Genomic DNA, 142289 nt, shown 5'->3' on the forward strand with positions numbered 1-142289 from the left:
CATACAAAGCATACACTGAGAGAAATACAAGTGAAGTGTATGTACTCTTGGAAGTGTAACAAACATTGTAACAAGTGAGTTGGCTGAATTATCTCTAGACATCTACTATACGGGTATCCTATTATTTCTAATACAACATTTCTAATACAACAATTTGAATGTACAATATAATGGTTGTAACAGGTACAATACCTCAACATTCCCCCTATTCCCTCCTGGGAGGGATCCATCCTATTGACCAGGAATTACTACCATATTGCAACACTAATCCTTGTGATTTGAATACCATATCCTCAGTAAGTACCACTGCATTTTTCCATCTATCCTCATACTTGTGCACCAATACGCAGTTTTTTTTTACAAGTAGTTAATCTCAAAGGACTTTGGGGAAGATTTATCAAAACTTGTCCAGAGGAAAAGATGCTGAGTTGCCCATAGCAACCAATCAGATCGCTTCTTTCATTTTTTGAAAAGGCCTCTGAAAAATGAAAGAAGCGTTCTGATTGGTTGCTATGGGCAACTTGGCAACTTTCACCTGGACAGGTTTTGATAAAATCTCCCCCTTTGCCTTAAAAGATGGTTTACAGCTCCTTAGCAGAAAGGGCCTGCACTTCACCCAGCCGAAGTTATGGCTAAAAGGAACGCTGTCTTAAGAGAGAAGTTTCATGTCAATCTCGTCTATAGGTTCAAACAAACGATCCATAAGCCTTTTCAGAAGCCATGTTTTCTTCACCGGATCCGGCGAGGAAATGTCAAGACCGCCTGCTACCGTATCTCTACCGGAACAGGCCCGCATCTTATTCATTTGAATGAGCCGATATAGTCGGATAGTGACTGCTAATTTTTGCACTGTATCCGGTTTTGTAGCCGGATTGAAAACCGTGCTATGCTGCTGTTTTCAGTCCGGCAATAAACCCACATATAGTGCATAAATGAGCCGACAAAGTCGCTATCTGACTCTGGTCGGCTCATTCAAATGAATGTACTCAAAATAGAGATACAGGTAGGTGTAGGCACTGCAGGACTAGCTAAAGATCAGACACAGTTCATGCAAATGGTGGCGGCAGGACAGCGGGACACTGTACGTACAGTGGTGCTCATTTGTGGAAAAATCCAGACAGTGTGCAAATCCAAACAGCAAGAAAATACAAAGGCACTCACCTGTACAGTGAACTTCTTGCTTTATTTTTCAATAGTCTATACAGACATAAGGCTGCGGCGTGCAGCTATAGCAGGTGGAAGACGCCAGTGCGCACTGATTGGTGACAGCTGTTTCTTTCCTTCCGGAACTTCAACAGACCGGTCTAGTGGTTATAAATTCTGCTAAATTCTGCCCTCCCTATGGGGGTTTCTCTTCTTGCTTAATTCCCATATTGTGCTGCTGTGGGATGCTAGGGAAGATAAGATTGATTATGTTTTCCCTTAGTCTCCTCAGCAGCACAAGGCTAGTTTAGTTTATTTATACTTTACAATTCACTCTTTCTGCTGGAGTGGGTTAGTCCATTATATGGGCAGGGGGAACTCCTTTTCATAATTTCCATGTTTTTATAAAAAATTCCTTTGTCCCATGAGGCACACAGGGCCAAAAGACACCCCATAGTGTACTGCTGAGGAGACTAAGGGACAGATTATTAATCAAATCTTATCTTCTTTTGGTGTTGTTTTCCTAGAAAAGGCCATTAGTCATTGGGACTGCTGAGGAAATTCAGTGAGAATATCTGTAAGCGCTAGGCTCCGACTGAGTCAGTCGGCACTAGGACTGTTTAGAAATACAGCATCTCCATAGGCAGCAATCCATTTCCGAGAGGATGCTGCTGAAAGAATGAACATGTTAATTTTTCTTTGGAATCGGGAAATTAAATTTCTGCAGAACAATTCTTTGCTGTGGAAATTCAGCCATTGCATGGTGCAGAAAAATCCCTATGAAATCAAAGGGAGGCTGCTGTACCCGAATTTCCAAGCGGAATTTCTACACTGGATTCCCCTTGGAAATTCTGACGTGTGAACAGGCCATAATATTCTAAAGCTATGTTCACACAATGGAATTTCTGTGCGGAATTCCACACGGAGATTCAGCAGCAGCAGAATCCCATTGATTTCAATTGGATTCTACTATGCTGTTCACATAGCTAAATTTCCATACTGAAAAAATCTGGCGCAGAAATTCAATTTCCAGTGTCCGCAGAAAGAATAGACATGTTCTGCTGACACTCTGCTGCCGAGGAAATGTGCGCACAGAAACTTTCCATGTGGAAATTGCCCGTGTGAACAAAGCCTTAGAGTCCACTTTGCTGCCTTCAACTCTGGAGATTCCAAGGGTGACCAGCACAGAGCTAAAAATACAACATAAAAACCAGCGTGAAATCTTGCATGTGAGTTTTGGTGAGAATTTTCATGTGGTATTTTTACACAGTTCAACTTGTTTTAGAAATAATCAACGGCACTCACATGTAAAACTTTTTTATTTAAACCCAGTCATAATACATATTGGGTAGAACACAGGGAATTCGTGTTCTACTCCCACAATGGCCCTGATTTTCTAAGTGTCAAGTGTAGTTTTCTTTGTGGATTTTTTTTCCCCAACAGATATTTTTCCACAGTATCTACTAAAATTTCCCTCTTTTTATTTTATTTTTTTTTTTAAACACGTGCTCTGAGTTGTGGGGTTTTCCAGAGCTCAAATCCACCATATTTTCTGTGGAAACCTTAGTAAATATGTTGGGATTTCGAAAATGTCGGGGGTCACGTCCCCTTTACTCTGGCAACCATGCCACTGAGTTTTCTAAGTAAAATGGAGAGTTGGTTGGGTTTATGAAATTTTGGGGCAAATTCTGGTGCAGACACAATTTGTGGCACAGTGCCCCATAATTTGGTGTTACTAATCAGGGCCAATGTATTCCAACTGGGTTGGAATAAAAAATTTAAAAAAATTGTGCTGTTGATTTTTCTAAAACTCTAGTTGAACTGTTTCTGCTACACTTGATAGACTGTGAAGCTGATCTATATACATAAGGATAAGGGATAAGTTTCAGATCGCGGGGGGTCCAACCGCAGGAACCCCCCGCGATCTCCTGCATGGGGCCCCAGCAGCCCACAGGAAGTAGGCTTGTTGACCACCGCACGAAGTGGTGGCTGACACGCCCCCTCGCTACAACTTTATGGCAAAGCACTGCTTTCGGCAATCTCCGGCTCTGCCATAGCACTGTATTGAAGAGGCGTGTCAGCCGCCGCTTTGTACGGTGGTCAACACACGGTATCTGGCCCCATACGGGAGAACACGGAGGGTCCCAGCGGTCGGTCCCACCGCAATCTCAAACTTATCCCCTATCCTTAGGATAGGGGATAAGTTTTTAAGGACTGGACTACTCCTTTAAAAGGGAATCTGTCAGCTGTATTTACCACTAACATCTCCAGAAACCACTGGATAGCTGTAGAATATAAAAGCAAACTGTACCTTTCCCGGAGCGGATTGTGGTTGCCAAACCTATACAATCTCCTTGTTATCTCTCAGCCAGATGTCAAGGAGGTGGGGCGGAGCTGCTCAAGTGCCACAGCCTGGAATGTTTTCATGCTCACCCTCACCTCCCAGCCGCTCTTTGACTGATGTACTGAGGATTTTAAAGCAGGTAAAACAAACCTGAGCAGCTTAGGAACAAGCAATCAGCTGACAAATACATGTGCAGCTGATAATCACCCTAATCTTTTTACCTCATACTCCCGAACCCGATTCTTTCATTTAACAGTATCCCCTCACACTGCATATCTGTGCATTCCTCACTCAGCTTTATGTTTACACCTTTTACTTTACTTTAATTTTAAGTACCCGTAAAGTTTTACAAGTTGATCTACATATTTATTGTATGGTTACGACCAACTTTGCAATGTAATTACTTATGAACTATAGATTATTTTTCCAGAGCAGCCCTGCTCTTTGTAACGTATATTGAAATCTGTCTATGAATCTGAAGTCAGCTTGTACCAACACTGGCCACTCAATAGAGCACCCTCTACAGGATATCCTGCGGAGGGAAGTAGGAAGCCTGGAACCAGGGTGCATGTCCTTTCCGGGGCTCAGCAGTTCACGTCTAAGCTGATTGGAAAATAGACATTGCTCGCTGATCGTTGCTTGGATTCCTAGAAACCAATTTTACATATAAGTACAAATTCTATTTTCCCCAGTCATCTGCCATGACAGCACCAACTGTAGAATACCTAGGGTGGAACCTTTGTTACCTTTTTTAACCTGTTTATCAATCCTATTCAGCTTCTTTTAGGCCAGAAGGGAGCTACTAGCTTCATCAAAGAGGCTTCTGTCTTGAACTTCTGTAACACTCTTGGGAGCAGTGGTATTGGTGGGAAGACATACCAGATTGAAGTTTCCACTTCTCATCAGGGCTCTCTTGGATTCAGAGAAAAGAATGCAGGGACTTTCTTGTTCTGCAACGTGGCATACAAGTCCATGTCCAGGGTTCCCAATCTTTCTGTTATTAGGTGAAAGATTTGGTTGTTGAGCAACCATTTTCCTAGGGCTAACTTGTCTGCTTAAAGGGATACTCCTCCCCTAGACATCTTATCCCCTATCCAAAGGCTAGGGGGATGTCTGATCATGGGGACCACCGCTGGGGACCCCCACAATCTTTGCTGCGGCACCCCAGACATCCGGTGCATGGAGCGAACTTCGCTCTGTGCTGGATGACTGCCGATGCGGAGGCACGGGACGTCCCGACCATGCCCCCTTAATACAAGTCTATGGGAGGGGGCGTGATGGCTGTCACGCCCCCTCCAATAGAATTGCATTGAGGTGGCGTGGCCATGTCATCACGAGCCTCCAGTGCTCCGGCGCTGCACCAGATTCTCTAAACGAACTCCGGGCGCAGCAGGGAGATCCTTTGGATAGGGGATAAGATATCTAGGGGCAGAGTACCCCTTTAAGGGGTAAGCTTGGAGATTTAGAGAACCTTTCAGGTGGACTACACCCATGAAAATATTTGTAGAGCTAGTGTTTGAAAATGCCTTTGTTCTGCAAATCCCTGATGCTACAATAGGACTACCATGGTCATATTTTCAGAGTAGACCATGACATTGAGTTGAGGTCTTTCTCTGCTGCTCGTAGAGAACTCTTTTACAACTCCTTATAACTCTTTTCAAGAAATGTTCGACTCCTTGTAGTTTGACAATAACTGAATCATCTGGGAGGGCCAAATCTCATGGTACAGTGGGGACCAAAAGTTTGGGCACCCCAGGTAAAAATTTGTATTAATGTGCATAAAGAAGCCAAGGAAAGATGGAAAATTCTCCAAAAGGCATCAAATTACAGATAAGACATTCTTATAATATGTCAACAAAAGTTAGATTTTATTTCCATCATTTATACTTTCAAAATAACAGAAAGCTAAAAAATGACGTCTGCAAAAGTTTGGGCACCCTGCAGAATTTATAGCATGCACTGCCCCCTTTGCAAAGCTGAGACCTGCCAGTGTCATGGATTGTTCTCAATCATCATCTAGGAAGACCAGGTGATGTCAATCTCAAAGGTTTTAAATGCCCAGACTCATCTGACCTTGCCCCAACAATCAGCACCATGGGTCCTTCTAAGTAGTTGTCTAGAAATCTGAAACTGAAAATAGTTGATGCTCACAAAGCTGAAGAAGGCTATAAGAAGATAGCAAAACGTTTTCAGATGTCAATATACTCTTCGGAATGTAATTAAGAAATGGCAGTCATTAGGAACAGAGGAAGTTAAAGCAAGATCTGGAAGATAAAGAAAAATATCAGACAGAACAGCTCGCAGGATGAGAAAAACAAATTCAAAACCCACGTTTGACTGTACAATCCCTCCAAAAAGATCTGGCAGACACTGGAGTTGTGGTACACTATTCCACTATAAAGAGATACTTGTACAAATATGGTCTTCATGGAAAAGTCATCAGTAGAAAACCTCTTCTACGTCCTCACCACAAAAATCAGTGTTTCAACTTTGCAAATGAACATATAGACAAGCCTGATGCATTTTGGAAACAAGTTCTGTGGACCGATGAGGTTAAAAATTTAACTTTTTGGCCGGAACGAGCAAAAGGTACGTTTGGAGAAGAAGGGGAACAGAATTTAAATGAAAAGAACCTCTGTCCAACTGTTAAGCATGGGGGTGGATCAATCATGCTTTGGGGTTGTATTGCAGCCAGTGGCACAGGGAACATCTCACGAGTAGAAGGAAAAATGGATTCAATAAAATTTCAGCAAATTTTGGATGCTAACTTGATGCCATCTGTGAAAAAGCTGAAGTTAAAGAGAGGATGGCTTCTACAAATGGATAATGATCCTAAACTGAAGGTTTTGCCATGGCCTTCACAATCTCCTGACCTCAACATAATTGGAAATCTATGGATAGACCTTAAAAGAGCAGTGCATGACAGAAATCTCAAAGAACTGGAAGACTTTAGTAAGGAAGAATGGGCAAAGATACCACAAACAAGAATTGAAAGACTCTTGGCTGGCTACAAAAAGCCCTCTAGATGTTGCAAAACTACAACTCCCAGCATGTCCAGACAGCCAAAGGAAATAGGATTCTGCGGGAAGGAGTTAAAGGTTGAATTGTGGAAGGTAGAAATTATTCCCACGCTTACTGGTAGGTGGTGTAGCTTTGAGTCTAAAAATTTACCTTTGTGCACAAAATAGCGACTTTTGGCAAAAGTCGCAAATGATAAATCCGTGACCACTACATGGACAAAAAGAAAAAGTTCTATGGGTAGGCAAAACGAGTAAAACTGTCTATATCAAAAGGCGAATAAAAGTCTCAAAATATGCTGCTTGCGCCTGAACATAGACAAAAAAAATGCTGTAAAAGCAATGATAAATCTCCCCCATAGTTTTTTTGATATTGTCACAATACACTGATCTATACCTGTTAGTGAAGCGGTGGCAAGTGACGTATTTGTTGAGCGGCTTCAGATTTAATGGTTAAATAATCCTCTTCTCCCTTTCTGATGATGGTATGGAAATCACGAACTTCATGCATAGGGGCTTCTTAACATTTTCCAGAAGGATAAAGTTGAGAGCTCCTGAAGTAAGAGAGGTTACTAAATATTTTAATTGGATATACATGGAGAATTCTATTTTGAATCCTTGATAGATGAAGTTTAAGATCTATTCCTGTCAGAATCCTAAAATCCTGCAGCCCACCTGGTAGTCACTGCTTATCTGTGCCTGGAGCTGATATAGGAGGTTTTTTTCCTACTTTTTTGCAACTCAAATGGCCACTTTTGCCTTGTGGACAAAATCTGACCCAGCAAAGGTATTTTATTTTTTTTTAATTTTTTTTTAAGGTTTCTTGGGCTCAGGAAGTGCCTTCTTTGACTATTTATTTTTTTCCAGTATCTTGTCCACTTGTCTAAAGCAGGAATGAAGATGTGTTCACATCCAAATGGTAAAGCATAGAGCTTTGCTTTAGAAGTGGCATCACCGACCACATCTTTAGCCATAGGACTATCCAAGCCGTATTTGACCGGACCGTTGCCCTGGATGCTACTTATGGACTCAGCTGATACATCTGCCAAAAATTCTGTGGCTTGTAGCAGTAAAGGCATGGATTTTAGGATCTGGTCTCATTGTATTCTCCAGCTTCTCTAGTCCCATCAACATAGAACATATCAAGAGATAAATAGGTGGAGATTACCCATGATTTCTTTAGACCGACTACCTTTTCATTCATATGATCCTTTAACTAAAGAATCTTCAAAAGGGCAAAAGTAGTTTTCTACTCTTATCAATTGTATGTGCACTTTTGAAACTTCTTCACATTTTTAAAAAAAAATCTTTTAAAAAGTCTTCAATTCGCCTGACCTCACCGGTCATCCCTCTGGGCTCTCCCATTGTTCCATTTGAAGTTGTGAAATACTGTCATGTAATGGGGAAAAAAATGCTTTCACCCAATGCTTGATGTAATCTTGAATAGATCTCTTCTCTAAGAGTTCCATAATTTCCAAGGTGGTCTTTACTGATTGAATAAGTTCGTCCATGAGCTCAGAAGCAAAATAAATTATATTCTTATCTTCCTTAGAAAATGCTTTCTGCCCCATCAAGTCATCTAGTGTAGAAAATAAGCAGCTTGGGATACCATGGATAGACGGATGGATTTCCATCCACTATAGAGGGTTTTCTTCTCTAGGTATCATGTCTGTTCACGATAGCTAGAGAGGACATTTCTTTTCTTTCCCTTTTGATAAATTCTTTTATTCTCCCTAAAGAATACAAAGGGGTAAAGAACAAATAAAAATAGGTGGATAAGCCTTCTTCAGATGAGACTGACTGGGCTGGGGCCACAGAATGCTCCACATACTCAGAGCTCGGGGTCTTACCAGATGAAGGTTGTGTGATCTCAAACATAGTGAATACCAACAAATCCTAAGACTAGACAGCTAAACCCCACGTTGGATGGCTGTAAATAGGAAACCACTGACATCCATTGTGCTTCCCTCCCCCAAGGGAGAGGGGTTAAAAGGCGTACTTCAGTGGAAAACCTTTTTTTTTTTTTTACATCAACTGGTGCCAGAAAGTTAAACAGATTTGTAAATGATTTCTATTTAAAAGTCAATCCTTCCAGTACTTATCAGCTGCTGTATACTACAGAGGAAGTTCTTTTTGAACTTCCTTTCTGTCTGACCACAGTGCTCTCTGCTGACACCTTTGTCCGCGTCAGGAACTGTCCAGAGCAGGAGTGGTTTGCTATGGGGATTTTCTGCTCTGAACAGTTCCTGACATGTACAGAGGTGTCAGCAGAGAGCACTGAGGTTACACAGAAAAAAAAAAAAAGAAATTCCTGTGGCGCATACAGCATCTGATAAGTACTGGAAGGATTTTTAAATAGAAGTAATTTACCAATCTGTTTAACTTTCTGGCACCTGTTGATTTAAAAAAAAATAAGTTTTCCACCGGAGTACCCCTTTTACCCATTAATGGGTTAACCCAAGAATGTACTAACATTCACCATTGAATAGAGAAAAGGAAACCTGTAAGAATTGGTTGAATTCATAGGGAGAAATTTGAATTTGGTGCCTCCTATGACATCACTGGCAGTCAGGTTGGAATCCTATGTGGTCCCGGAGCGTTTTGCATGAATCACAGAAAGTAAAGTGCCAGAGCAGCTACCAAGACTGCTTACATCCACCCGGATCCAAAATCAGCCTGCCTCCTGTCATTGGACGCTCCCAGACACTGGTATCTGCAGAAGTGAGTGACCAGGAACCTCCCTATGTTACAGGAGGAATCAAAGCCACTTTTACTTCTCCCCCAGCTTTTCAGTATAGGTGCAGGAGGGGGAGAACATTACCCCTCTAGTCATTCCTGGTCCCGTGCCACCATAGCACCAGACGTCAAGGTCTAATGTGCATGGGCTGCTACGGCCCATCACATAACCGTAGATGTCATGTGCTGGAGGTCGTGATCTCTGAAGCCACTGATTGGTGGAAGGGCTGCTGCAACCAGTCCAGTGTGGCAGCGCAGGACTAGGAGTAAGCGGTTTTCCTTTCCTTCCCTGCTAGCTACACCCTGTACACTCCCAACCATTTGCAGTTATCATCGCATGGATCCTCTTGGAGTTCGTCTTGCAGCAGCTTATCCAATCTTTCTCCCTACCTACCTAGACACATTGTGCACTGGAAGCAAAACTCCTTGCAGCTGCACCAGACATACTCTCTGGCGCTCCTTAGACCTTTATGGGGTACAGAGCCAGACGGCTTTCACAGCTGCATCAAAAAAATTGTGCAGTCTTCTAATCAGATTTGTGAGGCCCCCTTTGCCACAGCTTTATTGCCTTAAAGGGGTATTCTGCTGAAAACATCTTATCCTCTATCCAGAGGATAGGGGATAAGAGGTTAGATCGCAGGGGTACCCCCGTGATCTCCGGGCTGGCAGCGGCCAGAACACCGAAGCTTGCAGCTTTCGCGTTTGTGACGTCACACCACGCCCCCTCCATTCATGTCTATGGGAGGGGGTGTGGCGGCTAGTACAGCTAGGGGGAGTTTGCTCTGTGCACTGAATGACAGGGTTGCCACAGCCGAGATCGCGGGAGTCCCCAGCGGCAGGACCCCCGCAATCTAACATCTTTATGTACAAACGATCCCCTTTTGGAGCTGGATGTGGCATATATGTGCATGGGGCCTAAAGTTTGTACTTACAGGCCCAGAACCAGACAGGTGGCGACAGCAAGTTGTAAGTGTGCATCATGGGAGTATGGACTTTGTTGGAATACAATTTATAATCAATTTACAACCTAAGTGTATTGATGCCCAAATCTCATGTATCGCAATATGTTGGGTTGTTCTCTTCTCTCTCCATTCAGTGATGGCGTAACAAATTTATAAACACAAACTACATGTTAACAGGCATTTCAAAGATTTCTAAAGATTTTCTAAAATAAAAGAACCAAAACATCTTTAAGAAGCTAAGTTCATTTAATATACACACACAGTCTTTTGTTTTTACTTACATTAAATACATTGGTAGATCAGGGGGAGATGTCCATCGTGGTTACAACTGAAGTTAGATCTTTCTTAATGCAAATAAGACAAAAAGAAAATGCACATTCAAAACAGAGGGAACTTTATCTTTCGGAGCTGCAATGTACCAACTTGTCCAGATTTCACCCATATGGAGATAGGGAATCAAGGTGACATTGGCTGCTTCATTGGTATTCAATAGTACAACAATGCTTTTTGTGATAATACAACGTGTCACTTCATCCAGACATAGAAAAAAGGACAAGCACAACATGAATAGCTCTGTTGTCCCATAGCAACAACTTTGCAGTGATTTTATTTTCTCTAAAAGTGAAATCCTAGTGAGTCTAAGCCATTAAGTGATGTTCATTAGACACAGGCCTTTATACAGAAACAATGGCTATACGGGCTTCCTTGAAATTAACTGCACACATTGCTTCCAATTTATCACGGTTAAAAAATGATATCACTTTTCAATCTGTCGTAACCATTTTTAGAACAGGTTAAAATCTTAATAGCCAACTTACATCTTCTACAGGCAGAAGGACTTGCTGCTTTTTACACAAGCTTTGCTACATGTTCACTATTCCATCAGCAGCTTCCTATCAGCACTGGGCATCCCAAAATGTACATTACAGTGGAAAGGGGGACTGCAATTGTAGCTACGTCCTACACAGTAGAGGTAACCATTTTGGTTATACAAAATGACTACCATGCATTTACGGGTACAAATATGGATCAGTTAGTGTCAACTATGGTGACTTGCATACAAGCTCCAAAAAGGATTTGATCAGACTAGGGGAAGTTAAAGCCGACATCTATAGGTCAATGGTTAGTGTGGTTGTAGAGCATCTTAGTAGAGGCTTACAGTATATACAATATATCCTAATAGTGCTAAAACTGGAGATTTGATTCCTTTCTGGGACATTATGTATAGTCATTTACAGAGATGCAAGATATAGGTTAGGCTATATTGACAGCAGGTTTGGACTGTACATCACAAGTATTGGACATGCCAAACATGATCTTAAATGGGACTTGTAAGGCCGGGTTCACATCATAGTATCTCCGCCGGAGGTTGGACAGCGCAGACTGCATTGACGTCCAGATAGACTGAAGTATTTCTGAGCAGATCCACTAATCCCGAAATTCAGTGCCATCTCGGGGACGACAATACAGTCAGTAGGGTCCAAGTACTGCCACTGATTGAAATTTCGGCCGAAAGTTCTGTAGTTTGATCCCACTCTTAAAGGTTTGCATAAAAAATGCAAATTGGACACAGAACCACCAATCTTATGGAGTAAAATGTGAAAGCATTTAGACCATGAGATTGCCTGGATCCTCCTGTACTATTGTAGTGTAAGGGTTTGACACCGCAGCAGTTTACAGTTAGTCATTTTATTTGCATTGCACAAAAGATGCAAATGTTCAATAAAAGGTCTCCGTCAAATGTGCATTATAATCTTCACTAGCTGAGGAATAGCAAAAATTTGAGAAAAACACAAAAGCATTAGATATAGCAGTTTTTTGTTGTTTTTTTTTATTTTTATTTCAATCTCCACCTCCATGATTAGAAATCCTAAAAAATATTGTAGAAGATGCACATCACACCATGGGAGGACTTTTAGAGTAGAGTATATTCACATGCTGCTAAATTTGTTGCAGAAATTTCTCCTACAAAAATCTGTTCCATGCATCTATTTCTGCTGCGTATACAAGCCCCATGAAGAGGAATTACACAGTCAGAGAAAGGTATGCAACAAATGGATGCCACGTGTGTACATACCCCTATGATATTCCTTAAAGGGGTACTCCACCCTTAGACATCTTATCCCCTATCCAAACGATAGGGGATAAGATGTCTGATCGCGGGGGTCCTGCCGCTGGGGACCCCCACAATATAGCATGCGGCACCCACCTGTTTCTGCTCCGGAAGCGCTGGAGGGTCTGGGTCCCGACCACCGGAACGGAAGTCCGTCACGCCCCGTCCCCTCAATGCAAGTCTATGGGAGGGGGCGTGACGGCCGTCACGCCCCCTCCCATAGACTTGCATTGAGGGGACGGGGCGTGATGTCACGGACTTCCGTTCCGGTGGTCGGGACCCAGACCCTCCAGCGCTTCTGGAGCAGAAACAGGTGGGTGCCGCATGCTATATTGCGGGGGTCCCCAGCGGCGGGACCCCCCCGATCAGACATCTTATCCCCTATCCTTTGGATAGGGGATAAGATGTCTAGGAGTGGAGTACCCCTTTAAGCCTGTGCCATTCACGTGCTGTCTAGCCCTCTCACAAATGGGACATTAATAGTAGCAAAATGTAAATAGTAGTACACCTCAACAACAGTCCTGTCCACCTATGGAAGGAAGGCACATTTCAAGAGTAAACTGAAGATCCGTAAAGCCACCAACATTATTTAGTAAGAACACTTAAACACACACACAGAAAGGCACATACCTGCCATGCCAACTGGTGTATAGATAAGACTTAACAGAGCCTTGTGAGTCAGATTTGGTACATTGTGGCCCAGCTTGTCTCAGTTAGATGACTCTCCTTGTTAGGGTAAAGAGTGGTTAATAATGTATGTTGGGATGTGAGAGGGTAGTCATGATTCTTAAAGGAGGTGGATGATCTCATATAGGATACAATCAGCCCATTTGCTACATGATAGTAAAACATGGAATTTCTTAATACAATGAAAGCGGAAAATATGTATAAATGAACAGAAGAGCAACCGTTCCACCAACTGAGAAATAAAGTGCATGCTGCTTGTGGCCACGCTGAATACACAGGTTTTCTTGGAAGCTATAGAATAACAATCAATCAATATAGTAACTACTGTATGTGACCTCAAGAGAGGAGAAAAAGGGCCATTTATTCAGCAACTATGAAAACCTACTCGATAGTTGCACAGCTTAAAGAAGAGATTAGTCAAATGATATGAGATTGGTTCCGCCGACCAGGTAAGTATCAGGTAAGTATTATACGTGTTTCCATGCTGGAAATCCATTATCTGTCACTGTCCATTGTATACATATCAATGGTGCTTCCACCACTCTTATATAGCAGTGCTACATCCTTATATCAGAGTAAATTGCAAGTATAAAAATACCTGCAGCTGGATCTGCTGCACAAATGGGTGGAAAATCCAGACACTGTATAAAATCCCTGAAAACCAGATGGCTAAAAGCATTTTGATGATTGAGACACACTGTGCTCCCGTTTTTTAACTTGAAGTTTCTGTAAACCATTTTATGTGCTTTGAATCCCAAACAATTTTAATGTTTCCCCTATGACACCATGTGATGCTCTATTTTCACTACATTATTAAAGGCCACTGCAGTCCCTGGCTGAACTAACCACACAATTGCCATCAATGGGAGGTGTACTCACACCTTGTAGTGCTTACAGTAATAGGCAAATCTCATATGTTCATCTTAAAACTCACATGTACGCCAGTACACCTCACCCCATGAAACTGTTCTTCATGTTCTCTGACAAAATCTAGAGTAATGTGAACGGATCATTTACCAGCGATAGTTATCCAGGCACACAAATAATGCATTTGACAGGCGAAGCAAAAACAAGAAAAAAAAAGTACAAGCACAAGATTTGTAAGTAACGCGAGGCTTCTTCCAAGATCTACGGATACTTGACAGGCTGCAAAAACAGAGAGAAATTGAAGAAGGGAGAAGGATAGGTGATAGGTAGAAGACAGGTAGTAGGTGGGTAGAGGGGAACCTACATGAAGTAAAAAAAAAAAAAAAAAAAAATCAATATTAAAGTCACTATATGCAGCTATAATACAATGTAGAATCAGTTTGTTTTTTTTTTGCTTCTTTTCTTGTTTGCTCTGTTGAGAAGTCGCGGTCCCCAGAAGATGCGATCCTTTACTGTGTCACCAGAAGTAGTCTGTGTGTGTTTGTTGGAAGCGTTAAAAAGAACAAACAAAAATTAAAACCCACAATAGTGCAGTTAGCAGGGAGATCTCTGAGGGCTGCAGTGGTGTGGGGGGTAGAAAGGGAAGTTTCAAGCAGCTCGCCTTGTTTCCATGTGTGTGTGCTGTTATCCATTGGTGAGGGGGGAGGAAGGGGTGCAGAAGGGAAAGTCTTGGCAGAAGAGTGAAGTGCTGGAAGGGTGTTAAGTTGTATTTCTGGAGGGTGGAAGGGCAGGTGCAGGAAGAGAGGTTATAATCTTATCTTGGATCCCCTTTGCTCTCCAGTCTCGGTATTAATTGCTGCAGCACTGGCTCTTGTTCTGCTGTGTCTGCTCATGGAGATCCACACCCCGGCTCCGACCAGTTGCCCCACTTGTGTTCTGGGGCTCATTTTTTGGCAGCTTCTTAGCTGTAAAAGAAAGAAAGCATTTTATTAGGACATGATTTTTCAAGTACATATTGAAATAAGGCAACAAAACATCACAAAAGTGCATCGCTATTATTGCGAAATATCACTGCCTTACTTGTGGATGTCCTATTGCTTAGCAGAGAGTAGAACTATCTGAAAATGCAGCTTCTTGTGCTCTGACTACACATAGAAATGACAACTTAAAACAGCCATATAAGACTAAGAATGGAGAAAAAAAAAAAAAAAAAAGACAAGGCTGCATGGCAGGTAGGGAAGAAAGAGCGTGTATGCATCACTTTTAACACCCATTGAGTTCTGAACTTGCAGGCGCACACGCAAGTAGTTAAGGCTATGTTCACACCAGTGCTAAGGAAATGCATTATGATATCTTCGTTATTGTCACATAACGGAGGTCATTTTTAATGGATCAATACATGATGTTAAAGGACAACTGTAGTGGAACACTTTTCTATATGCCCGGGCCTCAAAAATAAAACAAAATAAACTCATACATACCTTCCTACGAGCCCCTGTTGGTCCGGCACAGGCCTCACGGTCCGGCAGTGCTGATGTCATTCCACTTCCTGGGGACGGGGACGCCGCAGAGCTGTCGGCGTATCACCGGCCGCAGAGATGTCCCACCCCGGCCTGTGATAGGCTGAGCCCACTGTCATGTAAGGAGCGCTGGCCGGCTTCTTACATGACAGTGGGCTCAGCCTATCACAGGCCGGGGCAGGACATCGCTACGGCCGGTGATACGCCGACAGCTCTGCGGCGTCCCCAGGAAGTGGAATGAGGTCAGCACTGCCGGACCGTGAGGCCTGTGCCGGACCAACAGGAGCTCGTAGGAAGGAATGTAGGAGTTTATTTTGTTTATTATCGAGGCCCGGGCATATAGAAAAGTGTTCCACTACAGTTGTCCTTTAATGGATATAACCGGTCCGTTATTTGAAATGATTTCTTTAAAAAATAAAAAAAAATAACGGACCGTTATTAGCTATTACCGCTAAAACATACATTTTTTTTATCACTGTTAATGTCCATTACTTAAAAGGAAATCTGTCACCAGTGTCACCTGCACTAACCTGTCGGTACCTGTCTATTTCCTTCCCCCCCTTTTCTGAGCATGCTAAGCTGCAATAACGGATGTAAAAAATAAGGGGCAATAATGGACATTACTTCTGTCACCATAGACTTTAATGTTAAAGTTGTATTGTACGTTAAATGTTATTCCTGATGAAAAAAAAAAAATATATATATATATATATATATATATATATATAAACACATAAATATATGTATGCATTCCCAGTACTGAGGCTAGCTTCAGATTAAAAATTGCCCATTGAAATTAATGGGATCAGCTAACTTTAGTTTTATTTCAGTTTCTCAAATTCTTCAACAGAACAGAGTGACCAATGAAAAATGCTGATGTGAACCCAGCCTGATATGGAGATGTTTAACCTCTTTTGTCCCGATCCCCTTCTATGACGCACGCTCAGGAGCCGAGCACGGGTTATCGCGGTGATGCTCAGTAATAACCCCTTTGACGCCGCAATCAAAGTTAATTGCGGCATCTTAAACGTAAAAAAAAAAAAGAAACACTTCCCTGGATTTTTCTTTAAAGAGCTGAGCAGATTAAGGTGTAGTTTTGTAGACTCCATAACATACTGACTGCCAATAAGACTGCGTTTTAAACAGATTTCCTTTAATACAAAACAGCTTGTCTAAGGACACAGACTTATCTGGTCCCTAGAATATGCACCTTGATGTGTAAATGTTAGGAAATTAAAAAGGAGTGCCCAATACTGTTTATTAGTGTAATCTATTGGCAGGTGGCACATTACAATATGAGGCGGAGGAGACAAATGACTGGATCCCTTTATTTCTTCCCAGCAGAGATATTGATAACCAACAAAACAGAAAACCAGAGTGAGATGTGTGTCTGTAGAGGGGACTTCCAGCTAGTAGTCCTGTGATCAGGACAACATTGGCGCCGAGTCAAGCAGGCAGGGACTCGTTCTTCTGTGTAAGAGCCAAAAGGGACGGGTAACGTAATGTGAGCTAGTAGGTTTGTACAGACACAGACAGGTGACCGCCCCACTAGATCTGTGATATCACAGACCATGATAACTTCCTATCAGTGAATTATAAAGGAGATGTCTGCTTCACATTATAGGAATAATCATAAGGAAAGTAAAACATTGCAAGATTTTAGGAAACAACTGTTTGACCTTATTGTTCAGTATCATGTTGAGGTTTTAGTAAATCTGAATTATGCATTAGTGAGCTACTAGCCAACAGCTGCTCAGAAGTGGGTAACATCCACAATTCTGTACAGAAGATCTATGGAGAGTGACGGACGAAGGGGCTAAATGGGGCTCTAGCAACCCTGATCATTAGAGAAGTAGAGAATTAAAGGGGTATTCCGGGAATTTTTTTTTTTATTTGACTATGCTACAGGGGCTGTAAAGTTAGTGTAGTTCATAATATAGTGTCTGTACCTGTATGTGATGGTTTTCTCACAATTCTTCTGTGATTTTCACCCCAATATTTATTTTTAACAGCATACAAAATGACTGTTGTCTCAGATTTTTCCCAGGTTGCAATGCGGCCGAGATTTGATTAACTAGTCAGCTAATGACAGGGAGCCTGTCTGCTTCAATGGGTGGAGCGATGGCTTGGCAGGAGAGAGATCAATCTGCAACTAATGCAACAGCTGGAGGCACCCTGATTGAAAACCACAGGTCTGCAGCTCATTTATGTTTCAATGGGTAGGGTGGCTGATGTGTGGGAAGGAGGAAAATAGAATTGTGGGATTTGTAGTCAAAGAAAAGAAAAGTCAAACAGGAAATACAAGTTCATAAAAAGCTAGCCACAGTGTTCTGGTAATCTCACAACACAGCCATTTATCCCCAAGACAAGCGCAGATCCTTCCTAAGCATGTCCATTACTGTCAGCCAGGTACGTACTAAAATCACCTTATGGTGGATAACCCCTTTAAGAAAAAGCTGATCATCTTTTCTGGCTTTAGACTCCTCTGACTTTGTTCTGTTAGCAACCACATAGAGAAGACGGAGGTCAATAGGTTCAGAGGATTCAGTTTCTACAGAAAAATACCATGACGACATGACAATAGCAGCATAGTGTATAAATAGTGTATAGCAGTATGATAAAACAAAAATTATGTGATGAAAGGGAGAGCGTTGGCTTGGAAAGTGACCTGGAAAATCAATAACCATTCTAACCAGTCACAATCAATACAGTCCAGCTGATAAACAGCACAATAAAGACACATTTATGGAAGGGTTGTGTTGGAGAGGGTCATTGGCAAACTACAGAAGCCTAAAACAATACCTGGAACCACATTTAACTGAAATGTTCAGAAGTAGAGATGAGCGAATTTACAGTAAATTCGATTCGTCACGAACTTCTTGGCTCGGCAGTTGATAACTTATCCTGCATAAATGAGTTCAGCTTTCAGGTGCTCCGGTGGGCTGGAAAAGGTGGAGACTCTTTCCTAGGACTGTATCCACCTTTTCCAGCCCACCGGAGCACCTGAAAGCTGAACTCATTTATGCAGGATAAGTCATCAACTGCCGAGCCGAGAAGTTTGCGACGAATTGAATTTACTGTAAATTCTCTCATCTCTATTCAGAAGTATAGGAATCATAACCAAGTGTACACCTAATGCACCAAATAAACCATTTTATTACTTTCCATTATAAATTGTCTGGTTTAAAATTTAGGTATTTAATTTTTTTTGCCCCACTGTACATTTTATGGTAAAGGGAAAAGGTGTCATTACAAAGTAATATTGGTCCTGCAAAAAACAAACCCTCATATGGGTCTGTGTATGGAAAAATAAAAAAAGAGTTATGGTTCTTAAAAGGCAAAGAGGAAAACACAAAAAACACAAATGAAAAATTGTCCTCAAGGCCAAAACAGCCTGTGACTAGAGATGAGCGAACTTACAGTAAATTCGATTCGTCACAAACTTCTCAACTCGGCAGTTGATGACTTATCCTGCATAAATTAGTTCAGCTTTCAGGTGCTCCGGTGGGCTGGAAAAGGTGGATACAGTCCTAGGAGACTCTTTCCTAGGACTGTATCTACCTTTTCCAGCCCACCGGAGCACTGGAAAGCTGAACTAATTTACGCAGGAAAAGTCATCAACTGCCGAGCCGAGAAGTTTGTGACTAATCAAATTTACTGTAAGTTCGCTCATCTCTACCTGTGACCTTAACGGATTAATACTATAGTTCAGTTTGTTGCACCACGTAACACTCTGGCATATATTTTGTTTATTATTATTATTTATTATTATTTTTTTCTCCTTCCAACAAAGAGGGAATTTGTCAATGCTTACACCAGAACACTTTTATAGAAAAGTGAAAAAGGTTTGCGTAATGCTCTAGAGCAGTAGTCTTCAACCTGTGGACCTCCAGATGTTGCAAAACTACAACTCCCAGCATGCCCGGACAGCCAACGGCTGTCCGGGCATGCTGGGAGTTGTAGTTTTGCAACATCTGGAGGTCCACAGGTTGAAGACCACTGCAATAAAGCATTACGCAAACCACAGGAAGAGTTGCAGTTTTTTTACGCAAATGTGCGACTTCGCAAAAATGTTTGACAGTTTGCCGAAATCTACACAAAAACCCCTGAACTCACCCCAACTGACCGTTCTATAACCCATTCCATGATAAATGTTATTACTACAAGAAAATTCTTCTTTTACATACCCATACATGTGTATGTGTTATATTTTAGCTCCATTATACTGGGGCTTAAAGGGGTACTCCGCTGCCCCAGCGTTCGGAACATTTTGTTCCGAACGCTTTGAGCGGGGGTAGTGATGTCACGCCCTCGTGACGTCACACCACGTTCCCCTAAATGCAAGTCTATGGGAGGGGGCATTGTGACCACCACACCCCCTCCCATAGGCTTGCATTGAGCGCGTGTGGTGTGAGGTCATGACACCCACACCCAGAATCCTAATTGAACGCCGGGTGCGGGACAGAGTTAGTGGGGGTCCCAGCGGGATCCCCACAATCAGACTTCTAATCCCATATCCAAAGGATAGAGGATAAGATGTCTAGGGGCGGAGTACCCCTTTAAGCTGAAATTTGAACATGTCAGCCCTTGGCTATAAAACAAGGACGCAAAAGGTTATTGACCTCTACATCGGCTCCAGCATTAAGACAGTTACTTCTATCTTACCGACATTATAGAGGTAGGTGAAAGGAGGTGAGGAAACTCCAGTACAAAGTGAATGAACGCGAGGTTACACTGATTAACCTGTTCATTATGCCTTTACTATCAAGGTGACTATCTGTTCCACATACAATTTACTGTACATGTTCACTTATCTGCCAGAGGTCAAACTGACTGCTGTGTTCTGAAATGGAAATTACTTCATATACAGAAATTAAATGTTACCTAGGCAGTTATATACTTTGCACCCACACATATAAATCAGATAAGGGGAATCTCAAGGCTCTTTCAGCTGCACTTTGGTTTTAAATCTCCATGCAAAATACCAAGTTAGAAGTAAAAGATGTGTTGTCACGGGCCCTCATTTACTATTGCAAACCCAACGTGTTTTGTCGGGTTGTGCGCCAGAAATTGTGTCTGTGCCTGATTTTGCGCCAGAATTGAAAAAACCCCGACAAACTCTCCATTTTGTAAAGAAAAAAACAAAAACGGGCGTGGCCTCCGAAAAGGGGCGTGTTCCCAACATTTTCACAAAAACCCAACATATTTACTAAGATTTCCACAAAATGGATTAAATGTGGTGGATTTGAGCTGAGGAAAACCCCACAGATCAGAGCATGTGTAAAAAAAAAAAAAAAAAAAAAAAAAAAAAAAAAAAAAGCAAAATGTAGGGAAAAGTGGAAAATGTAGGGAAACCTTAGTAAATACCGTGGAAAAAAAATTGTAGGGAATTAAAAACCACAAAGAAACCTACACAACACTCTTAGTAAGTTAGGACCATTGTGTATAGAATCTGCCACTGCCAGAGGATACTGAGAGAAATGAGGAGGACAATCCAAGTCATTACACATTCTTTATCGACAAGATAAGGGATAAGTGTCAGACTGCAGGGTTCTGACTGCTGGGGTCTCCTACAATTTTGCATAGGACTTTAAGTATTTTAACTCCGAACACCCCTTTAATTTGTGACAAGCAACACAAAGGCAGGAAAGGCTCTGTACGTTGAAGGTCACTGGATCTTATTAGTCACTGCTGGGCAAGAAAGCAGACATCTTGAAGTGGCAGTGGGAATCTGAGCAAAGTACCCCCCACAGCAGTACATCATTGTTATCCTTTCCCTTAAAAAAGAAGGTTTGACATGTCAGAAACATGTCGGAAGTTTTGATAGGTTGGGATCTCAGTGCCCAGTCCTCCCCCCATAAGCATTAGAACGAGGGGGAGAAGTATGAGGTTGTGCAATACACTCTGTCACTTGCTTTGTTTTCCACCCAGTTTCACTACATGGTCTCTATAGACTTAGGGCTGAAGAGTGAAGTACGTTGTTGTGTGCTTCTCCCTGCTTGTTCTATTGTACGGTAGGGTCTGGACACCAAGACCCATATGGATCAAACCTTTGTTGTGACATTTTTTTTTTTTTTATAAATGAATGGGACACTTTAAACCACCACAACTATTAGCATGGTCCAGGAGTCAAAATGAAGGGTATAAGGCAACAGTGAATCAAGTTGTATGGCTAGTTCTGCACTACACCCAGGAAGCGTGGCCAAATTACTTCAGAATTAAGAGTACTAAGCACCAGGCCGTCCTGTCAGGAGCTCTTGTGAAGACCAGTGAGGTCACCTTGAAGCACTGGCAGTACATACAATGGGGAGGTCCCTCCCTTCCTATAGACAGCATGTAACCTGGTAGTTTGTCCAGTAAACAAGCTGTTAAAGTGAATGATAAGTTTAGAAAGGGGGGCAGGAAAGAAGTCTTATGAATGGAGAAAGGAGTACTGCTGGGCAGTATACCGGTTCATACCGAACACTGGTATGTTTTTCCTGCACGTTATGAATTTTTCCTGTACCGCAATACCGGTCGGGCCCCTCCCCCTGCCTGCGCTTTAAATGGTTAAGTTGCCAGCTGCTGCACTTTAAATGAATGAAATGCGAGCCGCCGCAAGCTGTCACCTCCCCCTGCAAGTGCTAAAAGCCTGGCTTTTAGCGCTTGCAGGAGGAGTTGACAGCTTCGGGCTCACAACTTAATTGTTTCCAGCGCCGCGGCCACTGTGAGGTGGAATTTTGCAACCACACACCAGCATCTTATTCATTTAAAGAGCAGGAGGCCGGCATCTCATTCATTTAAAGAGCAGGAGGCCGGCATCTCATTCATTTAAAGAGCAGGAGGCCGGCATCTCATTCATTTAAAGAGCAGGAGGCCGGCATCTCATTCATTTAAAGAGCAGGAGGCCGGCATCTCATTCATTTAAAGCACAGCGGCCGGCATCTCATTCATTTAAAGCGCAGCGTCAGGGGTGGGGTGGTGGGAGGCGGATACCGTTAAATACCGTGGAACCGCCATAACTTACAAAAATACAGTGATATGCATTTTTTGGTCATACCGCCCAGCACTAGGAAGGAGTATGTTTTTCTCTGATAAGACATTCTGCTATGCCTGACTTCTTTCATTTTATTCTTGGTACCAGTGATTGCGATATGATAGAAATATTTTGTTTACATATAGGGGGAGAACGAATCAATATGTTATTGTGCTATTTTTGAGCTGTTGATCGGATTTTTTTCATTTTTTTCCATTCCTACTGTGGGACGGGTGCCATTTGTGGATTGGCTCTATTTAGAGCATTTTAATATATAATTAAATTTGTGTCCTGCAGTAGGTTTTTTTGTGCTATAATAAAGTTTGGAATTATAAAATTATATTATAAATTATTGGTATGCACTAGTTTTAGCATTTTTTTTTCTCTCTTTTGGAATTGTTGCAGTTTGCTGTAAGCGGCCCCCCAATTTAATTATGTATGTATACTTCAGCCAAAATCATTAAGCTGAGCCCCACTTGTCTTTGAATCTCTTAAGTCAATGCACAAAATAATAGTTCTAATTTTTGTTGTGAGCTTCCAGGGGGCATGGTTGGCAGATGTACTGGATGGTGCATTGAATTTATCACTGGTGCAAAATTTGTTTTTGTGCAAATGTACCACGTGGCATAGGAATGTGTGAGCATTTTACTTTTTTGCACTATCCTGCACTTCCTGTCTTTTTAGTGATGTGCACATCATAATTTTGCACAGCAACTGGTAATTTACACACTTGTGCAAAAAATCAGCACTAATGATAATCATTACCCCCCCTCCCAACGGTTTCATATAATATACTATATTTCACTTATGGTGGGTTCACTCCGGTTGGGAGGAGCGAAAACCGTCTGCTCCCATATCCCAGCCGGATCCGGCCCGAACCCCAATCATTTAAATGAGCCGACCAGAGTCTAATGCTGACTCCGGTCGTCTCATTTTTGCCCCGGATACGGTTTTCTGACCGAACCTAAAACAGTGGTATAACACGGTTTTAGGTCCGTTAGAGAACCGTATACGGGGCAAAAATGATATGGGAGCAGCCGGTTTTCGCTGCTCCCAACCGGATCCCATACGCTACAAATGTAGCGTGAACCCACCCTTAGACTCAGCAAAAGTTGTTACAATCGCATTGCTATGTTTGTTGCTACAAGTAAGTGTAATTGTCTAATTTGCCCATAGCAACCATTCACAGCTCACGTCTCAATTGAGCCCCGACTGAGACAAAAACTGTCTAATTTGTCCATAGCAACCAGACAGATTGGTAAATTTGGGCCATTGTGTTGTCATGTTTTTTGTCTTTGTTAGTGTTAAAGAATTTCTGTTTGATGACTGGTCATATATATGTACAAGGTTCATTGACCCAGCTTAACTTTCATAGAAAACAGAAGGTAAAAGATATACCAGCACTATAATCTAGATATACACAGTTCCAGAGGGCACTTCAACTTTACCTATTGCAAGAAACAAGTCATTGACATTCATGGCTGTCTTGGCGGAGGTTTCCATAAATAGCAGACTATTGTCATCTGCGTACGCCTGGGCTTCCTGCAAATGAGCGAAGAACAAAAGGAACAGGTCAAACTCTGAGATCAATGACTCTGAGGTTAAGTGAAGAAAACAGCTGGAGAAAGTGTTTAAGTAAACATTAACATCTTATCAGAGCTGATATAGATTACTAATACGTACTAGAAATCTCAGGTAGCCGGAGAAACCATGGTGACAGGTCGCCGTATTAAGTCAAGTATAACAGCAATGACAAAATTAAGACTTTACGTAGAAAAGCGAAGAGTTTAAAAAAAAAAAAAAAAAAAAAAAACACAACCACAACAACAACACCACACTACAAATATAAATATACTGTGCATTTATCACAAACGGAGGGACTATAACCTATACAGGAATTCTTCCCATCTCCCCCATAAAATCAGCTTGACTAAGCAAGCCGCTGCTTATCCTACAGGAATAAAAGGGTAAGACATTGAACATCTGCAATTTGGGTGAGTTTGGTGACCCCATACACACTAGATGATTGGCTACACCCAGATCAGTGAGTTTAGCTGACCTTTATCTAATGCAGTGGCCTCAAACTGTGGCCCTCCAAATGTTGCAAAACTTCAACTCCCAGCAGGCCCGGACAGCCAACGGCTGTCCGGGCATGCTGGGAGTCGAAGTTTTGCGACATCTGGAGGGCCACAGTTTGAGACCACTGCATTAGATGGGCTCATCCATCTTTTACAGCTTTGACCACATTTGTCTTGAAGGGGCTATCCAGAAATAGAAAAACAGAGCTAATTTCTTCCAAAAAGAGCACCACACCTGTCCTCAGGTTGCGTGTGGTATTACAACTTGGCATTATTCATATCATGGAACTGAGTTGCAATACCACACACAACCTGAGGACAGATGCGGTGCTGTTTTTTGGAAGAAATCAGCTCAGTTTTTTCTAATCTGGGATTACCTCCTTTCAGTTTTTTTTTTTTTATGGGTAATGATGAGAATATTGAATGCAGTTTGGTAAGGAAAGGGCACTCAATGCAAAACAATACTTGGTTTCAAAGACTGAAACAGGGCTTTGTCCACAAATATACTGTACCAAAGTTTCGGAGGCATTAAACAGCAGAATTTAGTATTGTCTCCGGTGACAACTCCCCAAAAGCAGCCCATGGCTTAACAAATACAAACATTTTTTAACTAAAAAATACCTGGAATGTTTTTTTTGTATATCAGTTTCCTTGCTGGTTAAAATTGTATTGTTATTTGGGCTATCTGGTAAATGACCTTTCGGGATGGGGGAATGCATGAGTTGTTGGTTATGTTTACTAACCGTAGTCCCCACAAGATCACACAAGTCTTTACAGAACTACAAGATACGCAAGTAGATAACGGAAAACATGAGGAAGTATGAGAACTATAAATAAAGCTGGGGTCACTAAGAACATGATTCTTCTAAGGAACAAGATTACGTGACTGTATAGTACATTGATTCCTTAGAACGGGTCTTCCAATTTTTGGAATCCTGTCTGCTCTTGCATTAAGGCCTTTTTTTCCCCCCCCTATTTAATTTTGCTTGATAATATACTAAATGAATGTTTCAACACATTGCTTCTATTTCTAGAGCATAATAGTAACAAATTAAAGTTTAGTGTAAAAAATAAATAAATAAAAAAAAAAAAAAAAAAAGATTACTGTTGAAAAAAAAAAACTAAACTAAAAACATTTTGACATGTCAAAGCTGAGTGCTTGTTCTCTCTTCTGTAGGAGTCAGATCTTTTAGAGCCTATATCTCCTGCAGTGAAGAAATGGCAGGGAGAAGGAGTAGCAGTTCTCCAAGCTCATTACTGTGATCAGTAGGGGGCCTCAGCATCCAGACCCCAACAGATCAAAACTTCTGACACGCCTCTATGAGTGAAAGTAACATTTTAGTTCAATGTTCGAAAACCAGCGCTAGCTATACACGTGAGATCCTTACCTATCCACAGTGTAAAGAACAAGTGTCTGTTTGCAGGGAGCCTGACTGCTGGGATGACCTGTGATCTCAAGAACAGGGCCCAGCTGTCCCCACTGAGCGTTCCAGTCCCCACCTTCAGAGACAGATGGGTCTTGTCCGTAATGCCTCAGCGGTGTCCCCCCTCAGCCGGTGATTGGTGGAGCAGGCAGTCAGAGTGGTTGGAACCCCTGCAAAACAGACACTTATCCCATCTCCGGTGGATAGGGGATATGTTTTTAATAAATGGATAACCCCTTTAATGTGTGCTGAATGGGGAAAGAGGAGAAAGCCACATTCAGGCACCTGTGGTGGGGAATAGTCTCCCTGAGAACTTAAACCAGTGTTTTTCAAGTGTGGTCCTCAAGACCCCCCAACAGGTTATGTATTCTGGATTTCCTTAGTCTGTCACAGGTGATATGACTGTGGTGATTCCTAATTCACTTTATATCACTAGGGAAAGACTAAGGAAATCCTGAAAACATGACCTGTTGGGGAACTTTGGGACCGTGCTTGAGAAACACCGACTTAAAGGATCTGGTAATTGAAATCTATAGAAACACAAATTACCCCAGGTAAGTCCCAGATCCCAACTACAAATCAACACAATTACCCCAAAGGCAGGAGGCCCGAAGTACAGAAAATCCCTCTATATAACTAACTCCCTAAAACTTAACTTTTAATGTAAATGGGAGTAAAAAAATAACCCAGTGATTGAAATACTGTTAAACACAGTGTGTGTCATATATATCCATATACTTCTAGTGGAAAAATCTACAGCAAGAAGGGGCCTACAGGCTCCTCCACCATTGGTTAATGTCTTTCCACCAACTGAGGATTTTAGGCACCGTATGACACTATGTTGAAACGGTGCCCAAAATCAGCAGTGGGTGGAAAGACATTAACCAATGATGGAGGAGCCTGTAGCCGTAGATATATATGGATTTTCTGTACTTCGGGCCTCCCGCCTTAGGGGTAATTGTGTTGATTTGTAATTGAAATCCAACAAGTCTGATTCTTGTCATGGGGAACACCATAGACATTAGATGGTCAGTCAACACTTAACGTGAATGGCCAGATTAAAACTTGTGTCCAAAGCTTGACATTACTCTTCTCTTGCCTGGGGACTGTCACATGACAGGTTTGTTACAGCTTATTCACATATGTCCAGCACCTTTCACTTTAATTCCCCCCCCCCCTGGTGTGATGAGATTAACAACACAAATCCCATAGATGTCTCCTCGAGCTGGACAGAAAAAGCATGCAACAACTTTGTCTATAAAGAAAAATGGTGACACACATTTTAGACACGAGTCACCCTTATGAAAAATAGTTTATGAAAAACAACAGATGATAAAATCCCTGTGAGCCGCTCCAGTCCTGGACTGTTTGTTAGCATCTTATATAGATGTATGTGTGCACTACTGATGGATGGAAAGCAGCAAAGAGATAAAAGATCCCAGTGACTCTGGACTCACTTCATACTCCACCATGCGCTTGTTAGTGAGGTCCGCCTTGTTGCCAGCAAGGGCTATGACAATGTTTGGACTGGCTTGTCTCTGCAGCTCTTTAACCCAGGTCTTTGCTCTGGCAAACGTCTCCTGCAATGAGAAACCAATAAGAACAAAGAAATTTAAGGGATACCATCTTCAGAAAGTAAAAAATACCCTTTCCATTTATCTAGTTTTGGCAGTACAATCTCTGTAGAGGCTGAAAATCGCTTGTTGATGGTTTTCTAATTGATTGTTAATCGCATTGCGGTTTTAACCACTTAAGGACACAGGGCGTATAGGTACGCCCCGGCTCCCTTGGAATTAAGGACCCAGGGCATACCTGTACGCCCTGTACCGCTCACCGGGCAGGGACCGGACCAGGATGCCTGCTGAAATTGTTCAGCAGGCACCCCGTGCAAACCCCTGGGGGTGTCCTGAGACCAGCAATTAGTGGCGATTCTGGGTCAATCGATCTCCGGTGACCTGGAAATAAATTGTGATAGGTGGCGTCTGAGACGCCACCTATCACCCTTTACCAGCACAGGTGCCACCTCACGATCTCGTGATTGATCAGTCCGGATGACCGATCAATCACCAAGCCTGCTGGGAGGTGATAGGGTGGTGATCAGGCAAGTTGGGGGTCTCTTTCCTGTCCATCGGTGCAGGCGGGGGTCCCTGGCATAGACGTGGAGGGTCCCTGGAGTTGGCGGAGGTCCCAGGGCGGTGGCGGCAGCAGCAGCGTCCTCAGTGGCGGTGGCAGGAGGTGAGTTGTTCACCTCCTGCTGTTGCTAAGCAACAACTCCCAGCATGCACAGCCAAAGGGCATGCTGGGAGTTGTAGTTTTGTAACAGCTGGTGGCAAAACTATCACTCCAAGCATGCCATTTGGCTGGTTGTGCATGCTGGGACTTGTAGTTATGCAACAGCTGTGGGCACTTTTTTTCTATGAAAAAGTGTGCCTCCAGTTGTTGCATGACTGCAACAACCAACATGCATGGACAGCCAAAGGGCATGCTGGGAGATGTAGTAGTGTGCCTCCAGCTGTTGCATAACTACAGCTCCCAGCATGCCCTTCAACTGTCAATGCATGCTAAGAGTTGTAGTTTTGGAACAGCTGAAGGCACAATGGTTGCGAAACACAGAGTTTGTTACCTAACTCAGTGTTTTGCAACCAGTGGGCCTCCAGCTGTTGCAAAGTACAACTCCCAGCATGCTCTGAGTTGTAGTTTTTGCAACAGCTGGAGGCACACTGGTTGTGAAACACTGAGTTAAGTAACAAACTGTGTTTTGCAACCAGTGTGCCTCCAGCTGTTGCATAACTGCAATTCCCAGGATGCATGGACAGCCAAAGGGCATGCTGAGAGTTGTACCTTTGCAACAGCTGGAGGTTTTACAATGAATTAGAATCAAGAATTACAATTCTCAGAGGAGAATGAGCTCTCATTTGGAGAGAGAATGTGTCCAAAATTGAAGGCAATGTGCATTTACAAAGCCCCATAGTGCAGAACAGTGGACCCCCCCCCCACATGTGACCCCATTTTGGAAACTACACCCCTCACAGAGTGTAATAAGGGTGAAGTGAGCATTTACGCCCCACAGGTGTCTGACAGATTTTTGGAACAGTGGTCCGTGAAAATGAAAAATTTTATTTTTCATTTGCTCAGCCCACTGTTCCAATGGGGTGGGGGGTCCACTGTTTTGGCACCACGAGGGGCTTTGTAAAGGCACATGGGCCCCTGACTTCCATTCCAAACAAATTCTCTTTCCAAAAGCCCAATGGCGCTCCTTCTCTTCTGACCATTGTAGTTCACCCGCAGAGCACTTTACATCACCATATGGGGTATTTCCATACTCAGAAGAGATGGGGTTAAAAATTTTTGAAGGCATTTTCTCCTAATATCCCTTGTAAAAATGGTAAATTTGGGGGGAAATTGCATTTTAGTGAGGAAAATTTTTTTTTTTCATTTACACATCCGACTTTACCGGTGGTCAAAAGTCGCCAAACACCTGTGGGATGTTTAGGCTCACTGGACCCCTTGTTACGTGCCTTGAGGGGTGTAGTTTCCTAAATAGTATGCCATGTGGGGGATGTTCTGGCACCATAGGGGCTTCCTAAATGTGACATTCCCCACAAAAATCATTTCAGCAAAATTCACTCTCCAAAATCCCATTGTCCCTCCTTCTCTTCTGGGCCTTGTAGTGCACCCACAGAGCACTTGACATCCACATACGAAGTATTTCCTTACTCGAGAGAAATTGGGTTACAAATTTTGGGGGGCTTCTTCTCCTTTTACCCTTTGTAAAATTTCTAAAAACTGGGTCTACAAGAACAGGCGAGTGTAAAAAAAAATTAGGATTTTGAATTTTCTCCTTCACTTTGCTGCTAGTAGACATATTGTATATGTATGTTAGAGATGAGCGAATTAACAGTAAATTCGATTCGTCACAAACTTCTCGGCTCGGCAGTTGATGGATTATCCTGCATAAATTAGTTCAGCTTTCAGGTGCTCCCGTGGGCTGGAAAAGGAGAATACAGTCCTAGGAGACTCCTTCCTAGGACTGTGTCCACCTTTTCCAGTCCACCGGAGCACCTGAAGGCTGAACTCATTTATGCAGGATAAGTCCCAACTGCCGAGCCGAGAAGTTTGTGACGAATCTAATTTACTGTAAATTCGCTCATCTCTAATGTATGCGTGTGTGTATACACACACATATACATATACACATATATATATATATATATATATATATATATATATATATATATATATATATATATATATATATATATACACACACACACATTTTTTTTATGATGTCCATTTTTCTTGAGAGTTTCAAAGTAAAAAAAAGAATGCAAATTTTATAATTTTTCATCAAATTTGGGAATTTACCACTAACATGAAGTAGAATATGTCACGAAAAAAAACTCTGGGAATCAGAATGAAAAAGGTAAAAGCATCCCAGAGGTATTAATGCTTAATAAGTGACAGTGGTCAGATTTGCAAAAAAAGTTCTGGTCCTTAAGGTGAAAATGGGCTTGGTCCTTAAGGGGTTAACAAGTAGTTTGCCTTTAAAAAAAAAAAAAAAAAATGTAAAATGGGAGGCCATAAGGTCTCCTTATTGATGGCCACAAGATTTTTCACAGCTATCAGCTTGGTTTTAGCCACTTTAATGAGGCAGTACCCTAAGTATATCCATAACGAATGAGTTTTTTTTACAGGCACTGACATCTAGTGGCCAGATGGGCTGTACTGCAGGCTGGTCCAAGAAAAACCATTTCACAGCCTAATACAGTGTTTCCCAACCAGGGTGCCTCCAGCTGTAGCCAAAATACAACTCCCAGCATGCCCGGACAGCCTTTGGAGGGTTATCTGGGGACATCAGGGCCCATCTTAACCCCTTAAAGAGTAGCTATCACTAAACTAAATTTCCCTATTCCCCCTCCCCATCTGTCCCTGACACTAACTACATCTATCCCAGTCTTTATTTCTGCCCAAATCCCCATGAAATTACCTTATCTAAAATGGCTGGAGGAGCTCAGAGTTGAGCTCTCTGGCGAGGACAGGAAGTGGGCGGTCCCGGCAGGCACAACGTCATCTGAAGCCTGGCCGGGGATCGCTTCCGCCCGTCTTCTCTCTTTCCTGCAGCTCGCGCGCTGCAATGAATGAGGAGAGGGAGATATTTAAATTTTGCGTGCCGTGCGCGAACGAGCACTGTACTCACTCTCTGCCTGTATAGGAAACAGGCAGAGCACGAGCACAGCTCTAAATTTTGCGGCGCGCAAAATTTAAATATCCCCGCCCACCTTGCATCTCACTCTTCTCATTCATGTGAACGCGCGTTTCGGACCACGCTGGGCCACGCTGCTCGGCCAGCGTTGATCCGAACGTGCTGAACGTGAGGGGAGGAAAAGTAATCCTGAGCCATATAGGGTGACACCTAGTGGCCAGGATTACAAACGTAAAAAAAAAAAAAAAAACACATAAAAGATGATTTTTTTTAAATAAAATATATTAGAAACATTTTTTTTTAAATAATCTTTTTAATAATTTTTTTTTTTTTTTTTATGAGTACCCATTTAACCCCTTAAGGACCAAGCCCATTTTCACCTTAAGGACCAGAACATTTTTTGCACATCTGACCACTGTCACTTTAAGCATTAATAACTCTGAGATGCTTTTACTTATGAATTTGATTCCGAGATTGTTTTTTCGTGACATATTCTACTTTAACATAGCAGTAAAATTTCGACGATACTTGCATCATTGCATTGTAAGGAACATAGACATCCCAAATAAATTATGTACTGATTCACATATACAATATGTCTACTTTATATTTGCATCATAAAATTGATGAGTTTTTACTTTTGGGAGACATCAGAGGGCTTCAAAGTGCAGCAGCAATTTTCTAATTTTTCACAACATTTTCTAAATCTGAATTTTTCAGGGACCAGTTCAGGTTTGAAGTGGATTTGAAGGGCCTTCTTATTAGAAATACCCCATAAATGACCCCATTATAAAAACTGCACCCCCCAAAGTATTCAAAATGACATTCAGTAAGTGTGTTAACCCTTTAGGTTTTTCACAGGAATAGTAGGTAAGTGAGGGAGAAAATTCAAAATCTGCATTTTTTACACTGGCATGTTCTTGTAGACCCAGTTTTTGTATTTTTATAAAGGGGTAAAAGGAGAGAAATCCCCCCCAAAATTTGTAACCCAATTTCTCTTGGGTAAGGAAATACCTCATATGTGTATGTAAAGTGTTCGATCGGCGCAGTAGAGGGCTCAGAAGGGAAGGAGCGACAATGGGATTTTGGAGAGTGAATTTTTCTGAAATGGTTTTGGGGGGCATGTCACATTTAGGAAGCCCCTATGGTGCCAGAACAGGAAAAAATACCCACATGGCATACCATTATGGAAACTACACCCCTCAAGGCATGTAACAAGGGGTCCAGTGAGCCTTAACACCCCAAAGGTTTTTGACAACTTTTCGTTAAAGTCGGATGTGTAAATTATTTTTTTTTCACTAAAATGCTGGTTTTCCCCCAAATTTTTCATTTTTACAAGGGGTAATAGGAGAAAAGCCCCCCAAAAATGTGTTAGGCAATTTCTCCTGAGTGCGAAAATACCCCATATGTGGCCCTAAACTGTTGCCTTGAAATACGACAGGGCTCTGAAGTGAGAGAGCGCCATGCGCATTTGAGGACTAAATAAGGGATTTGCATAAGGACTGAACCGGATGCAAGAATTACACTTGCCTCCGATACCAAAAATAGCCTATGGCAGTGTTTCCCAAACAGGGTGCCTCCAGCTGTTGCAAAACTTCCAGCATGCCTGGAAAGTCAATCGCTGTCCGGCAATACTGGGAGTTGTCTTGCAACAGCTGGAGGCTCCATTTTGAAAACAGTGTCATACGAGAATTTTTTATTTATTTGGGGGGTGGGGGGAGGGGCATGTGTATGTAGCGTTTTACTTTTTATTTTGTGTAATGTAGTATAGTGTGGTGTTTTTAGGATACACTCACACGGCCGGGGTCTACAGCGAGCTTCCCGCTGGGAGTTTGAGCTGCGACGGAAAACTTGCTGCATCTCAAACTTGTAGCAAGAAGCTTGCTGTAGACCCCAGCCGTGTCACATGGGGGGGGGGGGGGGGGGGGCGCAAACCTCCAGCTGTTGCAAAACTACCACTACCAGCATGCCCATTGGCTGTCCGTGCATGCTGGGGTTTGAAGTTATTCAACAACTGGAGGCACACTGGTTGCAAAACAGAGTTTGTTACTTAACTCAGTTTTTTCGCAACCAGTGTCCCTCCAGCTGTTGCAAAACTACAACTCCCTGCATGTACGGTCTATCAGTGCATGCTGGGAGTTGTAGTTTGAACAGCTAGAGGCACAAACACTGTGTTAGGTAAACTTCACAACCAGTGTGCCTTCAGCCGTTGCAATAACTACAACTCTCAGCATGCAGTGACAACTGAGGGCATGCTGGGACTTTTAGTTATGCAACAGCTGGAGGCATACTACTAACACTCCCAGCATGCCCTTTGGCTGTCCGTGCATGCTGGGGGTTGTAGTTATGCAACAGCTGGAGGCACACTGGTTGCAAAACACTGAGTTTGTTACTTAAATCAGTGTTTCCCAAAAAGGGTGCCTCCAGCTGTTGAAAAACTACAACTCCCTGCATGCCCAGACCGCCGAAAGACATGTTGGGAGTTAGTTTTGCAATATCTGGAGGGTCACAATTTGGTGACCACTGTGCAGTGGTGTCCAAGCTGTAGCCCTCCAGATGTTACAGAACTACAACTCCCAGCATGCCTGGACTGTCTGGGCATGCTGGGAGTTGTAGTTTTGCAACATCTGTAAGAGCACAGTTTGGACACCACTGCACAGTGGTCTCCAAACTGTGGGCCTCCATATGTTGCAAAACTACAACTCCCAGCATGGTCAGAAAGCCTTTGGCTGTCTGGGCTTGCTGGGAGTTGTAGTTTGGCAACTCCTGGAACGCAGCAGTGAAGATCACTTACCGCTGATCTTCACTGCTGTGTCCGCCGCTGCCTCCGCCGGTCCCGCGCTGTCTGTCCGGATACCGCCGTGGGTCCCGACACGATCGCCGGTCCCGGGACATGATCGCTGGTCCCGTGACCATCCGCCATCTTCCCCCCGCTCTGCCCCGACATCCAGGATTTCACCTCTAACCTCCCGCCCCCCTCCTGCCATTGGTCGCTAGTCCTAACGACCAATGGCAGGGGTTTAGGAGCGAGGTGGTCCCGGGACATGATCCCGTGATCCCACCCCCCCCCCTCCCAAAATCATCAAAATTGCATCTATTAAATAAATTTAAATTGAAGATCCAGAAAATTATAACCAAAAAGAGCCCTAATTAAGAGATACTACGTGTAAGCAAAGCCAGAATGTGACAATTCATTCTGCCATTCCTCAAGTTCTTTACCTGGTTGGTGATGTCATACACCACAATTGCAGCTTGTGCTCCCCGATAATACATGGGTGCCAGGCTATGATATCGCTCCTGCCCTGCTGTATCCCAGATCTCAAATTTTACCGTTGTGTCATCCAGACAGACAGACTGTGTAAGAAATGCAGCTACAAAAGGAAACACAAAATATATAAGAAACTGGGTTTAGGAAAAATGGGAAAAGGAAGAAAGATGATAATTTATATTAGGATTGTCTCGATATCAGTTTTTAAAATTTTTTGCTGTAATATGACAGCAGAGGTGGCTCTAGAAGGCCTTGAACAAGAGGCCCTCACTGATACTCATAATTAGGATATGCCCCACAAGTCAGGTAGGAAATTCTCCCTATTAGGTAAAAGTCTCCAGTTGGTAGGTAAGGGAATTCCCACTATTATGTAGAAGCCCTCTGTAGGAAGGTAGGGATTCCCCCATTAGGTAGAAGCCCTGAGCAGGCATGTAGATAGGGAGCCTCTTCTCTTTGAGGTAGAAGCCACCAGAGAATAAGCAAGTAGGAAATCCCCTCTATAAGGCTGAAGCCACCTGAACCAGGTAAGTAGGGAGTCTCCTATTAGCTAGATGCCCCCAGTAGTTTCCCTACATAAGAAAAAATATATAAATCCCACTCATCTTCCCTTGGTATCTGTACTAAGGACTCTGCATCCTGCTTTGTTACTATTGCAGGACCTTCTTCATTCTGTTATCTAGAATGGTGCAGGACCTGCCACGCAGTAAAATTATGAAATGTCAGCTCGCAGAAGGTCCTGCATCACTCCAAAAAACAGAGCAAATGATAACTCTGCGCAGGAACAGAGGAGAGGTGAAAGGGATTTTTATTAATCTTTTTTGTCTTGTGGGTATTGGGATTGGTATCTGGGACACTTGCACAAATACTTCCATAAATGTCTGGTATCGGCGCCTATAACAGTATCGGTACATTCCTAATTTACATAATTAATGTTGTGTTGGATTGAGAAAAAAAACCTCTGCATCCTTTACTGTGCATGAAGCCACCTACCTCCAATTGTGCTCTCCTGAAATTCATGAAACTGTCCTTTGACAAAACGTAACACCAGACTTGACTTGCCGACCGCCGATTCACCCAGCAACACCAACTTAAACTGACAGATCTTACTGGCCTGAGACTGACCGTTCGGCCTCGCTGCTCCTCTCCCGGCCATTTCCTCAAAACAAAATGACAAGAAATGCTCCAGAAGATGGAGAACTGTAAGGAACCTGCTTGGGCTTGTGCTGATGTGAAGAAGCTGGTCCAGACAAGGGAAGAATCTACAAAACAAAAAGAAATCATTACCCTGTGTAATGTTACCATTTAAAGGGGTACTCCACTGGCCAGCGTTCGGAAGTAAATGCTCAGAACGCTGTTTTCGCACTGGAGGGTGTTTGCGACTCCCCGCATGATGTCATGGTCACGCCCCCTCCCATTGACTTGCATTGAGGGGGCGTGGCCATGACATCACGAGAGCATGACCAACCCTCCGCAGCGCGAAAACAGCGTTCGGAGCATTTACTTCCGAACGCTGGCCAGTGGAGTACCCCTTTAACCATCAACTGATAGAACAGATTTTAGCATTACAGAATAACATACCAGGTACAAGGACCATAGACGAAAGATAACTGTTCTGTTATGGAGAACTAAACACTACCAGGAGATAAGTCTTTATAGGGGTTGTTCGTGGTTAGAACAGTTTTTTCATGAGAACCGCGCCACTTTTGTCCCTGGGCTTTCACTGGTCTTACCCTCCATTCCCAGTGATAACATGGCTACTCCACTTAAAACTTTTTTCAGCTTTTGCTTACCTAAAAGTAAAGCATAGAAGCAGGATGTTTTTTTTTTATTTATTTTTTAGAAATTAGGGGTTTTATTGGCTATTGCAATCCCTGTTCAGGTGAATGGGAAAGTTACAACATTTTCTGTAACAAATCTAAAAAAAGTGTGAATGTTTCCTAAAATATAAGTGGAGATGTTATTTTGCTGCTCTCAGTTTTGCATGTCACGCTCACATGCACAAATGCACAAAATAAATAAATAAATAAGTAGTTGCCTTTTCATTTTAGGCCTGTAGGCAGAACCAAGAAATATATTACTATGATCCATTGGACCACCTAGAAACCAGAACCTCTGCTGTACAGCACAACAATCACCTAATAATACAAAAACAAGGGAGGTTGTGGTAGTTAAAGGGGTATTCCAGGAAAAAGCTTTTTTTTTTTATATATCAACTGGCTCCAGAAAGTTAAACAGATTTGTAAATTACTTTTATTAAAAAATCTTAATCCTTTCAGTACTTAGACAGAAAAGATCAACTCAACTTCAGCAGCTTATATGTACTGAAAAGGATTAAGATTTTTTAATAGAAGTAATATACAAAATCTGTTTAACTTTCTGGAGCCAGTTGAATGAATATATATATATATATATATATATATATATATATATATATATATAAAAATAATAGTTTTTTCCTGGAATACCCCTTGGTATGTGTAATATAGCTTTGCCCAAAGGGGTTTTCCAAAGGGTTTAAAGTTCTCCCCTATACACCGTTGATAACTAGCCGATTGTGGGGGTAGAGGTCCATTGGGAGGAGGGGGGGTTAGGGTCCCAGCGGCCAGACCCCTGCAATCAAACATCTTATCCCCTAGCTAAGGATAGGGGATACGATGTCTAAGGGTGGATTATCCCCTTTAAATACAATTAGATTCACACTTTCTACCACTACAGATTGTGTCCCTTTCTTGATTTTATCCTTTGAAGTCAGACAGTCTCATTACAGTTCCCCCCAAAGATACAGTCTCTAGAATAGAGTCACCCTCAATAAGAATTAGTGAGGATCGGCAGCTAAGTATGTACACGGTTCCAGCTCTATAGAATGGACGAGAACAGACAAAAATTGAAAAAACAATATGGTGCAGGTGCCCCAAAGAAACCAGTTTGAAGTTATCCTTCGTAATGTGAAGGTTACAATGAGATTTGTTATTATCAGCAGCTCCTCCATTTTTACAGCACAATAAACCTTCTTTATTGATGCATAACTGAAAACCCCTAGAGTGGGTCTGGCCCCCATCTCCAATACAAACCTCACCGCAGCCTTCGCTCTGGGCAGGAAAGTGTTACAGACGCTCACTGTTGCCAAGAAATCCAAAAAATAACAAAGGACAATTGGGAAAGTTAATCCTTCTTGTCCTGTGACCGCTCCTGGCAGGTCCGCATCACATGTCCGGGATATTTCTTTAACGTTCTCCTTATAAAGCTTGGAGTTTTGTGACATTCAGTATAAGTCAACCTGAACGTCCTCTCTACACATTTTTCATGTTTTAATTATTTTTTCTTTTTTTTCTTTGACTAAAACACTGCCGCCAGATGTCTACAATAATATATGAGGAAACACTAAGAGTGGAGTGGAGGTTTTGTTGCGTTTGTTGCCGTTCTGACCTTTTTTTTTTCATGGTATTTACTAATTTACTCCGCTTTCGGAAACTTTATACATGCTTTAAAAGCGTACATGCTTTTCTGAAAACTACTCTGAAAATCATGTGAAATTCTGAGAAGACGAGTGATTTTGGATGAAATTTAAAGAAACACGCCTCTTTTCCCGACAACCACGCCCATTTTGTAGTTTAAAAAAAAAAAAATTTCACTCCGTGTTTCTGATTCTGCCGTTTTTTTTTCTGTCGCACCTTCAGAATTTACACAGAATTTAGGCGCACAACTTGACAAAAAGAGTTGGAATGCTGTTCGTAAATAAGGGCCATTATGTCTGTTACATTTTTAATTAAGTCCACCATGTACTAGAAACAACATTTTTTCAGACATTTTTTAAACATTGGCTTTTCAATTGAACCTGAAAAGTGTTTATCCATTTATGACATTTTACTCCCAGGACCTTTCTGTGGTCATATAGTACACTCCCTACAATTTACACACCCTTTAGATCACCACTGACTGCCATTAACCCTTTAGATCACCACTGGCTGCTATTAACCCTTTAGATCCCCATTATCAGAGCTGACAGTGGTGTCTAAAGGGACATTAAAGGGGTACTCCGCTGCTCAGCATTTGAAACAAACTGTTCCGATCAAACGCTGGAGCCGGACGCTCGTGACGTCATAGCCCCGCCCCCTCAATGCAAGTCTATGGGAGGGGGTGTGACGGCTGTCACGCCCCCTCCCATAGACTTGCATTGAGGGGGTGGGGGCGTGATGTCATGAGGGGGCGGGGCTATGATGTCAATCTCCCGGTGCCGACTCCAGCATTCAGAACAGTTTGTTCCAAACGCTGAGCAGCGGAGTACCCCTTTAAAATGGCCCCTGGTGTTCTAGTGGGGTGGATCGCGGTCCCGCAGAGCAATCTTGAGCGAGCAATCCACTGTAGAGGTAGCTCATCCCCCTTTTCCTATACAAAAAATATTTAAAAACATATTCAGTATCACCACGTGCATAATGGTTGGAACTATTAAAATATTTCATTATTTATCCCGCACGAGGTACGGCGTAAACGTATAAAGTTACCAAACTCCAGAATTGCATCATATCCAAGAAAAAAAAAAATAATAGACCTTATTTACAGACTATTTAGGTTGAAATTATTTGATGTACCAGGACAAGTGGATTGTCATGAGGGACAGTAGTGTAGTGTATTTTTATTTAATTTTTTTTTAACCTGTTCAGGACGCCGGGCTTATGCATACGCCCTGCATGCCGAGTCCTTAAGGACGTGGGGCATATGCATACGCCCATGGGAATTCCGTCCCAGCCGCTAGCCGGTTGGGGACAGGAACGGAATGCCTGCTGAAATCATTCAGCAGGCATCCCGGCACATTGCCCAGGAGGGTCCTGAGACCCCCCCCCCCCCCCATGTCAGCGATTGCAGAAAATTGCATGTCAATTCAGACATGTGATTTTCTGCTATTCTGGGCTGATCGGTTCTCTGGTAACCCGATCACCCGGAAAATAGCAATGATCGGAGCGGTCAGGGACAGTCCAGATCATCCTGAGGGCTAGGAGTGAGGTCGCAGTGCTGCGATCTCCTCCTATCCCCTGCCATTGGTCAGAACTGGCCATGGCAACCCCCCATTCTGCCCACCCCTGTATGTCGAGGGGAACATGGACAGAGGATGGAGGCCGGTACCTGGAGGAGAAGATGCCTGGGGACCCCCAGATCTTCTGGAGACTGCTGGATCCTGGCTCAGGTAGGGAAACTACGGTGGGGAGGGGATTGAAAGTGAAAGTAAAGTGATCTCTACTGTGGCAACCACTAGGAAGGCCAAACTGCAACTCCCAGAATGCCCAGACAGCCAAAGGCTGTCTGGGCATGCTGGGAGTTTTAGTTTTGCAACATCTGGAGGGTTCTTAGTTTGGAGACCCCTGTTACAGTGGTGCCCAAACGGTAGCCCTCCAGATGTTGCCAAACTACAACTCTCAGCATGCCTGGACTGCCCAGGCATGCTGGGAGTTCTAGTTCTGTAACATCTGTCCCTTCAGATTAAGCAATTTTCATGACATTTTTGAAAATTGCTGCTCTACTTTGAAGCCCTCTAATTTTTTTCAAAAAGCAAAAATATGTCCATTTTATGATGCCAACATAAAGTAGACATATTGTATTTGTGAATAAAAATAAAATTTATTGGGAATATCCATTTTCCTTACAAGTAGAGAGCTTCAAAGTTAGAAAAATGCAACATTTTCTAAATTTTCATGAAATTTGGGGATACTTCACCAAAAAAGGATGCAAGTAACGCCGAAAATTTACCACCAAAATAAAGTAGAATATGTCACGAAAAAACTATCTCAGAATCAGAATATTCGGTAAAAGCGTTTTCGCGTTATTAATTCGTAAAGCGACGGTGGTCAGAATTGTGAAAAAGGGCTGCGTCCTTAAGGGGATAAATTTCCACACCCCTGTATATTATGCATATGCATTCACACCTCGTTTTTACGTTACGGGTGCCGGATCCGGCTGGGGGAGGGGCAAACCACGCTGTCCCATACCCCAGCCAGATCAGCGCTAAAATCCATTTACTTTAATGAGCCGACCGGAGTCAAACGGTAACTCCGGTCGGCTCATTTTTGACCCGTATCCGGTTTTGTGACCTTACCTAAAACACTGTCGTTAGACAGAAAACAACAACAACTTCTGTAGTATACAGCAGCTGATAAGTACTGGAACGATTAGGATTTTTTATATTTTTTTTAAAGTAATTTACAAATCTGTTTAACCCCTTCCCGCAGAATGTCATATATAAACGCCGGGTTGTGCAGTGCGTTCGCGCATCCCGGCGTTTATAAATGACATTCAGTTAACCCGGCGATGCGCAGCATCGCACGGGTTAACTGGCAGAAGTCCCGCTGTTTCCAGCAGGGGACAACTTCTGCTTCACCCCCAGGACCATCCATTGATGGTCCTGGTCAGCGATCACTGTGATTGGTCCCTGTGGACCAATCACAGTGATCTGGGGTGAAAGTTGAGATCCCCCGCACTGCCCGCCCCTGGAAGTCGGGCAGAACGGGGGACGATGGCTGCGGGGGCTCGCGGGGACCTGCAGCATAGGGGGGGAACATCAGGGGACCGGCGGCCTTACCTGGCGGGACCGAGGAGCAGCGGCAGGACCGGCCACGTGGAGGAGCAGCGACGGGACCGGCAGGTGAGTGTATGGTCCTCAGAAGCAGCAGTGAAGATCTTCACTGCTGCTTCTAGGAGTCTGAAAGCTACAACTCCCAGCATGCCTAGACAGCCTTTGGCTGTCTGGGCATGCTGGGAGTTGTAGTTTTGCAACATCTGGAGAGTCCCAGTTTGGAGACCATTGTATAATGGTCTCCAATCTGTGCTCTTCCAGCTGTTGCAAAACCACAACTCCCAGTATGCACTGACTGTCCAGGCATGCTGGGAGTTTTAGTTCAGCAACATCTGGCCCTTCAGATGTTGCCGAACTACAACTCCCAGCATGCCCTTCAGCTGTCTGGGCATGTGGAGTTGTAGTTTTGCAACAACTGGAGACGCACTGGTTGGGAAACATTGTCTGTTTCTAACATAGTGTTTCCTAACCTGTGTGCCTCCAGCTGTTGCAAAACTATAACTCCCAGCATGCACTAACAGACCATGCATGCTGGGAGTTGTGGTTTTGCAACAGCTGGTGCACCCCCCCCCCCCCCCCCCCCCCCCCCCGTGAATGTACAGGGTACATTCACATGGGCGAGGCTTTTACAGTGGGTTTCTCGCATCTTGAGATGCAGCAAATTTTGCGCCGGGAAACTCGCTGTAATCCCCCGCCCATGTGACTGTACCCTAAAAACACTACACTACACTAACACAAAATAAAATAAAAAGTTAAAAACACTACATATACACATACCCCTACAGAGCCCACCTCCCCCAATAAGAACGTCCGGTACACCACTGTTTCCAAAGCAGAGCCTCCAGCTGTTGAAAAACAACAACTCCCAGTATTGCCGGACAGCCGTTGACTGTCCACGCATGCTGGGAGTTTTGCAACAGCTGGAGGCACCCTGTTTGGGAATCACTGGCGTAGAATACCCCTATGTCCACCCCTATGCAAATCCCTAATTTAGGCCTCAAATGCGCACGGCGCTCTCACTTTGGAGCCCTGTCGTATTTCAAGGCAACAGTTTAGGGCGACATATGGGGTATCGCCGTACTGGTGTAGACCCCAAGGAAATGTTGGGGTCTACACCAGAATGTTAGTGTAAAAAAATTAAATTTTTTACACTAACATGCTGATGTTGCCCTAAACTTTACATTTTCACAAGAGGTAAAAGGGAAAAAAGCCCCCCAAAATTTGTAACGCAATTTCTCCCGACTACAGAGATACCCCATATGTGAGCGCAAAGTGCTCTGGGGGCGCACAACAAGGCCCAGAAGGGAGAGCGCACCATGTACATTTGAGGTGATTTGCACAGGGGTGGCTGATTGTTACAGCGGTTTTGACAAACGCAAAAAAAACAAAACCCCACATGTGACCCCATTTCGGAAACGACACCCCTCACGGAATGTAATGAGGGGTGCAGTGAGAATTTACCCCCCACAGGTGTCTGACGGATCTTTGGAACAGTGGTCCGTGAAAATGAAAACTTGTACAGCCCACTGTTCCAAAGATCTGTCAGACACCAGTGGGGGGCAAATGCTCACTGTACCCCTTGTTACGTTCCTCAAGGGGTCTCATTTCCAAAATGGTATGCCATGTGTTTTTTTTTTGCTGTTCTGGCACCATAGGGGCTTCCTAAATGCGATAAAATTTGCTCTCAAAAAGCCAAATATGACTCCTTCTCTTCTGAGCATTGTAGTTCGCCCATAGTGCACTTCAGGTCAACTTATGGGGTACCTCCATACTCAGAAGAGAAGGGGTTACAAATATTGGGGGGTATTTCCTGCTATTAACCCTTGGAAATATGTGAAATTTGGGGGGAAACACACATTTTAGTGAAAAAAATATATATTTTTTTTTACATATGCAAAAGTCGTGAAACCCCTGTGGGGTATTAAGGCTCACTTTATTCCTTGTTATGTTCCTCAAGGGGTCTAGTTTCCAAAATGGTATGCCATGTGAGGGTTTTTTGCTGTTCTGGCACCATAGGGGCTTCCTAAATGCAACATGCCCCCCCAAAACCATTTCAGAAAAACGTACTCTCCAAAATCCCCTTATCGCTCTTTCCCTTCTGAGCCCTCTACTGCGCCCGCCGAACACTTTACATAGACATATGAGGTATGTACTTACTCGAGAGAAATCGGGCTACAAATATAAGTATACATTTTCTCCTTTTACCCCTTGTAAAAATTCAAAAATTGGGTCTACATGAACATGCGAGTGTAAAAAATGAAGATTGTGAATTTTCTCCTTCACTTTGCTTCTATTCCTGTGAAACACCTAAAGGGTTAAAATGATGACTGAATGTCATTTTGAATACTTTGGGGGGTGCAGTTTTTATAATGGGGTCTTTTGTGGGGTATTTCTAATATGAAGACCCTTCAAATCCACTTCAAACCTGAACTGGTCCCTGAAAAATAGTGAGTTTGAAAATTTTGTGAAAAATTGGAAAATTGCTGCTGAACTTTGAAGCCCTCTGGTGTCTTCCAAAAGTAAAAACATGTCAATTTTATGATGCAAACATAAAGTAGACATATTGTATATGTGAATAAAAAAATTTTTTATTTGTAATATACATTTTCCTTACAAGCAGAGAGCTTCAAAGTTAGAAAAATGCAAAATTTTCAAATTTTTCATCAAATTTTAGGATTTTTCACAAGGAAAGGATGCAAGTTACCACAATGTTAAAGTAGAATATGTCACGAAAAAACAATCTCGGAATCAGAATGATAACTAAAACCATTCCAGAGTTATTAATGTTTAAAGTGACAGTGGTCAGATGTGCAAAAAACGCTCTGGTCCTGAAGGGGTTAAAGGGGTATTCCAGGCAAAAACTTTTTTTTTTCATATATCAACTGGCTCCGTAAAGTTAAACAGAGTAAATTACTTATGTTAAAAAATCTTAATCCTTTCAATAGTTATTAGCTTCTGAAGTTTTCTGTCTAACTGCTCAATGATGATGTCACGTCCCGGGAGCTGTGCATGATGGGAGAATATCCCCATAGGAACTGCACAGCTCCTGGGATGTGAGTCATCAGAAAGCAGTTAGACAGAAATAAACAACTCAACTTCAGAAGCTAATAACTATTGCAAGGATTAAGATTTTTTAATCAAAGTAATTTACAAATCTGTTTAACTTTCCGGAGCCAGTTGACATATACCGTTAAAAAAAAAAAAAAGTTTTGGCCTGGAATACCCCTTTAACTTTCCGGAGCCAGCTGATAAAAAAATAAATAAATAAAATTAAAAAGTTTTCCACAGGAGTATCCGTTTAAGGGTACAGTACATATTACATACATTTCAGTCAAACCTGCCAAGTTCAGCATGTCCAACAATCCAGTGTTTATAAAGATCATCTAACTCTCCCCTGTGGCAAATATGGAGGATTTCAACATGTCCCATCCTATGTCCCTGTCACAGACAAGCCATCACCATAGAAGTATGGTGGCATGTCCAGCTGAGAATATAGCGGTCCCCTATACCAGAGAGTAGACAGTTTACATTATTTTTATGTGTGAACGCATTACAAGCTATCCTGTAGTGGTCAGACATGTGGGTTCTGTCTAGAGATGAGCGAACTTACAGTAAATTCGATTCGTCACGAACTTCTCGGCTCGGCAGTTGATGACTTTTCCTGCATAAATTAGTTCAGCTTTCCGGTGCTCCGGTGGGCTGGAAAAGGTGGATACAGTCCTAGGAGACTCTTTCCTAGGAATGTATCCACCTTTTCCAGCCCACCTGAGCACCTGAAGGCTGAACTAATTTATGCAGGATAAGTCATCAACTGCCGAGCCGAGAAGTTCGTGACGAATCGAATTTACTGTAAGTTCGCTCATCTCTAGTTCTGTCTACACCAACGTCATAGCCTATGTTCATATGAAAACTATAACCGCTATAAACCACATCAGTTTTCCAAGAAACTCACCAAATTCGGACTCATTTATTTCTTATTGGGTCTACAGGTATTAGTATTTTTAAATGGCAAGAATGGCGCTGCTGTGAAAAACGCTGGAACCCCTGAAGAAGATGAAAGCTCCCATGTGTACAGAAAACCACGACAAGGTTAAAGGGGTACTCCGCTCCCTCATGAAGTCACGCCCCACCCCCTCAATGCAAGTCTATGGGAGGGGGCGTGACAGCCGTCACGCCCCCTCCCATAGACTTGCATTGAGGGGGTTGGGGTGTGACGCCATGAGCGGCAGGGCTATGACGTCACGAGCTCCCGGCTCCAGCGTTCGAAACAGTTTGTTCCAAATGCTAAGCAGCGGAGTACCCCTTTAAAAGGAAAAATGAGGAAAGATGATGTATGTACAGTGCATATACTATACAAGACTAGAGTGACTACTAGTTTTCTCATTTATTCAGGTTGGGTATAACCACAGTGGCGGATTCCCCGCAGAATTTCTCTGTCATGTCCCGTCCCGGTTTGGGAATGGTCTCTTACGCATTTCCAGGCTCACAATACATCTGCAGTGAACTTTCAGCACATACGCTAGGAAGAACTTCCAATGAACACATCTAACATGGCCATATACGTCAATTGTCAAACGGGACGGCTTTGGTATAGAACTGGCTGGTATATGTCAGAATACTATTACCCCAAATGTGTTAAAAAGCGCAGTCAAAGCATCTTTATGGAAATAAAACATTTTTATCTGAGTTAATGGTGGATGTTAAAGGGGTACTCCGCTGAAAACATCTTATCCCCTATCCAAAAGATGTTAGATCGCAGGGATCCCGCCACCTGCGCAGCGACAATCCCTGTCATTCGGTGCACAGAGCGAACTCAGCTACATACCTGATGACTGGTGATCCCAGCTGCCACGCCCCCTCCATTCACGTCCATGGGAGGAGGCGTGACTGATATGTGCTATCCGTCACACCCCCTCCCATAGACATAAATGGAGGGGGCGTGACGAATGCAGAAGGTGCAACCTTCCGTGTTCCAGACGTTGCCGCCCCGGAGATCGTGTGGGCCCGCCGCTGGGGATAGCGGATAAGATGTTTTCAGCAGAGTACCCCTTTAAGGTATAAGCATATGCATGGACAAAGCTTAACACTTTAATCACAGCTCCTCCTGTATCCCCATTAAACTATAAGATACAACGTAAAGATAACTGATTGTCATAAGTTTACAACTAGACCCTATAAATGGAGATGTTACATCCTCAGGTAATTGTTGATAAAAAAAGGATCAGTTACTGAAAAGCAGAAACTTACACAAATTCGCCTTGATGGCGTTTTCCACGACTTTGACATATACAGTCATGGCCGTAAATGTTGGCACCCCTGAAATTTTTCTAGAAAAGTATTTCTCACAGAAAAGGATTGCAGTAACACATGTTTTGCTATACACATGTTTATTCCCTTTGTGTGTATTGGAACTAAAACAAAAAAGGGAGGAAAAAAAGCAAATTGGACATAATGTCACACTAAACTCCAAAAATGGGCTGGACAGAATTATTGGCACCCTTAAATTAATATTTGGTTGCACACTCTTTGGAAAAAATAACTGAAATCAGTCACTTCCTATAACCATCAATAAGCTTCTTACACCTCTCAGCCGGAATGTTGGACCACTTTTCCTTTGCAAACTGCTCCATGATGGGGGTAGTAGTACAAGCACTAATGTAGTCTCCCCAGCCTCCTGCAGCTGGGGGGAGCTACTACTCCCATCATGGAAACAAGTCTGTTCCATGATGGGAGTAGTAGTCCCACAACAATGCCGGAGTCTGCTGATTTCATCTCTTCTGAGCATGCTCAGAAGTAATAACGGATATTATAAACCAGGTGCAAGCGGGTGACATTAAAGGTTCAGCCGTTTGCCATAGACGTCAATGTTACATTTATAATACCCATTTCTATTCCGTTATTTTTGATGGGAGAAAAAATACTGCATGCACTGTCTTTTCCCCCCATATAAAAAAACGGGAACAGAAAGCAAACGGGTGATAAAGGATTGTAAAAAAATCCCATTGACATCAATGGGATTATTTTACAGTCGTTTTCAACCCGTTTGAAAAATTATCAAACGGATTGATAAAGGGCATTTATTAACGGGGGCAGACGGCCGTGTGAACGAGCCCTTACTGCAATCCTTTTCCGTGAAAAGTACTTCATTTTCTAGAAAAATTTCAGGGGTTGCCAAAATTTATGGCCACGACCGTAGGCTATCCTTATATTAGATTGGAGGGGTCCCAGCACCCCAGTTATCAGTTATTTGAATAGGCTGCAGAACGCCAGCAACTGGACAGACCTATAAAATCATAGTCCTAAAAAAAAAAATAACACTTAAATTCAGTCATATTACAGGAGTCATCTCACAAAGTCAGCCTGCATGGCTTCACATTGGTTATGAATCTAGGAGCAGGTAAGGATTTTTTTCTTTCATGATCAGTGCAATTTTTCTGTTTTTGCGCCACGAGCTGTAGTTTTCACTGGCAACACTTAATATTGACAATTTGATCACTTTTTATAATTTTGTTTTCTGGGATGGCAACAACAATCAGCAATTTTGGAGGGTAAGGGTGATTTGAATCTATATTACTGGTAATTTATAATAAAAAAAAAACAATTTCCTTTTTTCACCTTCTAACTGATTGGTAATATAGATTAACATAAAAACACATAAGCATTAAATTGATCTTTAGGATCTGAACACTACTGCTACAGTCTGCCTGAGGATGTATCAATTGGCAACTTACGGCTTGGACTGAGGCTGGCGTGAGATCTGAGCGGCACCCTGCGATTACACCGTGGGATGGGGGTATTATCGGACCATTAGGTATGCGCACCATGGCCAGCATCTATCATTGTAGGTGAAGCATTTTTTTACACCTTTTTTGAGTGCTGGTAATGTGTAGGAGCACCAAATCTATTAAAAAGGTCGCAGAGCATTTGATAAATTTTGTGCAGGTCACATTTTCTGAAATTTTATTCTTCACATTCACCAAAATGCTAAGCTAAGTCTGGGCTGGTGTAGTTTTAGAGACTTTTCAGTGGTTTTTCGCCTTTTCACAAAAAGGTGCAGTTCATAAAATCCTTCCAGATCATGTGTATTGCCAAAATCAGTGGATTGCAACTCAAAATCAGCAGAAATGTGTAAACCAAAAGGTGCAAATAAACTCTGCGTGCACCTTTTTTAGACACAAAACTGTCTAAAGACAATGATAAATGTCGGAACTGTTTACGTGGGATAAAGCAGACAGCTTTGGTTTCAGGCAGACTGATACATCTATGCCATACGTAGACTTAGAAAATGGCTGCTATCTTTGTTTTTTGGAGATTTATCAAAACCTGTGCAGAGAAAATGTTGTCCAGTTGCCCATAGCAACCAATCAGATCCCTTTCATTTCATTTTTCACAGGCCTTTTCAAAAATGAAAGAAGCGATCTGATTGGTTGCTATGGGCAACTCAGCCACTTTTCCTTTGGACAGGTTTTGATAAATCTCCCCCTCAGAGAGACGTTCCTGGGCATGAATAATGTGTGCTGTGAATAAAATGTAACGTAAACTCTAGCAAATAAGACATTTAGGAGCCTCTGCTTCCTGTTACTTTACACTTGAGGTAGTTAAAATGAAATTCAATATAAATACCGTCCGTATATACTCGAGTATAAGCCGAGTTTTTCAGGGAGTTTTTCAGGGGCTTTTGGGAAGCACGTGCGCATCAGACGTCCGTGACGTCAGGGGCTTCCCTGCACGCAGACGTCCCAGCACGGCGGTGTCAATGCTGCGTCACTAGTCCGGGCCAGCCTGGAGCGGAGAAGAAGGCCTTCCGGTGAAGATGGACGGGCCGGACCGGCTCACCCGCCCCACCGGAATACGGACGGTACCTGCAGCTGCTAGGCAACAGGACCGAGAGAACTGGGGAGGTGAGTAGACAACGAGGGGGGCCTGTATGATGATGGAGGGGGCGGTCTGGATGATGACAGGAGGTGATGATGGGGGGGGGGTCTGGATCATGACAGCGGGGGATGATGTATTTCCCAAACTAGGCTTATACTCGAGTCAATACGTTTTCCCAGGTTTTTGGGGTGAAATTAGTGGCCTTGGCTTATACTCGAGTATATACGGTAAGCAGGTCACTAAATCAGCCGAAAGTAAAACATATGTCTGAAAAGCAAGCTGAGAATATGCAAGAAACAGAACAAAATTCCAGACATAACCATGGCACTGTGAGGTATAAGCCCATCATGTATGGTCCAGAGCACAGGAACAAGGCTTGGGTAGGAATATTTCAGTGTGCCAGGCTTACTAAAACTACTTGAAGACGTCATTTGGACGTACGTCTCATCGTACAAAAAGACCATAATAAAGTATAAAAAGAAAACGAAAAAATGTGCCATGAGTATTTCTTCTGCCGACTTCTTCATCCATTGAATATTCAACACAGATGTATGACATATGGCAGTGTTTCCCAACCAGGGTGCCTCCAGCTGCTGCAAAACTACAACTCCCAGCATGCCCGGACAGCCGGAGGCTGTCCGAGCATGCTGGAAGTTGTAGTTTTGCAACAGCTGGAGGCACCCTGGTTGGGAAACACTGCCATATGGAGACCAGAGATGCAGACTATAGTAGCTGTAAACTCTAGTACAAAAAAAGCCCTAAGGGTGCTTTTATACTCCTCGCTAGTTGTCATGGCCAATGCTTGCGGTCCTGATTTCAGGTGGGACCATGCCGCTTAAGGCTGCATTCACACCACGTTTTTGAAATACAGTTCCCGTATCAGGTTTTTGATGAAAAACTGATTCCTCAAAACCTGACTAAACTGTATCAAAACATGTGTACAAATTTTAACCCGTATATGGTTTGAAAAAAGATGTCCGGTTGCATCCGTTTTTTAAGAAAAAAAAAAAAAACACACGTTTTTAACTTTTAACTCCATTAGGAATAAATTCTAATGAATTAAAGTCAAAAACTGTATGGTGAAAACCGTATGGAACCGTACGCACATACGGTTCTGTACAGTTCCCATTGACTCCCACGTGAAAAAAAAAAAACAAATGGATACCGTTTTACACGGCTTTTCACCCGGACCAAAAACCGTGGAAGGCTACGGGAAAAAAACGTACAAAACCGTACAAGACGCAAAATGGATGCAAGCGGGTGCATCGTTTGGCATACGGTTTTCAATGGAGAGTCACTTCATACGGTTCTGTACGGTTTTCACATTGAAAATGTATACGGGAACTGTATTGCAAAAACGTGGTCTGAAAGCAGCCTTAAACAGTAGCAAGTCCAAGTGCAGGCCACAATTACTGGCGAATGACAAGTATTCATGGCCACGGATAGCACTTGCAATTCACGGATAATTGTGGGCTGCACTTGCCACTTTTAAAGCGGCATGGTCCTACCTGAAATTATCAGGACCACATGAGAGAGCTGAAAAATAAACGTCCAAAAGGTGTACTTGGATGTTTCTGTGACTCCCACAAACTTCAATGGAGTACACGGAGGGTTAAATTAACATATATAACATATAGGGCAGTGTTTCCCAACCAGGGTGCCACCAGTTGTTTCAAAACTACAACTCCCAGCATGCCCAGACAGCCGAAGGCTGTCTGGGCATGCTGGGAGTTGTAGTTTTGCAACAGCTGGAGGCACCTTGGTTGGGAAACACTGCTATAGGTCATCCACTAGACGACCCAATAACAAACCCATAAGTTTCCCATACACCTATTAAAAAATATGGAAAATTATGGAAGCCTACACAAAAACTTTCGTAATTTTGGGGGCTTCCGTTTCGACGCAGTGCACTTTTCGGTAAAAATTACCCCTTATCTTTATTCTGTAGGTCCATACGGTTACAAGGATACCTAATTTAATATAGGCTTTATTTTATTTCACTACCTAAAACAAATATAACTACACGCACCAAAATTAGGATGTTTAAAATTGTCATTTTTTGACCCCCCCCCATAACTTTTTTTTTTTTCCGTATACAGGGCTATATGAGGGCTCATTTTTTTGTGCCGTGATCTGAAGTTTTTATTTTTACCATGTTTGTTCTGATTGGACTTTTTGAACGCTTTTTATACTTTTTAGGGTAAGCAAAGTGACCAAAAATATGCAATTTTGGACTTTGGTATTTTTTTTAATGTAAACGCTATTGACCGTGGGGTTTAATTAATTGTATATTTTTATAGTTCAGACATTTGCGCATGTGGCGATACCACATATTTTTATTATGTTAACATATTTTTATATTGAATATGGGGAAAGTGGGTGATTCAAACTTTTAATATGGAAAGGGTTAATGGGTGTTTTTTTTAAACTTTTATTAAATTTTTTATAAATTTTTTTTTAAACTTTATTAGTTCCTTCATTAGATTCCTCATACAGATCAATGAAGTTCCATAGAACTACATTGATCAGTGTGCTCTGCGTGCGATTGATAAAGCCTGGTTCAGCCAGACTCTATCAATCTAAGAGCCGCAGCAGCAACGGAAGCAGAGGTAAGCTGGCCGGCTACCTCAGAAGTGGATCTTACCCCCGGGATCGTGCTGCGGGGGCTGGGGGTGGGGTGGTGTTTTGGGGCGATCCACCCCACTGGACCACTAGGGATGGTTTAAATGTCCCTTTAGGCGCCGCTGTCAGCTTTGACAGTGGCAATCTAAAGGGTTAATAGCTAGCCATGCCAATCGCCGCATGTCGGCTGAGGGCTGGCCGGTCGGGAGCCCACACTATACACCGGTTGCCGTCTCAGGACAAACCTGCTCGTCCTTAGACGGCAACCGGTCAAAGGAGAACAGTGGTGAAATATTTTTCATTTCCCCTTGTGCCCGGGCTGCAAAAACTTAAAAAAAAATTAAAATAAACTTTAACTCACCTTCCTACATTCCCCATTGCGCCGATATTGGCTGAGCGCACTGTCATGTAAGGAGCCCAAGCTCTGCCTTCTGCCCGGGCACCTTACGTGCGCTCATCTTATCACCGGCCGAGGCGGGACATCGCCGTGGCCGGCGATACGCTGAGCGCAGTATGAGTCACCAAGCCCAGGAACCAGAAAAAAGACAAGACCGGAGGATCGGGACGCCAATATTGGGGCAATGGGGGAATGTAGGAAGGTTAGTTTTTTTAGTTTTTGCTGCCCGGGCACAGGGGAAATTAAAAATATTTTGCCACAGTTCTCCTTTAATCCTTCCAGTACATATCAGCAGCTGTATGCCCCACAGGAAGTTGTGTTTGTTTCAGTCTGATCACATTTCTCTCTGCTGCCACCTCTGTCCGTGTCAGGAACTGTGCAGAGCAGGAGAGGTTTGCTATGGGGATTTGCTCCTGCTCTGAACAGTTCCTGAAATGGACAGAGGTGTCAGCAGAGAGCACTGTGGTAAGACAGAAAATAAATTCAAAAAGAAAAGAACTTCCTGTGGAGCATACAGCAGCTGGTAAGTACTGGAAGGATTAAGATTTTTTAAATAGAAGGAATTTACTAATTTGTTTAAACTTTCTGGAGCCAGTTGATATGAAAAAAATTGTTTTCCAGCAGAGTACTCCTGCAGAGCAGATGTTAAGTGTCTGCAGTACAGACAGTACACTAGTGGATACAGCACATCTTAAAACATTGTATTTTTGATGTGCTGTATCCACTAGTGTACTGTCAGTACTGCAGACACTTGACAGCTGCTCTACAGTAAGGCAATGTTCACACGCCAGAATTTTTTGCATGGAATTCTGCAATTATTTATAGCCAATACACTTCAATTGGATTCTGCTGTCCCATTCACACAGCAGAATTTCCACGGCAGGAATTCAATTGAAGTGAATGGGCAATCAATTTCTCTGAATTTACTGGAGAATTTCCATGCAGAAATTTCATGCAGATTTTCTGCTGTGTGAACATAGCCTTAAGGTACGGACGGCTGACCATTACCTTGCCACATGCACAAATGCTGCAGATTTTCCATAGCAATTCTGCATAGAAATTCACAGCAGAAAATGTGTGGCAAGTTGTGCTATGAATTTTGTAATTTAAACAAAACCATATTGACCATAAATTTATCCTATATGCCCAGGCTGCCCATGAACCATGAAAATAAACTTTAAAGGGGTACTCCGGCGCTTAGACATGATCGCGGGGGTTCCGCCGCTGGGGACCCCCGTGATCTTGCACGCAGCACCCCAGTTAAAATCAGTCCCCGAAGCACGCTGTCACGCACCCTCCCATAGGCTTGCATTGAGGGGCGGAGGCGTGACGTCACACGCCGCCTGCCCCGTGGTCACTGATTTTAACTGGGGTGCTGCGTGCGGGGACCCCCGCGATCAGGCATCTTATCCCTTATCCTTTGGATAGGGGATAAGATGTCTAAGCGCCAGAAAACCCCTTTAACTTTCCTTCCGACACCCCCCCGCGCCACCAGTATAGGTCTACTAACCTCCGGTACCAGTCTTCTTCCTGGTTTTGAGGCCCGACAGGTCACACTGCAGGTCAGCTTAGCGCCAACCGTAGAGATATCCCGTCCAGCCGGTGATGGGCTGAGCAGCAGTGTCATGTACTGGGCCCCGGCTTCTCCCTTGTGCCCGGGCCCGGTTACATCACACCGCGGCTCAGTCCATCACCGATTGATGGGATCCATTGGGTTTAGTCATACAGCGGACCGCCATGCTCAGTTTTCCAGCCCCCCCCATACAGAGCCTCCACCACAGATGAGAAGCCTTAAAGGGGTACTCCGCCCCCAGACATCTTATCCCCTAGCCAAGGGATAAGATGTCTGATCTCAGGGGTCCCGCCATTGGGGACCCCCGCGATCTCGGCTGCGGCACCCTAGACATCCGGCATACAGAGCAAACTTCGCTCCGTGCCGGATGACTGACGATGCGGAGGCTCGCGATGTCATGGTCATGTCCCACTCTTGACGTCAAGGCCACGCCCCCTCAATGCAAGTCTATGGGAGGGGACGCGACAGCCTCCCATAGACTTGCACTGAGGGGGCATAGCCGTGACTTCACGAGCCTCCGGCGCTGCACCCAAGGCTTTAAAAGGAACAGATAGAGGATAAGATGTCTAGGGGCAGAGTACCCCTTTAAATGTGTAAATGGGAATCCCCATACTGCAGTATTACTGTGCTTGCTTCCTGTTATCCCTCTAATGTCATCACACAGGGAGCACAGTAACACTGCTGGATTACTAGACAGAACAGGAAGGACATTACAACATTCAGCAAAATGGACCAAGGTTCAGATTACAGGAAGGACAAAAATATTGCTGCGTGCGCTAAATTATAAGGAAAAGCTATTTACCGCCAAAACTAAACCAGTCATTGTGTGAATACATTTCACATGGCATTGTAGGGAAGGCATGGATTCCATACGACCCTTCATTTTCCTATCCTCTCTGCTGATACCATGTGCAGTGCATCCACGGGTACGGGCACCACAACAATGCTGTATGTAGAAGTGGGCCGAACCTTCTCATAATATGCTTAGTATGAGAAGATCAAGGTATGGCCCATATCTACATATATCTGAGCTGACATGTCTGTACTCTGCACCACAATGCCTTTATTCCTACACAAAAAAATTAAAAAATAAATATAACAACAATAATAATAATATATATAATAAATAATAATAATAATAATAATTAAATAAATAAAATAATGAAAAACATTAAATAAATAATAATTAAATAATAATAAAATAATTAAATAATAAAAAATAAATTAATAATAATTAAATATATATATAGACCCCCGGGATCCCCGCTGCGGCACCGCCCTATCATTGCTGCCCAGAGCGAGTTCGCTCTGCACGTAATGACGGGCGATACAGGGGACGGAGCAGCGTGACGTCATGGCTCCGCCCCTCGTGACATCACGGCCCGTCCCCTTAATGCAAGTCTATGGCAGGGGGCGTGATGACCGCCACTCCCCCTCCCATAGACTTGCATTAAGGGGGCGGCCCATGATGTCACGAGGGGCGGAGCCATGATGTCATGCTGCTCCGTCCCCTGTATCGTCCGTCATTACTTGCAGAACGACCTCGCTCTGTGCAGCAATGATTGTGTAGTACCGCAGCTGCGATACTGGGGGTCCCCAGCAGCGGGACTGCGGCGATCTGACATCTTATCATCTGATAAGATGTCTAGGGCGGTGTACCCCTTTAAGTTGTGCTGGGACTTTTTATAAAGAGCATTTTTACCCTGTAGAAGCTCCTTAGCAGTGGTCATCAATTTATCATTTGGGACTTTTGTATAAAGGCTCTAATGTATGCGCAGCTGACGACATTCATGCACTTTGGGGAGATTTATCAAAACCTTGTGCAGGGGAACAGTGGAGCAGTTATTCATAGCAACCACATTGTTTTCTTTCATTTTTTTAGAGGCCTATTTAAAAACGAAAGCAATCTGACAGGTTTTCATACATCTCGCTCGATGTTATCCCAAGACTGACCACAAGGTAAAGAACCTGTCTAAACCAGGAAATATTTCCAGTCATCCCGATCACGGATGCTTCTGCACACAATTCATGAATGGCCGTGCCACTTTTTGATAAATTCGTCCCAGCCACTGCAGGTATAATGCAAGGACAAAGGGTTAAAAAATAAGCACACACCATGTAGGGAGGTCATACGGGCACATGGAGGCCACACACACTACTGAGCCTCATTTTGACTTGTTTTAACCACTTAAGGACGGAGGGTTTTTCAGTTTTTGCACTTTTCGTATTTTCCTCATAACCTTCTAAAAATAATAAACACTTAAAATTTTGCACCTAAAAATCCATATGAGGCTTATTTTTTGCGCCACCAATTCTACTTTGTAATGACATTATTTTAACCCAAATTCTACGGTGAAACGGAAAAGAAAAATCATTGTGCGACAAAATGGAAGAAAAAACGCCATTTTGTAACTTTTGGGGGCTTCCGTTTCTACGTAGTACATTTTTCGGTAAAAATGACACCTTATCTTTATTGTGTAGGTCCATACGATTAAAATGATACCCTACTTATATAGGTTTGATTTTGATTTTATCGTACAATCAACTACATGCAGGAAAATGTATACGTTTAAAATTGTCATTTTCTGACCCCTTTACTTTTTTATTTTTTCACGTACGGGCAAAAATATACTATTTTGGACTTTGAATTTTTTTGCACGTACGCCATTGACCGTGCGGTGTAATAACGATATATATTTTTATAGTTTGGACATTTACGCACGCAGCAATACCACATATGTTTATTTTTATTTACACAGTTTGTTTATTGGGAAAAGGGGGGTGATTCTGACTTTTATTAGGGAAGGGGTTAAATTTGATCACCACGATCTAAAGGGTTAATGCCGGACATCAGCCTGATCGGCAATGTCTGGCATTAGCCACGGGTCCTTGTTGCTTATAGCAACCGGGACTCACCAGGTATGATGCGTGCTCACCTGCTGAGCACGCATCATTCCTCAGGAGACGCTTATGGATGTTTATAAACGTTCACATGCGTTAAAGGGGTACTCCGGTGGAAATGTATTTATTTATTTTAAATCAACTGGTGCCAGAAAGTGTCCAGAGCAGCATATGTTTTCTATGGGGATTTTCTCCTACTCTGGACAGTTCTTAAAATGGACAGGTGTCAGTAGAGAGCACTGTAGTCATGATGTCAGCAGAGAGCTCTGTGTTCCAAAAAGAAATGAATTTCCTCTGTAGTATTCATCAGCTAATAAGTACTGGCAGGATTAAGATTTAAAAGAAGTCATTTACAAATCTGTTTAACTTTCTGGCACCAGTTGATTAAAAAAAAAAAAAAAGTTTTCCACCCGAGTACCCCTTTAAACAGATTTGTAAATTACTAATATTTAAAAATCTTAATCCTTCCAGTACTTATCATCTGCTGTATAATATAGAGGAAATTCTTTTCTTTTTGAATTTCCTTTCAGTCTGCCCACAGTGCTCTCTGCTGACACCTCTGTCCATATAAGGAACTGTCCAGAGCAGGAGAGGTTTTCTACAGTGATTCTTTGGACAGTCCCTTTGCTGACACCCCTGTCCATCTGAGAGCACTGTGGTCAGACAGAAAGGAAATTAAAAAAGAAAAGAATTTCCTCTGTATTATACAGCACCTGATAAGCACTGGAAGGATTAAGATTTTTTAATATAAGTAATTTACCAATATGTTTAATTTTCTGGCACCTGTTGATTTAAAAAAATCCAATAAAAATGACTGTGTATGTGTATATATACATATATATATATATATATATATATATATATATATATATATGTGTGTGTGTGTGTGTGTGTGTGTGTGTGTGTATATGTATATATATATATATATATATATATATATATATATATATATATATATACACACACACACACCCATATATATATAAAATATGGAGTACCCTTTAATAGCCATGAACATACCCTTAGGCTAGGTCCATATCTGCGTAGGGGGCACCACTGAAGACTCTGCAGCGGCAAATGGTGTGGGACAGTCCAGACCCTGACAGACCCCCATTGACTTGAATGGAATCTCATTGACTTTAATGGAGTCTGTCACTTTGCTGCATTTTATCAAGGGAGGGAAAAAAGTTTTTGCTTTTTAAATATTTTTTTTTTTTAATTATTACAACGGAATCTACGACACAAATGTGAGCCCAGCCTTCCATTTTTTTTTCCTTATTAGACATAGGGCTAATTCACATGAAAGCCCCTGGTCTACAAGAGGCAGATCATCTGCACAATAACTAGAGATGAGCGAACTTACAGTAAATTCGATTCATCACGAACTTCTCGGCTCGGCAGTTGATGATTTATCCTGCGTAAATTAGTTCAGCCTTCAGGTGCTCCAGTGGGCTGGAAAAGGTGGATACAGTCCTAGGAAAGAGTCTCCAGACCACCGGAGCACCTGAAAGCTGAACTCATTTACGCAGGATAAGTCATCAACTGCCGAGCGGAGAAGTTTGTGACTAATCGAATTTACTGTAAGTTTGCTCATCTCTAATAATAACCCTAGAACAGGGTTAATTCTCATGAAGAATTCTGCCTTGATACAACGTAAAGCCCCAGCAGAGAACACTAGATGACGATTTGTGGGGGAGAATTTCCCATAGATGTCAAAAGGAAACCAAGGGAATGTGGGATTCAGTGGTCTCAATACTGCGGCCCTCCAGCTGATGCAAAACTACAACTCCCAGCATTCCCCGGACTGCCAATCCCATTTCAGTGGTCTCAATACTGCAGCTCTCTGGATGTTGCAAGACTACAACTCCCAACATGCCAGGACAACCAATCCCATTTCAGTGGTCTCAATACTGCAGCTCTCTGGATGTTGCAAGACTACAACTCCCAGCATGCCAGGACAACCAATTCCATTTCAGTGGTCTCAATACTGCGGCTCTCTGGATGTTGCAAAACTACAACTCCCAGCATGCCCGGACAGCCGTTGGCTGTCCGGGCATGCTGGGAGTTGTAGTTTTGCAACATCTGTAGAGCTACAGATTGGGGACCACTGATTTACATGGAGATCAGGGAGTATAAAAAAAATGAAATGCTGACTATAGGTTATTTCTGGTCACAATTCAGACGTTTTTCTTACAGTGGTGTGAATTAGTCCCTAACTGGACTGCAGATTTGTGCTGCATGGTCCCCATCATGGCTCCATAGAGTGATGCAGAGAGCTGAGTGATGTCCGCTCTGGAGGGACACAGGATGACATGGTGACAGCTGAAATGCGCATCACCTGAGAGCAACAGGACTGGGGGCCCTCGAAGAGACACATCCCCGGGGGCCACAGCCTCAGAGCCCGGGGGCTATCACACAGCGTCACATAGACGGAGCCGTGATGGGTACAGGGCAGGGCCCGACACCGGGGGACACTCCTTGTGAAGGAACCGGAGAAGAATCTGCCACATCCGGCGGAAATTACCTTATACCAGAGGCGGCCGAGCCCAAGACCCGAGTGCTCACCGCTCCTGCTCCGACTCGCCGAACGGTGAATGTTGGATTCCGGGGGCCTAAAGGACCTTCCTTGACATCACAATCATGTGACCGGGATCAGATGACGTCGCCGTACCACGTGACTACAGTCCGAGGAGCAGGGAAAGGGGCGGGGCTTAGTTTGGTGACGAGACGCGTGATGTTGTAGGGCGGAGACGTGTTTCTTGTCCTTGTCTATGGCTGCGTTCACACTGCGTTATTGGTCTCAGTTTCACTTGATATTTTTTTATTTTTTTGCCATTTCATTTCCCCCTCCTCTCCTAATAGCCATAACGTTTTCAATATTCCACCTACAGACCCACGTGAGAGCTTGTTTTCAATTACCCTGTATACGGAGATGTATATGGGCTAATTTTTTGTGCTGTGATCTGCATTTTTTTTTTTTTATCGGTACCATTTTTGTTTTGATAGGACTCTTTGATTGCTTTTTTAAAATAATTTTTTCGGGTATATCAGGGAACCAAAAATACCCAATTCTGGACTTAGGTATATATTTTTTTTACATGTATGCTATGGCCTGTGCACTTTAATTATTGATATATATTAGTGATGGACCGATTATCGGTTTGGCCGATATTTATGATTTTCTAAGTTATCGGTAACTGCAATTACCTTGCCGATAATGCAGGCGCTTTAAATCAATTAACTGCAGCAGCTTTTGCAGGGCCAGAGACCACCGCCCACGGCCGCTTCTCTCCCCCTGCCTGTCCTGGGGTCCTGAGTCCAACCACCGCCTCTGCCAGAGACCGCCGCTGGTGCCCCTTTGCCTCCTTCATCCCCAGTTTTATAATTACCTGTTCCCAGGGTCCGAGCTACTTCTGGCTCCCCCGCTGGGCCACTGATGGTAACGTCGCGTTGAGGACATCACTCGTCATTGCGCAGTGCACAGCAACAGCGCAGAAGTAGCGCAGACCCCGGGAACAGGCAGTTATAAAACCGGGGATGGGGGAGGCAATGGGGCATCAGCAGTCTCTGGCAGCAGCGGTGGTTGGACTGAGGACCCCAGGACAGGCAGGGAGATAGAAACGGGCGTCAGCGGGCGTCTCTGGCCCTGCAAAAACCGCTGCAGTTCATTGATTTAAAGCACCCGCAGAAACAGTTTATCGGTATACCCGCACACATACACACCCTCATTTTACCAAGGATATATGGTGGCGAGGGGGGGGTTGGGGATTAAAATGCACGGAATATTGGTATAAGTTATCGGCCTGAAAGTTTACAGGGTATCGGCTCTAAAAAAATCAATATTGGTCTATCCCTAATATATAATCTTTGTTTGAGGGTAAAATATATATTATATATATATATATATATATATATATATATATATATATATTACCCTCAAACAAAGAAGCTTTATTGAAAAAGCAAAGAAAATCACATACAAAATATGCAAAGTGAACAACTGAACAGGGTCTATGGACCCAGGTAGAACTGAACAGCCAGGTACAACCGGACAAAAGACATAAGTTAACTCACAGAGGCAGAGCATAGGTAACATACAAAATTCGGTGCCGCGCCACATAGTCACTGAAGGCAACGTAAACGTACAATATTGAATTAGGAAAGAATCTACACTTCCAGGGCTAAATACATTTTTTACATAATTTTATATTTATTTAAAATGGCAACAGGGGGTCGATTCAAATGTTTTTTAGGGAAGTAGGTTATTTACATTTATTAACTTTTTTTTTTTAGTTCCCATAGGGAATTGTTACATGTAATCTTTAGCTTTCAAACACTGAACAATGCTGCTCAATAGCAATTGATCAGTGTTATCAGTGCTCCATTAGTATAGGCTGCTGTGGCTGTCTGCACTAATGGAGTGGTGATCGGGCGGTGTAGAGGCAGGTTGGGGTCCTCCTGTCTTCCTTTCCACTGATCTGGACCCTGTGATTCAGTCCAGGGATGTGGAATTTGTATCGCCCAACACTCAGGACATGCAGTTGCGGGCGTCGGGCAGGTGAATCTTTCAGGCCCTTAGCCCTGCTTCGGGCAAGCAGGGCCGGACCCGAAAGCCCCCGACAAGCACTCAGAGGGGTGTATGGAGCGGGCTCCGGACTCGTGCCCGCTCCAAACTCTGCAGCCCCCGGCTGTTTTCAGTAGCTGGGGGCTGCCGCTAACAGCCAACATGCAGCGATCGCCGCGGCTGGCTATTAACCCTTTAGATCGCTGCTGTTAAAGCTGACAGCAGCGTCTATAGGAGCATGCAGGGTGGGAGATCCATTATAGAGGTAGCTGGAGGGGCTGTTTTCCTGGTGTCCCGTGGTTCTGTCATTGATAGATCCTGGCTGGACCAGGCTCTATCAATGGATCACAGAGCACACAGATCAATGGAGTTCAATAGAACTCTAATGATCTGTATGAGGAATCTAATGATTCCTCCTAAAAGTCCCCTAAGGGACTAATAAAGTGTTAAAAAAAAAAGTTTAAAAGACACACATTAACCCCTTCCATATTAAAAGTTAAAATCACCCCCTTTTCCTATATAAAAATATGTAAACATAATAAACATATTTGGTATCGCTTCGTGCGTAATTGTACAAACTATTAAAATATAACATTATGTATCGCGTACGGTAAATTACATAAATGTAAAAAAAAATAGCAAACCACAGAATTGCAATTTTTATAATATCCTAGAAACAAAGTTAAGCGATTCAAAAGTTAGATCAATACCAAAATGGTACAGATACAAAAAAACTGATTATGGCGCAAAAAATGAACCCTCATACAGCCTGGTATACAAAAAAATTAAAAAAAAAGCTACAGGGGTTACAAAATGGCAATTAAAAAAGCTCTGATTTTTTTTTTTTAATTTGTAAAACATGAGGGAGACTATCGAAATCTGGTTTTGCTGTAATCAGGCGGCCTAAAGTATCAAAATGACATGTTAGCTCAACCACAAGGTAAATGGTGTAGAAAAGAAAATCACCAGATTTGCTAAATTATCTTTTACTATTTCAATTTCACTTCACCAATATTTTTGTTTCGGAGCATATGTTATAGAAAAATTTAAAGGTATCATTATAGTAGGTAATTATGGCTATTACAGGGCGAGGAGGATAAAAAAACGAGAGTGTAAAAGCGAAAATTGGCCCGGACAAGTAGATCGTCATGAGGGACAAGTAGATTTTGCTCTGTTTTAGTCCCGTGGACAAGTAGTTTTTTAATTAAATTTCCACACCCCTGTCAGTCACTATGGTCACGATCAGCCCGCTCAGCTAGCCAAGATGAGATTTTCAGGTTTTAGACGCCACAATCTAATTTGATCGGCAATGTCCGGCATTAGCCTTGGATTACAAATGCTGATAGCAACAGAGACCCACCCTGGATTCTCTGTTTAGTAGTTTTATTCTTCAGTCTCCTGCTCTCATATGCTTAAATACCCATTGTATCCCCTTAACACATAGTGACAAAACATCACCTGTTTGATGGTCAAGAAAATGTTTTGAAAGAGATGAAACATTAAATCTACAATGGGGTAGTTGACCACGTTTTTGCATACAACAAAATTTAATGGTCCGTAACGGAAATGGAGACAAAAACATGGTGTCAGTTAGGGATCGACCGATATCGGTTTTTTAGGGCCGATACCGATAATCGGTGGAGGTTAGGGCCGATAGCCGATAATTTATACCGATATTCTGGTATAAGTTATCGGCTATTTATCCCCCCGCGACACCGCTGCAGATCATTGATTTAAAGCGGGCGCTTTAAATCAATGCACTGCAGTGGCTTTTGCGGTGCCATAGGCCGCCACCGCCCGCTTCTCTCCCCCTACCTGTCAGGGTGGTCCGGGCCATCCATCGTTCCTGTAGTGTCCGGGGGCGTTCCGGGTGAAGGGTGAACCGGTCCGGGCTGTCGTCCTTCTCCGGCGGTCATCTTCTCCACTCCGGGCAGGCTCCGGCCTAGTACGCTGCATAGACGCCGCTGCGCAGTGACGCCCGTGCGCAGCGACGCACCTGACGTCACGGCGTAGCGGTGTCTATGCAGCTACTAGGCCGGAGCCTGCCCGGAGTGGAGAAGATGACCGCCGGAGAAGGACAGCCCGGAACGCCCCCGGACACTACAGGAACGATGGATGGCCCGGACCACCCCCATTACGGGTAAGTTTAATTTTTATTGACTCGGAGAGTGGGGGAGGGGCCCGACCGGTATAGCGGTATGGGCAAAAATCCATACTGGTATACCGCCCAGCACTATGGTGGGGGGGGGGTGCGACGCGGTGCGGTGGGTCGGTCGCGGTGCGGGTCACGGTGGGGGCGGTGCGGGGCATTATCGGCAAGGTAATTGCCGATACCGATAATGCCCAAAATCGTGATTATCGGCCATACCGATAATCGGTCGTTATTTAGTGTGAGTGTGCTCTACATCAACCAATCAGAACAGACTGAATTATATCCAGTGCAGCTGAGGAAATGAATGCTGTGCTTCTATGGGTGCAGAGCACTGTACAGGGTGATTAATAAAGGAAGGCTCAAAGGTCTGTATTTAAAGGAGAACTCTGATACTAGACTTCTACAGAAGATGTCTGATCGCTAGAGGAGCGACCTCTGGGACCCCCACGATCTCTGGCCCAACACCATGGCTTTCTGATAATTTATGTTCAGAGCAGCCATGATCAACATGCCCCCTCCATTCAAGTTTATGGGAGAGACAGCTACAGAGTTCATGTATCTCCCATAGAGATATATGGAGGGGGCATATTGACCACTGCTTCAGGCTGTGGTCAACAGTGAACCAGAATGGAGTGGAGATCCATATGTGCATGCAGACTACCGGGGTATTGGGCAGGAGATCACAGGGGCCACAGTGGCTGGACCTCCTGTGGATAGGGGATAAGATGTCTAGGACTGGAGTTCCTCTTTAAAGGGAATCTGATAACAGCCTCACCAGTACTAACCTGTCTATACAGGGTAATAGTGCGGGTGATGGTAAATCGAATGCACTTTACCTTTCCGTTGCATCGTTTCTAAGACAAATAGGTGCATCCAAGTATACATATATTTGCAGGATTCCCACAAGCAGATTTAGTTGTGGGATTCCCGCTGAGTGTATGAAAGGGGGTAGGCTCTCCGCAACAGATTTTTGGCTGCGGAATTTCCACTGTGAAAAATTTGCTGCAAGCTCCATTAACCTGTCCAGGACGAAGGGTGTACCTGTACGCCCTGAACATTTCCATTCACCGCCGGTATCTGGGCGGTGAACAGAACAGGATGCCTGCTGAAATCGTTCAGCAGGCATCCCGTGGCAAAGCCAGAGAGGGTCCTGAGACAGTCAATTTGCGGCGATTCCAGGTCATAAGGGTCTCCAGTGACCCAGAATATAAGGCTGCTCGGGGATGTCCGAGACAGTACCGATCACATTGAAGGGATAGGAGTGAGGTGGAAGGGTTGTAGTTTTGCAACAGCTGGAGGCACACTGGTTGGAAAAGACTGAGTTAGGTAACAGAACCTAACAAGGTTTTCCAACCATTGTGCCTCCAGCTGTTGCAAACTACAACTCCCAGAATGCATGGTCTGTCAGTGCATGCTGAGGGTTGTAGTTTTGCAACAGCTGGAGGTTTGCGCACCCTGTCTCTCCCCCCCCCCCCCCCCCCAATGTGAATGTACATTGACACAGGCAGGTTTACAGAGAGTTTCCACATATTTTTCGCCGCAGCCCAAACTCCCAGCAGTAAACTCGCTGTAAGTCCACCTGTGTGAATGTACCCTAAATACCCCCCAAAACGGAGCCTCCAGCTGTTGCAAAAACACAACTCCCAGCATTCCCCGACAGCCACTGACTGTCCAGGCATGCTGGGAGTTTAGCAACAGCTGGAGGCACCCTGTTTCGGAAATACTGCCGTAGGGTAGCGGAGGCAAGCGCCATGCTTGTATCCGAGTCCACCCCTATACAAATCAACTCATTTAGTCCTCAAATGCGCTTGTCACTTTTACATTGGAGCCCTGTCATATTTTAAGGCAACAGTTTAGGGCCACATATGGGGTATTTCCATATTCGGGAGAAATTGCGTTACAAATTTTGGGGGGCTTTTTCTCATTTTATGCCTTACGAAAAAGAAAAGTTGGGGTCTTCACCAGCATGTTAGTGTAAAAAAAAAATGTTAATTTATATATATTATTTTTTTTTTTTTTTTTACACTAACCTGCTGGTGTTGCCCCATACTTTATTTTCACAAGAGGTAAAAGGAAAAAAAGACCCCCAAAATCTCTAACACAATTTCTTCGGAGTACGGAAATACCCCATATGTGGACATAAAGTGCTCTGCAGGCGCACAACAAGGCTCAGGAGTGAGAGTGCCATGTACATTTGAAGCCTAAATTGGTGATTTGCACAGGGGTGGCTGATAGTTACAGCGGTTCTGGCATAAATGCAAAAAAAATAAAACACCCACATGTGACCCCATTTTGGAAACTACACCCCTCACGGAATGTAACAGGGTATAGTGAGCCTTAACACACCACAGGTGTCTGACAGATTTTTTTGAACAGTGTTCTGTGAAAATGAAAAATGTTTATTTGCACAGCCCACTGTTTCAAAGGTCTGTCAACCGCCAATTGGGTGTAAATGTTCACTGAACCCCTTATTACATTCCGTGAGGGGTGAAGTTTCTGAAATGGGGTCACATGTGGGGGTCCACTGTTCTGGCAGCATGGGGGGCTTCCATTCCAACATAATTTTTCACTCCAAAAGTCCAATGGCGCCTCTTCTCTTCTGAGCCCTGTAGTGCGCCAGCGGAGCACTTTACATCAGAAGAAATGGTGTTACAAACTTTGGGGGTGTTATTTCTCATATTACCCCTTGTGAAAATGTAAAAATTAGGGGTAACACCAGCATTTTAGTGAAAAAAAAATAAAATTTTTAGTTTTCACGTCCAACTTTAGCACTGTACCCCTTGTTACGTTCCTTGAGGGGTGTTGTATGCCATGTGTTTTTTTCTGGTCTGCTCTGGCACCATGGGGATTCCTAAATGCGACATGACCCCCAAAAACCATCTCAACAAAATTTGCTCTCCAAAAGCCCAATGTCGCTCCTTCCCTTGGTAGCCCTGTAGTGCACTCGCAAAACACTTTACATCCACATGAGGTCGCTCTTTACTTGAGAGAAATGGGGTTACAAATTTTGAGGGCCTTTTTCTCCTTTTACCCATTGTAAAAAAAAAATAAAAAAGGGTCTACAAAAACATGCGAGTGTAAAAATATGGAGATTTTCTCCACTTTGCTGCTATTCCTGTGAAACACCTAAAAGGGTTAAACTTTCTGAATGTCATTTTGAATACTTTGAGGGGTGACGTTTTCATAATGGGGTATTTCTAACAAAGACTCTCAAATTCACTTAATTTAGGCCTTATTTAAATTCACTTAAAAATTCAGATTTTGAAATTATCGTAAAAAATTGCTGCTAAACTTTAAAGCCCTCTAATGTGTTCAAAAGGAAAACACTTCAACTTTATGTCAGTAGACCTATTGTATATGTGAATCAATATATAATTTATTTGGGATGTCCATTTTTCTTATAAGCAGAGAGCTTCAAAGTTAGAAAAATGCTAAATTTTCTAATTTTTGATGACATTTTGGAATTTTTCACCAGGAAATGATTCAAGTATTGACGAAAATTTACCACTAAAAGTAGAATATGTCAAGAAAAAAATTATTTCGGAATCAAATTCATAAGTTAACCCCTTAAGGACTGAGCCCTTTTTCACCTTAAGGACTCGGCCATTTTTTGCAATTCTGACCACTGTCACTTTAAACATTAATAACTCTGGAATGCTTTTAGTTATCATTCTGATTCCGAGATTGTTTTTTCGTGACATATTCTACTTTAACTTAGTGGTAAAATTTTGTGGTAACTTGCATCCTTTCTTGGTGAAAAATCCCCAAATTTGATGAAAAATTTGAAAATTTTGCATTTTTCTAACTTTGAAGCTCTCTGCTTGTAAGGAAAATGGATATTCAAAATAATTTTTTTTTTTATTCACATATACAATATGTCTACTTTATATTTGCATCATAAAATTGATGAGTTTTTACTTTTGGAAGACACCAGAGGGCTTCAAAGTTCCGCAGCAATTTTCCAATTTTTCACAAAATTTTGAAACTCGCTTTTTTTCAGGGACCAGTTCAGGTTTGAAGTGGATTTGAAGGGTCTTCATATTAGAAATACCCCATAAATGACCCCATTATAAAAACTGCACCCCCGAAAGTATTCAAAATGACATTCAGTAAGCGTTTTAACCCTTTAGGTGTTTCACAGGAATAGCAGCAAAGTGAAGGAGAAAATACACAATCTTCATTTTTTACACTCGCTTGTTCTTGTAGACCCTTTTTTTGCATTTTTGCAAGGGGTAAAAAGGAGAAAATTTTTACTTGTATTTGAAACCCAATTTCTCTCGAGTAAGGACATACCTCATATTTCTATGTTAATTGTTCGGCGGGCGCAGTAGAGGGCTCAGAAGGGAAGGAGTGTCAAATGGTTTTTGGGGGGCATGTCACCTTTAGGAAGCCCCTATGGTGCCAGAACTGCAAAAAACCCCACATGGAATACCATTTTGGAAACTAGACCCCTCAGGGAACGTAACAAGGGGTAATGTGAACCTTAATACCCCACAGGTGATTCACGACTTTTGCATATGTAAAAAAAAAAAAAAAAATGTTTTTACCTAAAATGCTTGGTTTCCCTAAAGTTTTACATTTTTAAAAAGGGTAATAGCAGAAAATACCCCCCAAAATTTGAAGCCCAATTTCTCCCGATTCAGAAAACACCCCATATGGGGGTGAAAAGTGCTCTGCTGGCGCACTACAGGTCTCAGAAGAGAAGGAGTCACATTTGGCTTTTTTGAAGGAAATTTTGCTCTGGGGGCATGCCGCATTTAGGAAGCCCCTATGGTGCCAGGACAGCAAAATATAAACACATGGCATACCATTTTGGAAACTAGACCCCTCGGGGAACGTAACAAGGGGTAAAGTTAACCTTAATACCCTACAGGTGTTTCACGACTTTTGCATATGTAAAAAAAAATAAAAAAAATGTACCTAAAATGCTTGGTTTCCCAAAAAATTTACATTTATACAAAGGGTTAAAGCAGAAAATACCCCCCAAAATTTGAAGCCCAATTTCTCCCGATTCAGAAAACACCCCATATGGGGGTGAAAAGTGCTCTGCTGGCGCACTACAGGTCTCAGAAGAGAAGGAGTCACATTTGGCTTTTTGAAAGCAAATTTTGCTCTGGGGGCATGCCGCATTTAGGAAGCCCCTATGGTGCCAGGACCGCAAAAAATACCCACATGGCATACCATTTTGGAAACTAGACCCCTCGGGGAACGTAACAAGGGGTTAAGTGAACCTTAATACCCCACAGGCGTTTCACGACTATTGCATATGTAAAAAAAAATAAAAATAATTTTACCTAAAATGCTTCTTTTCCAAAAAACTTTACATTTTTAAAAAGGGTAAAAGCAGAAAATACCCCCCAAAATTTGAAGCCCAATTTCTCCAGAGTACGGCGATACCCCATATGTGACCCTTAACTGTTGCCTTGAAATACGACAGGGCTCCAAAGTGAGAGCGCCATGCGCATTTGAGGCCTAAATTAGGGATTGCATAGGGGTGGACATAGGGGTATTCTACGCCAGTGATTCCCAAACAGGGGGCCTCCAGCTGTTGCAAAACTCCCAGCATGCCTGGACAATCAACGGCTGTCCGACAATACTGGGAGTTGTTGTTTTTGCAACAGCTGGAGGCTCCGTTTTGGAAACCATGGCGTACCAGATGTTTTTCATTTTTATTGGGGAGGGGAGGGGGGTTGTATAGGGGTATGTGTATACGTAGTGTTTTTTACTTTTTATTTTATTTTTTGTGTTAGTGTAGTGTAGTGTTTTTAGGGTACAGTCACACGGGCGGGGGTTCACAGTAATTTCTCGCTGGCAGTTTGAGCTGTTGCAGAAAATTTGCTGCAGCTCAAACTTGCAGCCCGATACCTACTGTAATCCTCCGCCCATGTGAGTGTACCCTGTACATTCACATTGGGGGGGACCTCCAGCTGTTGCAAAACTAAAACTCCCAGCATGCGCTGACAGACTGTACATGCTGAGAGTTTTAGTTTTGCAACAGCTGTAGGCACACTGGTTATGTATCACGGAGTTTGTGACCTTACTCAGTGTTTCAAAACCAGTGTGCCTCCAGCTGTTGCAAAACTACAACTCCCAGCATGTACGGTGCATGGTGTAAGGTGACTGCTGGGAGTTGTAGTTTGCAACTGCTGGAGGCACACCGGTCGTGAAACACTGAGTTAGGTAAAAAAAAAAACTCTAAGTTTCACAACCAGTGTGCCTTCAGCTGTTGCAAAACTACAACTCTCAGCAGTCACCGACAGCAAACGGGCATGCTGGGAGTTGTAGTTATGCAACCAGCAGATGCACCACTACAACTCCCAGCATGCACTTTAGCTGTTTGTGCAAGCTGGGAGTTGTAGTTATACAACAGTTGAAGGTACACTTTTCCATAGAAATAATGTGCCTCCAGCTGTTGCAAAACCATAAGTCCCAGCATGCCCATAAGGGAATGCTGGGAGTTGTGGTGGTCTGCCTCCTGCTGTTGCATAACTACAGCTCCCAGCATGCCCTTTTTGCATGCTGGGAGCTGTTGCTAAGCAACAGCAGGAGGCTGTCACTCACCTCCTGCTGTTGCTTCATCGCAGACTGTCCCTCGCCGCCGCCGTCGCTCCTGGGGCCCCGATCCCAACATGGACGCCGGGGATCGGGGTCCCCAGCACCCGGGGTCGTCTTCCCGCACCCGCTCACGTCCTCCGGAAGAGGGGCGGAGCGGGTGCGGGAGTGACGCCCGCAGCAGGCGCCCTGATTGGTCGGCCGGTAATCCGGCCGACGAATCAGGGCGATCGTGAGGTGGCATCAGTGCCACCTCACCCCTGCAGGCTCTGGCTGTTCGGGGCCGTCAGAGACGGCCCCGAACAGCCAGTAATTCCGGGTCATCGGGTCACTGGAGACCCGATTGACCCGGAATCGCCGCAGATCGCTGGACTGAATTGTCCAGCGATCTGCGGCGATCGCCGACATGGGGGGGCATAATGACCCCCCTGGGCGATATGCCAGGATGCCTGCTGAACGATTTCAGCAGGCATCCGGCTCCGGTCCCCAACCGGCTAGCGGTGGGGGCCGGAATTCCCACGGGCGTATGGATACGCCCTGCGTCCTTAAGGACTCGGGATGCAGGGCGTATCCATACGCCCTGCGTCCTTAAGAGGTTAAAGCAACTCAGGGTTATTAATGCTTAAAGTGACAGAGGTCAGATTTAACCACGGTGGCCCCGATCAACCGACTGAGCTGCTGGGAATTCTTTATTTATTTAGATGTGGCAATCAACTTGATGTCCCTTGGAAATGCTTGTCTAGTCCAATTCCTCAGAAAAGCTAGTGTGGGTCTCAGCAGATGGAGGGCCAAAACAGCAAGGGGTCTGTCATCAATTATGTACTGTGGGACAAACAATGACAAGTACACTAAACATGATTCCTCAACCAGTGTTCGGATTTCTGTACAAATAATCTACAGGGCACATACCTTCTTATGAGAAACTTAATGGGTAATTTACACAAGGACCGCTGTTATTCCTGCAAACCTGTCACTTTACACTGACACAGGGAAGCAAAGTGACAAGGCCTTATTTAGAGCATTTGATCATTCAGAAAAAAAAGCCAAGGGGTTAAATAAAATATTTTAATTAGCCAACTTAACAAGCAAATATATACTAAAAACATACCAACTACATTAAAACATAAAAGGGGTATTCCAGGAAAAAAATTTTTTATATATCAACTGGCACCAAAAAGTTAAACAGATTTGTAAATCCTTCCAATAATCATCAGCTGCTGAAGTTGAGTTGTTCTTTTCTGTCTGGCAACAGTGCTCTCTGCTGACATCTCTGCTTGTCTCGGGAACTGCACAGAGTAGAAGAGGTTTGCTATGGAGATTTGCTTCTTCTCTGGACAGTTCCCGAGACAGGTGTCATCAGAGAGCACTTAGACAGAAAAGAACAACTCCGCTTCAGCAGCTCATAAGTACTGAAAGGATTAAGATTTTTTTAATAGAAGTAATTTACAAATCTGTTTAAGTTTCTGGAGCCAGTTGATATAAAAGTTTTTTTTTTTTCCTGGATAACCCCTTTAATACATAAAAACTGATTAACACGAAACAAGGTGCAGACTTGAGTTTTATACGATATTTTACAATTTGTGCAACGAGCTAAGTGGTTGTGCAGGATCGGAAAACCATGGCTGCTGTGTCCCAAATACAGTGTCACACCCATTTATGGTTTGTATTGTAGCATAGCTCTACCACATACACCACGTCGAAAGCTGTTGTGCTGCATCTGAACAAAAGCAGCCATGTTTTTCCAATTATGTACAACCCCTTTAAGAAGTAAAGTTCTGTACATACTTCTGTTTGTTGGGACTACAGAAATGACCAACGCTGCACAAAATGGTACAGTCCCATTCTTTATGTCCAGCTGAGACTTCCATAAATGAACCACTTGTAGCTCCTGACAGGTGCATAGGGAAAGAAAAGTTTCTGCTGATGTCTTTGTTTATAGTTCCAAACGTCGAAATCTAGAAAACAAGGAATTCCATCAAGCACTCTGTGAAAGGTCCTGTTCATCCTCAATGCAGAACACCTTCTGTTCACAATGTAGACGCTGTTCTCCAGGCAGAATTGGTTGTGTGGCATCGAGATCCCAATTATTCTCCAGGGTTTATAAACTTTATCTACACTGCAGGATCAAACTGGTAAAGTACAAGAAAGTTGTTGTTATTGTACATATCATGTACTGTCATTTAACTGGATAACAGGAGACGATCCATATGTGGTACATCTATGGCTGTTTTACTATCAAAAATAGGATATAAAACATGAGCAGTCATCTGTAAAAGGACATTTATAAAAACCTGTTTGGACGGCACACTAAAAAGCCATAGTAATAAATAGGAAGGTATGATACATGTTCTATCATTCTTGAAGCTTAGAGTCCTATTTTACATTGCTCTGCTGTGCCATCACATATAAAGACACTCCTTTCCTCAGAACCAGGCTAGTTGAGATGTGGAAGGGGTCTGCTGACATCACGGAAGAAGGCATGCGTTAAGGCGGCCTTGGCAGAGATCCTCTTGTTGGAATCATACTGGAGCATTTGCTGAAAAAAAAAAAAAAGAAATGGATTATGAATGCAGAAACTGTATACTCTACACTAGAGATGAGCGAACTTACAGTAAATTCGATTCGTCACGAACTTCTCGGCTCGGCAGTTGATGCCTTATCCTGCGTAAATTAGTTCAGCCTTCAGGTGCTCCGGTGGGCTGGAAAAGGTGGATACAGTCCTAGGAAAGAGTCTCCTAGGACTGTATCCACCTTTACCTGCCCACCGGAGCACCTGAACTAATTTATGCAGGAAAAGGCATCAACTGCCGAGCCGAGGAGTTCGTGACGAATCGAATTTACTGTAAGTTCGCTCATCTCTACTCTACACCAGTGTTTCCCAACCAGGGCGCCTCCAGCTGTTGCAAAACTACAACTCCCAGCATGCCCGGACAGCCGTTGGCTGTCCGGGCATGCTGGAAGTTGTAGTTTTGCAACAGCCGGAGGAGCCCTGATTGGGAAACGCTGCTGTACACAAAATATTGTGGTTTAAAATCTTAACAGGACAATTTGCAGTCCTCATTTTACTTTAAGAAGCAGCCTTTGTTTCCTTCCTGACACTACATAAGCATGTGAAGTTGGCTATGTTATAACTGTAAACCTGAGGTATTTGGGTGGTATGTGGGCAGCCAGGATAATAGGGAAGGCCCCAAACCTGGCCATTTTGTTTGTTTTTTTTTAAAGCAGAGGCAAGTGCTCTCTATCACTCAAAGTGCAAGAAAAAGTGCAAACGTGTCACTAAAAAAAACGTGCACAAAGGATGCGTCTATCGCTAAGCCCTTCTCCAACAGGAGAGAGGCCCCCCCCCCAAAACAAACCTACCCTTCACCTCCGGGCCAAAAAGGCCCCTGCAAGGATCCAGGTTCCATGCCCCTTTTCACCGAAGCTACTAAGGGGCCACAAATGCTCCTGGCTTCAACCTAGGCGTTAACCAGGGTATTAGCCGAGGACACGTATACTGATGGCATCTCGACCGAAGTCAAGATGCCCAGGGGTTGCAGGGCGGTGAGGAACCATATGGCCACACACACACCTACCCTAGATTGCCAGGAGGGACACCCAGAAGGGCTACCACATCCCAACAGATCCTGTGTACAAACAAACACGTAAAAGTGGCGCAGTGACATACAAAAATAATAAGTGAATGAGTGCAGATATACTGCCCGGTCATCTGGGCATATCTATAAAATCTATTTCCCTGATCCTAGCCAGAAGGCCAGGATACCAAGGGTGAGTGCCAAAAGGTGAATAGTATGGTGCAGTGTGTTCTCTCAGTCAGCTTTAACACCCAATGAGTTTCGGCACCTCAGGGTCACCACTCCCCGAGGCACAAGAGAACCTCGGCTCTACACATTTAGTAATTCTAGTACACCCTGCCTTTAGCAGAATGTACTAGGAGAGCTGTCTAGGAGAACTGCAGTGTACTGTTCAAGTGATCCCTGGTAATGCAAGGAGGCACATGGTACCTTTCATAGCACAGAGAGATATCATTATGTAGACAAATGCTTTTCAGATGTCAGAGGCGTTCCCAAGACCATAACAGGCTGGAGATAAACACCTCCTAACTTCTATTCCTGATTGACGTCTGGAAGCCAAGCCCTGTATTCAAATCTTATTGCTGCACTGTGCATTCTAATTGTGCTCATGTGAGATTTGGAAACAGGACTCAGCTTCCAAGTTCATCATTCAAGCAGGGAAAAGCATGGTATGGGGGGGGGGGGGGGGGGGGGGGGGAGCATGGAGGTATTTCACCCCTTAGCACCTCAGACGCTTGGGAACACCAGAGAGGATATACAATGCTGGCATTCTCTTGGCACCAGAGAATAAAAGCATTTTTTCTACATTATAGAAGCACAGACAGATACATGAAAGGTACCATGTGTCCTCTTGTGCTAACAGTGTCAGAATTATAGCTGACAGATTTCCTTCAACATCTAGCACTGAGTATTTTATGCTCTTAAAGGGGTATACCAGGAGTTTTTTTTTTTTTTATATCAACTGGCTCCAGAAAGTTAAACGAATTTGTAAATTACTTCTATTAAAAAAAAATCTTAATCCTTCCAATAATTATCAGCTGCTGAAGTCGAGTTTTTCTTTTCTGTCTGGCAACAGTGCTCTCTGCTGACATCTCTGCTTGTCTCAGGAACTGCACAGAGTAGAAGAGATATGCTATGGAGATTTGTTTCTACTCTGGACAGTTCCCGAAACAGGTGTCAGAGAACACAGACAGAAAAGAACAACTCAACTTCAGCAGCTCATAAGTACTGAAAGGATAGGGAGATAGAGAGAGAGATAAAGTTTTCCTGGAAAACCCCTTTAACTTTTATAACTGCTGTTTTTCTGGTCACAAAATCCTGGAAGGGTAGGGTCATGTGTAACGGATCCACAGCTTATTTTACGCTGCAGATCCGCCGGTGACCTTAAATAAATTTAGTTTATTGTTATCAAAAAAATAAATAAATAGCAGCATTGCATATTCTCTTAAACACCAAATACTTTTCTTTTGTTTCTCAACACATCGGCCCTGATTTACTACTGTAAACCCGACATGTTTTGTCAGGTTATGCGCCACAAATTCTATCTGTGTCAGAATTGAAAAAACCCAACCAACTCTCCATTTTACTGAGAAAACCCTAAAAAAGGGGCGTGGTCACCGGAAGGGTGTGTGTCCAACATTTAAAAAAAAAAAAAAAAAGAAAGGTTTTCCGCAGAAAATGTGGTTGATTTGAGCTGAGGAAAACCCTACAGATCAGAGCATGTGTATAAAAAAAAAAAAAAAAAAAAAAAAAAAAAAAAAAAAAAGGAAACTGTAGGGAAACGTGCAAAAATGTAGGGAAACATAAGAAAATACTGTAGAATACTTGTAGGGAATTAAAACCTACAAAGAAAACTACACAACTCTCTTAGTAAATCAGAACCATTATGTGGTAAAATAAACGGTTCCTTTTAAAAAGAAAAAAAAATTGCCGGTGTAAAAAAAGGGTTTGTCCCTTGAAAGCTAGGGCTGAAAAGTGTAATGCGATTGCATGTAGTTCACTGTGTAAACTTAATCACACAGGAGTTTGTAACAAATGTCACAAGCCAGTTAACATGAACATTGTCCATCGTTATTGGGCTAAGTACCCATTTATACCATGTGATGTATAGTACCACGCACAGGTTTGTTGAACAACTTGAGTCACATGTGACCATTCTGAGATTTAAGCTGGAAGTTTTAACTCCATTGTTTCTACTTAAATAATGCATGACTGCACGTCTATGGGGTGAAACCTCATACAGTGGCTAAGACGCTTAAAGTAGTAAACGCGCCTGCACTCAAATTAAGAATCTTAAGATTAAGATTAGAATAATAAAAAGGTGTAAAATAAAAATAAAAAAGGCCAAACATTTACTAAATGTATTTTTGCATTTTTTAAATAAAAATAAATTACTGATATTCATTTTTGAATGGTTGTATCTGTTTTTTTGTAGTGTCTATTAGCTTAAAAGGTTTTTGTGCTACTAGGACTAATTACGAATAGTTTCTTTATACGTTTGCGCTTCATGTTCTTTTTGCATTTTCCACCCTAGGCTTATAGTCAAGTCAATAACTTTTCCTGGGTTTTTGGGGTGAAATTAGGGGCCTCGGCACATACTCTAGTATATACGGTACCGCAGTGATTTTATATAATGTTAGATTTTTTTTTTGTCATCTAACATCAAAATGCAATTCTTTGATCCAAGGTCATTCCAGGCGGTGCAGCTGCCAAGGCAACCGTACCAAACTCAGTGAAGTTCCATTTACAAGTCCCTTTCATCAGAAAAGGGCTTTTGCATGGAACTTCACTTAGTGCGGTATATACAAAATAGGCAGTGTGAACATAGCCTTAAATTCTACAGCAAAACATGTCAAGAGACAACTACCCTAACTTCACACTTTAGGTACTTACAGCCAAAAGATCTCTGCCATCTTCATCCAGTGGTGGTACCACCTTGCTAAACTCTTGCCGAGCCCATTTTGGAAATGTGGATTTATAGTCTGGCATAGACGTTACTCCTGGCCATGTAGTTTCATCAGGAGTTCCCAGTGTTCGGAAAATACGGAACAGCTGATCAATCTCAGAGTCCCCTGGGAACAAAGCTCTTCGTGTTATCTAGGAATAAAAATAAAAATCAACCTGAATTTTCGCGTGCAACACTTTGCATACAGTGTTGATAAAAGGTAATTCTTACACGGAGATGAAGGTGCAGGTATCTCCTGACTCCCTGCTCCTGTACAGTAGTGAGCAGCGATGCATGCACACGGTACTCAGACGACTGTAGGGTCACATGTAGCGCATCTGGAGAATATTTCCTGCTGCAGATGCACTGACGCCAGTGACTAGAGCAAGCTCCCTGCTGCTGCCGGGTGTGGCTACTCGTGGCAGCGGATTTCCTGCTGCAGATTTGCTACGAGCAGACACAGGGCTAGCCGGCCGCAGTAGGGAGCTTGAGGGACATTTATCTTTGTTTTGGTAAGCGAGTTATGTACTCGGTTTTACTTGGGTTTTGCTTATTGTGTGACATTTATCATACTATCACAGGGGGTTGATAAATTTGGCTCAAATAATCCAAATAAAAAATCTATTGAATACCATTTTTTTAGCACACACAAGCAAAAACCAATAACTGACATCAGAACACCACTTTGTAACCCACCTCAAGTCGTAGCTGTGAAAAAAATTAGAATTTTAATTGTTTTTTAAAGGGGTACTCCGACGCTTCGACATCTTATCCCCTATCCAAAGGAGGTAAGATGTCTAAGCGCCAGAGAACCCCTTTAACCACTTTTTTCCCCCCCTTAAATGAACTAACCCGTTTTTGTTTTTTCTTCTCATTACAGATCAGTGTATGCAGAGGACTACTTCGGATTCAGTGGACTACGATGACAAGCGTTTTTTGGTTCAATATTAATAAAATGGTTAACGAGGGCTTGGGGGGGGAGGAGGGGTGGATTGGTTTCGGAACGAAAGTTATTTTTAAACGTGTTGTGATTTTTTTTTAAGTTTACTTTACAGGCTAGTAGTGGAAGCTTTCTTATGGAATGCGTCCATTACTAAGCCGGGGCTTAGCATTAGCCCCAAAATCAGCTAGCGCTAACCTCCAATCATTACCCCGGTACCCACTGCCACAGGGGTACTGGGAAGAGCCGGTACCAACTGGCCTGGAGCATCAAAAGTGGCGCTCCTGGACCTAGGCGGTAACAGGCTGGCGTTATTTAGGCTGGGAAGTGCCAGTAACAATTGGTCCTCGCCCACCCTGGTGACGTCAGGCTGTAGCTGCTTGGTTGGTATCTGGCTGAAAATGAAAATATTGGGAACCACACACATTTTGCATAAATAAATAAGAAAAAAAAGGAGAGCATAGGATCCCCCTATTTTTATTCTCAGCCAGATACCAACCAACCAGCGCCTGACGTTACCAGGGTGGGCGAGGACCATTTTTACTGGCCCTCCCCAGCCTATATAACATCAGCCTGTTACCGCCTAGGCCCAGAAGCGCCATTTTTGATGCTCCAGGACTGTTGGTACCAGCTCTTTCCAGTAACAAGCCAAGGACATCTTCACCCGCCCGCACATCTTCCATCCGCCATGCACAACTACAACTCCCAGCAAGTCCTTACTGTAAGGGCGTGCTGGGAGTTGTAGTCACGTGGCACGGGCGGGTGACGGGGAAGCCAGGGAAGCTGGCAGCATTGTGCTTCGCTCCCTGGCTTCCAAGTAGGGAAAATGAACTTATGGCACTGTAACTTCACATTTCCCACTGGCAGCTGTGATTGTCCAGGCCTTCCGGGCCAATCACAGGTCCTTCCAGGAAATATTACATTACAGTACCGTAATTTCATATTCCTGTTGGCTGGCTCTGCTCTCCGGCTACCCGCCCGCCAGCTGTTGGAACTATAACTTCCAGCATGTCCTCACTGTAAGGGCATGCTGGGAGTTGTAGTCCTGCAATAACTATCGGGTGGGCAGTAGATGCGGGTGGGTGGATGGCCGGGGGAGGAGCTGCGCAAAAAGTCACAGTTGCAACCTGACCTGGCTTACACTTGCGACTTTAAGGAGTTTGCATATTTTTTTTCCCTATGTGCAACTTTCACACTTAATAAATTCCCAACCACTGCAAAGTGAAAACTGCTTAGGTAGGGCCGATTGGTACTTTTTGCTTACCCACAAAAACTTAGGGGCACGAGCGACTTTTGTAAGCAAAAAATAAATAAATAAAAAAAATTCTAAATCCCTTGATAAATCTCCCTTCTTGTTTCAGTTACTGGTGTCGGCACATTTGCAATGTGAAATACGATGCGCTGCATGTGACCCTACCCTAAGAGTGTACATTCACCTAAACGTGCGCTTAGATTTCCTCCACTGCACAAATGAAAGTTCACCTACAAAACTTTATTAGTGTTCTGTGACAGCATCTAAATAACTTTTGTGGGCGCATATCTTCATGTGTGCCCCCAGTTTTATTATGCATGTCATACTACAAAGATATCCCCTCTCCCCTCCCCCCCTACAATGTGGTTCCCAGCAGAGGCATAGTTTCACTAAACATTAATCCCATTAGACTCTCACACTGTTCAGTAAAACTAGACACCAATCACATGCTTTTCAATACATTTCAAAGTTTAGGGAAAACTGCATCACTTCATCCTGCCTTGAGGAGCATTCTTATATCAGCAGAGCCTAGTAAGAATGGTTATTCATTATCATCAGTCTATTCTACCCTTAGGGAGAGGAAGTAGAGGGTCATGACTATCGTGTACCAGCCACATTCTAGTCACACCATGCGAAACACACAAAGACCATTTTCTGTATAAGATCTGTATCTCAGATGACTGGACAATATTAACATTATGATTTGTACCTTGTTAAATAGGATCAACCACTGTCATATGCCAAAGATGCAGTGCTGAAATCACACTGGGGACACATTGATAAAACCCATGTAAAATACAGAACTGTGAAAAAAGGTTTGTCTGCCTATGCAGCAGGTAGTAAACTGTTAAAGATTGCATAGGACCCTAGTGATCTGCAATGTTTTGTACTTCAATGGCTTGTTCCTTTTCCTTTGCAGATTAAGCTATGCTGACATCTGTGTAAGAACTCCGTTTAGGGAACTCAGAACCAAGCAAAATAATGGGACATGAATGAAGAAATAAAATAGATATCGCAAGCAGCAATTTTTTCTTTCCTCAAATCCTGAAAGTAAACGGACACCAGACGGAATCCATTCAAAGACAATGAGATCCTTAAGGATAAGGTAGTGTCTATTATGCAATGAACCATCCAGCTCAGTTTTATTTATTCATGAGCTGACCCTGCAACGGAGCTACAACACAGATGTGACCTTACCCTTACATGATTTTTTTTTCCATTATGGCAACTCTCTTCTCATAATCCTTCCTGATTTAGCCAAAAAGTTACACTTTATTACTCAATTATTGCATTGCATCCTAAGGAGCCGAATTTTATGACGTCACGTGTCGTGCTATTTGTACTGATAAATCAGAGGTTCTGATAGGACCGGTGCCATATTGTCTCAAACTTACATCTTGGATCAAAATGATTTAATTTAACTCCACTAGGTCTTCGAGAGTGCGACAAGTGACAGCAGATACATGTGAATAATATTTATTAATGTTACAAATTACTAAACACATGACTTATTATTCTACCAACATACCATTTCTGCAAAGATGCAGCCGAGGCTCCAAATATCTACAGCTGTGGAGTAGTATTTACAGCCAAGAAGAATTTCTGGTGCTCTGTACCACAGTGTGACCACCTAAAGGAAACAAAACATATGACCGGCTGCAATATATAAAGTATAGTCGTTCATCGCTCAATGGTTTAAACTGTTGCCTTGCAGCATTGGGGTTCTGGATTCAAATCCCAATCAAGGGCAACAAGGGCTACATCTGTATCCCAACCAGGGGCAACACTCCAAAACATACCATTTAATTTAGACTTTAGATCTTCGCTGGGGACAGGGATATGAGTAATGCAAGCTCTGTACAGCGCTGCAGAATATGTCAGTGTTTTAAAAATAGAGGAATTACTATTATGATACAGATCAAACATGAATCTTCTTACCTCATGGGTATAGGTTCTAACTGGCACACCAAACGCTCGAGCCAACCCAAAGTCTGCAAGCTTGATCGCTCCATCAGAGTTAATAAGTAAATTTTGTGGCTTTAAGTCACGATGCAAGACGCGATGTGAGTGGCAGAAAGCCAAACCTTGCAAAAGCTGGAACAGATAACTCTGAAAAGGTACATGGGACAGATTTAGTTCTCAGGCAAAAATAAAAATTTGAATAGCAAAAGTTAAAAGGGCCTTTTAGACAATAGGCTGATTATTGCCAAGAGCAGACGTATAAATCATTTATCTGCGGCTCAACCTATGTGAACAGGGGATGTATTCGACAATGATGGAACAGTCGAACAGAAGCCCTTAGAGTCAATTTTGAGTGAACAGCCATACTATTAATCAATTATCAATCAGCGCTGATAGCTGGCAATGTGAAAGGACCCATACAGTTTTATGTCAATACCATATGCTTCTCTAGAATTACCATCCCCCCCAAAAAAAAAAAAAAAAAAACACTTTTAGAAGTCACATAGATCGTGCAGACGATTCCAGAGTCTGCACAGAAATGCATTGCCATCTATGAGATGGCATATTTGTGAGTGGTCCTAACGACATCATGTTCTGCCAGCGCTCCTCTGTCAATGTCTGCACTGAATTTTTCTGTGCGGACATTCTCCCGTGTGAACATAGCCTAAGATGAGTATTATAGAGCCTCCATTTGTGCTGGAGGGCTTGTTTACCAAGCCTATTACATGCCATTTGCTCATTCTTCAGATGATTGCTGGGCCACTTACACAAAAAGGCCAATAATCACCCTTAGACTGCAAATTAGCCTAATGATGCAGTGACACAGTAGCTGCATAGACACTTAAAATGCACTTTAAAAAAACAAATAAATAAAAAGGAGCTGTGATTGGTCTGTCCACCAATGGCCAAAACGTGGCTGGAGAAGCCCTCGGTTAAATACTTCTCTCACAGTCTTGTTCATGCACATAATGGACTATAGAAAGTGAAAGACACTTTAATGACAAATCACTGAACAGTGTAAAACATTCATAGAATGTTTTTTTTTGTTACTGGTTTGATTTAACCCCTTAAGGAATGGGACATTTTTCATTTTGCCTCCTCCCCTTCTAAAAATCCTAACGCTTTCAATTTTCCACCACAGACCCATATGAGGGCTTGTTTTTTGCGCCAATTTTACTTTGTAATTACAATCATTTCATTTTGAGGGCTTCCAATTCTACACAGTGCAATTCTCTGTAAAAATGATGATACCTTATCTTTATTCTGTAGGTCCATATGGTTACAAGGTTACCTAATTGAGATATATATATATATTTATATTTTTTTCCCCTCTCTCTCTATGAACCAAAAATTTGCATATTTAATATTGTCATATTCTGACCTCCTATTCTACCCCACTGGACCACCAGGGACTGGTAAAAGGTCCCTTTAGACCCCGCTGTCAGCTTTGACAGCAGCGATCTAAATGGTTAATAACCTGCAGCGGCGATCGCCGCATGTCGGCTATTAACGGCATGCCCTCAGCTACAGGAATCAGCTGGGAGCCGGCAGGGATGGTGCGAGATCGAATCGGGAGCCCACGCCATACAGTGGTTGCCGTCTCATCCTTAGACGGCAACCAGTTAAGGTTCTAAGACATCCTGTACACATCAAAAGAATGCTTATAAAACGGCTAATTTTTGTCAGTGGGGTAATAACTCTGTACCAGGTACATGCTAATGTGTCCTCTTCCCAAAATACAGGTCAGTTTTTTCACATATATGATTTTCAGAATAGCTATGCCATTGTGAGCTTTACATGGATTCCATGCCCTGTACAGCATAGAGTAGGGTGTAGCCCCAAATATAACTCATTTGAACATGAGAGCATGGCCAATGCGCTGTGACATTTATAATAAACATTTGAGCACATCACACCAACTGGAGTGACAATTTTTTTTCTAAAGTCTTATTAAACATGTGTCAGCTATACTAAACGTTAGACTGCTTGTCAATACTTGAACTCACTTTAACAAGAGCCAATGGGATCCCTGTAATATTCGAGCTGTCCATAAATTTCTTCAGATCTTGGTTAAGAAACTCAAAGACCAGATATAGCTTGTTCTCTGTGTGAATGACATCTAGTAGCCTGTGAGAGAGATAAGTATGAATAATATTAGCATAATAGCATAAAATCAAGACAAAGAAATACACTAAAATTCATAGATACACTGACTTGACTATGTTGGGATGGTTTAGTTCCTTGAGAAGTGAGATTTCTCTGATGGCTGTGCTTGGTACCCCTTCTGTCTCCCTAGGAGAGAAAATATTACAAGTGAATATTATTACCTCAGTACAGCGTCATGTTATATATTCTGTACTGTGTAATCTGTTTGCAAATACCACTCAAAGCGAACTATAAATGACACTTCTGTAACAAAATAGTTAATAGTAGGGCGTATGCAGAACCGAACAATACGTATCCTCACTAAATTAAAGGGGTACTCCGGCGCTTAGACATCTTATCCCCTATCCAAAGGATAGGGGATAAGATGTCTGATCGCGGGGGTCCCGCTGCTGGGGACCCCCGTGATCTTGCACGCAGCACCCCAGTTAAAATCAGTCCCCGGAGCATGTTCGCTCCGGGTTTCATTACCGGCGACCACAGGGCCGGCAGCGTGTGATGTCACGCCTCCGTCCCTGTGTGAATACACGCTCCGCCCCTCAATGCAAGCCTATGGGAGGGGGCGTGACATCCTTTGGATAGGGGATAAGATGTCTAAGCGCCGGAGTACCCCTTTAAGTATTCTTGCACAGTTATGTTTTCACGGTGGAGCTACAATAAGGAAGCATGGCTCTCCTGTGTAGGGACCGCAGGAGCTTGGCTTTATGTTTGATAGCTGGGTAGTTTAACCCTTCACATGCCACAGTCAAATAACATGGGGTTCTGTCTACCCAGTCCTGTTGTGCAGCATAGCCAGGTACACTGCCTGTCAGAATTATGCTGACAGGCAGAACACACTGCACTAGTATACCAGTGTAGTGTATTATACCAGCGCTGTAGGTTCCCTTGTGGAACAAGTGAAACATTTAAAAAAGGTAAAAAAATAAATAAATAATAATTAGTAGTATAATACTGGCCAAAGGCCTATCAGGGGAAGGGGTTACAAATAAAGCACACTCCTCCACAGCATCTAAAATGTAGTGAAGATACCGGGATATGATTTTTTTGATACATTTGAAAGAAGAAGTATACAGCTTTGTACTTGTTCTGAAATCTTGCACCAAATCCTCCTCAGTGTAAACTGGGTGTAAAACCTCCATATATCCTGTGAGCACCAAGATGGTGCAGACCCCCAGAGAAAACCCTCCTATCACATTTCCACTCCTGCAGGTACATTTCAGACTACATTAGGAAGCACCAGCAAAAGCCCATTAGCAATACAAGAAGAAATTAACATGCCTTGTAATGGGAAGAGCATTAGCTAACAAATAAAAGACTTGTAGTAAAGAAGGAAGGAAACCAGGAACAAAGGACCCCCACAGCTCTAGAGCAGCCAGGCACATTGCATGCTGGGAGTGACCTCTGTTATTTGCAAGTGAATGACCCAGTCCGCTGCTGGAACATCTGTCCATGAAGAACATACTGTACATGAAGCAGTTTTGCTTCGCATTTTTTCCATCTTATGGAGACAAATACAAAAAAAAATAATATCTACTGTACATAGGAAAGACTCAGCTGATGACCAGACATTATAAATGGACACTAGTGCAGGACACTGCGCGATTCAGCACAAACATACCACATCAGAGTACACTCCATATGGAGGGTTTAGGTTTGGAACATTTATTTCCCTAACATAAACCACATGGACGACACCCAGCTACCTATGAGGGATGTGGGCATTACTATGGTTACACATCTTTCCCCATTCTTAGGGACATAGCTATCACATTTTTACTAAACTGAGTTCTCAAGCATTGACTTTCTACTTCGACCATCTCCCTGGTGCCCCGGCCTGTCACATGACCTTTCTGCCCGGCCTATCACTGGCCAAGGAGAGACATCACTGCTGGAGAATAGCTGATCCGCAGGGTTCTGTGTTGGGCTGTAAAACCAGTAAGAAGACTGGGGCTCGAGGACAAAGAAGAGAGGTGGCAGCCAGAGCATATAGACTACATAATTTTTTTTATTTTTTTTATTTATAATCTGGAGTACCCCCTTAACGACCACGAACGTAAATGTACGTCCTGGTTTGGCGGGACTTCCCGCCCCAGGACGTACATTTACGCCCTGTGTATGACCGTGAGCATCGGAACGGTGCTCGAGTCATACACGGCAGGTTCCGGCTGCTAGCAGCTGCCGGGGACCCGCCCGTAATGGCCGACAACCGCGATGTCTGCCATTAACCCCTCAGATACCGTGATCAATACAGATCACGGCATCTGTGGCATTGCGGTACTCTGAATGGATGATCGTATCGCCAGCAGTGCTGCCGCGGCGATCCGATCGTCCAGCATGGCGGCCGGAGGTCCCCTCACCTGGCTCCGGACATCTCCAGGGGTCTTCTGCTCTGGTCTGAGATCGAGCAGAGCAGAAGATCACCGATAATACTGAGCAGTGCTGTGTCCTATACATAGCACTGCACAGTATTTGCAAAGGATTGCTATAGATAGTCCCCTATGGGGACCTAAAAAGTGTAAAAATAAAAAGTTGAAAAATGTAAAAAAAAAAAAGAAAAAAAAAAGGGAAAATTCCCCAATAAAAAAACATTTTTAATAAACATATTTTGTATCGCCGCGTGCGTAAATGTCCTATCAAAATATAATGTTAATGATCCCGTACGGTGAAAATAAAAAAAAAAAAGTCCAAAAATGCAGTTTTTTTGTCACATTTTATTTTTAAAAAAATTAATAAAAAATGATCTAAAAGTTTTATATATGCAAATGTGGTATCTAAAAATTTTTTTTTGAAGTGATGGCGGTTTCACGGTATTTAATGGTATTCCCCCCCGCCCCCCCATGTGACCTTGGCGCCGCTTCTCTCCCAACACCCCCCCCCCCTCACAATCATCAGCTGCGCTGTCCCCACATCATGTCACCCGCGTGCACTCCTCTGCTCATCCTCCTATGAGTTGCGGGCCGCCAGCGCTAGAAATCTGTATTACAAATAACGTAAAAATAAACTTTAACTAAAATGCCTACGTTCCCCCGTTGCTCTGTTACCATCTTCACTGTCCTGCGCTGTGGTCCTCTTGCAGTTTCCTTGGGACGGGAAAGTCACAGAGCCACCAGCCTATCACTGGCCGGGGCGGGACATCGCTGCGGCCGGTGATAGGCTGAGCCCACTGCCATGTAAAGAGCATACATGACAGCGCGCTCAGCCTATCAGCGGCCGAGGCTGGACATCGCTGCGGCTAGTGATAGGCTGACGGCTCTATGACATTCCCATCCCAAGGACAGCAGCGGAGGGACCACTTTGGAAGGTAAGTTAAAGTTTGTTTTGTTTATTTTTGCAGCGTTATTTGTAGTACAGATTTCTAGCGCTAGCGGCCCGCAAATCGTATGAGGATGAGCAGAGGAGCGCACGCGGGTGACATGATGTGGGAACAGATGTGGGGACAGCGCAGCTGATAATTCATATGGGGTGGGGGAGCAGAATAGCGCTCGCGGGTCAAATATGATTAGTTCCCCGATGTGGGGACAGCGCGCTGCGGCTGGTATTGCGGTATGGGCAAAATTCATATCGTGAGGGACCGGTATTCGGTATGAACTGGTATACCGCCCAGCCCTTATTATTTTAGATAGGGACAGGTTATAAAGACAGAGCAATACACATCTCAGGCTAATGCACATGGATATCTATGGAACTGATATACCGTATTAACCCAACGTACCAAATAGATTTCTCTTATCTCAAATGCGACCAACATTAGTTGGATCCATTTTTTAAATAATGCCAACAGGACATAGATTGTGTACCCCATACAGCAGCCTCTGCTTTTCATGTCATTATTTACATATACACTTTTTTCTAATAAACCATATGGCCGACATTTATCATTGTCTTTAGACTGTTTTTTGTGTCTGCAAAAGGCACAAAAGGTGCAAGCAGGGTTTATTTGTGCCTTTTGGTTTACACATTTCTGCTGATTGAGTTGCAATCCACTGATTTTGACAACACATGTGATATAGAAGGGTTTTATGAACTGCGCCTTTTTGTAAAAAGGCACAAAAAAGGCGCAAAGCCACTGAAAAGTCTCTAAAACTACACCAGCCTAGACTTAGCTTAGCTTTTTGGTGTATGTGAAGAGAGAAATTTCAGAAAATGTGACCTGCACAAAATTTATCAAATGCTCTGTGACCATTTAATAAATTTGGCGCTCCTACATATTACCAGCACCCAAAAAAGGTGTAAAAAATGCTTCACTTACACCTACAATGATAAATGTGGGCCTGTGTGTTTAATAGACTGTTATAATGCAGTGTGAATGCACCTTTACACATAATTTGGTCAACACACGACATTTTGTGTGATTACTCCAGTGTTTCCCAACTAAGGTGCCTCCAGCTGTTGCAAAACTACAACTCCCAGCATGCCCGGACAGCCTTCGGCTGTCAGGGCATACTGGGAGTTGTAGTTTTGCAACAGCTGGAGGCACCTTAGTTGGGAAACACTGGATTACTGGACTGGACTAATCATTGGAGAAGAGGATGATTGTTGCCACTTTGTATTTGCGACTGTTAATTTTCTATGTTGCGCCCAAACGTCCCGGAGCTCAGCCCTTGGCAATGTTTGTGAGCCCCATAATGAATGGACTGGGTTCTAAGTGCATGTGTGCTAGGGATGTAAGAAAAAATCGATTCTCGCGATTTTTCATTTGCCGATACAGAATCGATTCAAAATATTTTTGAATCGATTCTTTTAGGGATGTGGAATTTTTATCTGCGGACGCCTGGAACAGCATGTCCTGTCCTGGGAATCAGGAGATAAAAGTTCCACATTTGTGGAGCCGGGCAGGCCGGATCTGACACGGCTATGGAGCGGGCTCCGACTCGTGCCCACTCCGTACTATGCGACCCCCGGCTGATTTCAGTAGCCGGGGGCCGCCGCTAATAGCCAGCATGCGGCAATCGCCGCGGCTGGCTATTAAAGGAGTATCCGGTGCGCACTTTTCTCATTTTATCCTATCCAGGCTGCAAAATAAAACACACTTTCTCTTACCTGCCAACGAGCCCCCGGAGCTCCGGTACAGGTGTTGGGTCCCCGGGCTGTATTCTTCTTACTTCCTGTTAGTCCGGCACGTCACATGGAGCTTCAGCCTATCACCGGCCGCAGCGATGTCCCGCCTCCGCTGGTGATAGGCTGAAGCTCCATGTGACGTGCCGGACTAACAGGAAGTAAGAAGAATACAGCCCGGGGACCGAACACCTGTACCGGACTGTACCGGAGCTCCGCGGGCTCGTTGGCAGGTAAGATAAAGTGCGTTTTATTTTATTTTGCAGCCCGGACGGGATAACATGAGAAAAGTGAGCACCGGAGTACTAGATCGCCGCTGTCAAAGTTGACAGCGGCGTCTATTGGGATCTATGAATGCTCCCAGGTGGGCGATATATCGGGATATATCGCGATGTATCGTCACCTAGACGGTATCGCGATATATCGGGATATATCGAATCGCCACACTGGTATCGCGATTCGAATCGAATCGCCAAATTCTTGGCGATTCACACCCCTAATGTGTGCCATGCTGCGTTTGGAGGGAGTTTTCCTCCATTCTCAGGAGGATCAGTGGGGTCCCAGCAGTGCCCTATCCTGTGGAGAGTGAAGGATTAATTCAAGTTCATTAACCCCTTAATGACATTGGACGTAAATGTAGGTCTTGGTGCCCTGTTACTTAACACACCAGGATGTACATTTACGTCCGCACGGTAGGAGCTGCACTCGCTTCATGCATAGCGGATCCCTCGCAGCAGCCGAGGACCTGGCGGTAAGGGCGGACATAAGTGACCGGGCTGATGCCCACCATTAACCCCTACAGGACCCATGACGTACCGGTAAGTTATGAGTCCGCTCACGTTCTAGAACGCGGGGTCATAGCAGGTTGGTCCCGGCCTCTTACAATATCCGGGACCCGTGGCTAATAGCACACAGCACTGATCGCGGTACTGCGCGCTATTAACCCTTTAGACGCAGCATTCAAGTTGAACGCTGCATCTAAAATGAAACTAAAACGTTGCCAGCTAGCTCAGGAGGCTGTTCAGGATCGCTGCGGCGAAATTGCGGCATCTCGAATAGCTGTGAGACAGCCAAAGGATCCCTACCTGCCTCCTGGTGTCTGATCGCCGAATGACTGCTCAGTGCCTGAGATCCAGACATGAGAAGTCAAGCGGCAGAATCATTGATCAATGGTTTCCTAGGAGAAACCACTGATCAATGTAAAAGATCAGTGTGTGCAGTGTTATAGGTCCCTAAGGGAGCTATAACATTGCTAAAAAAAAAGTGGAAGAAAAGAAAAGTGAATAAAGATGATTTAATCCCTTCCAATAAAAGTTTGAATAAAAAATAAATAAAAACAAACATGTGGTTGCAAAACTACAACTCCCAGCATGCCCGGACAGCCGTTGGCTGTCCGGGCATGCTGGGAGTTGTAGTTTTGCAACATCTGGAGGGCCACAGTTTGAGACCACTGGGTTAAAGTGAATGGGCCCGCCACAGTATATGTTGGCATAACTTTACTGACATATACATGGCATCCAGAGCCCATTACTGTACCTTATGTAGATAAATAAGGAACAAAACCTCTCTCACAATAAGACTATTATCCCCATCTCCTGTACTGCACTATGTGAACATAACCCAAAGTATCCAGTGACCACTACAAGCCCCACACCCCAGCTGTGTCCACCATGACCGGACACCTGTAACTGGTAGGACAGTCTCCTCAGGCATGCTGCTATTTGTAGTCCCCCACACTCACGTGTCCAGGCGGATCTTCTTCAGCGCCACCACCTCCCCGGTCAGTCGGTTCCGAGCTTTGTACACGACCCCGTACGTGCCCTCCCCGATCTTCTCCACCTTCTGGAAGTTATCCATGGCAGCTGCGGAGCCCGGGGATGACCTCCTGATCCGGGACCCTCGGCTGGATTCGGTAACGGGACTCTTCCGGAACCCCTACAATGCTGACCCCGAAAACTTCCCGCCACCAGCCAGACACGCCCCTGCAACTTGCGATTGGGGCAGCGGGAAACTCTTTGGTGACGTCATGTAAGGAATGGCGCCAACGTGTGAGGAGGAGAGGGATTGTTTATAGGAGCCTTGTCCCTCATACACTGTGTCTCCTGTATGAAGACGTGGCTCTTGTTCCTGTAGTTTATAATTCTGAGGACTAGACCGGTGTATTCCTTAAGCAGTGTGTTCCCCAGCATGCCTGGATAACTAGAGGGCTAATATTACAATATTAACATTGTACATAGGACAAATAATTCCTCCACATCCTGTCCACCAGGGGCAGACTGGCAACATTTAGGGCCCCCAGACCAAATAATGCAGGGGCCCCCTGCAGGACTCTAGCCCTGGCCCTACCTCTTCCCCCTACTGAACCTGTTCTTATCCCGCCTCTACATTTCAGACCAAATCCGAAGTGCCCAACCGCTCAGTCTGCCCCGGCCTGAGGTCAAGGACTACTTTCACTGTGAAGACCCCCAATTTCACAGAGACCACAGGTATGGTGTCCCTTTTAGGACATCGTCAGCCGTAACTCCGTCCTCCGTCAGGTGATATGGCGTCCCGCCTCCTCCCTTAGGCCAATCTCCGTCAGGCGTCAGCCGCAATTCCCTTCTCCCTCCTTTGTCATCCTAAAGTCTCACATCCAAAACTCCGTCATCCCTCAGATGAAAAACGTTCCTGCCGTGTAGCAGAACCGAGTCATTGTCGGCTCTCTGCTATACGGGTTCTTCTGATGGAGTAGCGGCTGACGACTGATGGCGATTGGTCCGAGGGAGGAGGCGGGACGCCGTTTCACCTGACGGAGGACAGAGTTACGACTGACGATGTCCTAAATTGGACACCGTTCACAGGAGAATATTCAGGGTTCACCCGGACCCACAAGGTTACCATGTTAGCATAGATTTTGTTAGGTGTACTGCTACCCCCAACCTGACCTACTACTTCTATCCTCCTCGTGGGCATTATAACTTAACCTCCAGAGAAATGATTATCATATGTGATTGATATCATCCGCTCCTCTTATAACGCTCCAGTACTGATATAACCTCCAGACATTACATCATATGTGACCAATATCATCCCCTCTTTTTATAGGGGTTCATTCACACCATGTTTAGCTTATATGGTCACCGGATGCGGCAGGGAAATGTCAAAACCGGCCACCACCGTATACCTGCTGGACCCGGTCCGAATCTCATTCATTTGAATGAACCAACCGGAAACATTCTGCACTGTATCTGGTTTTGTAGTTGGAGAGAAAACTGTGGCATGCCCGCAGCAGAGTCCCCGCAATTGATAGCAGCAATTGTACACTGCAAATCTTACTCTCAGACAGCTCTCTTCTTGCTTCCCTGCCTCTCCCCTCTGTCATGACTGAAGAGGAAGCAGTGTGAGGCCATAATTGGGGGGGGGGGGGGGGGGTCCTGGAGAGTAGGACTCAGCAGAGATGTCACTTCTAATTGGAGTTGTCCTGTTACCATAATAATAATAATTCTTCATTTATAAAGCACCAACATATTCCACAGTCCTCTTTGTGGCTCACAATCTAAATTCAAATGTTTTGGAGTGTGGGAGGAATGAAAAGTACCTGGAGGAACCCATGCAAATACCGGAAAAAAAATACAAATTCCTTTGCCAGTGTTGTCCTTGGTGAAGTGAACCAAGGATCCCAGGCACCAGCCTGCACCACTTGAGCCTGGAATTCTCCAAGAGGGAAAAGAAAACTGTTGTACTGACAGTCCGACAGTAACGCTGCTCATCTGGCCTCATGGCAGATATGGCCCTGGGTCAGGAGTCACTAGATGTAAGGAACTTCCTTGACTTCCTAGTGTGCCCAGTAAGGCCAGCCACTGTCATTAAAGGGGTACTCCGGTGCAAAACATCTTATTCCCTTTCAAAGGGATAGGGGATAAGATGTTTTGTGCTCGGGGCTTAAACCGTGAGTACTTACCTGGAACAGCTTACAACAATACATAAATACCATATCCCCTTAAGGACCAAGCCCATTTTGGACCAGAGCGTTTTTTGAACATCTGACCACTGTCGCTTTAAACATTAATAACTCTGGAATGCTTTCATCTATCATTCTGATTCCGAGATAGTTTTTACGTGACATATTCTACTTTAACATAGTGGTAAAATTTTGTGGTAACTTGCATCCTTTCTTGGTGAAAAATCCCCAAATTTCATGAAAAAATTGAAAATTTTGCATTTTTCAAACTTTGAAGCTCTCTGCTTGTAAGGAAAATGGATATTCCAAATTTTTTTTTATTATTATTCACATATACAATATGTCCACTTCATGTTTGCATCATACAATTGATGAGTTTTTACTTTTGGAAGACATCAGAGGGCTTCAAAGTTCAGCAGCAATTTTCCAATTTTTCACAAAATTTTCAAACTTGCTATTTTTCAGGGACCAGTTCAGTTTTGAAGTGGATTTGAAGGGTCTTCATATTAGAAATACCCCACAAATGACCCATTATAAAAACTGCACCCCCCCCCCAAAGTATTCAAAATGACATTCAGTAAGTGTTTTAACCCTTTAGGTGTTTCACAGTAATAGCAGCAAAGTGAAGGAGAAAATTCAAAATCTAAATTTTTTACACTTACATGTTCTTGTAGACCCAATTTTTACATTTTTTCAAGTGGTAAAAGGAGAAAAATTTGACTTGTATTTGTAGCCCAATTTCTCTCGAGTAACCACATACCTCAAATGTCTATGTAAAGTGTTCAGCGGGCGCAGTAGAGGGCTCAGAAGGGAAGGAGCGACAAGGGGATTTTGGAGAGAACATTTTTCTGAAATGGTTTTTTGGGGGCATGTCACCTTTAGGAAGCCCCTAGGGTGTCAAAACAGCAAAAAAAAAAAAAAAACACATGGCATACCATTTTGAAAACTAGACCCCTCGGGGAATGTAACATGGGATAAAGTGAGCCTTAATACCCAACAGGTGTTTCATGACTTTTGCAAATGTAAAAAAAAAAAATGCTTGTTTTCCCAAAAATTTTACATTTTTAAAAAGGATAATAGCAGAAAATACCCCCCAAAATTTGAAGCCCAATTTCTCCCGATTCAGAAAACACCCCATATGGGGGTGAAAAGTGCTCTGCTGGCGCACTACAGGTCTCTGAAGAGGAGTAGTCACATTTGGCTTTTTGGAAGCAAATTTTGCTCTGGGGGCATGCCGCATTTAGGAAGCCCCTATGGTGCCAGGACAGCAAAAAAAAACCACATGGCATACTATTTTGGAAACTAGACCCCCTCGGGGAACGTAACAAGGGGTTAAGTGAACCTTTATACCCCACAGGTGTTTCACAACTTTTGCATATGTAAAAAAAAAAAAAAAATTTTACCTAAAATGCTTGTTTTCCCAAAATTTTACATTTAAAAAAAGGGTACAAACAGAACATACCCCCCAAAATTTGTAACACAATTTCTCCCGAGTACGGTGATACCCCATATGTGACCCTAAACTGTTGCCTTGAAATACTACAGGGCTCCAAAGTGAGAGCGCCATGCCCATTTGAGGCCTAAATTAGGAACTTGCATAGTAGTGTACATAGGGGTATTCTACGCCAGTGATTCCCAAACAGGGTGTCTCCAGCTGTTGTAAAACTCCCAGCATGCCTGGACAGTCAGTGGCTGTCTGGTAATACTGGGAGTAGTTGTTTTGCAACAGCTGGAGGCTCCGTTTTGGAAACAGTGGCGTACCAGACGTTTTTCATTTTTATTGGGGAGGGGGGCTGTGTAGGGGTATGTGTATATGTAGTGTTTTTTACTTTTTCTTTTATTTTGTGTTAGTGTAGTGTAGTGTTTTTAGGGTACAGTCGCACGGGTGGGGGTTCACAGTAGTTTCTCGCTGGCAGTTTGAGCCGCATCTCAAACTTGCAGCCGGATACTTACTGTAAACCTCCGCCCATGTGAGTGTACCCTGTTCATTCACATTATGGAAGGGGGAACATCCAGCTGTTGCAAAACTACAACTCCCAGCATGCGCTGACAGACTGTACATGCTGAGAGTTTTAGTTTTGCAACAGCTGTAGGCACACTGGTTGTGTATCACTGAGTTTGTGACCTAACTCAGTGTTTCACAACCAGTGTGCCTCCAGCTGTTGCAAAACTACAACTCCCAGCATGTATGGTGCATGCTGGGAGTTGTAGTTTGCAACAGCTGGAGGCACACCGGTCGTGAAATACTGAGTTAGGTAAAAAAAAAAAAAACTCTGAGTTTCACAACCAGTGTGCTTTCAGCTGTTGCAAAACTACAACTCTCAGCAGTCACCGACAGCCAACGGGCATGCTGGGAGTTGTAGTTATGCAACCAGCAGATGCACCACTACAACTCCCAGCATGCACTTTAGCTGTTTGTGCAAGCTGGGAGTTGTAGTTATACAACAGCTGAAGGTACACTTTTCCATAGAAAAAATGTGCCTCCAGCTGTTGCAAAACTATAAGTCCCAGCATGCCCATAAGGGAATGCTTGCTGGGAGTTGTGGTGGTCTGCCTCCTGCTGTTGCATAACTACAGCTCCCAGCATGCCCTTTTTGCATGCTGGGAGCTGTTGCTAAGCAACAGCAGGAGGCTCTCACTCACCTCCTACTGCTGCAAGCCGCCGCATGCAGGTCAGTCCCTCACCGCCGCCGCCACTCCTGGGGCCCCGATCCCAACATTGACGCCGGGGATCGGGGTCCCCAGCTACCGGGGTCCACATCGTCACCCGCTCACGTCCTCCGGTAGAGGGGCAGAGCGGGTTGCGGGAGTGACACCCGCAGCAGGTGCCCTGATTGGTAAACCGGTAAACCGGCCGACCAATCAGGGCGATCGTGAGGTGGCACCAGTGCCACCTCACCCCTGCTGGCTATGGCTGTTCGGGGCCGTCAGAGACGGCCCCGAACAGCCTGTAATTCCTGGTCACCGGGTCACTGGAGACCCGATTGACCCGGAATGCGCCGCAGATCGCTGGGCTGAATTGTCCAGCGATCTGCGGCCATCGCCGACATGGGGGGACATAATGAACCCCCTGGGCGATATGCCGCGATGCCTGCTGAACGATTTCAGCAGGCATCCGGCTCCGGTCCCCAACCGGCTAGTGGTGGGGACCAGATATACATAATAAACGGCTGAGGTGTGCCATAACCGTGATCGAGGGCGCGCCTATAGAGGGCATACCCTGTGTAGAAGTGATGAGAAGAAGGGAGGGTTGGGTGGGTGCGCAAACGAAACACACGACATGCGGTAGGGGATTCTGGGTGTTATATATCGCACGCCCCTCCCACAAACACAGCCCTGCGGGCTTAATTACTTGTGCTCGGGGCTTAAACCATGAGTACTTACCTGGAACATCTTACAACAATACATAAATACCATATACATAATAAACAGCTGAGGTGTGCCATAACCGTGATCGAGGGCACGCCTATAGAGGGCAAAAAGCAAGACAAGTAGGTATAATTAACATTTGATATACCACAATAACATTGCCAAACTTAAACACCTGCGATATTTCAAACCTAAGATTCGGAACATCTCATATAACAAGACGATCTACCCATTATCATTATTTGAGGATATGTGTTGGAACTTTGTGCTGTGACGCTGCTGCGGCGGCACAAAAATCGGGAAGAATGCCCTGAAAGAGAAGTAGGATTATGACCCAATGTTTTAGCTAACAGCATTGTTCAAGAAAGATTAGAACAGGCACCATAACCCTCATCTACTTATGACAAGTTGTTCAGTGATACTGACATGCTCACATGTAGACCAAAAGCAGCGGGAGCAGAAAGTATTACATCACTGAACCCATACCTTGATAGGAAACTCAGAGGATTGCAGCTTGTCCCTAATGCAACAAGACTACAGAAGGCAGTTAATGACCTGTAGACGTGACAGGACTTTGAGTAATCATCGTGCCTGTAGCTGTGATGGTGTTGGTGTCACCATATGATCGGGAGACTATCGTGATCTATTTAAACAACAAGCTACTTACTTACTGATACCTGGTCCATGCTTATGGTCCTTACCTGGTACTTATGAGCAATAGTGTTGAACCAAGATGAATCAAATACCTTCCCTAGATGTAGACAACTGTTTTACCTCTACCTGAAATTTAAGTGGCAAAATATACTTGAGTGGGTAGGTAAAATAAACCACCCCGTGCCTTCCTGACATACCCTCGATAGTAGCCCCGACATGATTTGTAAAACCATTGTACCCAACAAAGCGACAAGTCTTATGCGATCATCATGCCTGTAGTCTTGACAGGACAGAGCATGACCATACTTGCCTGTAATTGTGACCGGACATTTACGTAATCATTGTGCCTGTAGTCATGGCAGGTCTACCGTATTTATAGTGCCTGTATTTGTGACAGGACATTGCGTAACCATCATGCCTGTAGTCGTGACAAGTCTGGCGTACCCGTTGTGCTGGTAGTCGTGAGAGAACATTGCATAACTTCGTGCTTGTAGTCGTGACTGAACTTTGTAAATCTCATACCCGTAGTAATGATAGGTTGCCTAGATATTGTGTAACGTGCCTATTTACAGTAATCATATAGTGACAAGTCTATGCATTCGAAGCGTGTGTATTTGGAACATATAACAGCTCTTGCGAGAGCACAAGAACATTGCCTGATTAGGAGCAGCGCACCAAACTGACTATGGTTAAAACCTGGAAAGGCGTGACAGACCTAAAAACGTGCGCAACTTACTAGTGATGATCTTCATGTGAATCTGAAAACACAACCTGAGAACATGAAAAATGCGGGCCCATGTTTGCCTTTGAAGTGTAATATGTTTTTGACGTATTGCTCTGAAGAAATGTCAGTAACAATAAACGCAAGTAACTTCCACCTGAATGTGTGTGAGGTATGATGTGCAACTCACATACTATGACTATGTAAACGGTATCATTCTGAAGGCGTATCAGTAACAATATGATGCAATTAACTTGTGTCATGGAATGTGATATCCTTGCCTTCTATATTATCCTTCCATATACTAGAAAGCACAAATAAAGCAGGTGCAGCGCTCAAATCCTCTGCAACCATACCTGTGATTGGAGCACTTGAAGTGGAAGCTACGGGCACACGGGATGGACTCACACAGGGTGGACTCACACAGGGTGGACTCACCTCCAGCACTGCTGTCCCAGAATCCACAGATTTTATTTGTTATTTTTATTAATTATTTAAATTATAATTTTTTTCCCAAAATGTTTATTTATTTTTATTTATTTATTTATAAAAAAAATTATACGCCTGCTACTGACTCTAGCCACCCAAGAACCAACGTCACCTAGAGCTACACCCTGGAAGATAGATTTGGAGGGCTGGCATTACTACCTATGACGTGAAGGTGAGTTGTAATGCTGTTTATTTGTGAAAAAAACGGGATGAGTTGACCGTGTCAGTGTTGGATATGTACAGCGTGCTGAGGATGTCTGCGACAGGATATGCGATATACACCTGCAACGTGCGGCTACCAAGATTCTGTAATGTGACCATTATACCTGCATTTTTTTATATATACCGGTATTTATTTATTATTTAATTTATTATTTTATTTTTATTATTATTAGTCTTATTATTATTATTTTTTTTTTTTATAATAAGCTACTGCTTGCTACCACCTTATACGCTTCTGCCCGCGGTATTGTTCTGACGCGTGACATAGAACAATGCGGTAAGTGACTTCCCCCTTAAATACTTCAAGTATACTGGGTCAGGCATTTATGTGAAGCTGCAAAACGGTATTGCCCTGAAAGCATGTCAGTTAGCAACGTGATGCAAGTAAATACCCCTAAGGGCGGGTCAGGTATATTGGGACATTACTTGTGCTACCTCTACATAACGGTATTGCTCTGAAGACGTGTCAGTAGCAATGTGATGCAGGTAACTTCCAACCTGAAGACCTGTCAGGTATGATGGGCAAGTCATTTATGCTATAACTTCGTGCCGTGGGTGATCTGAAAGCGGGTCAGTAACCGAAGACGTGGGTGAGTTCTACCTGAAAGACGTATGTCAGGTATGCTGGCAGTCTGCTGAACTGGAAACATATGTGCAGTATTGTTCTGAAAGTGTCTGTGAACTGTGTGAGCATATGCCACCAGACTATGTCAGGTGCGTAGGTGAATTGATTGTGAATTGATAATGAGAGGAGAGAGAGAGAAAAAAAATAAAGAAAATTCTTCTCTCTCAATCCTCCCTTTTAACATTTTTTTTTTATATATTATTTTTATTTTATGTTATTCTTTTTATTTATTAAACATTTTAAAAATTTTTTTTATTATCTAACTACATGAGGATATATACGGAATATGGACGGAGATGGTAAACCTAAAAGCGGACCTGACTGCGTGCTGATACGTACCGACAGACGTGTGTAGTTTGAGAGTCAACTGTGATGCAAACCACTTCATCTGTACCTGACACCCGCAAACAGAAACTACTATAAATACCTTGAACTGATTTATCTATGAATGTATGTATCAATATGTATATCAATTAACCCCTTAAGGACGCAGGGTTTTTCAGTTTTTGCACTTTCCTTTTTTTCCTCCTTACCTTTTAAAAATCATAACCCTTTCAATTTTCCACCTAAAAATCCATATTATGGCTTATTTTTTGCGTCACCAATTCTACTTTGCAGGGACATTAGTCATTTTACCCAAAAATTCATGGCGAAACGGAAAAAAATAATAATTGTGCGACAAAATCGAAGAAAAAACACCATTTTGTAAATTTTGGGGGCTTCCGTTTCTACGCAGTGCATATTTCGGTAAAAATGACACCTTATCATTATTCTGTAGGTCCATACGGTTAAAATGATATCCTACTTATATAGGTTTCATTTTGTCGCACTTCTGGAAAAAATCAGAACTACATTCAGGAAAATTGATACGTTTAAAAATTTCCTCTTCTGACCCCTATAACTTTTTTATTTTTCCACATACAGGGCGGTATGAGGAATCATTTTTTGCGCCGCGATCTGAAGATTTTATTGGTACCATTTTTGTTTTGATCGGACTTTTTGATCACTTTTTATTTATTTTATTTATTTTTTGGTATAAAAAGTGACCAAAAATACGCTTTTTTGGACTTTGGAATTTTTTTACGTGTACGCCATTGACCGTGCTGTTTAATTAATGATATATTTTTATAGTTCGGACATTTACGCACGCGGCGATACCACATATGTTTATTTTTATTTTTATTTACACTGTTTTATTTTTTTTATGGGAAAGGGGGGTGATTCAAACTTTTATTAGCGAAGGGGTTAAATGACTGCACACACTGATCTCTCATGCTGATCACTGGCGTGTATTAACACGCCTGTGATCAGTGTTATCAGCGCTTGACTGCTCCTGCCTGGATCTCAGGCACGGAGCAGTCATTAGTCGATCGGACACCGAGGAGGCAGGTAAGGGCCCTCCCGGTGTTCTGTAAGCTGTTCGGAATGCCGCGATTTCACCACGGCGGTCCCGAACAGCCCGACTGAGCAGCCGGGTTACTTTCACTTCAGACGCGGCAGTCAGCTTTGATCGCCGCGTCTGAAGGGTTAATACAGGGCATCACCGCGATCGGTGATGTCCTGTATTAGCCGCGGGTCCCAGCCGTTGATAGCCGCCGGGACCGACCCGATATGCCGCGGGGACACCTCGTGACCCCGCGGCATATAGCGGGAGCCGGCGGAGGACGTAAATATATGTCCTTCGTCGTTAAGGGGTTAAAATATTTTTTATTTTATTTTTTATTTTTATTACACACCTGTATTAGGTAACACGCTGAACCAACCACCCTGAACCAACCACAAGAAACAACTCCCCCCCCCCCCTTTACAGTCACTGTATGAAGGGCAGACCTATCCCTTTCCAGAAATTCAGTTTGCTCTGAAATTCTGCCATAGAAGACAGCATGAAGCTCATTGTCTGCAGGATCTGAGCTAACACTACCAATATAATCTAAAACGTCTTGGGACAAACTGAGTGCCACAGAATTGCAAAGAGGGAAACGAAAACCCAGCAGTAAATGAGAGAATGATGTACGCCCAACACCTGTGATTCCCAACTAGCACTGCATTCTGATGAGCACTCTCCCCTGGGATGAATACCTCAGCTGTGCCCAGTGAATTCGCTGCATACAGCCAGCTCAGGCTAACAACCTGTTTGAAATTCCCTCCGCTCTGAAACTGCATAAATGAAAGGGAATACATCACACTGTGACATGTTATGCCTCTGCTATGCAGCAAGTGCAGGCTGACCTGCGATCACAGCGCACCTGTGGTCAGACCCCCCGCCCAACATGCAGACAACAAACATAACAGAAATATAAATGATGATATAATGTTTGCCAGTGCAGTGGCTAGCAAGCGCTGAAATGCCCGTGTAAGCAGTATTAACCCCCCCGATCACTGCGCTTAAACATGACAGTATACAGTAATGCCATGGCGGGCAGACAAACAACATGGCAGGCTTACTTTCGTTTTCAGACGCGGCGATCAACTTTGATCGCCGCGTCTGAAGGGTTAACAGTGCGCGGCACAACGATCGGTGCCACACGCTGTTAGCCCAGGGTCCCGGCTATGAATAGCAGCCGGAACTGAGCCGGTGTGATGTGGGGTCACGGTGTGACCCCGTTTTTAACACCGGTACCTAGCGTAAGGCGTACGTACAGGTACGCCCTATGTCCTTAAGAAGTTAATTACATATCGTGGGAATCCCGCCGCTGGGGACCCCCGCCTTCACTGGCGCGACACCCCAGTCATGCGTGCGTGCGTTTTTTTGGTTGTGCCTTAAATTATATGGTAAAATGAGTGATGTCATTACAAAGGAACTGGTCGCACAAAAAACAAGCCCTCATACTCGTCTGTGGATGAAAATATAAAAGAGTTATGATTTTTTAAAGGCGAGGAGGAAAAAAACAAAATGCAAAAATAAAAAGATTCCTTTGTACTGTGTGCAGGTGTTATGTACAGCAGTTATTTTACCTCATATTTGCAGGCTTTCGTGACGCTAAAAAGTGCTTTTAATCAAAGCCTCTGACGGTTGGATAGGCATGGTGTGAGGTACGCGATGCCCCGCCGCCGCCACACCCACCCACACGCCCACCCACACGCCCACTTTGTATCTCAGTGCTGGGACCGCTGTGTGATTGACACACAGGTAACAGCGCATGCGCCCTTCAACTAATGTAACGTGCGCGCTGCTGCGTGCCATCCAGCAAGCGCTCGCTCCTCCAGCGAGTTCTCACTCCTGCGCTCTCTGGAGGAGCCCTGCGCAGGCGCGCTGAGGAGGACGACGGCAGCGGGAGCGAGCGCTCGCTCGCTGGATGACACACAGCAGCGTGCACGTTACATTAGTTGAAGGGCACATGCGCTGGGACCTGTGTGTCAATCACACAGCGGTCCCAGCACTGAGATACAAAGTGGGCATGTGGGTGGGCGTGGCGGTGGCGGGGCATCGCGTACCTCGCACCATGCCTATCAAACTGTCAGTGGCTTTGATTAAAAGCACTTTTTAGCGTCACGAAAGCCTGAAAATATGAGGTAAAATAATTGCTGTACACAACACCTGCACACAGTACAAAGGCTGTGTGCAGGTTATTACACTAAAATTTCATGACATTTGCGGGGTACTCCACTGCCCCAGTGTCCGAAACATTTTGTTCTGAACGCTGGGTGCGGGCTACAGGGCTCATGATTATTAACATTTGACCGCTAAGCGGTCACTGAGACCCTAAATTTCCCACCCAATATAAAACTTAACGTTTAATGAGCCAAGATTAAAATAACCTCACACATATTGATCCATAGTGCATTGATTGGCATGACACTGCATGCTATAGTAAGTGAATTGAAAAGATAGACTGTGGCTGCAGTCCACAATCTATAGTGTGAGACAATTAAAAATCTAACACATTGCCCGCCCGCCCGACGTTTCGCCACAAGCTGTGGCTTTATCAAGGGCTAAGAGACAAAACTTTTGCCTCTTAGCCCTTGATAAAGCCACAGCTTGTGGCGAAACGTCGGGCGGGCGGGCAATGTGTTAGATTTTTAATTGTCTCACACTATAGATTGTGGACTGCAGCCACAGTCTATCTTTTCAATTCACTTACTATAGCATGCAGTGTCATGCCAATCAATGCACTATGGATCAATATGTGTGAGGTTATTTTAATCTTGGCTCATTAAACGTTAAGTTTTATATTGGGTGGGAAATTTAGGGTCTCAGTGACCGCTTAGCGGTCAAATGTTAATAATATTGGATTTACCCTCCACTCATAGGTCCCTCTTGTTGCACAGGGCTCATGATGTCACGGCCACGCCCTCAAGTGATGTCACACCATGCCCCCTCCCCATAGACTTGCATTGAGGGGGCGTTTCGTGACATCACTAGGGGGCGAGTGACACGGTGACCCCACATCATATCACGGCGTGCGTCAAAGTGAAGCCGGGACCCGCCTCTAAAAGCGCGCGGCACTGATCGCTGCTAAAAATGAAAGTGAAAGTTGCCGGTTAGCTCAGGGAGCTGTTCGGGATCGCCGCGGTATAATCGCGGCATCCCGAACAGCTGTAGCACAGGAGGAAGGTCTCTTACCTTCCTTCCTGCAGTCCGATCGCCGAATGAATGCTTCAAGCCTGAGATCCAGGCTTGAGCATTCAATCGCCGAAAACACTGATTGATCCATTCCTATGGAGATGGATCAATCAGTGTAAAATAACAGTTTAAGCAATGTTGTAGCCCCCTATAGGAGCTATAATATTGCATAAGAAAAGTGTAAAAAAATCATTAACCCTTTCAATTATCCCTTCCCCTCATAAAAGTTTGAATCACCCGGCATTTCCAAGAATAAAAAAAACACAGTGCAAATAAAAATAAACATATGTGGTATCGCCGCATGCGGGAAATGTCCGAATTATAAAAATATACCGCTTTTTAAACCGCACATTCAATGGCGTACGCGCCAAAAAATTGATCAAAAAATAAAAAGTGATCAAAAAGTCTGATCAGAACAAAAATGGTACCGCTAAAAACTTCAGATCACGGCGCAAAAAATGATCCCTCATACCACCCTGAACACAGAAAAATAAAAAAGTTATAGGGGTCAGAAAATGACCATTTTAAACGTATAAATTTTCCTGCATAAATATTCCTTGGTCATATCTTCCGTCTCCATGGATTGCCTACTCATATTGTCTCCGATCAGGGAGTCCAGTTCGTCTCCAAGTTCTGGATGGCCCTCTGTTCTCGTCTACAAGTTAAACTGGACTTCTCCCCAGCTTACCACCCTCAATCCAATGGTCAGGTCGAAAGGGTGAATCAGGTCCTGGGGGACTATCTTCTCCATTTTGTCTCTGCTTGCCAAGACGACTGGGCCGATTTACTACCCTGGGCTGAATTCTCTTACAACCATAGAGATTCTGAATCCACTGGGACTTCATCCTTCTTTGTGGTCTATGGGCTTCATCCTCATCCTCCTCTTCCCCTGTCTTCTTCTTCCTCTGGAGTACATATGGCTGACGAACTGGTGCAGAATTTCGCCTCCATCTGGCAGAAGACTCGCCACTCCCTTCTTCATGCCACAACCCATATGAAGTCACAAGCGGACAGGAAAAGATGCCCTCCTTCCGAGTTCTCTCCTGGGGACAAAGTGTGGTTATCCTCCAAATACATCTGCTTTAAGGTACCCTCATAAATTGGGTCCAGGCTTTTTGGGTCCCTATAAAGTAAAAAAACTACTTAATCCTGTGGCTTATTCCCTCCATCTGCCCTCCTCTTCCGGATTGCAAATTTCTTCCATGTCTCCCTCTTGAAGCCGGTCATCCACAACCAATTTTCTCAAAAGAACATCTCGCCTTCCTCCATCTCTGGTACCTCTGATGTTTTTGCTGTTAAAGAAATCCTAAACTCCAAGCTGGTCAGAGGAAAACACTTCTTTGTGGATTGGGAAGGATTCAGTCCAGAGGAGAGGTCTTGGGAACCACAGGAAAATATCTTGGACCAGGATCTGCTCAAAAAATTTCCGAAAAAAGCTAAGTGGAATCCCATGCTGATGTGGGCACAAAACATAAGTCTGTATATGCTCTTGTGAAAGTGGCCTAAATAAATATGTATAAATATATCAGGGGACCTTACAGAGATCTCTCCCATGATCTATTTATACCCAGGACTGTATCTAGAACAAGGGGGCATCCTCTACGTCTAGAGGAAAGAAGGTTACTAAACCAGCACAGACAGGGGTTATTTACTGTAAGACCAGTGAGACTGTGGAATTCTCTGCCTGAGAAGGTGGTCATGGTGAACTCTGTAAAAGAATTAAAAAGGGGTCTGGGTGCATTTTTGGAGAATAATAACATTACAGGTTATGGATTCTAGATCTACTGTATATCAACTCAGTAGGAACTCATTAGGGTTATAGGTTGAACTTGATGAACTCTGGTCTTTTTTCTACCTTATGAACTATGTTACTATTGTTACACAAAGCGCTCCAGGCACAAGCTCCGGCCGTGAGCGCAGGGCTGGGATTCGCATCACGGGACGCATGTGAGTCCCAGCCCGTCACTCACCACGCTCCGCTGTCCCTCTGTCTCAGCTCCGGCGCGCGGGTCCCCGTCTCCTAGGGCGCACGCACGCCAGAGCTCTGAAATTTAAGGGGCCAGTGCGCCCATAATTACTGTTTGCACCTGACACCACATTATAAATCCTTTCACCTCCCACACTTCCCTGCCAGCTCTTCAGTGCCCCTAGCCTGAGATTTAGCATTCCCTATTGCCTGTTTGTCTTTCCCGTGTATCCAGACCTTCTGCTACGTTACTAGACTTCGCACCTTTGCCCCCTGCCTTGACCTTCTGCTATGTTTGACTATGCTACTGCCTTGTCCTTCGGTACCTCGTCTTGCCCAGCTACCTGTGTGGTCGAGCCGTGTCGGGGGTAGCGACCTTGGTGTCGCCTGCCACAGCAAGCCCATCCTGTGGCGGGCTCTGGTGATGACCAGCGGCACCTTAGACTCCTCTCCCCGATACGGTCTGAGTCATCAGCCACACAGGTAAGAGGATCCACATCCAGCTCCGTTACAACTATGTTACTATGTTACCTTTGTGAAGGCACATTGAGGAATTTACCATTGGTCACCAGACAAATATTTGGTAAGGATCATTGGAGCAGTTGCTTATAACAACCAGTCAGATTCGGCTTTCATTTTTCAGAGGCATTTTATAAAAAAATGAATGTTGGAATCTAATATGCTGCTATGGGCAACTGCTCCAGTGATCCGCCGCACAATGTTTGGTCAATCTCCCCCATATTTTTTCTGTCCAAGTCTCAAAAACTGTGGTTTCAGCCTATGAGTTCTACTTTTGGACAACAATGTGATAAATCAGCTACCACTGCAAAAGTCAAAGCACATTTTAATTCATCCTAAGGAGTTTTGTAGAAATAACGTGGATGAAAAAGTCACAAAACGTTTGCTCACATATTCATTTGTGCAAAAATAAGCGACAAATATAGACAAAGTTGTGTAAATAGAATTATACATTCTCTCCTGTGTCTGAAACACCACCAAGAGCTAAGCCCACAGTATTAGTAAAGTCACCCTCAGGCTAGGTTTCCACTTGGTTTTTTTTGTACACCTAAAAAAACGCCAGCAAAAACGCCAGAAAAACTGCCATAGGTTTTTCCTGAGTTTTGGCAGTTTTTCTGGCGTTTTTTCTGGCGTTTTCCCTGGTGTGTGGAAACAGCCAAATTTGTCCCCTGTTTTCTCACTGCCTTCAGGGTACCACTCTGTGGATTGGATGCTGAGCGCCAGGTCCACAGAGTGTAAGGAGATGAGGAGTGATGTATAGCATCACTACTCACCTCCCTGGCTGTATAGTATACAGGGGGATATAGTGTACCCATATATACTATACAGGAGCCGGGAATCCTGTCACCAGACTGACAGGACTCCCTGCTCCTATAGCCCCTTTGGGCGGTATACAGAATATACAGCTATCTATAGATAGCTGTATATAGTGTATACAGAACAGGAGCTCCACTTACCTCCCTCGTTTCTGTAATCGCCGGTCCGTGTAGCTCCGCCCCCTAGTGATGACGTCATTAGGGACGGAGCTACAGACATATTCAGGCTAGTCTGAAGCTCTGTTCACATTGTCCGTTTTGTATAATGTGAACAGACCCTTCTGCCAGTCTCTACCCAGACAGGGAGACTCCAGTTGTTGCTAAACTACAACTCCCAGCATGCCCAGACAGCCAAAGGCTGTCTGGGCATGCTGGGAGTTGTAGTTTTGCACCAATTGGAAGCTCACTGTTTAGGTAGACATTGCATTATGGGCGCTCTCCCCTGCAGAGAGTGCAAAAAATGTCCTAACCTATTTTTTTTGTGTTTTTTTTTCTTCTCATTTCAGATCCGTGTATGCAGAGGATTAAGACGGATTCGATGGATTACGACGGATGAACTTTATTTTTTTAATTTTAATAAAATGGTTAACAAAGGCTGTGGGGGAGTGTTTTTTAAAATAAAATATTTTTTCCAATGTGTTGTGTCTTTTTTTAATTGAATATTCAGGCTTAGTTATGGAGGCTGTCTAATAGACGGAATCCATGACTAAGCCGGGGCTTAGTGTTAGCCCCAAAAACAGCTGGTGCTAACCCCCAATTATTACTCTAGTACCCACCACCACAGGGGTGCCGGGAAGAGCCGGTACCAACAGGCCCGGAGCATCAAAAATGGCGCTCCTGGGCCTAGGCGGTAACAGGCTGGCGTTATTTAGGATGGGGAGGGCCAGTAACAATGGTCCTCGCCCACCCTGGTAATATCAGGCTGTTGCTGCTTTGTTGGTATCGTGCTGATACTGAATATACAGGGAACCCTATGCGTTTTTTTTTTCATAAATAAAAAACAAAAACGCATAGGGTTCCCCCTATTTTCAGTGTCAGCCAGATACCAACCAAGCAGCATCAGCCTGTCATTACCAGGGTGGGCGAGGACCATTGTTACTGGCCCTCCCCAGCCTAAATAACGCCAGCCTGTTACCGCCTAGGCCCAGGAGCGCCACTTTTGACGCTCTGGGCCTGTTGGTACTGGCTCTTCCCGGCACCCCTGTGGTGGTGGGTACCAGGATAATAATTGGGGGTTAGCGCTAGCTGTTTTTGGGGCTAGCGCTAAGCCCTGACTTAGTAATGGATTCTGTCTATTAGACAGCCTCCATAACTAAGCCTGAATATTCAATAAAAAAGAAAACACAACACATTGGAAAAATTCTTTTATTTTAAAAAACACTCCCCCACAGCCTTCGTTAACCATTTTATTAAAATATTTAAAAAAATCCTGTTCATCCGTGGTAATCCATTGAATCCGTCGTAATCCTCTGCATACACGGATCTGAAACGGGAAGAAAGAAAAAAACACAAAAAAAATAGGTTAGGACATTTTTTGTGCTCTCTGCAGGTGAGAGCGCCCATAATGCAATGTCTACCTAAACAGTGAGCCTCCAATTGGTGCAAAACTACAACTCCCAGCATGCCCAGACAGCCTTTGGCTGTCTGGGCATGCTGGGAGTTGTAGTTTAGCAACAGCTGGAGTCTCCCTGTCTGGGTAGACACTGGCAGAAGGGTCTGTTCCCATTATCCAATACGGACAATGTTAACAGAGCCTTATACCCTTGCCAGCCTGGATCGCGTCTGTAGCTCCGCCCCTAATGACGTCATCACTAGGGGGCGGAGCTACACGGACCCGCGGGGACTGGACAGAGGTAAGGGGACTTCTCCATCTTCTGCATACACTATATACAGCTATCTATAGATAGCTGTATATAGTGTATACCGCCCAAAGGGTTAACCTACACTGTCCAGCAGTGTAAGTTAACTCTTTCCTTGCTGGGCTGGTACATAGCGCACAGCTCAGCAAGGGGTTAAGTGAGCCAGCAATGTGTATACTGTATACACATTGCAGGTTCACTGTAAGTTCTTGCTGGGCAGTATGTATACGATGTATATCTACTGCTTAGGATCAGCTGATCTCCCGGCTCTGTAGCCTTGAGAACAGCTGATCCCGACAGTCACTTTGATCGCAGCGGGTGTCAGGAGGAGTGACATCCGCTGGGATCTGTCCCTTACTGCAGGTACTAATACTACCAACATGGAGTACACTCTGCTCCATGTTGGGAGCTGTAGTACCTGCATTAATAGACAGATCGCGGCAAGTGTCACTCCTCCTGACACCCGTTGCGATCCTCCAGTATAATGTATAGATGTGGCCGGCTGCTCTTCTATGGTCCCCTGCACTGCCATATATATACACATATTCCTATTTCCCACAGAGTTGTGATTGGCTGGAACCATCTGACCAATCACAGCTCTGCGGGAAATATGAATATGTGTATATATACGTCAGTGCAGGGGACCATAGAAGAGCGGCCGACCGCATCTTTAGATTATACAGGAGGATCGCAACGGACCCCAGCGATCTTTCAATTAGTACAGGTAACTACTACTCCTATCATGGAACAGTGTGTTCCATGCTGGGAGTAGTAGTACTACCTAAAAAATGGGGAAAAAAATGAAACATACACACACACACTACATTTTTATTATTGTCGGCTACATTTTTAGTGCCCTACCCACGCACATAAATTGATCCCTGTTTAAAAATTAATAAAAATGTTGTTATAAAAAAAGATACATTTCGTTAAATACAATTTTTTCCATCACTACTGTATCTTTTTTTATTATTATTTTTTAATGGTACCCTACAAAATTTTTATAAAAAAGGTATCTCCAACACTTTTTTGGATCGCTAAAGTCCAAAAGAGAATAAAAACCACCTGAAAAAACGCCAAATTTAAAACCCACATGGCGTTTTTTCACTCCCATAGACTTCTATGGGAGAAAAACGCCAAGATTTTCCTGAAAAAACACCAAAGTCTCGACAAGAGGTCGTTTTTTAAAAACTGCCAAGGAGCCCAAAAACGCCAAAAGGATTAAAAAAAACGCCAAACTGAAAAACGCCAAGTGGATTTGGCATTTTGCAGTTTACTATTGACTTGCAGCTAACATCTGTCCACAGCATTTTTTCACAAAAAAACGCCATGCGGCAGAATGGGCGTTTTTATCAGGCTAAGTTTCCACTTGGTTTTTTGTCTGGCAGTTTTTGAGCCAAAAGTCAGAAGTGGATCCATAAGGGAGGAAAAGTGTAAGTCCTTCCTTTATATGTCCTATTCCTTTTGAATACACTTCTGGCTTTGGCTCAAAAGCTGCAGTGGCTGTATTCCAAAAACTGCCAGAAAAAAAACCAAGTGGAAACTTAGCCTTATTGTGTGCATGCATTCTTATGCATCTAAAATTTCAAGATCACATAAAAATCCAAAAATACAGACGGGAGATTTATCAAAACCTGTCCAGAGGAAACGTTGCTGAGTTGCCCATAGCAACCAATCAGAGCGCTTCTTTCTTTTTGAAAAGGCCTCTGCAAAATGAAAGGAGCGATCTGATTGGTTGCTATGGGCAACTCAGCAACTTTTCCTCTGGACAGGTTGTGATAAATCCGTCCTAGAATTTTTGCTATTGTCACAAAAACATGGTTTATTTTTTTTCTTCTATAAGGCTAGGTTTCCACTTTTCTGGCAGTTTTTGGAAAACTACTACTGCAGTTTTTGAGCCAAAGCCAGAAATGTATTCAAAAGGAATAGGACATATAAAGGAAGGACTTACACTTCTCCTCCCTTATGGATCCACTTCTGAATTTGGCTCAAAAACTGCAGTGGCTGTATTCCAAAAACTGCCAGAAAAAAAAACCCAAGTGGAAACCTAGCCTTAATCCACTTCAAACTGAACTGGTCCATGAAAAATGTATTCCTTTTGATGCTTATTGACTCTCAAACCACCTCCAGCTGTTGAAAACCTACAACTTTCACAGTTTTGGAGATTACTGATGAAAAACAAAATTAAACACTATTATTGTGTTTTTTTTGCAGTCACAATTATATCCATGTGATATCATGTGATCTCCTAGAAATACATTACATGCTATATTACATGTTTTAGGGAAAGTACAATCATCCCGAATTTAGAGCCCCATGAAGACATGGAGGTCACACAAGCATGCTTTGGATTACAATTTTAGCAAGTTATGTGAAAGATAAAAAAGACTGCAGCACAGAGATTATAAGGGAAGCATGTCACAGTTCAGAGGCATCAAAGGATCACATGACCTCCAATCGGGGCAATAGCCTTTCATTAGTCTAATGAGGTGTAAATGAGCAGGTGAAGCAGGGCTGAGCTTAGGGGCCTGGATATAAAGGAGGCGCTCACAGTGCACCATTGTGGATTGGCATCAGAGGAAGGGTTTGGTATGGAATGGAGAGGGTGGCTTTGTAGATATTTAGTGCTCTGTGGCTGTATAACTACAGTAATTCATTTTTTTCTTTTCTAAGGGTCAGTTCACATGTGCTTTCTTTTGCTGCAGATTTTAATGCCTATTGACTCTCAAACCTGCAGCTGGAAATATACATTTGTGACCTGATGCTAAATGTTCTTTATTATATCTGGAGCACTAAGCTTGTACTGTATAGTGTCTCTTGCAAAATGTACACTAAGGCTTGTTTCACACTAGCAAATTACTCCGTTTAGCAAGTTCTGTCCTAAAATCTGCTGTCACTGCCAGTAACCAAATCCTATACGTCTGTTAGAACATCCCATTATAGTCTGGGATTTTTCTAATATCTGTTTTAATCCATTATAGTTTGTTATTGATAACGGATGCTATTTTGTGATGGAAGATGGTACGGAAGGAAATAGTTCATGAACTATTTCTTTCTGTAACTATCTTCTGTCACAAAATAGCATCCGTTATCCATAATGGATTAAAACGGATATTAGAAAAATCCCATAGACTATAATGGGGTTTTCTAACGGACGTATAGGATTTGGTTACTGCCGGTGACAGCAGATTTTAAGATGGAACTTGCTAAACGTAATTTGCTAGTGTGAAACAAGCCTTAGTTGTATGGGTCTGTTTGTTTTAAGGGTAGGTTCATGCTAAACTTTATGCAAATATTGCTGTATACATCAGAAACCCAGGATGTGTATCAATTAACATAAGTATGAACATTCTCTAATTCTACATGCTATAGCTCACTACAGTATCCATTCAAGCAGTCAGTTATGCAGTGTATGAGGATCCACTGAAGTTGCACTTTTTGTCACATTTGAATTACTGAAGAGGGTGAATAATTGTGGTTATTGTATTCCCTCTGTAGTTTATGTAACTAGAATTCACACTTCCTATTTTTATATAAGAATTATGATGGGGATCACATGAAATAACTTGCCTGAGGTCTATAACCTTGATGCTGTCCACTGGGCAGGGAGGCTTGTAAGATGAACAGGAATGTATTAATCCATGTAAAGTCATGTGGGGGAGGCATGATTATGCAAATTATTTTTTTTTTGGGTACTTTTAATAGGCAGTGTCCCTGTTTTTCTTCTTCCATCGTGCTGGAGTCCTGTCTTGGAGGAACAAGGAGGCAGAAGACATGTGGGGAAGCTGGCACTTGTGTGTTCTGTGGCTGCTGTGTGCTGGAATAGAGGCTCAGAACAGTGAGTACTGACTGTCATCTGTGTCTGCATACAGAAGCTGATGTCCTCCACAATAGGTTAACTGGGGCTTCTGGGTTTTTTGATATTTCCACTTGATAGTATTGTTGCCAGTTGACATTCAAAGTTTTGATGGATCCGGGTGCTGAAACTCAAACTAGTCTTTAACTATAACCAAGCAAAGCATCTTTGACTCCCCAGCTTGGTGTTCATTCTCATTGGAGCAGTAATGCTACACTAACACTGCGTTTCTTACATACGGTTGCTGTATCAGTTTCCCTTAACGGGAAACTAAAAACTGACACCTGTATATATTTTAATGCTTACTGTGTTTTGCATTGGGTGCAATGTTTTAAAAACCATACATGGTTTTTATAGGGTTAAGAAAGATCCCAAAACTGTAGATCACTGTTTTGCACACAGGAAAACTGTACATAACTGGATACATCTAGTTGTGTACAGTTTTGAATGGGTGTCAATTAATAGGTTTACATAGTTTTCACATTGAAAACTGTTTACAGCAACCATGTGTATTTAAAGTGTGAATGCACACTTAGACTTTTTTAATTAGTAGATATACAATCTATAGTAATGAAGAGCAGTATAATCAGAAGACATATAACGTATTAACTGGTTCAGAAACTTTAGCCCTGTGTGTGTGTATATTATTTCTCCTCATTCATTGCTGTTTTAGAATAAAGGGAAGCCCTTTAACCTTGGTTATAAGCATCTAAGATATAACCAAATCAGGACTAGTCATACATACATGTGACTTTATTTGTAGAGTGGACATTTTACTATATCCACACACAAACTTTGTGGAACCATCTTCTCAGTTTAGCAGTATGTCTAGTGGAGAGAGATGAGCAAAGTTAGTGATTCGCTTTGTCATGAACTTCTCGGCTCGGCAGTTGCCAACTTTAGCCTGCATAAATTAGATCAGCTTTCAGGTGCTTCGGTGGGGGGAGAGTCTTCTAGGACTGTATTCACCTTTCCCAGCCCACTGGAGCACCTGAAAGCTGAACTAATTTATGCAGGATAAAGTCAGCAGCCGCAGGACCGTGAGGTTTGTATCGAATCACTGTAACTTTGCTCATCTCTAATGTCTAGCATAGATCTGTAACAGTGTCTGATATGGTATAGAGCTAATGGAAATGGCCACAATAGCCTGGGCACTACATTTGGATGCTCATGTACAACTAATGTGACACTGGATGTAAGCCATAACGTTACACTGACTGTGATATTGGGTCCACAAAATACACTGAGCTGCATTGTCTTGTGAACACTTGGTAGTACTACAAAATCTTGATACAGTTCAGACCTTGTCAACCTAGATTAAGTAAATATAAGGCTATACATAAGGATATAAATATAAGGCTAAGTTCATACTGAGATGGTGCTCCTATCTAAAAATGGGATGGCAACACAAACTCTTAATGGGAGCATTGAGCCTATAGCTTTCTATGGCCACATGAAGCCACCTATTGAGTCCGAGATATGTACTATTTCAAAACTGCAGGGCCTACATTTTGAGTCCACTAAAAAATGGTACATATTTCTCAGTCTAGGTGACTCAGTTTAGCCATGGAAACAATAGGGTCTGTTCTAACAGTATACACTGACATCTTTCTGGCAGGATGTCGATGGATATGACTAATGGTGGCACTAATACAGTATAAACCTATCCTTAACGCAGGAAAATCACTTCAGCTACTCTAGAATGTCTTATGTACTTGTTCAAGTGAATAAGGGCTAGACAAACTCCAAGCACAGGAGTGGAACTGTTGTCTTTAGAGTGAGTTACAGTGAATCAATTCATCATTAACTTCTTGGCTCGGCAGTTGATGACTTTTCCTGCATAAATTAATTCAGCTTTCAGGTGCTCCGGTGGGCTGGAAAAGGTGGATACAGTCCTAGGGGAGAGTCTCCATCCCATCGGAGCATCTGAAAACTGAACTAATTTATACAGGCTAAAGTCATCAACTGCCGAGCTAAGAAGTTTGTGATGAATCGAATTACTTTAACTTCGCTCATCTCTAGTTGTCTTCACCATAAAATCGGTTGTTTTCTACACCTAGGCCTGTTTTTTTTTTATTTTTATTTTTTTTTACACTTTGCACCCACTATTGGTGTTGCTGTACCAGAAAGCTGCAAATAACAATGTTCAAAAAACAACTTTTCAAGTACACTCTTCACAATTTGGCAAGTGATTCTGGTCTCCAAGCGTCAAATGATGACTGACAACAGTGCTACTGCCATTCAGCTGTGCAGTGAACTGTAACTGGCAGTGCAGGGAAACTGAAGGTATGACCACAATGTTTTTGTCATGGGGATGTCACGTTTTGATTAGTGTCCAGACCACTAGCAATCACTAGAACGAACCTGGATCACATCAGTGTTCGAAAAGACTCATGGCATCTTTCCACCCATATCCCATGCCTAAAGTCCTTCCAGCGATGCTGTATGAAAACATAGGTACTCTGTAGGGTTCTGTTAAAGACTTAATAAAACGTGAAACTCCATTGTTAAAGGCTTTGAGCAGCATGAATAGGGATGCAAGGTCTCTAGAAGTCCTTGAATATTGCAATATGATCAGTGAACTGATTTTTTTTTTTTTTTTTTTTTTTTTTCCCTGTGGTGTATAGATGTTTAGAATTTTCTCAATTCTTGAGTAATGGGTGGAGTCTGAACACGACTAACATGTTCCCATAAAGCTTCAGGTTAGACACCTCAGCTGAGAGTCACATGTAGGATTCCAAGGAGGATTGAATTCCCATGTGACCATCTCTGCCTAGAGCCCCTCAGCACGACTCCAGATCATACATCACATGCTGATACAAAGGGGCTCTAATAAGCTAAGATGTCTGATGTTAAGGCAGAGGTTCCTCTACTGTATGACCCCACATTCTGTTTAATCCCTTTTCTCATGTGACTTAATGAATCATTTTATATTCTGTTGCTTTTGGCATTTTGCACACTATTTTAATGTAAAAGTTTGTATACCTAATCTATACAATAAGACTTTCAATTAATCATTATGTTGTAGGATCCCGGAACAGAATCCAGCATAACACTAGTGAGGTGCAAAGTAAGAGACGTCTGCCCTTCAAGTCATGGAACAGCCAGATGTACCCTGTCTGGAAAGGAAGTGAATCCCAGAAGAGGGACTGTTGGAAAGGTCAGAAAATTGACAATTGGCTCAATAAAATTGTGTTCTACCCAATAGCATGAAGGAATTAAAAATAAATAAATAAAAATATAATTTAATGCAAGGCCTTTATTTCACTATCTTGCTATACAGGAGGCCAGGTGACATTTAATCTTCAAAATGATGCTCCAACATTGACTGGTGCTAAGGCTACATTCTTCATCCAGCTGAACTTTCCCCACAATCAAACAGTGTTGCCTGATGGACAAGTTGTATGGAGCCAAAACTGCACTAACAATAGTAAGTAGTGCTTGAGGCTATGTCTTGAATACACTTTTCACTGCACAAACTCAGTGTTGCCTACACTTTCTACATAGGTACCTGGGTGTCTGCTGGAGAGCCAGTCTATCCTGAGGAGTCAGTGGAAGGTGCAGAGTGTACTTTCCCAGATGGTCGTCAATTTCCACGTGATTCTGAGAAAAGACGCAGCAAGTTTGTCTACGTCTGGCAAGCATGGGGTTGGTTTCTTTAGCAACAATAGATCACTGGTCAGTTAAGAGTTGGCACATGAATAATTGAAGCTTCTTGGTTCCTTCTAGGAAAGTACTGGCAGGTAGTAGATGGTCCCTCTTCCAATCTAACAGTAGAGACAGATGGCGTTCCGCTTGGCTCATACACAATGGAAGTTGTTGTGTACCATTATCGAGGACGACAGAAATTCATCCCCATTGGCAGCACATCCTCTCAGTTTTCCATAACTGGTATGGCACTTGCTTCCCACGAAATAAAATCTTTTAAAAGAATCACACTTGGTTTATACTCTATAATCTAAATCATTACTGGAAACTTAATTTCAGTTCATCTTTAGTCTTTAACAATATGTGAATGTTGACTTTATGGGGGAATTTAAATGCACTGCAAAAAATGTGACCGACTAATTCAAGAACTTAAATGTACACATGATGTATGACCTAGCAAATGGGGGAGGGGGGCAAATAAAAACTAGACACTGGTGTAAGTAATCAACTAAAACTCCAGCCAAAGAATGTCAAGTATGCTGGAAGTTGTAGTCTTGCAACCGCTTGAGTCACATAGGTTGGTTAAATACTGATTTACACAATGAGAAATTTCTCTCCCCCCCCCCCCCACACACACACACAAATATATCTATTGTTCTTGTCTCTGACAAACTCTCTAATTTCATGTTACAGATCAAATACCGGTCTCTGTTTCTATATCACAAGTTCTTGATCTGGACCAGGAGGACAAGCGCTTTATCCAAAACAGAGCAGTGTCCTTCTCTGTAGCAGTTCATGACCCAAGCAGCTATCTCCAGACATCTGATGTATCTTTCTCCTGGGACTTTGGAGATGAGAGTGGTACACTGATAACTCGGAATATGGGGGTTACTCATACATATGTTTCTCCTGGTGTATTTAAAGCAAAAGTGGTTGTTCAGGCTGCAATTCCAATCACTCCATGTGGTAGTGCTGCTCCTTTGGTAACAACTGCACAGGGAGATTTGACTACAGATGTACCAGCAGAACCCACTACTGAGGCAGCTACAACAAATGGTGGACAACAGACTGGTAGGTTATGTTCTTACTTCTTAAAGGGGCACAATTAATTTGTATGACTGAGGGGGATTGCTTTAAAGAGGGTGGTAATGCAACTGTGCCAGTTTAATCCTGCTGTACTGTCCTAGATAAGGCAGAATACGTGTCATTAACCCTTCCTTGTAGTAGGCCCAGTCCATCTGAAACAGTCTAAGGATTTAATTGCATGTAGTGAGACTGCAACATGTGAATAAACACTTATCATTTTTTTAAGAGTAGTAATCGTAGACAACTTAAGGTTATAAAAATGTGTTCACAGTAGACCTTAAACACTGCAAAAAAAATTAATAAAGATTTACTGTCTTCCTATAGTGGTTCCCAGTGGTACAGCAGTGCCAGTTCCACCTAACTCCACTCTGTTACTTGATGTACAAGAGAATTTGACTGAAACGGAGGCTTCCATTAATGAGGTTAACCTGGGTTCTGCATCAGTAGCACCAGAAATAGCTCAACCAACTATACCAACTGCTGATCCTGAAGAAGGCGCAACACAAGTGGCTGTGGTAAATGAAGATGCTGCAACAGAAGCTTTACCTGCTGCTGACACCTTGCCAGCTACCCAGGAAGCCATTCCAGGTGATGCAGCCTTGACAGCTACCCAGGAAGCCATTCCAGGTGATGCAGCCTTGCCAGCTACCCAGGAAGCCATTCCAGATGATGCAGCCTTGCCAGCTACCCAGGAAGTTGTCCCAAGTGATGCAGCCTTGCCAGCTACCCAGGAAGTCGTCCCAAGTGATGCAGCCTTGCCAGCTACCCAGGAAGTCGTCCCAAGTGATGCAGCAGCTGTGCCAGCAGAGGAGTTGCCTAGTCAGGCTGTAGAAACTGGAACACAACTTGCTGAGGACAATGCAGAAAGTGTTGTGGCAGTTACGGAGTCTGGAGAAAGTTCCTCTACACTAGCACCGGCAGAAGGTACTTTCATGTAAACTTGCATACATGTGGTATAAGTGTCCATTGTAACATGGTGGTAAAACCTGATGCATATTATATTGATACAATCTTTGCATTAAGTTGCCACTTGCCTACTTCTGCATTCACAATATAAGAGTTAGTTGTATACAAATCCCTTGAGCATTATGGCTTGGATACAATAAGGATTGTTTTCCCTATTGAAAATGGTGTGCGCCGCTATTTTCACAGTAACGGATCTGGCTGAATCCACTGCAGCTGAACCAGTCACAGAAGCCAACGGAGAAGTACTACAACTTGTAAAGCGCCAGGCTCCTGAGGGACCACTTGTTGGGTGTCTGCTGTACAGATATGGAACATTTGCCAGTGACCTGGAAATTGTCTGTAAGTAACTAGTATAATAAGGACTTGTGACATCTAGTTTGCACAACTAATGTGCTTCATATTCTTTCCAGCTGGCATTGAAAGTGTTCAGATTGTACAAGTGGAGCCAATTGCAGTTGCTGGGATGGAAAACGCAGTGGATCTCACGGTTACATGCCAAGGAAGGTAAGTGCAATTCAGTGAGGAGCGGTGTGTATACTGAGGCGTTCATATTACCAGCTGTAGTAACCACTTAAATCTAGTGTAAGATTTCCAGTACTGCTCGAGTAAAAATAGTAGCTAAAGTTAACACCACTATAGAAATGGCCAGACAAACCTACACTGAAGCTTACTGATACTGGGGGTCCAGAGTTTACTGCTGTAACTCAATAGGCAGCCTTAACAGATTTATGCTTGTGCCCATATACCTTAGAAACTAAAGGTTTTCTCATTAGTATACCAAGACAGGTCTGCACTGTAATCTCTGGCCCAGACTGTGAGAATCCACAAGAGACTGTATGCAACCCTGTGGAGCCCTCATCTGACTGCCAACTAGTACTGCGGCAAATCTTCAATGACACCGGAGTTTACTGTGTAAATGTGTCCTTGACCGATGATGTCAGCTTGGCTGTTGCTAGTGCACAAGTTAGTGTATCAGGTAAGTTCATTAAATACAAGGCAGAGTTTTGGCATAATCTCTGAATGAACATAGACTTACTTCACATATCTACACTAACTTTATTTATTTTTTTTTTAAAGGTGCAGCTTCTTCAGTCAGTGGAATTGCTGTTACAGTTGGTGTCCTCTTGGTTGCTTTAGCTGTAGCTACTGTAGCTTACACATACAGGTGAGCAGAATACTCTTGCCTATATTGGTTTACCCACTCTTGCCTATAAAATCCACTTTCTAGGCAAGTAGTCTGCAAAGTTTGCCCTGGGTGAGAGCTTGGATATGAATTTCCATTTCTCTAATAAAAGCACTGTCTATGGAGAACAGCCTGTATGATATACATTAGAACTGCACTGAATAGCCATGATCCCTAGAAATACAATGGGCAAATTTACATTTACCTGACACTGCTTTTGTTTGTGTATATACATAGACACCTGAAGAGTTACACACCGCTCAGAACAGAACACTCATCTGTCAAATGGTTTCCTGATCGCCAATCTCTTCGCCTCTTCATTCAAAATGCCCTTGGACACTCCCGAAGTGGGGAAAGCAGCCCTCTCTTAAATGGTCGAGTGGTGTGATATAAAGATGACAAGCACACTCTATTCCTGAAGGCTGTGAAGGGGATTATGACAACCAGTCATTTGTTTTAACAGACTTCTTAAATGTGTAAAAGTAACTCTTGAAGCAAATCTCTGGCTGTAAAGTTGATACAATTTATATGGTCTACTGCATTTCAGCACTATACAAATTGTGTTCAAACAAGAGTTGATGCGATCTTCATACAAAGGCTGATATTGTCTTGGACAATAAAAAGATTAAAAGCTGAGTAGTACATGGTGTCTCTCTCAGAAGAACGTTTAACCAATAGTCTGGTATGAAGGAGTGAATTATGTCATGTGTGAAGGGGCTTCTAGAAGGAAGAATGGGGTAAACTTGAAGCATAGAATTACTGGTGATTGAGAACTCTAAGCCCAGATCCAGTGAAAGATACAAAGTTAACTTGTATTTCACTAAAGTTTACTCTGGAAGATCCCCCCCCCCCCCCCCCCCGATACCTGACGGCAACATTCTGTACAACAGAAGTAGGTAGATGCTGGACAGTATGCACATATCCCTGCAATCCAAACTATTGCACTAGATTAGGAGTTTTTACTTTTCAGCATAGATCTCATTTTTATGGTGTAACTTAGATGATCTAGGTGAACATGGACAAGTGAAAGCTAGGACTTCTCGCTTAAGAACAGTGGCAGGTCTAGTTATCTAGATAAAAAAAAGCAAATAACCTCGTTTCCTCTGGAATGTTTACTGGGTACACTAACATACCAGTGCACCCAACCTACACTGAAAATGTAAGATAATAGAGCAGTGCAGCTGCCCTCAAACACCCAGTTTACATATTACCTCTATGCTTCATACACTAGTGCTGCATAGTAGCCTGCACTGCTTATGGATTCCAAGATGTATAGCTCCTATCAGTAAAGTGACAGTATTGCCTTACCCCAGATTTTGTTTTCTCTGGTTTGAAACTTGAAATTAAAGGGGTTATCCAGGAATAGTGTCTAGATTTTTTCCAAACAAAAGCACCACACCTGTCCTCAGGTTGTGTCGCATTACATGTCCATCTACTTTTAAAGGGGTACTCCTGTAGACAATTTGTGTCCCAGTTTCCATCAGCAACCAGGACCCGCGACCAATACCGTACATTGCCAGTCAGGCTGATGTCCAGTATTAACCCTTTAGATGTTACGATCAAAGTTGATCGCGGCATCTAAACCAGGAGAAATTGCTGCCTGTTAGCTCAGCAGAGTTTGTCTGGACTGCCATGGTGAAATCTGTGTCCAGAACAGCTGAGGACACAGCAGAAGGTGCCTTACCATGCTCCAAGCCTGAGATCCAGGCTTGAGCAATCGAGTGCAGATTACACTGATCTGACACAGCATTTAACAGTATGCAAGCAAAAGATTACAAGTAATTAGTTCCCTATGGGGGCTAAAGTGTAAATGTGATTTAACCCCTTCCTAAATAAGTTTTCCCATTTAAAAAAAATAAAAAATTTAAACTTCACCACATGCATAAATGTCAAAACTATAAAATCTTATGGTTAAACTGCAGTCAATGGCGCACACATAAAAAAAATTCATTGACAAATTGCATATTGTCACTATGTATAAAAAGTCTGATCAAAACATTCATGGTACCAATAACTTCAGATCACGGCGCAAAAAAGACCATAAACGGAAAGTCATAGGGGTTAGAGGACAATCTAAAACTTTATTTTTGGTGCGTTTTTCTTATATTTTTTTTTCTTTTTTTTTTTTTTTTAAAGGTATAAAGAACCTGTATCATTGTAACCATATGGACCTACAGAATAGTGTCACTTTTAAGTGCACTGCGTAGAATTTTTATTTTTCCTCCTGGGTTTGCTGTAGATTTAGTGGTTGTCATTACAATGGGTGGTGCAAAAATAAGCTCGGCTGCAGCACCCCGCTATCGTTACTGCACAGAGCAGACTCGCTCCGTGCGTAATGACGGACAATACAGGGGCCGGAGCATCATTACGTCACATCTCCGCCCCCTTGTGACATAACAGACCGCCCTCCCATAGACTTGCATTAAGGGGGCAGGCCATGACATCATGATGCTCCGGCCCCTGTATCGCTGGTCATTACACAGTCTGCTCTGTGCAGTAATGATAGCGGGGTACCACAGCAGAGATCCCGGGGTCCCTTGCAGCGGGATCTCAGCGATCTGACAACTTATCCCCTATCCTTTTGGATAGGGGATAAGATGTCTAGGGGCGGAGTATCCCTTTAAGGATGCAGTTTTTTTTTCACTTTAAGCATTAATAACTGGGATGCTTTTACTTTTCATTCTGATTCGAGTTTTTTCTTGCTATATTCTATTTCATGTTAGTGATACATTTTAGTCGATACTTCCACATTTCTTGGTAAAATTCAAAAATGTTTTTCTTTGAAACTCTGCTCGTAAGGACAATGGACAGCCCAAATTTATATATTTGATTCACATATACAATATGTCTACTTTTTTTTTAATCATAAAGTTGACATGTTTTTACTTTCGGAAGACATCAGAGGGCTTCAAAGTTCAGCAGCAATTTTTCACAATTTTCAAAATCTAAATTTTTTTCAGGGACCAGTTCAGTTTTGAAGTGGATTTGAAGGGCCTTCATATTAGAAATGCCCCATAAATGACCCCATTATAAAAACTGCACCCCTCAAAGTATTCAAAATGACATTCAGTAAGTGTTAACCCTTCAGGTGTTTCACAGGAATAGCAGCAAAGTGAAGGAGAAAATTAAAAATCTTTTTTTTTTTTACACACATGTTCTTGTAGACTCAGTTTTTGAATTTTTACAAGGGGTAAAAGAAATCTTCCTAAAATTTGTAACCTAATTTCTCTCGAGTAAGGAAATACCTCATATGTGTGTGTCAAGTGCTCTGTGGGTGCACTAGAGGGCTCAGAAGGGAAGGAGCAACAATGGGATTTTGGAGAGTGAGTTTTTTTTCTGAAATGGTTTTTGGGGGGCATGTCACATTTAGGAAGCCCCCATGATGCCAGAACAGCAAAAAAAAACAAAAAAACATGGTATACTATTTTGGAAACTACACCCCTCAATGAACGTAATGAGGGGTACAGTTAGCCTTAACACCCCACAGGTGTTTGACAACTTTTTGTTAAAGTTGGATGTGTAAAATGAAGAGAATTATTTTTTTTTTCACTGAAATGCTGTTTTTCCCCAAATTTTACATTTTTACAAGGGATAATGGGAGAAAATGCCCCCCAAAATTGGTAACCCCATTTCTTCTGAATATGGAAATACCCCATGTGTGGACGTCAAGTGCTCTGCTGCTGCACTACAATGCTCAGAAGAGAAGCAGCACAATTGGGCTTTTGGAGAGAGAATTTGGTTGGAATAGAAGTTGGGGGCCTTGTGCGTTTACAAAGCCCCCATGGTGCCGGAACAGTGGACCTCCCCACATGTGACCCCCATTTTGGAAACTACACCCCTCATAGAATTTAATAAGGGGTGCAGTGAGTATTTATACCCCACTGGCGTTTGACAGATCTTTGGAACAGTGGGCTGTGCAAATGAAAAATTACATTTTTCATTTTCACGGACCACTGTTCCAAAAATCTGCCAGACACCTGTGGGGCATAAATGCTCACTGCACCCCTTATTACATTACATGAGGGGTGTAGTTTCCAAAATGGGGTCACATGGGGGGGGGGCGGTCATTGTTCTGGCACTATGGAAGCTTTGTAAACACACGTGGCCTTCAATTCTGGACAATATTCTCTAAAACCACAATAGCGCTCCTTCTGGGCATTGTAGTTCGCCCACAGTGCACTTTATATCCACATATGGGGTATGTTCTTATTTAGAAAAAAATGGGGTTACAAATTTTGGGTGGCTTTTTTTTCCTATTTTACCATGTGAAAATGAAAAATTTTGAGTAACACCAGCATTTTAGTTAAATTTTTCTTTTTTTTTTTTCTTTTTCCCATCCAACTTTAACAAAAATTCGTCAAAGACCTGTGGGGTATTAAGGCTCACTATACCCCTTGTTACATTCCTTGAGGGGTGTAGTTTCCAAAATAGTATGCCATGTGGGGTTTAGTTTCCAAAAATGTGGGTATTTATGTTTTCTACGTTTGTGTCAGAACCGCTATAAAATCACCCACCCCTGTGCAAATCACCAGTTTAGGCCTCAAATGTACATAGTGTGCTCCCACTGCTGAGCCTTGTTGTGCGCCCGCAGAGCATTTTACGCCCACATGTGGGGTATTTCCGCACTCAGGAGAAATTGTTACAAATTTGGGAGGTCTTTTTTTCCCTTTTACCTCTAGTGAAAATAAAAAGTATGGAGCAACACCAGCATGTCAGTGTAATTTTTTTTCTTTTTTTTACCCTAACAGGCTGGTGTAGACCCCAACTTATCCTTTTCATAAGGGGTAAATGGACACCCCCGATCCCTCTTATTTTCCGGGTCACTGGGGACTCGTATGACCCGGAATCGCCGCAGATCGCCGGTCTGAATTGACCGTTGATTTGCGGCAATCGCCGACATGGGGGGGTCTCAGGGCGATATACCGGGATGGCTGCTGTTAGATAACAGCAGCCGTCCCGGCCCGATCACCGTATCCGGTAACGTGGTGATCCCGGAACACCGTGCCGTAAATGTGCTAAGCAGCGCCGTTTACGGCGCATATCCTTAAGGGGTTACATCAACTGGTGTCAGAAGCATTTTACAAATCTGTTTAAACTTTATCTAAAAATCTTAATCCTTCCAGTACTTATCAACTGCTGTATGCTACAGAGGAAGTTCTTTTCTTCTTGAATTTTTAAATATTTTTTTTGTCTGACCGCAGTGCTGAGACCACTGTCCATATCAGGAAAGGTTTTCCATGGGGATTTGCTCCTACTCTGAACAGTTCCTGACATTTACAGAGGTGTCAGCAGAGAGCACGATGGTCAGACAGAAACTTTCAAAAAGTAAAGAACTTCCTCTATAGCATACAGCAGCTTATACGTACTGGAAGGATTAAGATTTTTAAATAGAAGAAATTTAAAAATCCAGAGTTTTCCAGAGGAATACCCCTTTAGCCCCTTAAGGGCATGGCCCATTTTGGCCTTAAAATGTACCTGTTAAACTTTTTATATAATATAGATCAGGGGTCTCAAACTCAAATTATCTGGGGGCCACTGGAGGTAACGTCTGGGCCGCATGCGCCCCTCACATATAATGCCCCCATCATGTGCCCCTCATCATCCGCAGCAACACCCCCCCCCCCCACCAGCAGTAGCACACCCATCATCCACAAGCAACCCCATTCCCCCTACCCCCCCCTGTGGTAATAGCATGAGCTGGCGGATGATGGGGGTACTCATTCCTTTGGGGGGGGGAGCATTAGGTAGGCAGCAGTTTCCCCACATTAGGAAGGTAGCATGTTCCCCACATTAGGTAGCATTGAGGCACACACACACACACACGCCCTGCTTGTCCTGCCCTCACTTCCTGTATTTGTTCTCCTCATAGACACACGGGCAGTAGCTGCAGGGACAGCATTTTTTCACCCAAAAATATACGTTTTTTTTTTTTTTTATCAATGTATTACAAATATACATGGTGTTATCTACATTATATCAAAAGCTTTTAACCCCTTAAGGACAGAGCTCATTTTGGCCTTAAAGGGGTAGTCCAGTTAAGTAAAATATAATTTAATTCTCTCATGTAATGATAAATATATCTTCCCAAGCAAGTTATTAATTAATGCACCATTGTAGAGCTTTGTAAAGCACAAATCAGGTGAAATGCAGAAAAATGAGCTATCCTGCGTCCACTCTCATGGATTTCCTCCCCTAACTGCCTCTGGCCCCCACCCTCTGAGACAGAGACAATGTGACTTTTATGCTGTCTATGGGGACTGGCTTGTAAGTTCTGTCTCTGAGCCTGTAAGCCACACCCCCTAGAAGCATCTGCACAGAGAAAAGATCTGATAACTCGGAGGGAGGGTGTTTAGAGGCCGGAGACTTGGCTGCAGAAATCTTTAGTTGAGCAGGGGAGAGACAGATGATGCTGTGTTTGGACGAAGTTTCAAATGTGGGGGAAGCAGGAGAGATCTTGATGTGTGATGAGACAAAGTGTGTCTATTATGAAGCAGAGGTGAGTGAGTGTGGGCCTACCTGTGTCTGTCTCATGAAGCAAAGCTGTGTGTCTCTTATGAAGCAGAGCTGTAGTCAGCTGCATTACCTCCAAGACCCGAACCATACTACCTTCAAGGCTGGGACCTCAAAGCCTGCAGCTTACTCTGGGGCCTGGCTTACTGCAGCATCTCTGGTAAGTTAGGCCTCCTTTACGATGTGCCTCCCAACCAGAGTGCCTCTAGCTGATGCAAAACTACAATATATAGATAACTTTTATATATATATTTTATATATTATATATCTATTACAGTATAGTCTAGTATATAGCAGTGTTTTTACAGAAGTTGGACCCTCCAGCTTTTGCAAAACTATAACTCCCATTATTGTGCCCTGTCAGCCTTTTACTTGGTGGCAGAGGCGTAGCGTGGGGGGTGCAGGGGGGGCCAGCCGCACGGGCGCAACATCTGGGGGGGGGGGGGGGGGGGGGGGGGGCGCGCTCTCCGGGATAGGAATACTTCTTTTTATGTACCCGGGCCGGCCCCCGTGTGTGGCTGCAGGCGGGGGCCGGCCAGAGCATATAAAAACTAATACTGTATACTAAAAACCAGGGGGCCTCCAGCTGTTGTGAAACTACAACTCCCAGCATGCCTGGACCGGCAAAGGCTGTCCGGGCATGCTGGGAGTTGTAGTTTCACAACAGCTGGAGGCCCCCTGGTTTTTAGTATACAGTATTCGTTTTTATATGCTTTGGTCGGCCCCTGCCTGTATCCACGCACGGGAGCCGGCCCGGGCACATAAAAAGAAGTATTCCTATCCCGGACATCCCTGTGTCCCGAAAAATCTTTTCGGGACATAAGGATGTCCGCCGGTCACTCGCCATTCCCTGGCCAGCGCGCGTCCTCCTTCGGTCCTTCGCTTCACCGCCTCTATGGTTGTACACACGGGACGTCACTGACGTCCCGTGCGTACAACCATAGAGACGCAGGAGGACGCGCACTGGCCGGGGCCTGGTAAGTGACCGGCAGCACGTCATCTTCTTCAGTGTTCCGTCCCCGCTCCCGGCACCTACTGCTATGGTCCATAGGCTATAGCAGTAGATGTGACCCCGGGCCGGAGGAGCGGTGACCGGATCACTGTGGGGGCAGTAGTACAGACATACAGCCTCCAGCCATACACTGTATATGGCTGGAAGCTGTATGTCTGTGGGGTGGGGGGTAGCTGTCTACTATTGTGGGGGAACTGCTGACCTAATGTGGGGGGGGGAGCTGCCTAATATTGTGGGGGAACCTGCCTACTATTGTGGGGGAAATGCTGACCTAATGTGGGGGAGCTGCCTACTATTGTTGCTGCCTACTAATGTGGGGGAACTCCCGACCTAATGTGGGGGAGCTGCCAACTTAATATGGGGGAACTGCAACCTAATGTGGGGGAACTATACTGCCTACCTAATGTGGGGGGAACTATACTGCCTACCTAATGTGGGGGGACCTATACTGCCTACCTAATGTGGGGGGAACTATACTGCCTACCTAATGTGGGGGGAACTATACTGCCTATCTAATGTGGGGGAACTATACTGCCTACCTAATGTGGGGGAACTATACTGCCTACCTAATGTGGGGAACTATACTGCCTACCTAATGTGGGGGGAACTTTACTGCCTACCTAATGTGGGGGAACTATACTGCCTACCTAATGTGGGGGAACCATACTGCCTACCTAATGTGGGGGAACTTTACTGCCTACCTAATGTGGGGAACTATACGGCCTACATAATGTGGGGGAACTTTACTGCCTACCTAATGTGGGGAACTATACTGCCTACCTAATGTGGGGGGAACTACAAGGTACCGTACATCACGGTAGGAGGGGTAGTCTTATACGGGGAGTGTATCCTAAACTAATTTTAACTGTAAAAGTTGGGGGTCGTCTTATACGCCCAGTCGTCTTATACGCCGGCATATACGGTAGGAGTCACGAGTGACAGGAGTCAGGACTGACTGGAGTAGTACTGGGCTCAGTGGGCTGGCTGTGTAGTGCTAGCAGAGCATCTCCAAAACTGAAGTTTCTTTTTATATTTGTATTCATAGACCTGCTGAAAATGTGGAGAATGTGTAATGCATGTTCACACTCAATAAAGTGTTTGAAAATAAACTTGTATTTAGATGCATTTTACTTTAATTACATCAGTATTTTCATAACAAACAATACATGTGCTTAGGGGGTAAGGGTTTCTTTAACTAATCTAGTGGAAGAGACTCGAGTGCTAAAATCCACGGTTTAGGGGGCGCAAATTACTTGCCTTGCCCCGGGTGCTGACAACACACGCTACGCCACTGCTTGGTGGGTATGCTGTGAGTTGAAGTTTTTCCACAGGACATTTTTTTGTAAACACCCTCTATATAGTATACACCCTGTTCCAAATTATTATGCAAATGTTTTTTTCATTTACCTAAATAATTGATGTAAATAACAGTCAGCATAATTCTCACGTTATCAACTATTAGGCCCGTTGACACTACGGAATCTCCGCTCGCTGAATACCGCAAGCGGAGATTCCGCCTGGCGGCCGCCGCCGCTGAGTCTTTCGCGCTAGGGCCGCGGGGCACTGAGCCGTCACCTTTGATGTCCTTTCTTTGCGCGGAACAATTTCAGCGGCGGAATTGTCCGCGGAGACCCATTCACACCGTGAGAATTCCATAGTGTGAACATAGCCTTAAGAGGACAATTCAAATTTTATTCAACAAAGCTCCTTTTTAACATAAACTTACAATGCACTGTTCCAAATTATTACACACAGTAAGTTTCAAAACACTTTATAGGTTGTAAAGAACTGAAAATTGTCATTTGTTGTGTTTGCAGCATATTTGCTAAAATCAAAAGCTATTTCAATCAAACTTTTAACAACATTTAACTTTTAAACATTTAACCCCTTGGGAACGGAGCCCATTATAACCCTAAGGAAGGGAACATTTTTTGCACATCTGACCACTGTCACTTTAGGCATTAATAACTCTGGGATGCTTTTACTTTTCATTCTGATTCCAAGATTGTTTTTTTCATGACACATTCTACGTTAGTGGTAAATGTTTGTCGATTCTTACATAATTTCTTGGTGAAAAATTCTAAAATTTGATGAAAAAATTTAAATTGTTGCATTTTTCTAACTTTGAAGCTCTCTGCGTGTAAGGAAAATAGATATTCCAAATAAATGATATATTGATTCACATATACAATATGCCTACTTTATGTTTGCATCATAAAGTTAACATGTTTTTACTTTTGGAAGACATCAGAGGGCTTCAAAGTTCAGCAGCAATTATTTGAAAAATTTTCAAAATCTGACTTTTTCAGGGACCAGTTCAGTTTTGAAGTGGATTTGAAGGGCCTTCATATTATAAAAACTATCATATTATTATTATTATAATTTTTTTTTTTTTACACTAACAGGCTGGTGTAGCCCCCAACTTTACCTTTTCATAAGGGGTAAAAGGAGAAAAATCCCCCAAAAATTTGTAACGCAATTTCTCCTGAGTACGGAAATACCCCATATGTGGCCCTGAACTGTTACCTTGAAATACGACAGGGCTCTGAAGTGAGAGAGCGCCATGTGCATTTGAGGCCTAAATAAGCAATTTCCACCAAAACCTTACATCAGTGTTTCCCAAACAGGGTGCCTCCAGCTGTTGCAAGACTCCCAGCCTGCCAGGACAGTCTATGGCTGTCCGGCAATACTGGGAGTTGTGGTTTTGCAGCAGCTGGAGGCTCCGTTTAGGAAACACTGCCGTATGAGACGTTTTTCATTTTTATTGGTTGGGGGGGCGGGGATGTGTAAGGGGGTGTATATGTAGTGTTTTACTTTTTATTATTTGTTAGTGTAGTGTTTTTAGGGTACGTTCACACAGGCGGGGGTTCACAGTAAGTTTTCCGCTGGGAGTTTGAGCTGCAGCGTAAAATTTGCCGCAACAAACTTGTAGATGGAAACCCACTGTAAACCCGCCCGTGTGAATGTACCCTGTACATTCACACAGGGGGGCGCCCCAAATCTTCAGCTGTAGCAAAATGACAACTTCCAGAATGCACTGACAGACCGGACATGCTGGGAGTTGTAGTTTTACAACAGCTGTAGGCACACTGGTGGGGAACCACTGAGTTAGAAAACAGACTCTAGCTCAGTGATTCCAACACGTGTGCCTCCAGCTGTTGCAAAACTACAACTCCCAGCATGCCCAGACAAGCTGGCCATGCTCCTCCCTCACCACCCACGTCCCCCCCCCCCCCCCCGCTCTGCCCGGATTTCGATTGGTGGGCAGAGTGGGGGATTGGGGGATATTAACTCTAACTCCCCTGACCCCAACTCCCCAACTGCCACTGGTCGTCAGCCTGATCGATCGCCGACATGGGGAGGGGGGTCTTAGAACACCCCCAGGCATTGCCACGGGATGCTGCTGATACATATCAGCAGTCATCCCGGTCCGATCACCGCCCGGCAAGCGGCGGTGATTGGAAATGCGGAGGGCGTACAAGTAAGTACCGGGAAGTCCAGGTAAGTCCTTAAGTACCGGGACGCGAGGGCATATCAATACACCCTCCGTCCCCAACAGGTTAAGGACCCCTTATTTGATAGCAGCTTCACAAGTCTTGCATCCATTGAATTTGTGAGTTTTTGGACAGTTTCTGCTTGAATTTGTTTGCAGGATGTCAAAATAGCCTCCCAGAGCTGCTGTTTGGATGTAAACTGCCTCCCATCCTCATAGATCTTTTGCTTGAGGATGCCCCAAAGGTTCTTAATAGGATTGAGGTCAGGGGAGGATGGAGGCCACACCATGACTTTCTCTCCTTTTAACCCTATAGCAGCCATTGATGCAGTGGTATTCTTTGCAGCATGTGATGGTGCATTGTCATGCATGAAGATGATTTTATTACAGAAAGCATAGTTCTTCCTTCTGTACCAGGGAAGAAAGTGGTCAGTCAGCAACTCCACATACTTTGCAGCTCTCTTCCCATGATTCCGACCCAAAACATGACTCCAATACCGCCTTGCTGAAGTTGCAGCCTTGTTGGAAAAGGGTTGCCATCCACTACTCCATCCATCTGGACCCTCCAGGGTTTCACGGCACTCATCAGTGAACAGGACTGTTTGAAAATTAGTCTTCATGTATTTTTCTGCCCATTGCAGCCATTTTTACTTGTGAGCATTGGTTAGTTGCCGAATAGATGGTTTATGCACAGTTACAAGACTATGGAGGACTCTACACCTTGATGTCCCTGGGATTCCAGAGGCACCAGCCGCTTCAAATATGTTTGCTGCTATGTAATGGCATTTTAGCAGCTGCTCTCTTGATCCGATGCAGGGATATTGCAGAAATCTTCCTCAATGTGCCTTTAGCTGCACAAACCCGTCTGTGCTCCGAATCAGCCACAAATCTCTTAATAGTGCGAAGATCACGCTTAAGTTATCGTGATATATCTAATGTTTTCATAACTCTTCCAAGGCATTAAACTATTTCACTCTTTTTGGCAGCAGAGAGATCCTTTTTCTTCCCCATATTGCTTGAAAATGGTGCTCCGCTTAATAACACCCACCTTTAAGTAGTTTTTCCTTAAAGGGTAGCTCCCACCATCCTATATTTTTTTTTCTGTCCCTGCCTATTGCTATCCCTAACCCCCTCCCTGCTTTAAATTTTTTTTTTACTATATTAAAAATAACTTTTTGTTTGCCTTGTAGTGTGCTCACTACCAGGCAGACTTCCCCAGCAGGCACCACGTCACTGATGCCTGCTGGGGACAACACTTCCGCCCTTAGTTTATTTACACAAGGTGCCTCCAGCTGTTTCACCACTACAACTCCCAGCTTGCCCTGACATCTATTGTCTGTCAGGGAATGCTGGGAGTTGTAGTAGTGAAACAGCTGGAGGCACCCTGTGTAGATAAACTATAAGTTAGTGCCATGCGGCGCTACGGCACTAGCCCGTTCCCTCCGTCAAACCCCATTCCCTCCATCACAAACCCCCCCGCATATCCCGTTCCCTCCATCGCATACCCCGTTCCATCCGTTATACTTACAGATACTGCAGAGTCCGGAAGCGGGCGTGCAGGGACAGCGGTGGTGTCGACATGTGCGGGAGGAGTGGCCTCCCAGCCAGTGGCCGGGGAGCCAATGCGCTCGCTCCCGCCTGTCTGATTGACAGGCAGGGATCGAGAGCAGCCTAAATGAAAAAGGACTGATTGCCAGGCCAAAATCTGTCCTTTTTCAGGCGTGACGTCACGCCAGGCTGCAGCCAGCCACTAGGAAGGTGACCCCCTAGTGGCCGGTTTTTAAATGTAAATTTCACCCTGATAATAAAAAAAAAAAAAAATGACAATATATTAGAGATATGTTGTAGTGCATAAGTACTACAACATATCAAAAAATAAAGTTGGTGACAGTGGCCATTTAAATTGGGCTCACCTGGCAATCTAATTATCACAGGTGTCCGAGATTGTTTTCAGTGATCAAAAGAGCCCTGAGACACAATGCCATCCATGAGTTAAGCTGAAAACGAAATATTTAATCTTTGTGACACATAGAATTTGCGCAATAATTTGGAACAGGGTGTAGTATGTAGTGTAGTGTATATATAGGAGAGATTCATCAAGACTTGTGTAGAGAAAAGTTTAACAGTTGCTCATAGCAACCAGTCAGATCGCTTCTTTTATTTTTCAGAGGCCTTTTATATACAAGGTGGGCCATATATATGGATACACCTTAATAAAATGGGAATGGTTGGTGATATTAACTTCAAGTTTGTGGCACATAAGTATATGTGAGGGGGGAAACTTTTCAAGATGGGTGGTGACCATGGCGGCCATTTTAAAGTCAGCCATTTTGAATCCAACTTTTGTTTTTTCAATAGGAAGAGGGTCAAACTCATTGGGAATTTCACAAGAAAAACAATGATGTGCTTGGTTTTAATGTAACTTTATTCTTTCATGAGTTCCAGTATCCGTAGTTTCAGGTGCTGCACATCTCGTATCTTCACAGCATAGACAATTGCCTTCAGATGACCCCAAAGATAAAAGTCTAAGGGGGTCAGATCGGGAGACCTTGGGGGCAATTCAGCTGGCCCACGATGACCAATCCACTTTCCAGGAAACTGTTCATCTAGGAATGCTCGGACCTGACACCCATAATGTGGCGGTGCATCATCTTGCTGGAAAAACTCAGGGAACGTGCCAGCTTCAGTGCATAAAGAGGGAAACACATCATCATGTAGCAATTTCGCATATCCAGTGGCCTTAAGGTTTCCATTGATGAAGAATGGCCCCACTATCTTTGTACCCCATATACCACACCATGCCATCAATGTTTGTGTTCCAACAGTCTTGGAGGGATCTATCCAATGTGGGTTATTGTCAGACCAATAGCGGTGGTTTTGTTTGTTAACTTCACCATTGACATAAAAGTTTCCTCATCACTGAACAAAATCTTCTGCGTAAACTGAGGGTCCTGTTCCAATTTTTGTTTTGCCCATTCTGCAGCACCTGAAACTACGGATACTGGAAGCCTGTGCTAGCATTTCTCCTGCGGTGTTGCTATCAGTGTGTAAAGAGTGGGAGAAGAGGGTTGCATTGACAATTCAACACAATGGGCAGCACATTGAACACATTTTATAAGTGGTCAGAAACTTGTAAATAACTCATGAAAGAATAAAGTTATGTTAAAACCAAGCACATCATTGTTTTTCTTGTGAAATTCCCAATAAGTTTGAAAAACAAAAGTTGGATTCAAAATGGCCAACTTAAAAATGGCCGCCATGGTCACCGCCCATCTTGAAAAGTTTCCCCTCTCACATATACTAATGTGCCACAAACAGGAAGTTAATATCACCAACCATTCCCATTTTATTAAGGTTTATCCATATAAATGGCCCACCCTGTATATTATGTTTTAGTAGAGTTTTATTGGGGAGATATAAATATCTATATATCTACACACACAATATATATATATATATATATATATGTATACATATATGTTTCGCGCGTCCTCTGTCTCATATACGAGATGGTATATGAACCAGAGGATGCGCTGGGTGGGTGAAATATATGACGCTCGTTAATTGAAAGTACTCACAGTATGTACCCCCATGACTGAACAGAAATAAAGCACAGATGAAATACATGGTGAGTGCAGCCTTCTTCTTTTCTACTATATGATGAACGTTGGAAACTCTGTTGCTTGTTGTGGTGTTCTAACCGCATCTGGGGTCAAATTAAACTGCATGGCGTCAAGATAAGTGAGGAGTGCCAGTTCTCTCTCTACAGTCATGGCCGTAAATGTTGGCACCCCTGAAATTTTTCAAGAAAATGAAGTATTTCTCACAGAAAACACATGTTTATTCCCTTTGTGTGTATTGGAACTAAACCAAAAAAGGGAGGAAAATAGAAAATTGGACATAATGTCACACCAAACTCCAAAAATGGGCTTGACAAAATTATTGGCACCCTTTCAAAATTGTGGATAAATAAGATTGTTCTAAGAATGTGATGCTTCTTTGAAAGCAGATAAAAAGGAGAGAAGTTCACTTAGTCTTTGCATTGTGTGTGTGCCACACTAAGCATGGAAAACAGAAAGAGGAGAAGATAACTGCATGAGGACTTGAGAACCCAAATTTTGGAAAAATATCAATAATCTCAAGGTTACAAGTCCATCTCCAGAGATCTAGATTTGCCTTTGTCCAGAGTGCGCAACATTATCAAGAAGTTTGCAACCCATGGCACTGTAGCTAATCTCCCTGGGCGTGGACAGAAGAGAAAAATTGATGAAAGGTGTCAACGCAGGATGGTGCATAAGCAGCCCCAAACAAGTTCCAAAGATATTCAAGCTGTCCTGCAGGCTCAGGGAGCATTAGTGTCAGAACTATCCATCAACATTTAAATGAAATGAAACGCTATGGCAGAAGACCCAGGAGGACCCCACTGCTGACACAGAGACATAAAAAAGCAAGACTACATTTTTGCCAACTTGAGTAAGCCAAAATCCTTCTGGTAAAACGTCTTGGACAGATGAGACCAAGATAGAGCTTTTTGGTAAAGCACATCATTCTACTGTTTACCGAAAATGGAATGAGGCCTACAAAGAAAAGAACACAGTACCTACAGTGAAATATGGTGGAGGTTTAATGATGTTTTGGGGTTGTTTTGCTGCCTCTGGCACTTGAATGTATGCAAGGCATCATGAAATCTGAGGATTACCAACGGATTTTGGATCGCGCTGTACAGCCCAGTGTCAGAAAGTTGGGTTTGTGTCTGAGTTCTTCCAGCAGGACAATGACCCCAAACATACGTTAAAAAGCACCCAGAAATGGATGGCAACAAAGCGCTGGAGAGTTCTGAAGTCCAGATCTAAATCCCATTGAACACCTGTGGAGAGATCTTAAAATTGCTGTTGGGAAAAGGCGCCTTCCAATAAGAGAGACCTGGAGCAGTCTGCAAAGGAAGAGTGGTCCAACATTCCGGCTGAGAGGTGTAAGCAGCTTATTGATGGTTATAGGAAGCGACTGATTTCAGTTATGTTTTCCAAAGGGTGTGCAACCAAATATTAAGTTAAGGGTGCCAATAATTTTGTCCAGTCCTTTTTTGGAGTTTGGTGTGACATTATGTCCAATTTCCTTTTTTTTCTCCCTTTTTTGGTTTAGTGTTTAGTAACGTGTTACTGCAATCCTTTTCTGTGAAAAATACTTCATTTTCTTGAAAAACTTCAGGGGTGCCAACAAAATTACGGCCATGACTGTAGAGAGAGAACTGGCACTCCTCACTTATCTTCACGTCATGCAGTTTAATTTGACCCCAGATGCGGTAAGCACTCCACAACAAGCAACAGAGTTTCCACCGTTCATCATATAGTAGAAAAGAAGAAGGCTGCACTCACCATGTATTTCATCTGTGCTTTATTTCTGTCCAGTCATGGGGGTACATACTGTGGGTACTTTCAAATAATGAGCGACATATGTTTCGCACACCTAGCGCATTCTCTGGTTCATATACCATCTCATATGTTTCATGCATCATTTGTCTCATATATGTTACTTGAAAGTACCCACAGTGTGTACCCCAATGACTGGACAGAAATAAAGTACAGATTAAATACGTAGTGAGTGCAGCCTTCTTCTTTTCTACTATATGAATTATTTATTTATACTATGTAGCAGTGTTTTCCAAAAAGGGTGCCTTCATAAACTTTAAAACTTCAACTCCATGCATGCACAGATGGACTTTGACTTTTTGGGCATACTGGGAGTTGTAGTTTTGCAACAGGTGGAGGCACCCCTTTTGTGATTCATTGCTATATAGTACAGTGATCCCTCAAGTTACAATATTAATTGGTTGCAGGACGACCAGGAAACCTGGTAATTGGTTCTGAAACCCCAAAATGTCATCCAAAAATAGGTAAAGGTTAGGATTAAAGAAAAATGAGTATATAACTAATACAGATAAAGCAAGTCCTTACATATAAAAGTAAGAAAGATCTGCAGGGAGCTGTAAATCACTGTCTATATAGAGGACAGGGGCTTCTTCAGAGTCCTGTACAGTACACACAATGTCCTAAAAAGGAAAATGGATCCGGCACAGGTAAAGAGTAGTACAGAACATTTAATACCTCCCTGTACTGTAGGGGGTGCTACTAGACAGCCAATCAGTGCATGCACTTTAGGAATACATGGGGTTTTAGTTAATGCCCATTCTGATTGGTCGGTTCTTCCAGCTATTGACACGTTTTGCAGATCTGGACTGTCTGTAGCATTGTATGGTTTCCAGTTAGAATGATCCAAAATGGTTACAAAAGACCTTTGTATGTTGAAAATATTGTATGTTGAGGCCATTGTAATTTGAGGGATCACAGTATAGTATTTCTATATATGTATATATTATTTGTGGTCGGTGCTCATTAGAATAGCGAGCCTACCTAACTGAACCTCTTTACTAATCTATTCCCTACTAATCCTGTTACCTATCTAGGCAGTTAGATTTGTGCCATATGCTGCCGCGTACGAGTACACCTGAAAAAATAGAGGGCAAAAACTCAATCAGAACAAAGCGCTATTAACTCACATGGTAATCACGACACCAATGACTGGAATGCATCATCCATTCCTGACTATGGACTGGGGGTGTAGTGCACATAATACTGGATTTTCAGTGCCCCTATCTACTAACGACGTGTGCTGGCACACCGTGATGTGACGTCGGTATAGCTGCCCCAAAGCTTCGAGAGTGACTGACTACAATGAACGGATCACTATTAAAGGATTTAACAAGAATACGTACATGTTTGACAAACAACGTAGTGGTGAGTGCCGCCCCCCTAAAACAACAACAACGCAAAGCTGGCAACACTCAAGCTGAGCACCACTCGTGGAATTTGAAAAAATACCGTATGATGATAACCTGACCGAGCAATGACGTTTTACTGCTATACAATTACAATGCGTAATGATCTGCATCCCAACAAAGTACATGTAACTTCGGCCATGCATCTGCATGTAAATTCCCCAGGCCTTAGCAAACCACGACAACTCAAAAACAAGGCGGCCTCTAATGTTATCCGTCCGATATCCAAATGGGGAATTACCTAAAGCGGCAGCTAACCAACCAGCCAACAAGGGCTGACGGCTCGAGGGCTTGCGAACCTTTGCGCCCTCATCAGGGCAGATTTGATGGAATTGGACGCAAACAATGAAGCCCTGTCAGGGCAAGACCATGTGGTATTATACTGGATACCTTGAAGAGTGGCAAAACCTGATGAATACTAATAGGAATGAAATGGCATGTGGGACATCCTCTGGGTATCTATTGTAAAATATTGTGTAAGTATTCCAGGTTGCGTGTAGGAGGCTCTCTGTGAGCTGTAGACGTGACAAGTCTCAACAGAGAACAAACCCTATACCCGTATGCACAAACGCCAAGTGCTAACTTTTTTTTTTCCGTGTATACCTGAATAACTACCTAGTAGCTAACCTAGACCTGTGACAGGTTGTCACTGTAACCAACCTGTGTATGTGACTGGCAATTAAACCACTTATGCAGAAAACATGACGATGAAGCTCAACCAACGTGTAATTGCTATCATCGTCAACCTAAGCCGAGACAAACAAAACCTCTACTGAACCGAGCTATGTCCCTGTATGCACGACCTGAATGCTAAGTAAACAAATGAAAATATGTAAAGACGTTGTCGCCCACCTGAAGTCGTGTCAGGTAGAAACTGAACCGACCTGTGACAAGACAAAAATGAAAGACTCAACTAAATATGTAACTAATAATATGACCGTCAACCTGAAGCCAAGACAGGTTGTAACCATGATTGACCCATAGACGTGGCAATTCACAATGGAAAATAAAAGCTATATCCCTGTAGCATCACCCAACTACTGAATAACACAACATATAACATGACATTGTCGACAACCTGATGTCGCGTCAGGTTGTAACTGAACCGACCCGTAGACGTGAAAGGACGAAAGACTCAACCAAATATGTAACTAATAGTATGACCGTCACCTGACGCCAAGACAGGTTGTAACCATGATTGTTAATAAACTTGGCAATTTTCAATGGAAAATAAAGAAAACTCTATCCCTATGCATAACCCAACTGCTGAACAAACACAACATACATAATGACATTGTCGCCAACCTGAAGACGTGCCAGGTTGTATCCGGACTGACCTGTAGACGTGACTGGTCTAGCCGAATAAAAGCCTCAACCAATATGTAGCTACTAGTATCTATGTGGCAAATAATAAACCGAAACCAAGCTATACCCTCTTATGCACGACCCAAATGTTAATAAAACATGGTGACCCACCGAATTATTCGTGCAAGGATTCGCACAATGCCATAAAACATGCGCAGTGTCAAGAACATGGGCGAATGGTCTAAACATCATAACATAGCACAACAAAACATCAAGAAACATATGAACCTATGAATATATACCGAATATGAACACCATAAATGTATGCCTAGTATGACTCCTTGACACATATGCAGCACATGACAATCTGAACGTGGGCCCGGCAAAATCATTAAGACCATATGCACCTCACTAACACTATGACGGTATGCTCAAAACAACCCCCGACAGTGTACACAGACCGACAATAAGGGCGTATGTACAGAACAAACTTTGAGTGCACACACAGAACAAACTGTATGAACGTATGGCTAGCATGAATTGCATGAGTGAGCATATGTAGTGAAAAAACTATGAGCAGATGCACCGAACAACTTATTCATGCATATGCCCAGTACCAATTATATGATTGCATGAACCAACTATATGGGCGTATGTACAGAACAAAGCGCATGCACCGAACAAACTATATGAACATGAGGCTGGAATGAATTGCATGAGCGAGCATATGCACTGAACGGTACAGTATGAGCAGAAGCACTGAACAACTTTTGCCAATTACAAGAACATATCCATAGAACAGACTAAGAGAGTGTATGCACAGGACTTTATGAGCATGTGCACTTGACAACTATATAAGTGTATACACAGAACAAACTATATGTGCGTATGTACAGGACTAACTAAGTGAACGTATGCAAGAACAAACTATGCGTGCGTCTGCATAGGACTAACTAAGTAAGCGTATGCCGAAAACAACTATGCACGTGTGCATAGAACTAAGTGAGCATATGCAGAGAACACACTATGTGTGCATATGTACAGAATAACTCTATGACCGTATATACAGAACAAGCTATATGGGCATATGCACAAACGAACTATGTGAACATGCAGGGAACAAACTATATGCTGGTAAGTACAGAACACACTATGTGAGCACCTAATAATTATGTGAGCGTGTGCACCAATCAAATTATATGCGCGTATGCAAAAGAAGGAACTATATGGACGTATGCCCGAACCACTGTGCACATATACACCGAATGACCTGTATGCGGGTATGCACAAACAAACTGTATGCACAGAACAAACTGCGTAAGCGAACGCCCAGAACAAGTTATATGAGCGTATGCACAAAACTATATGGTGTCTAACATACTGGGTGACTGTCCTAACCAACTGGATGAACATATGCACAGAACAAACTATATAAGAGTATGCACTGAAACCCTGAGCGTATGGACCGAATGAACTATGTGCGTATACACAATTGAACTATATGAGTGAATGTCCAGAACAAATTATATGTGCGTAGGCCCGGCGCCACTATATACAGATATGTACAGAACGACTATGTGCATATGTATAGAAACCATGCCATACAACAGCTATGAGCGACTGTACCAACAAACTAGAAGAACTTATATTCAGGCCAACTATATGCGCACATGCACAACCAAAGTGCATGCGCGTATGGCCAACAAGCACCAATAACAAACAATATGCATGCATGTAGTAATTATATGACCACGTACCCACGCACAGGACAACACTCCATGCGCTGTGCGAGCATGTGTGCGGCACAAATGCCACAAGCGTGTGAACCGCACAAACACTGCAAATGCATGTACAGCACACATGCCACGAGCGCACGCACAGCATGGTTCCCATGAGCACATGTACAATACAACCCTACAAGCGTGCACAGTATAAATACTACAAGTGTGTGTACAGTACAATGCCTCCGAGCGAGTGTGCAGCACAAATCCTACGAGCGCGTGTACAGCATAAATCCTACGAGCGTGTGTACAGCATAAATCCTACGAGCGTGTGTACAGCATAATTCTACGAGCGAGTGCACAGTATATATCCTACGAGCGTGTGTACTGTATAAATCCTACGAGCGTGTACAGTACAAATCCCACAAGCCTGTGTACAGTATAAATCCTACGAGCTTGTGTACAGTATAAATCCTATGAGCGTGTACAGTACAAATCCTACAAGCCTGTGTACAGTATAAATCCTACAAGCGTGTGCAAGCGTGTGTACAGTATACATCCTACAAGCATGTGTACAGTATGAATCCTAAGAGCGGGTGTACAGTATGAATGCTACAAGCATGTGCAAACTTGTGTACAGCATAAATTCTACAAGCGTGTGTACAGCATAAATCCTACAAGCGTGTGTACCGTATAAATCCAACAAGCGTAGAACAACTATGCACAGACCAACTATATGACCGTGTATGTGGAATAAATTAAAGGAGCGTGTACACCAACAACTACATGACCGTATGCATAGCAAAATGAAGCATGTGCCCAGCACAACTATATGATGGTGTAGGTGGAAGGAATGTGTGCATGGAATACTATATGAGCGTACATATAGAGCAAATTTATAGGAATGTGTATATTTTAAAAAAAAAAATGTTATTGAACAGAACCACCTGAAATCATGTGAGTTATCCTACTGAAAACGACTGCCACATGACACTAGACCCATGTGAGTCAGCCTCTCATAGCATAACATCCCTGAAACATAGCAATCAGCACAGAGACAAGTATGGATCGGGTACCTCTACCCTCCCCGGCACATGGCCCGGAAAACCGCCAGTCCGAGGGCAGCACACCAACCCAGCCATGTAACAGGGAGGGGGGGATGGGGTGCAAATCGTGAGGATCCCCTCCCCACGAGACCCCCCCCCCAGCGCCCAGCGACATCTTTACAAGTGTGAACACACAGGAGACAGCAAAAAGAGGGGGGGGGGGTTTGTGATGCTGGTGCCGAGTACCGAGTGAGGGAACTAACCATGCTTATGAACCCCCCCCACCCCATAGAATTGTGGGGGAGAGAGGTCTCACAGGAGACAACCCCAGAATACTATACAGCCTGAACCCCCCGATAGATCTACTGCGGTAGTGGGGCCGGATTATATGCTGACCAACCCTGACCGAAAACGCGGAACCCCCGTCTTTGTTCCCATAACGACCCCACGTGTGCGGGCAATCCCTGCAAAAAGGAGATTTTTTACACTTATCGTAAAATCTTTTTCTCAGAAGCTCCATTGGGGGACACAGGAACCGTGGGTATATCTTGCTGCCACTAGGAGGCTGACACTAGGCATAACATAAAAAAAAAGGTCGGCTGCTCCAAGCAGGATATATCCCACCTACTGGGGAAAAAAGAAAAGAGGCGGAGGCGCTCCTTGTGGAGTAAAATCACTTCAATGTGGAAGGAATGGGGGGAGAAATCACCGCTCACCCGACATAGTTGTGTAGCCCATACACAACAATTGAGATCGCGTGAATAGATAATCCGGAATCTGCAGCCTTCCTGATATGGACAATAATCGGCAGGGCGGGCTTCTGGTTCAGGAATTGATCGGCCCTGACCGGGATAAGGACACCAAACAGGTAGTATACCTTCAAGGAGGGATTTATTGTAGGTAATGCAACGCGTTATTTCTATTATTTCTGGAGTAGGTTCTTTAACTGCAAATTTAGCCCATTATATTGATCTTTTTTTACAATATTATGTTTCAAATTTACCATCATACCTTAGAGATTCCACACAATTAATACAGGAAATCAAAGATATTAATTTACCTCCCAATTTTTCTTTCCTTACCCTAGACGTGTGCTCCCTTTATTCGAATATAAGATCAGACCTTGGTTTAGAGGCAGTCGAATATTTTTTGGGTGGAGACGATTCCTTTAACCCTTCACAGTTACGCTTCATTTTAGATTCTATTCAGTTTATTTTGGATCACAACATTTTCACTTTTGATGATTTATTGTTCAAACAAATGAGGGGCTGTGCGATGGGGACTCTATTCGCCCCCAGTTACGCTAATTTGTTCAAGGGGCGATTCGAGTCCCTGATAATGGCACAGTCCCCTCTTTTTTAGTTATGTCAGTTATTTTCGTCATTATATAGACAATCTTTTCTTTTTATGGTCTGGTACTGAAGCCCAAGCGATTGAATTTGTGACTGACCTGAATACTAATAATTGGGACATTCGTTTTACCATGCAATTTTTGACTGCCTCTATTCAGTTCCTTGATTTAGAACTCCACAAAACTATTGAGAATAGAATCACTACAAAAACCTTTTTTTAAAAAGGTAGACGTGAATAGTTATATCAATTATGACAGTGCACATTATCCCAGTTGGCTTAGGAGCGTTCCCTACGGGCAGTACCTGTGTATACGTAAGAACTGTTCCACTGATTCAGACTTTTATGCGCAGGCTGCTGTCCTTAGGGAACGCTTCCTGGAAAAAGGCTATCCCAAAAAACTTCTTACCCATGCATACAATAAAGTTAAAAATAAAGATCAATCAGAACTAGCAACTCCTCGTTTAAAATCAAAAACATCTGCAGATAAATTTAGGTTTAATTTTATAACTAACTTCAACAATGAATCTTCCAATATTAAAAAAATATTATCTAAACACTGGTCCATTATTAGTATTGATCCTATTCTCAAAACATCCATCCCACACTCCCCTCAGATTACTTATAGAAGAGCCCGCAATCTACAAAATCTTCTGGCACCTGGCAGATTCCAAAGCTCCGAGTTGGTCCCAGTTCAGACGGCATCTTCTTGCAGCCCTTGCGGCAAGGGTCGCTGCCTTTGCTGTGGTCTAATTAAAGAGACTTCGATGGAATTTAAATAATCACAAACTGGAAAAAAAATTCGTATTAAAGGTATAGTCTCATGCGAATCCACCTTTGCAATATATTTGATTACATGCGGTTGTCAATTACAGTATGTGGGCCGCACTGTACAGACAGTGTGGTCACGCATAAACAAGCACCGTTTTAATATTACCCATAGTTTCATGCTCCATGGAGTCTCGAGACATTTCTCGGTCGTACATAATAACTCTATGGACTCTTTCAAACTGATCATTATTGAAAGTATTCCCCAAAATACTCCGAATCGCTTCCAACGTCTAAT

The 142289-nt window shown here is 43.3% G+C and overlaps 3 protein-coding genes across 7 annotated transcripts; 1 reads left to right on the forward strand and 2 right to left on the reverse strand.

The window, feature by feature from the left end:
- Positions 1–12698: 12698 nt before the first annotated feature.
- RAB5B (RAB5B, member RAS oncogene family) lies at positions 12699–58990 on the reverse strand. 2 transcript variants are annotated; one of them, XM_056562342.1, is made up of 6 exons: positions 58835–58990; positions 35368–35636; positions 34329–34480; positions 27364–27486; positions 23853–23946; positions 12699–14834 (listed from the first exon to the last, which is right to left on the reverse strand). In XM_056562342.1, the coding sequence occupies exons 2-6, from the start codon at positions 35528–35530 to the stop codon at positions 14719–14721; spliced, it is 648 nt and encodes a 215-aa protein (XP_056418317.1). In that variant the 5' UTR covers positions 35531–35636; positions 58835–58990; the 3' UTR covers positions 12699–14718. The 2 variants fall into 2 exon arrangements, with proteins under 2 accessions (XP_056418317.1, XP_056418318.1); XM_056562343.1 differs by lacking the exon at positions 58835–58990 and adding an exon at positions 58505–58773.
- An 11649-nt stretch (positions 58991–70639) lies between these two features.
- CDK2 (cyclin dependent kinase 2) lies at positions 70640–89469 on the reverse strand. Of its 2 annotated transcripts, XR_008889626.1 has the most exons (8): positions 89211–89469; positions 82466–82543; positions 82258–82378; positions 80228–80398; positions 79818–79919; positions 76046–76249; positions 71961–72114; positions 70640–71707 (listed from the first exon to the last, which is right to left on the reverse strand). XR_008889626.1 is itself a non-coding variant. In XM_056562348.1 (7 exons), exons 1-7 carry the CDS (start codon positions 89324–89326, stop codon positions 72013–72015), a joined length of 894 nt encoding a protein of 297 aa, XP_056418323.1. In that variant the 5' UTR covers positions 89327–89469; the 3' UTR covers positions 70640–72012. The 2 variants fall into 2 exon arrangements, 1 of the variants encoding a protein (XP_056418323.1); XM_056562348.1 differs by having other exon boundaries at positions 70640–72114.
- PMEL (premelanosome protein) lies at positions 89438–118587 on the forward strand. Of its 3 annotated transcripts, XM_056562344.1 has the most exons (14): positions 89529–89642; positions 96734–96814; positions 110918–111050; positions 114097–114228; positions 114352–114498; positions 114576–114716; positions 114798–114959; positions 115410–115787; positions 116127–116726; positions 116955–117107; positions 117179–117272; positions 117542–117744; positions 117846–117933; positions 118189–118587. In XM_056562344.1, the coding sequence occupies exons 3-14, from the start codon at positions 110987–110989 to the stop codon at positions 118337–118339; spliced, it is 2313 nt and encodes a 770-aa protein (XP_056418319.1). In that variant the 5' UTR covers positions 89529–89642; positions 96734–96814; positions 110918–110986; the 3' UTR covers positions 118340–118587. The 3 variants fall into 3 exon arrangements, with proteins under 3 accessions (XP_056418320.1, XP_056418319.1, XP_056418321.1); XM_056562345.1 differs by lacking the exons at positions 89529–89642; positions 96734–96814 and adding an exon at positions 89438–89497; XM_056562346.1 differs by lacking the exons at positions 89529–89642; positions 96734–96814 and adding an exon at positions 107188–107206.
- Positions 118588–142289: the final 23702 nt, after the last annotated feature.

Source organism: Hyla sarda, chromosome 2, assembly GCF_029499605.1.
Source record: "Hyla sarda isolate aHylSar1 chromosome 2, aHylSar1.hap1, whole genome shotgun sequence".
NCBI lineage: Eukaryota > Metazoa > Chordata > Amphibia > Anura > Hylidae > Hyla > Hyla sarda.

What these genes read in the sequence shown, in the direction of transcription:
- CDK2 (XM_056562348.1), bottom strand. Translation starts at nt 89,326, where the DNA reads ATGGATAACTTCCAGAAGGTGGAGAAGATCGGGGAGGGCACGTACGGG. An exon ending in TTAGAACCTATACCCATGAG is followed by an intron (nt 79,920 to 80,227) that starts GTAAGAAGATTC and finishes TGTTTCCTTTAG; the next exon opens with GTGGTCACACTGTGGTACAG. An exon ending in ATGGCAGAGATCTTTTGGCT is followed by an intron (nt 72,115 to 76,045) that starts GTAAGTACCTAA and finishes TTTTTTTTTCAG; the next exon opens with CAAATGCTCCAGTATGATTC.
- RAB5B (XM_056562342.1), bottom strand. Translation starts at nt 35,530, where the DNA reads ATGGCCGGGAGAGGAGCAGCGAGGCCGAACGGTCAGTCTCAGGCCAGT. An exon ending in TCAGGAGAGCACAATTGGAG is followed by an intron (nt 34,481 to 35,367) that starts GTAGGTGGCTTC and finishes TTCCTTTTGTAG; the next exon opens with CTGCATTTCTTACACAGTCT. An exon ending in TGACTTGTTTCTTGCAATAG is followed by an intron (nt 14,835 to 23,852) that starts GTAAAGTTGAAG and finishes TTTCTTTTACAG; the next exon opens with CTAAGAAGCTGCCAAAAAAT.
- PMEL (XM_056562345.1), top strand. Translation starts at nt 110,987, where the DNA reads ATGTGGGGAAGCTGGCACTTGTGTGTTCTGTGGCTGCTGTGTGCTGGA. An exon ending in AAATGGTGGACAACAGACTG is followed by an intron (nt 115,788 to 116,126) that starts GTAGGTTATGTT and finishes GTCTTCCTATAG; the next exon opens with TGGTTCCCAGTGGTACAGCA. An exon ending in TACACTAGCACCGGCAGAAG is followed by an intron (nt 116,727 to 116,954) that starts GTACTTTCATGT and finishes CTATTTTCACAG; the next exon opens with TAACGGATCTGGCTGAATCC.